Here is a 144179-nt window from a genome sequence, read left to right as displayed (position 1 = left end):
CTTCCTCCTCTGCCTTGCTGGGAAATGCTGCGTGGTCTCCTGCATCCTCCTGGGGCTCGGCGGGCGGCTTCCGGGGAATGCTCTCGGCCGTCGCGGGGCTGGGCTCCTCCGCGGGGCTCGGCTCGGCCGTGGGGCTCGGCTCCTCCGCGGGGCTCGGCTCCTCCGCCGCCTTCTCCCGCTGCTCGGGAGCCGCCTCCTTCCGCTCCTCGATCCCCCCGGCCTCCTCCACCGGCTGCCGTCCCCCCGCGGCCTCCGGCCCCGCTCCCGCCACCGCTTGGTCCCCGGGGCCGCTCTCCCGGGCCGCTTCGGCTGCCGCCGGCTCCCGGGGCCGCTCCCCCTCGGCTCCCCGCAGCCTCACGAAGATGGAGAGTAGGGTGAGGGCCAGGACGGTGAAGAGCAGCCGGACGGCCAGGTACAAGTCCACGGCCACATCCGTCCCGCCCTTACCCTGGAGCCCACCCGTATTACAAGCCATTGCCATAAAGCACAGTGAGACAAGAACCTTAGCCCAGGCCCCACACTTGATAAACACTAACACAGCGAATACCGGCTCTAAGTAAGTTACAACGGTCTGAAGCTGTGAGATCAACAAGAACAACTCTGAGAGCCAATAAATCAGCATTGTGACGAGTGACTATTAATCCAGTCAAATCTGTCGTTATCTCAACCCTTCGTGCCCCACGTTGGGCGCCAAAAAGAACTGTCGTGGTTTAAACCCAGTCAGGTAATTCGTTCGCTCACTTCCCCCCCTTTCTTGCCCTCCCCCTGCTCCCGGAGGGACAGAGAGGGGAATCGAAAAGAATGCAACTCCCATGGGTTGAGATAAGAACAGTTTAGTAACTAAGGTATAACACAGATCACTACTGCTACCACCAATGATAATAATGATAAAGGAAATAACAAGGGAACAGAATACAACACCTCAGCACCAGCTGACCGATAACTCGCCCCCCTCAGCCCGACCAAGCTCCGACCGATACCTCCTCCAACCCTGTAGTCTCCCAGCCCTTCCGGCTAACTCCCAGTTACATCCTGGGCATGACGTGCTGTGGTATGGAATGCCTCTTTGGTCAGTTTGGGTCAGGTGTCCTGTCTCTGCTTCCTCCCGGCTTCCCCTCCTCCCTGGAAGAGCATGAGGCTCACAAAGTCCTTGGCCAAACCAAAACATCCTTGTTATCAGCTCTGTTCCCGAGCTGAAAGTCAAAACACTGCACTGCACCAGCTACCAAGAAGGAGAAAAAATGACTGCTACTGCTGAACCCAGGACAACCATACATGCTTACAGCGGTGCAAAGGAAAACAACAATACTGATGTTACAGACAGCTGAATTGTGGAAGTAATATCCAGTGCAGAACAAAAAACTCTTCAATGTCACTGAGCTGCCTCACATACAGTCAAAGACTCAGAAGCCCGGTACCAAAAGTGGTGCAGCAGCAGGATCAGGTACATAGAAGTTTCCACTAGCACATGTCAGCCCAACCCTGCTTTTGAAAGCTCTCTAGAAAGGAAATTTAACAGCAACCCCCACTGAGGACAAGCCGATGGACAACTAATGAATACCAGACTCAGGCTTCACTTGTCAAGACAGTGATCTTCACACTATAGGCTGCACACATTTGTGATCCTGCCTGGACTCCTGATTCCTGCCACATCCCGTGACAGCAATGTTTTTTTGCCACCATTCCTAATGCAAATCAGTGCCGACAGGCAGCCAAGACATTGAATTAAAGCTGGAAAGAACTTATCATTGGCTATCAGGTTAAGCAGAGCATGATACCCTGTATAAGTCATTCTAGTGAACAGGTGCTATGAAGAAGAGAAAAAAAAATCAGCCCCAGGACTAAGTTCCAAGCCGTATCTTATTTTGGTCCTCTTTCCCCTCGTTGCACATCCATCTCTGTCTCTGATGTGTGTTTTAGAGAGTCAAAATAACAGGGTCACAGAGCCCATCATCCAAGGTGAATAACTATTAATGAGATGACCAAATTCTTAGAATCATTCATGCATACAAAGTTTTTGAAAAATGTCACTGACAACAATGTGAACACTGGCTTTACAGGGTAGGTATAATCAAACCAGAAATGCCCATTGCCTCAGTCACTGTTACTGTGAGGATATCATTCCTTACCCTACCACACCAGCTATAGCATCTGCTATATATTGTTTATTACAGCTCAGCCAGTGGTGTGACACATGGTGGAGGTCACCTAGCACTTCTGTTTAGAAAATTGCTTGGAGAGGCATCCTGGGCACAAAGAAATGGCTCAGAACAAAGTCCTTCAGAGGTTCAGGAGGTGACTCTGCAGCCGCATCTTCACGGTTCTCACTCCCTTTGTTTCTTCTCCATCAAAACCAGTACAAACAGACAAGCATCGTCCCACTACGCTGTCTATACTGTACAGCATAGAAAGATTCAGCATCCAATCAATGGGTGTTAAAAGACTAATAAATAGCCCAGAGAGTCAAACAAGGTCAAAAAGGTGACAGAAGGGCTGCTGGCACTTCATGATACCTACCATTCAAAAGCATCTACCCACCTAAAATATACATATACTCCAGGCTATATAGCTGCTACGTACTTAAAACATCTGTTAATTATTTATATAATCTTTATACATATGTTAATATCAAGTTTCATTATTAGGTTAATAGCAACAATCTGTTCTTGCTTTGAAACTGTGTCAATGTTCTCAGCAAAATTAACTTGAAGGGCAGGAAAAATGTGCCCAAACATTTCTTACTGAAAAACTGCTTATTTAGTAGGAAGGTCAATTCTCTGGGGCAATGCTAGAGCAGATAGCTATCTTTTCCATGCCCTTTAAAATAATTCCACAAGTAGGTAGGCCATAAAATCTTGAAACTTAACTAAAGGCTATTCCTGCATGACATTGCATTAAATTGGTGAACTTCAAGATACTTAATGAATCTCAATATACATCCTGAGGACTACAAATGTATTTATGTACTTTATTATCTACCCAGAAATAAAGCAGCAAAATCTTGCCTTGTTTCACTGGGGGGTTGTGGTTAGTAAATAAATATGTATCTCAGAGCACTTCCTAGCTCTTATCTCAAAACATTTGCACTGAAGATCACGTATCTTGAGTTCCTAAAGCATTGCATCTATATCATACAGGATTTCTTCGCATTTAATACTGATTTACCACAAGCTTGCACTTGGTTTATGTGGAGGACTGCATCCAGTAGTAAGAAACCCCAGCTTTTAAAGCACTTTTTGCAGTGGGCTCATTTGTTTAGGTGTTGCCCTTTCCCCTGCAGAGGGGAAATACGGAGGAAATGGGCAGCAGACCCTGGGGTCTTCTTTCTTACCTTCACCACTGAGCAATGCTTCCTCGGCTGCAGCCTTTTTGTCCAAAAATGGATATATGGCTTCAAAGTGATTGGAAGATTATTTCTGGGAGAAATTCACATAATTATTGTGGATTTGAGCTGCAGTCTAAAGACGAGACTTGGATAATATGCAGCATGGACTCTCCTCTCTTCCCCACACACCTTACAGTGCCAAGGATAGTGACCATTTCAGGAAAAACTAGGAAAATGGCCATTCTTCACAGTACTTCTAGCTGCACACAGACTGGCTGATGTGGAAGGCATGCACATGGAAATACAGGATTTACATTTACTGTATTCTACATGGGAGGAGAGAGATTAAATAGGTGCTGGAAGACCACCTGGACAGGGATGGCCAGAGGGAAAGGAGCACTCTCATATCTCAGAACATGGTTAGGATATTATTGGTTGATACCTAAAAGCAGTATAAAGAATAAATACAGAAGAAAAAAAAAACAAACTTGCCCATGGCACCAGGTGGCTGCACAACAGAACTGCAAGACTTTACCCCTCTGTCCTCTACTCACTGGATTAATTTGTCTGATGATTTGGCAAAGGTGCCATGATCGCTACCACTAACTGTGAATGTGGGCACCTGGCAGCATTGCGCAATACACTCTGTGCTCAAGGAGACCCATTTCTCAGAGGCATTGAGGAGCCACAGCACCTAATGAGGTTTCCAAAATCTGTAAACCCTTTTCTGTGCTCAGCTGTAAGCAATTTATATCCCTAATTACCCAGCCTAAAAATGCTGGCGGGTAGGCATGCCAAAGTCACCAATCTGCCAGAAGGATCTGTGGCAAAGGGCACTGAGGAGCCCACCATAACCTCTCTCTCCCCTCTTGTTTGTGCAAGAGGTGCATGTATGCTAACTGATCAGTGCAAAACCACGCTACTGAAAGTTAGTGTTTGCAGCAGCAGGAGGCCAGATGCTAGTACACAGCCAAGGGCAGGGAAAAGACAGACTCTCTGCACCCCCTCCAAACCCTCTGCCAAATTGCTGTCTGAGAATGAAGGAAAGGAAAAAAATAGCCATTCACTCTTTGAGGCATAAATATAAGCTAAATTTAAGCCATTATTATCTGCTGATTCACCACAGAGTCCTGTGTGTGTGAGCCTTGATCCCTGGCCTGTCGCCGATGTGCTGTAAGAACAGGCAACTGACAGACCATTTTCCCTGGCTAAAAAACAATTGCACAAGGTCACACCAGGGCTTCTTCTGAGAGCTTTCCAGCAGCGGTTCAGGAAGTCACTGAACTAGGAAATCTTCTAGTGTTTAGATCATTGCTGGAAGCAGAATACTGATGAGCAGCTTCCAGAGCCTGATGGCAGGCTCTTCTTGAGGCAACATCCCATTGTGTTGCATAAAGCCCCAGAACTGGGTCTTTCTGGTCTTCTTCTGATGCGTCTCTATCAGTTTTGTAGAAGCTACTTTGCAGTTACATCGATTCATTTGAAATCAGAATCAGGTCTCGTTTTGCAGTTCGGCATTTCTCCCCCAACAGGTAGCAAGCACTATTGAGCCATACAGAGACTGAGATCTACATTCCACAGACACTGCAAAAGACACAAGGCAGCAGAAAACCTCACCCCCATAGTTTATCATCTGTAAATGTTTAGAATTAAATTGTTGAATATAGATTTTAATTTTTTTTATTCCTTAAGCAAAAAGCTGTCATAAAGTGCATGACCTTGCAATGCCTGGAATACTCGCAAGCTGCCAAACAGAGAGCCTGACTTTACTTTTTATGTATTATGTCCTGCAGGTAGGAAGCTTTGCTCTTGTAGGACCACCTGCTAGTCTCATTATAAAATGTCTTGTACTGAGTGAAAAAATGTGATAAACTAGAGAGTGTCTATATAGACAGCAGCATTCCTGCACCACAGACTCCTGCAGCTGAGCAAGCCTCCCAGGCTTTGTGGTAAGCCCATTGCTCCTTTCCTCCCCAGGGAGAGCAGGCCTATTGAGAGCAGTGGATTGAGGTAGGAGGAAAAGAGGACCCCCCTATATGGCCCGCTAAAATCGTGCCAACACTTGCCCCCCAAACATCCGTGAAGACTGCATTTCTTAGTAATATTGCAATGCCTTCTGCTATCAGAAGGGATTGCACAATGCTATTGCTCTTTCCTGTGAGTTGGTTGTTCCTGCATCTCCTGCTGCTAGCCTCAGACAGACCTTACACACCTGGAGCAGAGGAGTCAGCAGGGCAGAACCCTGCCGCAGCCCCATGTCTTGCCCAGGTAAGAAATTTGTCCAAAGCAGCATGAATAAAAGGGGCTTTCAGCAGCATTGGTTAAGCAGACTGTGTCTTTAAGTCATTTGTATGAAACTATCATCATTAGTACATCTTCCTCCCCGCCTCAACTTCTGGCTTTTGCAGGTGTAGCATATATACATGATCTGCTATTAAAGAACTTATTTTTTCTTCCAGTGGAGTTAGCCAAAACTAAAATGAGCATTTACAGCACTCCTCCTCTTCTTGAAATTGCCCAGTGAGAAATTCATTGGGTTTATTAGCTCTCTGATCAAGCAGAAATTTAAGAGGAGCTCTGAAAACAAAGTCACCTTTATGGCAGTTGTCAACAGAAATTTATTACTGTTTCAATCCTGATGGCTGTCATGATAAAAGGAGGAGTTCCTTCAAATCATACAATGGATGTAACTTAATAAATGGTCAACAAAATTGCCATGAGCAAAAAACTCTTATTGTTCCCTTCTTCCCTCTCCTCTGCAGCCAAATGATTAGTCTCACATCCCTCTCAACTCCCTGTATTAATTCCCGTCTGTGGCAATGGTGGCTACAGAGCAAACATAAGGGTTCTGGGGAGATGCCATGTCTCCTTCATCCCCTGCTGTGATCACAGCTGCTGTGAGTTGATTGTCTTCGATACACAAGACTCCATCAGAGCTTCCTCTCCTTAACACTTCATGGGGAGAAAAGCTTCCAATTGGCACATTTTCTCTTGGGAGTTGCTGGGTCTTTAACCTGAACAGTTTGTGATCATACATTCTCATAGTGCCCTTTTTTTCTATGCAGCCAGCCATTTATCTCCATTTTCCAAAGCAAGGCACTTAGGATTTTTAGGACATGCTTAGCTTAAAGCAAGAGAATATCTGACAATGGAACATTCCTGACCTTAAACTTGGGGCAGACGGTTAAACATGTACCTCAATCCTGACCTATTATGAAAAATAAAGATTATTTTCTGTAAAAGCATTGGAATTTGCTCATTTATTTTCCTTGTAATTAATTCTCTCTCTTCCTTTATATATCTTTGTGAAACAAAATTACAATGTCTGGCATTCTCCCCTGAGAAAAATGTCATGACCTGTTTTTTTAGCATCATCTGAAATCTTCCACTCTCAGAAATGAAAAATAAAATGCATTTTAGACTTCTTATTAACAGGAAGAAATATGCTGACAGTTTAGCAATACATATGAATTATAAGAGTGATAGCATGAAGACAAGCACTGAGAGATTTATAGCTGAAACAGAACTGTCCACACAGCCCTGGGGCTTCCTTTTTCCATCCTGATTCAAACACCATCTGCCTTTGCCACTGCTTCGGCGAGTGGTTTAGCATGGTCTACATTCATCAATATTCTGCCACCTCATAAAACACTTCCTCAAAAAGGTGGTTTCTGAATTTCCAACTATGTTTCCTTATTTTGGGGGATTTCATAACCCTGATTTAAATTATTCGGAGTTCCCTTTTCCCCAGAAGTCTCCACCAACAGATCCAACCACAAGAAAGTGGTTCAAAGGGCTTGTAAGGGGCTCAGGGGAGCACCCCACAACCCTCCCCCCTCACCCCAAGCCAGAGAGGCGCTGACAGAAATGACAGGAACTTTCAGCTGGAAGCTGATGCTAAATATTTTCTTTCCCATTCTGCGGGGCTGGGCGTCCCTCCCCACACTTCCAGCGCCTTCACCTGCAGCTCTGCTGACTCGGGTGTATGCTGATTGCATCCTGCTGGGCCCACAGATGATCATCATTCAATGCAATTTGCAGCTAGGCCAATTTTTAAATTATTTTGGGAACTATAATACTTTGTTCTGTAAATGTTTACCTGATAAATATCAGATGCATTCATTTCCCAGCATACTGAAAGAGAAATCTGCGTATGAATGAATGGGAAATAGAAATGGTCTCTGGTGTACAGATGCACACAAAACTGCAAAAGCTTTTGATCCAGACAATTGGAAGACATTATGTCATTTCTCTGATTTATCTTGCGTTGTTCCAGCTGCAGAAAATAAAACCTTAAATAATGTCATAATTTTTGATGACCAGCTTTTATGAATTCCAAGGGATATTTGTGGAAACATTTCCTACTCATCTTCTAATTTGATGGAGGTTATTCAAAACACGCTGAATAATTTTCTCTTTACAGATAAAACAGCCCCTCCAGGAGGATGTGGTAATAAATAGTAAGTGAGGGACTGTCCTGGTTTAAGCTCAGCTGGTAACTCAGAACGACGCAGCGCTCGCTTACTCCCCTCTTCTTCCTCTCCCCGCTCCCAAGGAATGGGGAGGAGAATCGAAAGAATGTAACTCCCATGGGTTGAGATAAGAACAGCCCGGTAACTAAAATATAACACAAATCACTGCTGCTACCACCAATAATAATGATAAGGGAAATAACAAGGGAAGAGAATACAACTGCTCACCACCCGCCAACCGATACCCAGCCCGACCCCAAGCAGCGATCTAGCCCTTCCGGGTAACTCCCCCCAGTTTATATAATGGGCATGACGTGCTGTGGTATGAAATACCCCTTTGGCTAGTTTGGGTCAGGTGTCCTGTCTCTGCCTCCTCCCGACTTCCCCTCCTCCCTGTCAGAGCATGAGACTGAGAAAGTCCTTTGTCAGAGTAAACATTACTGAGCAACAACTGAAAACATAGGTGTTATCAGTGCTGTTCCCAGGCTGAAAGTCAAAACCGCAGCACTGCATCAACTACTATGAAGGAGAAAAATGACTGCTACTGCTGAACCCAGGACAGGGAGACAAACTTGAAAACTTTAAAAAAGATTTTGAAAAAAGTTCACAGGTGAAGACAAGATGATTTTTGCACGCTACAATTTTTTCATAGGATGAGGACTTCTGCAACAGATATAAGTGCATGAGAAATATGAGTTACTGGATGTAAGGGGCTTTAGTGACTGCACTGATAAAATTACTCTCCCAACAGAAAGCGGTCTGCCACTAGTATTAGTGCATGCTAGGTGATCAGATGAGACGCTCAACTCTTGTTTGAGCTCCTCCATTAATTTAAGATATATCTTCAATTTCTTTTATGAGAAGCACGCTGTCCTTTGCCTTCTTTGCTCCCATAGCTTGTTTTTTTTTTCTATCTTCATTATGATGACTCATAGCAAAGGATGAACTGGAACTAAACTGAAACTATTGGCAGGATAACTGAAGGCTTTACAAGGCCATGAAATGCCAAGGGGAGCAGAATTACAGGCCGGCAGATTTAACATGCTTTGTTCCTTCACTATGCTTCTAGAGAACATCCCTGCAGGTACAAAACCCATGTCCTTGCCAGATCCCAGGCATCCTGAGGGTTGTATGAGCTTCAGCTGGAACAAAGCAGGAGAATCCCCAAGCTGCCAAAGCATTGCTCTGCTTCAGTCATTAGTAAAGAGGTAATTTCAATCCTATTACCCCCCAAAATGAAAAAAAGACGGGACTTCTCCAGCATCCATGGGAAAAGAAGTCCTGTTCTAGAGGAGACAAACTTGGGACTGTGATGGGAGGGGAACTCAAGTCCATGTTCTGAAGAGATCTACCAGCTGTGCTATTTTGAAACAAGGGAAATAACAGCTGGATGGCAAGCGCCGCTCTGTGCCAAAGCTGGGTCATTTAGGCTTTTGGTAAATAACTTCTTTTATTTATGGTTATAGGGTTTTTCTTTTGAAAGAGGGTTTCATTCCCTAATTTCCACAAATTACTTGATGATAAGAGGATTGGTTTCCCTAGGCACATCTGTTAAGGGAAAGATTTCTGCAGACACCCACATGTACTGCTGGCCATCTCAGCTTGCCCTGCACGTTCTCTCCTGAGTCGCTCGGTTTTTTTAAAGATTAACAAAACAAATTAATGTAACTTTGTATTTACAGGGAGAATTTAAATACTGCATAGCTACCGGTGTGATTTATGACAGAGGCCTCTGTCATGAGAATGTGCTTCAGACAGCAAGTAAACAAGTTATTCCTTGTTTCCACCAGCAAAGTTAGACAATTTGGTCAAATGCACAGTTTCCAGTATATTTTCTATGCAAACCTATTGGCATTATTATGCTTCTTTAGGATGGCATTCAAATGTAAAAATTGATTCTGATTGAATCTTTGTTGCACACAGCAAAGCAAATGGGAAAAAAGAGTAATCTATGTTGAGATCTTATTACCACTAGATTTCAATATGTTCTTTATGTATCTAGTGAGCAGTGAAGGAACGTTTTAACAGAAGGTTTTGCATCTGCTACACTGGGAACCAACAGCAATTAATTTTGCAAATATTTATACATTTCATTCTGCAATTACTTTATGTTTTGTACTTCTTTGTAAACTAACAATTTCTTTAAGTATTTATTGGTGAAAACAGCTAGCAATTTGGCTATCCATTAGGAAACAACAGCAACAAAAAAAGAAGTTACATTTCTCTATTTGTGCAGCCACTCATTAAAAGGATGATGGTATATCTCTGTTCAGAGCTGGAACAATGGAGGCAGCTGCTTCCCTTTTTTTTGTCAGAAGTCTCAGCACTGGGGCTGGTCAGGACAGGTCCCTATATGCTCAGTTCAAATGAGCAACCTGCAGTTGATGAATTCATAGTTTCACCATGCAATTCCCACTTCTCTCAGAAACATGGAAGTTAAAAGCCTAACATTTGCTTTTGGAGTCATTTGTTCTCTTCAGGTAGTTTCAAGAAAGATGTCAAGAATTTAGACCATGAGCTAGTTGTGAGTGTCCTTACCTAGTCCAGATAGAAGGCCCCTGGTTAATGAGCGTAACACATTTGTAAGTAAAGGAATCTCTGTTTACTCTAAGCTCTCATCAAGGATTTGCTCAGGAGACATGGTAGCCTTGTGAATGTCTGGCATTCACCAAGCTGTTCCGAACACCTCCGCAAGTATAACAGAGGCTTTTGCCATGTGAAGTAATTTTTTCAATTAGGGCAGTCTTGCTTCCACATCCCCAGTTTACTGCAGAAGAATAATTTGACAGGGTTTCATTATACCACCTGTAGGGCTCTTGACAAGTAAGCATACTATAAAGTGAAAACAGCAGGATGCATCCTGCAGCCTGTATCTTCTGTTCACTTTGCATTTTTCATTTCCCTGCCGTGCTGCGTAGTGGTAGCCCTTTGCAATAACAAAGACTGTCCTCTTTCTATCACTATTCTGTCAGCTGACTGGGGAATCAAGAATCAGACAAAAAGCACAGCTTTTCACAAGCCAGGATTGGAACTGCCCTCCTTCTGCCTGACAGCAAATCCCCAGATCTTCCATATGGGTTTATTATCCATATCAGGAGCGTCTCCACTTAGCAGGGAATGATTCAGGGGAGCGGGACACATGCAGTGACACTCCAGAAGGCGGTGGCAGGCTGGGGAACGAACCGTTAAGTCTGGGTCAAGGCACTTAGCATACATGTCCTCGGTTGTACATAAATTTTGACTCATGTTTTTGTACATTTATTTTCTCCGTGAATAAAGCCACTGACTGAACTCACTCTCCAGATGTTGATCCCTACTGCAGTCAGCTACTCCACAGTATAAACCCCAGCAGCGACCAATGCTACAGGCTTCTGAGAAAGACAAATTAAAAACTTACAGAACTTTCAGTCAAGAGGAAGCTTTCCCCTACCACACCCTACTGAAGTTTATTCTTCACCACAGCATTCAAATCCCTACCCATTTCCATCCTATCTTCCCTCACCATTTGATCACTGGTACCTAACAGGATCGCTGGCACGCATATCCTCTGTGCTATCCTCATGTCTTCCTCCAAAACATGACTGAAGATGGGATTATTAAGGAAGTACCTCTGGAAGAGTGAAGGAAAAAATAAATAAATAAAAAATGGTATGAAGTAAATGCCATCCAACTGATCCCTTTCCAGAGTATTAGCAAGAACTGGGTTAACGCAAACATAACTCTGGTGACCCTCACAAAGGAAAACATCCTGGGTGCTTTCTCACTGCTGAACAGTTAAAATACACTAAGCTAGCTGCAGTGACAGCTTCCTTGAATCAGGGCTTGATCCTAGAAGAATATGCACCTCCCCATGTTTTTATTTATCCTTACTAAAAACATCAGGCAAACTGCCCCAGACAGACCCTGGAGCACACTTGTATTGCACAGATACTCACACAGAAGCTGTGGGACTTGCTAAAGCACTGAGAATATAGAGGCAATGTGTGAAACCCTGGTCATCCTGGGAGACCTGCCAAATGGCTCAGGCTTGGAGCTCCAGATTCATTCATCATGAAGACCTGTCTACAAGGTAGTTTCTGTGTCAGATAAAAATCTATCTGACATCATTTTATTTTAGAAAACACCATCCATCCAGAGTAAATGAACCTTTTTCTTCATAATCTATTTGATCTGTCTTCAAAATGTGGCAGAACACTTTGTAAATGGGGATGTTACTGAAAACATCTTCCATATCGAAACTGTTGTATTCTCTCGTGTGCCTCAGCCGCAAATGCCTCAGGCTCCCATTTCATGAGCACCATGAAACCTCTGTTTTACAGTTGGACTTAGTTATATGTCAACTGTCTTTCTAAGTACTGCTTTTGTAAGAGAAGAGTGATTGAAATTACTTCTGTAATTGAGGACAGCAATCTATTTTACTTCTTTGTTATAATCAGGAATTTGACAAAATATTTTTCTCAAAGCCTTTGGCCAGTAAAATTATTTAAGCTGTCAAGACTTCACTCAAGCAGTGCAAGAAAGGCTATTTTCCTAGTTTAGAATAATGACCAGAAAAGCCTCTATGCATCACTGTTTATTATACACCTCATTAACTTCGATATAATGCTAATAACTAAACCGAAGTTCAAAGTCTGTGAAAGTCACATTTTCCTACATGGGGAAAGCAAATTTTGGTCATTTGAGAAGGTACAATTTAACTCTGGCAGGAATAGACAGTGTCGGAGACAGCTTCTGTCCTTGCACATCTACTGAAGTGCTCCTATATGTCATTTCAGTAACACCTGGATTTCTTGAGGGCCATACCAGACTCCTGCACTCTTTAACCTCCTTTGTACAGCTTGTCTGATTGTTTGTTTGCTTTTGGATTTATCACAGGGGATTTCTTATCTCTTTGGGTGTCTTCAAAAATTGAGAGTGTTCACAGCAATGGAATTCCAGGAAATGAAAGACAAAACAACAAGGTTTCAAAACCATGTGCTTAATTTCACAGTCCAGGTCCCAAATATGGAAGACAGAAATGTCTCTCATGCATCCTCCAGCCTCATAGGCCTACACTCTTCAGCCAATTATGCTCAATCAACTATTTAACACACATTCTTATAGATTAAACTTTCAGACGAGAGACTATTAAAATGCCACCTGACAATACAAAATTTATTAAAAGTTTAAAAAATGCCTATATCACCAAATACCTGGCCCCAAGCTATTTCACTGCAGGTGACAAACACTTGGCAGCTGTGGTTTAACACACACTGAGAGTACCCATACCCCAAAACTTCTGAGGTTTGAATTCACTTCAGAAGGGTGAGGATTTCACTCGTGTCATGCAGGAATACTTCCACCAAGGTCAGCAGAACAACACTGTGGCAGCAGAATTAGGCCCTGTATTTTTCCAGACCTTACTATCCTCTCCCAGCTGTAGCAATGTACTTGCACATTTGCAGCTTTTGTCTTTGCACTGCAGTTTTTCTAACAGACTAAAGCAGAGGGGGAAAAGGTTTGAGTAGAAGCCAGCCTCTGGAGCTTCAGGCTATACCTAGGATGCAGCAGCACTCTGGCTCTAGCCTTTAGAGAAAGAGCAAACTCTGCCTGTATATTACCAGGTTTAATTTCACACTAGATTAACTAAACTATTGCAGCTCTTTTGTCTTACTGTAAAGTAACTTCTGTGAGAAACAAAATATTCCCAGGTACTTTGTAATGAGCAAGGTCCAGTGAAGTAGATTTCCTCTTGAGCCTTCAAAATACTGATTCACTTTTTTTAAACTACTGCAGAACTTGTTTGGGTTGAAGATGAATGTCAAAGAAAAGCCATTGAGCAATGCCACCCATGCTTTAAACAACTTTCAACCTCACCTTGAGAATGTCAGTGTGTTATCAGGGACAAAGTATTATTTACAATAGGCAGCAACTTCAACTCATTTGCAGCTTTCCTAAGTAAGGGCAGAGGAAAGGAATAAAGTATTGAAATGGCAACCATCCTGCAGTACTTAGTACATGATTATACAGTCTGCTCAATACAATCTATGCTATTTTTGCACCCAACAAGGGAAAATACACTGAGAAAACATGCTCATTTCTCACCAAGAAAGTTGAGGATTTCCTCAACTAAGAAAAAGAGGGTGGCAATACAGTTTAGAAACATGCACACCTTCCTTGAGAGTGAAGGTGCAGCATAACTAAGGGGTAAGACACAATCATGCATACCTTAAAATCAACCCTGACAAAGGACACAGCATCACTCCTTGCCCTGATTTCTTAATGCTGATTTCCCTGGTAGATCAGAGAAACTGGTAGCTAGCGTTTGTGCTTGCATGCATGGACCTGATTCCCCCATCCAAGATAAATCTCTGCTGCACATTCTGGCTATATTTTTGTATCACATTTCTTTGCTATCAGTAATTCCTTTCACAGCTGCATTTACAACCAGATTTTCTTTTCTTCAGAGCTAAAACTGAAAATGCTGCAAAGCTGCAGATTAGCAAAACAAGGCCCCATCCTCGGCACAATCACGGCTGCAATTTCATCCCCAAGATTCGGCTTCTCCACTTGAATTCTGCTTTTGTGTTTTATGACATCAACAGAAACATCTCTGAATTGTGCCTTGCATTCAGTTACAGACAATACTCACTATAATCTGGCTTTTTGCAAAACAGCATCTCTGAACATATCCCCAGTGCACTGGGAAGAAACGCCTGGACATGGCTGGAGGAGCGAGCAATGCTTTCTTTTTATTCTACAGAGCCAGAGTGAGTGTACTTAGTCCCCAGACATCCACTTCAGCAGAGGTAGCACTCATTCAAAACCACTATCAGGTACAGTGCAAGTCAAAGCTGGCTGTCACAAGGTGCTGTGAGATGATGCAGGCTGATTATTTCACATGAAGCATATTAGAAACTGGAGTTGTCCTGCTAGTTTACACTTCAGAAAGATGGTTGTTATTCATCCTTCTGTCCTGGAAGTTCAACCTGAGCATTGATTACTCAGGAACAAGGGTCTGCCACGATTTCACACAAAGGAAAAGGCTCATTCACTCCTTGCAGACATGGCATCATCCCAGAAAACAGCAAGATTTCTTGTATGAGAGGGTTATATTTCGTGTATATATTTCTGCTAAGGCAAAATAAATTATCCTTACCTTTCACCAGCCCTCAACTCCAAAGTCAGGAACATTAACAGCTGCGTTTTTTGCTTCTGACAACAAAGGCCTAACTCTGCCTCAGAGACTTGCACAATCTAGCTGATGTAAATATGCTTTTCCATCATGTCCTGCTTTAATTGAGGATGGTTAAGAACACATTTTGGCCAAAGATCACGTTAGCATTTACAACTCCTTTTAAGTCCATCCCACAGCTGGAGGGATAAGATCATGCGCTTTGGGTTTAGGAACGTTAGTGAGGGGTTGGGGGGTCGGGGAGGAGGGGATGTGTTTGTAGGTAACATCGCCCCGAGAGGCAGAAGCGAAGCACTTTTCCCAGGGAGCCGCTTCCCAGCTCCCTCCCGCTACCGCGACGCCAGGTGGCAGCGCAGCCCCGGGCATGAGAAAGTGGGAAAAAGAGGAAGTAGGAAATAGAGAAAGGAGGAGGGAGGGAAATGGAAGAGAGAGGCGAAAGGGCAGCGGATTTCTAGCAGGCTGCCTGCGGTGAAATCAGCCCTGCTGCGGGAAGAACCCCCGTGCGATGCTGGTGTTCCCAGCTCTTGGCAAAGAGCAGCTCCAGCCGCCGCGTGGAGGGTCTGGCATGGAGGACAAGGAAGCACAGACATCGGCACAGATGCAGACACATGGACGCAAATGCATAGATTATTTGTTCTTTCTCACCCCCCAAAAAAGCTTATTGCTAATAAAACAAGCAATGCACATTTCAGAGAAAAGCTATCTATGCTTGGGAAATACAGGAATGGACCATTTCACACTTACAACTTTTTGCCAACTTATTTCCAAACCCAGAAAAGCCTAGAAGTCAAGTGGAAGGGGTCGCTTTGTGTGTGGGAGGAGGTGCAGACTGCAAGATCATCAAACTCCAGGGTGAAACCAAGAAGCATTTGCTCCGGGTAACTCCATTTCAAAGATTGTTCTGGTCCCACACAATAAAATCAGAAAATTACTAACGTATATATTCTCCTTGCCAACTTACACCCATCTGGTTTTGCCTCAATATTGGTCTCTATAACACATTCCCAAGTGTTTTTTTTTCTGTTAAGCTGCTGTATAATCTTAGTTCTTCCTAGCCTGTGTCTTTTGGCTAGACTGAGCAAGCTGGGAACTGGCCTTTCCTCTCCTGAAACTGATACCTCCAATGTCAACAAATTCACCTTTTCCCTTTCACATAAGTGTTAGTTGCAAGTTCCCAGCAGCTCCTGCCTCAGGTGCTCCCAGGGCTGGGGATAGCCCAACTTCTCCTGCAGCTTGTCCTGGCCCTGCTCGAGCTGCTTAGAAGGACAGAATGGACCTGTGGTCATCACCACCCTTCAGCTCAAGGGTTTTGGCAATGCCTAGAGCAGCATTCAAATGCCATGCAGGCGACATGCAGCAATTGTGCAACACAAGGCAACTTTGCCCCAAGTGGCCCATCAGGTTTAAAACGAACGATCTGACCTCTGCAGAAGAGTGTTCTTGAGACCTCAGCAACATCAGCTCCCACAATTACCTCAAATACCCCCCAGCCATCACCCTTGGACCACACGGCACCCTCCACCTCTGTTTGCTGAAGATGTCAGGGCTTGTTTCCTGATGGCTCCTTCCTCCTGCAGTTCCAGCAAATCTGAAGATTTTATCTTGTGCATCTCTGTTAACAGCCCTTCTTGGTAGCTGGATATTCACCAAGCCTTCCTTGGCTACTGACCTGGCCTTATGTTTGCCAAGCATACACTGTAGCAATCTAACCACAAAACCCAAGAAGCACATCAGTATCCCACACCTCATTTCACAACCTAACAAAGGCCCTTTTCCCCCTTTCCCACATGTGTAACTTCTCTGTGTGCTTTCTTCCCACATTGGCATTTCATGGCATTGGTGCTGGGGAGGTGGAGATGAACTCCTGTTCAGCAGGGACTTTTGTGGGAGGTTGTTGTGGCTCCAGGTTTCTTACAGGTGAGCCCAAGCATGAGGAAGACAACACAAATAAAGGCAATGAGGAGAGGGCAGCAGTGCTTCAGTATTTGTAGGAATGTTGATATTCAGCTCAACTGAACTGAATAGAGCTGACACACCAAAAAAAAACTGTGAGTAAGAACTATACTGTTTCGTTCTGCATGACTAGTATCCTGAAGTGGATAATAATCTCTCTCACAGAATACACCTGTTTGTGACCCTGTATTTGGCAGGGACTGGACACAGTGTTCTTGCAGATCTCCCAGCCTGAGAATTAATTGTTCTGTACATAGAAATTTCTGAACCACACAGATAAGGGAGACCTATCTCTTGAAATCCAGATTGCCAATGGATGCTAAAGGTGGACCTACAGTTTTGCCTTCACTTCACAAAGATCATGGTGATTCAGGCAAGTTGGCCTAAAATATAGTTAAAACTAATAGTTCACAGTCAGAGAGCTAAAGGCTTAGGAAATTTATCTTAAAAAGAGTGTCAGAAATTATATGTTGCTTAAGTAGGTACTCTCCTGAAGCCCTTCAGACTGAACAAGACTATATTCCCTTTACCTTGACTTAATAGCTGGGCAGTCTTCAGTCATACTCACACTCACAGCTCCTTTGTTCCTTTATTCCCTATCCCTATACTGGGATTTTGCCAATATTCCTGGCTATTGGTTTGAGAAAAGGAGTGTTTTCTCCCAGCAGGAATCTGCAGCACAGCCATCCCAGCACTCCATCCTTGAGGGCTCCCACATGGCAGAGGGAACAGCAGAGAAGGCAGATGCCTTCCCCTGCATCACCCTCAACCAGACACCTGGCTGTTAATGACATTGGGGGAAAGATGGAACAACACAATCGTATAGTTAGCATATTTCTTTGTTACATAAAGAAATAAGTAAACTGGCAATCCCAAAAATTTCCCACTGCACAGAAATAAAGATCACATTTTAACAGAGGTGGGACAGCAACCTGCTAAGTTGTAGGTACATATAAAAAAAATATAAAAATGTTGCACAGAATGGTACAGGTCTAAAACTCACTAAATTATTCAAAATATGGCAGCCAGAAACATCTGTGGCAATATTTTATTACAGCCAAGAGCACAAGGGAGTGATATGGATGGGCATAGGGAAGACATGAGGGGATCCATGAGGGCCCGCTACACAGAACATAATATTACCCAAGATCAACCAGTATGTGGTGGAAATAGTCCCTTCTGTCCTGGAGCAAATGAGAAAATCCGCGCATTGCTGAAGATTGTGTCCTGAAATAGCCTGTCCACAAGAGGGCCACAGCGTGCATTTTTGGGGGAAGACAAAGACCTGAAAAAAGGGTTCAAGGACATAGGGAAGTAGGAAGCAGAGTAGAAAGAATGCAATGGTGAGACAGCCCTAGACTTGATGAAAGAGCACTATTTCCAAGGAGAGGCTGCTGGCCAAACCCAGCATGGTAGGACTAGACCATCTTCATGGAGCTACCCTCTAGCAGCTGTCACTGATGTTACCAGCACAGAACAGACCTGGGTTGTCCTTTCCCTCACAACACAATGATGGAAGAAACCAGGAAGAACACTGATCAACAGTGAAAACAAACAGAGAAAAACAAGTGCTCATTTGATGTACTCACTGGTAAAATGTTGATGTATGGCCATTCTGGCCTGGCTGGACACAATGATGAAAGGCAAGCAGGAAAGCAGCACAGCTATGGCTAAACAGCTGCTTCTTGCCCTGGAGTCAGTTCACCAGCAGGTTGTCAGCTCTGCCAACATACACCCACAAAAGCATTGCCCTACCTCTGGTGTGATCTGAGAGATGCTGGCTGGAGGGCAGGGCATCCTAAGGGCTGCTGGCAGGAGCTGCCTGTGCCCCTTCCCCATCCAAAGGACCCCAGCATGTGGTGGAGGAGGAAGAGTACTGATCTTGCATCTGCACAGACTCAGCATTTTTTCTCAGGATGATGTAGTCAAGAATGGGCTATTTCCTGAGGATTCGGTAATGATGAAAGAAGCTAGTGGCAAGGAACTTGGTCACAGGTCTAGGAATTACCTGTCCTAAAGGAAGTTGCTTTTATACAATCTGATCAAGGATGACAATTTGTTTATGACTTAAAGAAAGTTGTCTTATCCATGTTGTTACTTTAATCTTCTTAACTGAAAGCTTTATTTCTTCATGCAGTTAATAACCTTCTAGGGCAATCCTATCAGTGGTCCCACGGATAGGCTGGAATGCTTCGCGTTATTTACTTAAGATGCTCTTCCTCACAAATGAGGAGGCAGTGAGCTGCAGTTGATGCCAGAATGAGTGGCCAGCAGCAAGGAGTCCTTAAAAGAGAACACAAACAGCTCTTGCACCTAACTAGGATCCAATAAAAGAAATTGTTGCCTTTGTTGTATCCTGCAACCAGTCACACTACAAAGTCGATATGATTTCATCTAAAAAAAAATAATCTCCTAACATTTGGTGTTTTTTTTTTTTTCCAGGAAAGTAATGCAGATTTTTAATTCATGCATACTTTTTCAGAGTCACCAAAAAACCCAATATTGCACCTGATTTTGGTTCATTAGACAGAAGTTGTACAGCTAAAACCAACAGTAAAGAAAAAGAAAATAAACATTTCTTTCACCAGGAGGCTTGCATGGTTGAAAGGCATCATCTGCAATGAAATCAAATGACCCAACTTAACAGTCTTAGATCTGAGCTTGGAAGCATTGGAATGACAACCCCTCTCCACTAGAAAGCCAGCAGAGCCCAGCCAGGACAGAAGGGATACACAGAAGATACTTAAGCTTTGCATACAAACAGAATTGGGAGCAGTTATTGGTATAGCTTCTGGCATAGTGATGGTACCATCCAGGAAAGCAATACCAGGAGGACTGGTAGATACCAAGGACCTTCAGCAAAGTAGCAAATCAACACTTGATATGCACAAAAACTATACACACTAAAGCTCTAGTGACAAAGGTTGCTGCAGACAGAGACACATAAAGTTAAGACTGGAAAAGTGGGCACAACAGAGAAGATCCTCTTATGAATGTACACAAATGCTTTAATTCCTTATAGAGTTTTATTTCTAATATGTATGTATTTGCTGTCCTTATGAAGAATTTTTCAGCTCTGGTAGCCATTGTCTCCTGGAGCTGAAAAATATTTTCCTTCCTCTAAATCTCACAGGAGTTAGAAGGAAATTTATTCAAAGCCTGTACCTGAGATTATCATGTATATCCTGCTTGTTTACTTCATGAAACTAAGGTGTCTACATTTAGAATGAGAACATTTTCTTCCTATGAAGCTGCCAAAGGAATTCAATGCATCTTTCCACAATGAACTTTGAAACTTACTTTGAACTTTGAAACTTACCATGTAAGTTTAGCCAGCCTATGAGAAGTACAAATGCCAAGAAAAAAAATACTACAGAAGCATCCAAAGTGGAGATCTAGCACCTCTTTCCTCCCTTTATGAGGATTTAATATTTAGTCCAAACTTGCCATGAAAATTCTGATTAATGATCCTTAAAGCTCAATACCACTGCAGATTCAGCCTGTAACTGAAACTTAAAAACCAATCTGTCTCCAAGCAAGCAATACCAAGGAAAGAGGTAGAGGATACCAAGGAAAAGGACAAAGCTTTGATGTAACAAAAGGGGAACTTGCTTCACAGTTCTGGTTAGCTATTTCTTTTCTCATGTGTTGAGGAGATAAGAAGGTCTGCAACCTTTTAACCTGAGACAGAATATAATCTTGCAGATTCATCATGTACTTGCAACATTCAGGCATCTAAACCAAAGGGTTCCCCCTTCCAACCCAAACCATTCTATGATTTTTGATTCTTGCTGAAGCCTTGTATTAAATCATAGAATGGTTAGGGTTGGAAGGAACCTTTAAAGGTCACCTAGTCCAACCTCACTGCCATGGGCAGGGACACCTTCCACTGGACCGCGTTGCTCAGAGCCCCGATCAACCTGACCATGAATGTTCCCAGGGACGGGGCATCTACCACCTCTCTGCACAACCTGTGCCAGTGCCTCACCACCCTCAGCATAAAAAAAATACAATTAAATTTGTCCTGTCACTGCAGGCCTTTGTCAAAAGCCCTTCTCCAGGTTTCTTGTAGCTTCTTTAGGCACTGGGAACTGCTCTAAGATCTCTACAGAGAGCCTTCTCTTCTCCAGGCTGAACAAGCCCAGCTCTCTCAGCCTATCTCCGGAGCAGAGGTGCTCCAGCCCTTGCAGCATCTCCGTGGCCTCCCCTGAACTCATTCCAGCAGCTCCATGTCGTCTGTGTACTGAGGGCTCCAGAGCTGGACTCATGGTACCAACTTAGATTAATCATATATTATGCAATACAGTCTTTTATTTTCATGAATCAGCTTAAAATGTGCTGGTCTCTGATTTTCTTCTGAGTTCCTTTTTCATTGGGAAAGGCACATGGATGAGTTCTGTTTTGATTTCATGTACTATTATTTTAGATTCTTTCATTACGTCAGGTTTATGAGGTTCCAGTAACCACTCCAGTTGAGGGAGTGGTTACTCCAGCCTCATACTGGTACAACGTATCTTTTTTTCCTTTTGTTTTTCCTCAGGCCAAACAGTTTCCTTTCCTCTCTTTGTCCATTTGTGGAACTATCTTTTGCCCATTTTATCTGTTGAGAGTACCGAAGCCTAAGGAATCAGAGAAACTTCTCATCGATTTACTTGTGTTGGTTTATCCCTAAGCACTGGGCTGATATATGCATCAAGACATCCCAGAGGATGCTGAGCATGTATATATACTGACTATATGTATATATATACACACAGCATATATACTGACTGCTGACAGTGCATCTCAAACAGCCACTTACTCAAAGCATCCTCTCTCCTACTTCACCTTTGCCCCTTCTGGTTTTGAATAACTGGCGCAATTCTCTATGTTCTCAGAACGCCAACACAGATAAACATATAAAACTCTGCTTATATCTCTCCCAAGTTAATTATTACACTGCACAGCCAAGTCAGTGCAATGCTGTATCAGGCAAAGTGGGACAAACACCCATTCCTCCATGGTTTCCTAATCTCAGCTTTACCAGTTTGCTTTCCATGGTGAAAGATTTCTCTATAAAGGAGGAAACTGTCTATACACATGTATTTACCCACATTATTCTACAGTCCTTGTAAGCAACCTCCCAGTTTTATATGATGTGGCAAGATTATTTTTTCATAACAGAGACTAGAAACATAGATAACAAATTAAACCTCTCACCATTAATTTGTCCTAGGTGATTCTTAAATATGCAGGAATGTAGGAAAATGTTTATTTCCATGGAACTCAGATAATGAATTATATAAAATTTTATAAAATCTGGTTTTGTCCTGCAGTAATCAATTACAAGCAAATCAAGACAAATGGGTGCACACAAAAGCAACTCCCTCCCCATCTGCTTTGTTGTCACTATTGGTACAGAGATGTACTAATTCTGAGATATATTACGGTCTCTTAGTCTGGAATAAAAATGTCTATATGCAGATTTGATTTATTTTGATTTGTAATTAATTGCAAAAGTTTTCTTTTCCCATGCAGAAAAGAAACAAGAAGAAAGACAAGAGTAATCCCATGCCTGCAGCTTCAACTTCAGTGTAGTTGCAGGGATATTCACTCCCAGGGGTTTGCCTGTATAAATATCTTGGCATTCAAAACTGTTTCGGTAACTTTCACAGAGAACTGCAAGAGAATCTAGGCTTGCCAAACTAGATGATCAATCATCTGCATATGTTGACTGCTGTGAGTACCCTTATGTAAAAGCCTTCTTACAGACCAGCATCCAAATTATTTCTTCTCTATCAAGTATTGTTATAAAAGGTATCACAATTTCTCCAGAGAAGTGCCCTGAAGAAGGCAGAACTTTGGTAAGAGGGGGATTTTAGGTTATTTTTCCAATATGGTTAGATGGCATAGTACTGGAACAAGGACTAACCAGTTATTCAGCACTTCGGCTTGCTGAATGTTGAACATATCCTATATAAATGAGATATACCCAGTGCAAAGTTTGAGGCTAATCGTAAAAAATCAAAGTGGGGATTCTGCAGCAGGCTCAAGATACAACAGGACATAGTGAAAAATCTGAAGGGGTCTTACAAGGATGCCAGAAAGAGGTTCTTCTTCAGGGACTATAGTGATAGGACAAGGGGTAATGGTTTTAAACTGAAACGAGAAGTTCAGGTTAGATAGAAGGAAGAAGTTCTTTACTGTGATGGTGGTGAGGCACTGAAACAGATTGCCCAGAGAAGTGGTGAATGTTCCATCCCTGGCAGTGTTCAAGGCCAGGTTGGACAGAGCCTTGGGAGACACAGTCTAATGTGAGGCATCCCTGCCTATGGCAGGGGGTTGGAACTGGATGATCTTAGGGTCCTTTCCAAACCAAACCATCCTATGATTCTATGAATCAGACAACTGTTAGTGACATGAAGACACTACTTGAACACTCATTTTATGATGAGTTGACTACATCATTATAAATAGAGTATTACAAAGAAGGCAGCCCTGAGCACCTGGGTGGACTTGTGACAAACATCACCTTTGAAAATACCACCAGATGTTCATTACACTGTTTGACTGACAACAATCTTCACGCTCAACTGCAAAAAGTTAGTCTGTGTTGCTTGCTTTAGCACTCCTCACAAGCCTCAGTTCTAAACACTAGACATGCAATTATTTCATTAACATATAATCATACTAGCATTAAAAAGCCAAGTAATGCCCCATGCAGCACAATTATGCTGTGTTTGTAAACTGATGCTTTTGTCTGTATTTTCATAGACTGGTACTTCCACGACAGCACTTCTCACTGAAGACTGCTGTTTGTGGTTCAAACACCAATTTAGCACCCTTTAATCAAGAGATCCTTCAATTCATATCTCCCCAATTCATGCTGAAGTGTACAACACTTTTCCTGTAACAGAGCAATTCCTGAACTGTCTCACAATGACTTCCCAAGGAAGTTTTGGTACTCCCCATCTCTTCATTTTCCTAACTCCTACTAGTACCTAATGTATCCTCTTGGCCACAAGGAACACGTGAAGACGAGAGTAATTTCCAGCAAATACTTTGAGATATCCCTATTTTTCAAGCCTCCATCATCTCCTCAACATATGTAAAATACAGTCTTTTGTAACCAATTTTGTTTCACTAGAGTAACTGAGAAGACTGACAAGCTCAGATTTTTGTTATTTTCTAATGAAATACAATTTAGCATTCCTTGTGTTTTGTTTAAAAAAGCAAACACACCCACACCCTTGGAAAAATTACTGAAAGGTATACATTTTATTAGGATAAATAAGCCTCAACTGGTCTGCAATATTTACCAAACAATGGCAGAAGGCTGTCTTGGCAGATTAATTCCGTTTAAGACCATCTTCTCTGTTCAATGCATAATAAACAGTATTGAATAAACAGGTGAGTTAAACCTCAGACTTGGTAGCATGATTCAATATGCAGTCTGAAGTGACACATATAGTTTTAAGTATGCCTTTTTAACATTCCTTCAGCAATCTGGCTGATTTCAATGCTGGTTGAGCACCAACACCAATCACTGCCAGATTCTTTGTCTTGAATTGCATGCTATGGGAAAGAGGGAAGCTTCCCTATTGTTATCCACAGTGCAGATTTGGAGTATGCACTGAAACATACCCAGGCGGAGGGCATTAGGGGGGGTGAGTTTCATTGGTTTGTGATATTTTCTGCATTTACTAAGTAAAATGCTATAACTATTCAAATGAATGGAAGGAGTTATCATCTTCCTGAATATGGCTTACTCTCACCCACCAGTGCTACTGGACTGAAATAAAACCAACCAAACAAAAAGTCATTATTTGGTTTTCTTCAGAGCTCTGCAATAAAACAATTCACAGAAGGCTTCTACAGATTTCTCTGAGGAAAATTCTTCCTCCCCTTCCTTTCCCTTCAAGATTATCCTAATCCTTATCCTACTTGTGAACTGTTAAAAAAAAAAACAACCCTACACTGTTGTTCAAAACCAAACTGCATAGGGTAGCTTTCACCTTTGTTCTATATACACCCTAAACATTTAGTAATATCTACACTTTTAATATAAAGAGTAGCAACATGACTTCAGAGACTCTTCTCTCATATTTACATAACTGAACCTGAAAGAATGGCTGAGCTTCAGAAGGAATCAAATGCCTTCTGCTGTTTGTTATCAGTACAGATGTGCCCATGTATGAGATTTCACAGACAAGTGAACCCACTTACAGGTACCCACACAAATCAGAGCTAAAATTTTGGTAAATGTATGCATGCATACACTATTTTGTGTCTCTTTGCTACAGGTGTACAGAACTGCAGGAAATACCACATATTTGCCATGCCATAGAATAAAATCAAAACATAATCAGCTTGATGAAAAGTGGTATCTTTCAAGAACATCAAAAAGATTAACAGAGAATAGTAGTAAAAATCTGATTTTGCAAGTGACCTGAGGAATAAAAAAAAACCTGCCAGCACACTTGCTGATTTCCTTAAACTCTGAACTCTTGATAACCATTTCCAGAACTTATTTCTGTAGGTGATAATTAAACTGCTTTCTTCTTGAATCATTGAGCTACTCAAAGGAAATCAGAACACCAAAACCTATGGCAAGTGTCCAACTGTCTCAACTCCCTGAAAATCTTTATGCAAGTGGCAGTTGTTTTCTCCTGTGGGTATTTCCTGTCTGCTAATTTTGCCTAGAGAGCATTTGATCAAAGTTGCTCCCATTACCTTCCCTTTTATAGTTGGGAGAGTGGTGAAGCCCATTCAGAAAGCTGTGTGAGGGCTGCAGGTTCCACAGCTGGGCTGGGCTGCCCAGGGAGTTGTGCACACCTGCCCAGGAACATCTAAGAAGTGACTAATTTTGTACCAGTTTTGCTCTCTTCCTGTCAGACATGTTTTGTGGAAATGTTCCCCCCACACACACCATTATCCCCCACTTCGTCTAATACAGGATTCTTTATTACTGCAGGGGGCTAAAATGAAAAGTAACTACATTATCAGATCATATCTGAACTTAACAAGAAAGAAACTTTGAACACAACAGGCATTTCTATAGATTTAGTGGATCAGACCCATCTGGAAGTTTGGTAATACAATTAAATAACAGCAACTTCCGCTTTTTGCAACTGAATTGCAGCATGTTTATATCTACAGAGACTATTGAGAAATCAGTCATCCCATCTGATATCAATGTGAAAAGTCTTTTAAGTTTTTCTTTCAGAGAAACAGGTATAAATTAACGCATACAAGATAAAACACACTTTACCAGGAACGTTCATGTAAACTTCCCAATATTTAAAGTGATGTTAAGAAAGAACTCAGGTTAAGCATTCCATCTTTCAATTGATTCAACTGATACAGGAAACAGATCTCCAGTCACAAAATATATTCATTTTAATTTCAAGTACGTATTGTGCACCATGGTATATACCAAGAAGAAAGAATCTGTATATCCTAGTAAGTATCCACATACATACAGTGTTTACATACACTCACACACACTGGGCACCTGAAAATAAACAGCATTCATTTGAACAAAAATATACTTCCAACAACAGAATTTCTCTATTAAATCCATGTTTATTGCTTAGATTTTATCACAGTGGAGATTAAATTATGCTTAATCATCCGGTCAGTGCTTTTTTACCTTCTTCAATGCCAAAAAAAAAACATTTAAACCAAGTCATTCATACACTCTAAGTCTTATTACCATCCCACCATTCATTGCCTCTGTGTGCTCCTTTAGTTGCCACAGACTTCAAGATTGTAAAAAGGTATAGCTAATAGGCTTACTTATAATACCATTTTCTTCAAGTATTCAGAAACCAGTACAAGTAGCTGTACTGTATATAAGAAACATATCTGCACTGTTATTTATTGCTATAGGATAGAGGCTCCTGATGGAATGATAGTGAAATACTGCATCACTGTGTATGAAGATGATCTCAGCATCCTGTAATCATCACAACTCCTCCCATGTTAGTGAACAACACTAGATAGATGGGTTTCTTTCCTTTCTCCTTCAGGCATGGGATTTCAAACTACAAATAAATAAAGCATACACTCACAACACGTGTAGTGCAAATTCCAAGTAAACAGAATGACATGGAAATAAACTCATAGTTGCCACCTTTAGTACAGCAGGGCAGTGATGATTTTACACCCAGCGCCCTGCATCCCTGCCCTTGGTGCACATCACCACCAGCATCCTGTGTCGGCAACAGTGGTTGAAAGAGATTGTTGCAGGGGAAGGGCGAGATGACCACTTCTGCAAACCTTGTTCTGGGGTGGCCAGGCTTCACCCCATGTGTTCCACCAGCCCTTGGAAGGAAGGTGAGGAGGCAGGCTAGTCAACCACCCAGCAAGCAGCCCCACATCAAAGAATGTGGATTGGCAACTATGTGAAACATGGACTGAGTGGCCCAGACTAATAGAAGGTAGTATTTTTCCAAATATAACCATTGAAAGAGAACATCTACAACACTGTGATTTAGAAAGAACTTCATGAGAATTAACAAGAAGAGACATTCAGTGTTGGGGGCGGGGGGGGATGTTTGGTGTTTTTTTAAATAAACCCCAAGTATGGGTTTGATTCTTTACAGCTCTGGGCCATTACAAAACCATCTGCATTAAGCACAGGTCTAGTTTTCTTTTTGTTGTTGTTCTTGTTTCATTTATTTGCCTTAATTATGCAAATCTACTTCCCACACAGCCATATTTTAAACTGAAATAAAACTCCCTAATATTTTCATGGCATAAATTATATATGCAGAGAAAGGCAACAAATAATTTTTTTTATAAATTTAAAATTAGGACATATTGTAGACTCACTCAAGATCCTTTTCTCCAAAGTACTAGTAGTGAGCAGAAGAGTCATGCAGTTTATCAGTAAAAAGAGTACCTATTTTTGCCATTTTTCTTCAGTGCTCATTTTAAGTTTGTTGGCTTTTTGGTTGTTTGTTGGGTTTTTTTTAATGTCTGTGTTTTCAGTCCAGAACTTCCTATTTCTTGTACAAAGGCTGGGAAAAAATGGGCTTTTTAAACAGCATTGTTACACAACACGTTGAGCCTTCAACAAAGGAAACACAGAACTAGCACTAAAGTTCTCTCAACTAAAAGATGGATATCTTAGATGAATAAAAAAACTAAACAGAAAACACCTCTGCAAATAAAAAGAAACCTCTCCTCATTTTGGACGCACATTTAGCTTTTAAAACCTGAAAATTCATAAATACTATATAACTGTAGAGAATTAAGGCTTCTAAAAACTTCAGTGCCAAAATAACTTCTCTGCATCAGTATTAAGAATAAACTATTTTCCATTTTAAGTTGTGCTTGCCTTTGTTGTTCTTTTTAAAGCCTTTTCTTAGTTCCATTGAATTTTGTCACATAGTATTACATACTCAAGGGGAGTGTTAGAACTGCTTACTGAGGTTTTAAGTAGTTGTTAGACTAAGTTACAGCAATAAAATTTGATTACTGATCTGATTCATTACTACTTGACATGGGCAGTTGGCTCATTTCACCTTTTTTTCATGCCTAATGTGGCCATTTCTTCTATACTTGCCATTTGGTATCCCATTTTGGTAATGTCCATTAAGAGTGCTATGTTCACCATTTGACCAAAGCAGTTTGCTTTGTTTGCAGATAAATTTTGTTACCCTGGCCAAAATGTAATAAAGTAAGGCAGCACTCACTAGTACAACAAAGGCAATATCCAGTAAGAAGTACTGATAGAAAGAGATGCTGTAAACAGCGGCACGTAGATGCTGGGCTCCGTTGTGACGAAGGATGTAATTAATCCAGTATACAGTCCGGTTAACAGGATGACCAGGTTGGTCTTTGTGAATCTCAGACAGCCTCTGGGCCCGCTGTCGGTAGCTGCGGGGAAGAAAGGAAAAATCATTGTCAGCGCTTCGAGCAATGCAAGCTTGGGAACACCTGAAGATACTTAAAGCCTCTTCAGATAAAACAGCACATTACCACGAGACTCTCGCAACCACCAGCATACAGAAGGCTAGACACAGCAGATAAACTGTCTTTAATCAGTCCTCACAGCTTCGTGATGAAGAAAGACTAGAAAAGCAGACCCACGTGTGATGAAAGGCAGAAATCCACCCTCCAGCAAAGCAATGAAGAGCCAAGCTGACCTGCTGCCAGAGGGAGCTCTTATCGAATCCAAAATGAATCCTATCAAGTGAGACACATTTGTCCTTCCCACTGTAAACTGGCAATGTACCCTGCCTAATACACCACTCATTTATGTTATTGTGCAACTGAATTACTACAGAAATGCAGAACAAAGCAAGAAATTTGGTTTTGACTGCAACAGACTACTTCCACTTGGGGCTAGAGCTCAGCCTAAAACTGCTTGCTCTTCTAAACAGGCTCACCCAGCAGCTGATCACGACAAATTCCTTCTCTTTTCCCTCACTGCAGCTGCAGGGTCGACAGGTTATTTATGCAGGTCTTGCCTTTAAACCAAGGGTAATTGCACAAGGGAAAGGTGATGCAACTGCTGTTACCAAGATCTCTTTAATGACATTCCCTCTTGCTGCGGTTTTGCTGCTTGCTACTTTACAGGTTTCTCTTTTCCCAAGGCAAACACCACTTCCAAGACTTTGCTCCCATGAAAGCAAGAGACATTGTCAGCACCATACTCCAAATCTACAGCTAGCTAGACACAATAAACCACCAGCTAAGAGGTCATTATTTTTAATCTGGAGGTGGTCTGAACATCACAGATGCTTAAAACAGAGCAGTTTGAAACAAACTTGAAATTACTCTCCTTACACTTTAATATCCCTGAGCAAATTTGTTGGCTGGAATTAGAAGGAGTTATGAAAGCCAGCTCATGGGCTTTTACTTATTCCAACTTGAGTAACAAAAATAATTTTACAGAAAACAGACTAAACTTCTCATAGTCATAATAATTTATTAGAATATGGTCATTGCAAAAAATGACCTTCTTGACCTTAAGAGAGGTTTTACTGCCCAGAACAGGAAATACTTTTTTAAATGGGACTTTGGAAGAGTCAGTCTTTTTGAATACCTCTGTATTTTTAGTTACATTGCAAACATGCCACCCTACCATCATGTAAGTCTATTTTGCTCCAGCCCCCACAGGCAGCAAACAGACTGCTAGATATGGAGAAACTTTAGTCTGCAACAAGGAATAAAGCAGGATAAGTTTGTTTCTGTAACCTTTCTGCCCTTAACAAGGCAATTGCACAAAGAGCAAATGAGACAACTGAGTTTTGGTACACTGAACAATGAGCTTAGTACCTACACAGAAACCTGATCAAGTGAGTGAAATTGTAAAGTGGCACAATCATACAAAGACTTGCCCCCACTACATAGACAAGTAGATCTCAACATGCATTTCTTTCCCCTTGCACGAAGGCTCTGTACATGCATATTTAGCCCATAGCAATAGCAAAAGCATAAAACAAGCACTCATTCCATACCTGGGATCATTAATAACTTTTACTAGAGCTTCATACAATTCGTTCTCAGTGACAGTCTTCCAGTTCAACAATATTCCCATGCCCTTGGCCTGCACACGAGTCATAGTATCATAATGGTCTCCAAAAAGTGGAATCCCCACCACCGGAACCCCATGGTACATGGTTTCAAAAATGCTGTTCAAACCTCCATGACTAAGAAAAGCTTTAATGTTAGAGTGACCTGAAAACAGAAGAGGCGTGAAGATTAAAGAAAAGATTTACATCTTCTCCTTAAAGTTACTGAAGGTTGCTTCAACTGTGTACAACACATTTATCACCACATTTCTACAGCTGCAATTGAGGAAGAAAAAAATGAACGCAACTTGTTCTGAAGTTCTCCTCCTAAAACCCACTACACTGACCTATCACGTGCATTAGGTGATTTCATCAATGGGGTAATTAATTTACATTGTTTACCCCTGAGTAGCTGCAGGTGGAGACTACAACCAGTGTAACAGTACAAATGAGGCAAGGTGAGAGCATTTTTCCTCATTATTCATATGAAATACATGCCATTTAATAACAGGAGAACCAATGTTACATTCTCTAAAGCTTCACGTGCTTTACTTCAGGCTAGCAAGATCTGACAATAATGATAAAACCTTATGCAACGGAAAAATGAGACTGCCTCAGGGCAATTCAGGAACCAAAACAAATCTACCTGCACTAAAAGTCATTTGCCTAACAGCTACACGATGACAAATACTCCAGCTGACATGCACCCACAACAATGCATATGCATGCTTAACATATCCAACAGCACCCATCGTAGTGCTGGAACTGGTTTGTGAACACACAAACATCCAGATATCCCAGAGACAACCATATATATTCTCTGGCTCCTCAGATCTGCAGTGTGTTCAACTAGCCTTTAACACAGAAGGAAGGAAAATAAAATTCATAGACTCTTAATATTGCCTTCACCAAAATATGGAAAAATATAAAATTTTGTCTCTGCACCTGAGAACCTGGAGTACCTCAGGTTAGTTAAACAAAAAGGTTATTATCAGCTTGCAATACATGCCAAAGTTCTGTTAGAGCTTTCTTTGGAGAAAAATAAATAAATGTGTATATATACGGCCAGTATTCAGTAGAATATAGTTGGAAAAGCAACCTGAACGGGAGCAAGAATAAGCAACATATGATCAAAATAGATACCCACCAAGGAGATCATTTTGTGGTAACCATTCTATAAGCTTCGTATTGTTGCCTAAATTCCTTGGTTTGTTTCCTGAAAACCTAAAATAATAAATCAAATGGAAGCTGAGTTAAAAACCTCCAAAAGCAATAAACCAGAGAATTAAACCAAACAATCCATGAGCCCTAATCCCCCTTACATGGGGATACTCTTTACTCACTAATACAAGAAAACAAAATAGGCTCAAATAAAATGCTGTAAATAGCTAGTAACTTCCAACTTTGTTTTCATCCTTCAGTTTCCTTGTGCTCTGGCTTGAAATGCAATGTTTTCTATTAACATAATGACACTGTAGCTCCTTCTCAAAGCATATAAAACTTTCACTACATCAACCACGAGGAGGTTTTATAACCTCTCTATGGTTTTAAGTTCATTGCTTTACTAAAAACTGTAGCTGGTAGTAGCTGAGAACATCCCATTAGCGAACAAATAATAATCCCGTACCATCAACACAACTGGCCAGTTTCCTGTAGCTTCTGATGATTGACACAGTCTTATTTTAAAAGGAGTTACTAATACCAGGAAGGGAAAGGCTGATATCTTATCTTACAAGTTTGGAATGAAAAGTTTGGGATCAAGCTATGAGAAAAGTGTGGTCTTCTTACTTTCTCAACTGCCTGAAACCCAATGGCAACATCCTGCTCACTTGAAGTTGCTGGAAAAGTTTAGCCCATAAAATATGGGCTCAAAGTACAAAATGACTTACATATTAATCTTATGGACAATTAACATAGAAAGTTAATTATATTCTAAACAGAAAAGAGAGAAAAAACTACCACTTAGTACTAGAAGATAAAGCTGTTTTGTGACAGCTCCATTAAACAACTTAAAAATACTCTCATTATTAAGAGAGCTTTAGAACTGTAGCTTCATAAAAATACACCTGCATATTCCCAATTAAGCAAGCCTAGATCTTTACAACTGCCTTATATAATCTGCATGTTGAAAAAAGCCTGTTATTTAGGCTCAGTTGCATAAAATAAACTATGTTGCTGGGTTTGGCTCTAACTAGTATTCCATCATCATAAGTTTAGAAAGAACTACAAAGATTTCCTTGATTTGACATTCTAACATAAGACTGCCAAGCAGTACTACCACCTTTCACATTTTCAGAAAAGTCTAGCATAGGACACAGGTCTGAAGAACATCAACAACAAAAACAAAAAACAAAGTTGGACTTATAATTTCTATTTAGGATTTAATTATGGATCTCAGATTCCCACTTGACTTCAAGCCACTTGCTCAGCCCTCCCAAAGACGATGTCATACAGCTCATCACACCGACATCTTCCCATTCCACAGATAATGAGGGAAAAAATCAGGTGAGTTCCCTTATCCAAAAAGCTATTCAGCATTGCAGATAAAATCAGAACAAACCAAAAAAAAAAACCAAAAAACAAAAGCATTGGTAAGGAAATACTAGTGAGGAAGGGTTTCAACTGAAATTGTTGCTTTTGCATTAATTAGCTATCCCAAGTAAAATTGATTTATTGATTACAGAAAAATTGATACTTCCTACAGAAAAAAACATTTCAGGGAGAACATTTAGAAGGGTAAAACAAAAACCAAACAGTAAGATCAACAGGGATTAATAACTAATTAGAAGCCAAGCAACACTGCAGGTTTCATTAAAAGCAAACATAAAGCCTTGCCTCTACCCCAGAGAAAAACTGATGAGATCTTTACTGCACCTACCAAAGGTTCTGTGCCATGAAGAATTTCCATTTTCCTGTTCATTAGTGGGATTCACTTTTTCAATTACACACAGCAGTGAAAATGGTCCCTAAGAGATGGCAGGGGATAGGCTGCTAAACGAACTGCTAATCCAACTCTGAGTGCAGCAAGGACAGCAGTCATAAATTGTAAGACACTAATTATTATTTGGAAACCAATGGTTCATATGAATTCCTCTGAATTATATTCCAGAGCAACACACCATGTGAAGCAGAGCTGACTAAACAGTTCTTGAATTTTTACAGTAAGTTGACTACGCTACTCAAGATGTTTTTAGAGTGGAGAAAGTTTATTACTAATTTTTATACTCCTGCAGATTCTTCTAATTTCTCACAAAAAAAAAAAGACAAGTGAGAAGAGCAATTATGAAAGTCTATGTTTACAGATAAAGAGAAGGGTCCCCAAAAAGTGAGAAATGAGAATCATAGAATCGTTAGGGTTGGAAAGGGCCTTAAGATCATCCAGTTCCAACCCCCCTGCCATGGGCAGGGACACCTTAAGCTAAATCATATCACCCAAGGCCTCATCCAACCTGGTCTTGAACACTGCCAGGGATGGAGCATTCACAACCTCCCTGGGCAAACAGAGAAGAGAACAGAAGAAAGAAAATTAAGGATCAAATCAGCACGATGTCATTCTTCCTTCCTAGGGTGGCTTCTTTATCAGAAATTATGATAGTATGCCACAAATGCTATAACCTCAGACTCTCTTTTCACTGTCCCCAATCCTTCTAGGATATGAATTCATCACAGAAACATAACCTAAGCCTTATTCTGCCACAAAATCATTGCTCTTCCTTATTACCAGGGGACTGCAACATTTCCACAAAGAGTATCTTTCAAAAGCATCAGGTTCCCTGTGCCACCCAGACGATCTCCATTTCAGCTTCTACAACTCAAGGTCAAGATGGCACAACAGGCAATAAGCGTGCAAGTACATCTACCATCGCACTTACCTCCAAATAACTCTCTGAGGCAGTCTTGCCAGAGCATGTGCCAACTTATTCGCTATATCTTCAGACAGATATTTCACTCCAGCTCCAAAGGAGACAAGGACAAAGCCATTTTCACTAGCACCATTCACCCATGTCTGGAGATCCTGTTAAAGTAAAAATTTAGACTGAGCAACACAGAAGCACAGGTAAGTCACAACAGGTTAAATAAACATTGCTTAGGAAGAACAGTTGTTGGTCCCTACGTTACATCACAAGCCACATTTCCAAAGTCATACGTTTTAGAAATCACTGAGCACAATGACTCAATGATTCAGAGTCCACGGTACAGGCTATGAACAGCCAAATTATTCCAGGTTTGTTTTAGCTTCTGTATTAACAAGCAGCTTCACAAGACAAGTTTTCCTTTCCTAACTTATCAGCTGACACACAGTCACAAGTTAACACATTGTATTTTAACTCAGCAAAATGTAACTAGATCTCGTAGTATCAGCCTGGAAGTAGAACACAAGAAATACATGTATGAAGCCTGGGACTATGGTTTAAAGAAAGTGGAAGTACTTCCAAAGGGTTGGTTCTGGGGCTTTGCTGGGGTTTTGGTTTATTTTTTCATTTCTATAAAAATAATAAATGCAACCTGAAAAAAGTCAGAGCTGCTGTACCCACTGTACATCAGTACCCACTGCTCTAATATTTTAAGGAGTAAGGAACAGTATCACATAGAATCATACAATCATAGAATAGTTAGGGTTGGAAAGGACCTTAAGATCAGTACAGGGTGGATGTCCCTCTTTCTTGGACCTATATCCTTTATCTTACTTGGACCTGCATGCCTCTTCCACAGCAAGTTACCGGTATTATATTAAATACACACAAGCATAATGCAGGCAAAGCCCTTTATACCCTTAAGCTCATCCATCTCCTGTAATTATTCTGAAATTGAGTTTCTTGCAACCCATTTTTTGATGACTCTCTTGATTAATGGGCTGCCTCAACTTACACAAGGAAGGCAACAGTGCAGAAAGCAGAGGTCCACAATACCGCACTGCTCAGAAGCACTCCAAAAGCAGAACCAACATCAATCAACATGTGGGCCACACCATGAGATTCAAGTTCAGAGGTAGCAGCTTTTACAGCAGGACACCCTGTGATGCAGGTGTTTCCTTCCCAGTTGATGCTTCAAGCAAGGCACAGTGAAGTTGTGAAGACGACTACATCATCCAAAGGCTGGGGCTGACTTGGTATAAGTGGGGTCTGTATCACTGATGACAAGGCAAGCCAGCAGATACCACTACCCACCGCCACATGATGTTCATTGACTTGGAGGGAGAAGAAGGTTGGGAAAGCAATGGAAAAAGGAAAAGTTGCAATGTACCCTCTTGCTTTTGGAAATACAGATGTAAATTCTATTTTTTCCAAAGTAACTGTTGGCAGTGGGGACTAAAAAACTGTACCACTGAAATACAGGTATATCAGCCCCCAAAGAATATGTTGTTTCCCAGGATATGGTTTCATTCTGGTCTCACCAAATTTAAGTATAAGCCTGCTCAACACCAGTACATCAATATGAAATGAGTAAAAGGAAAATCCAGAGCCCTGTTCACCGTGTGCATCTTGTCCTAGTAATAAATATCAGGTCAGAAAGTAATAGAACAATGTTGTGCTACCCTGTCTGAGCACAAAACCACACAAGTTACCACAAAACCCAGCAGGTGTAACACAGACCTGCACATTAGACTTGAGGTTGTATGCTAGTCTCTGTTACACAGTGAAAAAGGGATTTCCATTTTCTCTAGAATCCACACTTTCTCATTTTTCTTCATCCTTTTCCAGCACACTTGCTCATCCTTTCTTTTCCCCACAACATCCATGGAGAGGGAAGAAAGATAAAGAGGGGAAGTGCCTGCAGTATGCCTCAAAGCTGAATCATTTATTATGGGCTGAGCTTCTGACATAAAAGTTTCCAAGTGGTTTTGTGATTTATTTAAAGCTTGTCCTTGAATTTTACTTAAGGACCGAAGGCATGCTGCAAGTGGAATCATATTATAGTCACTTTTACTTAGTGGTTCAGCTAGTCACATCTTGAACTATTTTCTATGTGTTATTTAAAGCTAACCAGAAAATAACCTTTTGTGGTTTCTAGGACAAACCATTCTGGAAAGCAATCAAGTGCTATGCTGTAAAACACAGCTCTCTGCCCATTTGTGACATCTGATCAAGTCAGATTCTGAAAGCTGCAATTGCCCATTACAAGGTGGTTTTCTTCTCACAACTAGAAGCAGCCCAGAATTCACAGGCTCTGGTCTTCATAGGGCACTCGTCCATCGCTGCAGTAACCTGGATGCTTCTGGAGTGTCTTCCTGATGACAACTCCATGACAGAGGTGCTCAAGAAGTCAACAAGAGGTGAGATTCTGCTGGACCTCAAATGTACAAACAAGGAAGACCTTGTCTGGAATGCCAATGTCAAGGGCACCCTTGGCTACAGTGACCATGAGGAGTTCAAGATACTAAGAGTATAAAGAAGACAACAGCAGCATCTCTTGGACTTAAAGAGAACCAAGTCTGGCCTCTTCAGATACCTACTTAGAAGACTCCAGGATACAGCCCTGGAGAGAAGAGGGGTTCAGGAGAGCCAGCTGATACTCAGCAAATCACCTGCTCTAAGCTCAGGCACAGTACATGCTGATGAGCAGGAAGTTAAGCAAAGGTGGCAGGATGATGAATAAAGGACTCCTGTCAAGGCTTACATGTAAAAAGGAAGCATACATGAAGTAGAAACAGGGACAGGTTGCCTGGGAGGAATATACAGAAACATTGATGAGGTACTAGCTACACAAATGGGCAGTGAGATAGAACTGATAACTACTAAAACTGTGGGGCCCCAACAGTTGTTATCAGTGGCACAAAGTCCAGTGGAGGTACGTTTGCTTTTCAATAAGAAAGAAAACAGGACAGCTGGCACTACTGCTCAAATTATCTCATTCAGCACCAGGAAGTTGTACCTGTGACTACTTATATTTGGTCAGACACGTGGCTTCTGCTGCTAGAGATCATTCTGTTCTGGCTGTGGAACAGCTCCCAAGGCTACTGCTCTTCCTCTGTGCTTCATTAGAGATTCGGTAAAACTCCACAAATCTGATGTATTCATTATGGGTCCTGCACTTGGGCCACAACAACCCCATGCAATGCTTCTATCATAGGGAAGCATGCCTGGTAAGATTCTCAGGGGAAAAGCACCTGGGGGTGCTGACTAATGGCTGAACATGAGCAGCTTGTGCCCAGGCATCCAAGAAGGCCAACAGCATCCTGGCCTGTATCAGCACCAGTGTGACAGCCACTGTGTGGGCACTGGTGAGGCCACACCTCAAATCCTGTGTTCAGTTCTGGGCCCCTCACTACAAGAAAGACACTGAGGGTCCAGAGAAGGGCAATGGAGCTGGTGGAAGGGCCTGGAGCACAAGTCTGGTGGGGAATGGCTGAGGGAACAGGGGGCGTTTAGACTGGAGAAGGCTCAAGGGGGACCTTATTGCTCTCTACAACTACCTGAAAGGAGGTTGTCATGAGGTTAGGTCAGTTTCTTCTCCCCAAAAAGTGATAGGACAAGAGGAAATGGCCTCAAGCTGCACCAGGAGAGGTTTAGATTGGATATTAGGAATAATTTCTTAACTAAGAGGGTGACGAGGCATTGGAACAGGCTGCCCAGGGCAGTGGTGGAATCACCATCCCTGGAAGTGTTCACAAACCATGTAGATGAGGCCCTCTCAGTGACATGGTTTAGTGGTGGCCTTGGCAGTGCTGGGATAATGGTTGGGCTTGATGATCTTAAAGCTCTTTTCCAACCTAGTTGATTCTATGATTCAATGTAGTAAGAATTATACATCATTAGGTAAACACAGAGGGGGCATAAAATTTCCTACCAGTAGCACTGCCATGAATAATAACAAATAGTTATTGAGCACTTAGAAATTTATTTTTTTCTTTTGGGAGGGTGAGGGTGAGAGGAAAGGAAGGAACTTTACTACATACCATAGAATTAAGAATCACCCTAGAAACAGGCTTTTGAATTTTATTGTTGTGCAACAGCAAAGCAACCTGCTTTGTGTTTTTATAGCTCATTTCACACCCAAAGCTTCGTAACCCTAATCCCAGTGCTTCACTGTTACATAGCACATACAAAGGGGAGGATAAAATCCTGCCAGACCCGACAAAAATTCTGCCCACAGGTTCAAAACATGGATTTTTTTTTCTTTTTCCATATTAAGTGATGTCAGATTACAAAACAAAAAAAAACAAAAAAAAACAAAAAAATCAACAGAATGAAAACTATTTTATTTTGTATCAATCTAAGTTTATTATCTGAGTGTTCCCTCCCCTGGCCCACTTCCCAAGTGTGGCAACACATAAATGCACACTTGCAAACTTTAAACTGGAATCTAACTGACAGATGTTTGCATGGAAAGATCTGAATGAATTTCAGAAATCAGGCATTCTTCCCCTACAGACAGGTCCACATGAGGAAGAGACAAGTGAAATGAGGTTCACTATGCTCTGAGCTGGTTAGGTGCAAATCAACTCTGATCCAACAGGTCCATTGCCATTAACACAAACTGCAACAGGCAGAGACTTGGCTCAGATGGAACAACAGCCTACACGGCTACTAGACCAGAGCAGGGTGATGCTTGGCCAATCCAAGTCAGATGTAAACATACTTGAAGCTGTCCTCACAGTTTCTTTTAGGTTGTTAAATTAGAAAGGATATGATTTTAATTCCTCTCACAATTGTGGTGAAAACTGTGCTCTGCCAACCTCAGGAAGATCCAGAAGCTTCAACTCGGCTTGCATTCTGACGTCACCTGAAAGGTCCTCCTCCTTCCCCTCCCCCTTAAATTTGTCCTAATTTACTCGAGCTTTACATCATGTTGCTATTAAGAGGAACTGCTTGCCTGCATTCTGATCTGCAGCCCCTTTCCAATCTGCTTTCCCAGAAGGGAGGTAAGAGACCAGTTCCATTCATACGCTGCAGAAAATGAACTATAGACTTGTCAGAACAAGGGTTCACCTTGCATACAACTCTGTAATTCCTGGCATAACATAGCCTTAATTAAATGGGATCACTAAGCATGGCTAACAACTCAGGAGTTGGGCAAAAATCAGGAAGCAAAGAATGGGGTGCCTCCCTGTAGAGATCCCCGAGTTCCTGACCTGGAGGAGTCCATATTAAGATGTTAAAGGAACCTGAGAATAATCATTTCTCCGACAGCTTTTTAGTACAGACATTTTAAACTTAAGATCTAGTGAAACCAAATCCAAGTTAGGTCTTTGTTTGCAAGACAGATTGCAAGGTCCTGGTACAGTTAGCTGGGCCATGGCAAAGCTCAGTATGTTCTTGTACTTTTTCTGTCCTTTATATGGCATGCAAGGTATAGAAGTGATACATAAATAAAAAAAAGCAGGCCATGATCTTGCACATGAAAGAAACTAAATACTCCATCTGTATTATTACTATGGCTATGTACATCACCCCATTCACACATATACATTCCTAATATTTACTTTAGGAAGTGCACCACAGAAACTGTGACACAGGACAAGCTATGAAAAAATACAAGCTCTGAGTGATTCTGAACACCTGAATTGTGTCAGAGAACACACTGATGCTACAGGACAATTTTGTTTGCCTACAATTTTAGCATATCTAGCCACTGTAGCCTTTACTGACCTTCCTACATTCATTAAGGCTGTATTAGCCCCAACACCCTGAGTATCTCTAAATGAAACCTCCAACACCATATACTAAAAAGTTTCAGACACCTTGGCCTCACCCCCTGTAAATTCACCCCTTGATTTTCCTTAATTCCACTTACGCTTTTGACCTCAGGCATTCTGTCTTCCCCTTCTAATGACACACCATATGAAAACACTCTGAATCACTATGAGTCATTAGAGCTGCCTTCATTAGAAGCGGAGTTCCCTGTTCAGGCAGCATTTTACAGCTCCTTGCTCGAAACAGTAAAGTGACCTCCTTTTGTCCACTTTAAATGATGTTCAGGTTCACTGTAAATTCAGTGCCATTTTTTTAACGCAAGACAATGATGTTTATTATTTGAAATTACATCTTCTAAACTCTAAACCTACAATAAAGGTCTGTTACATGACAAGTTGCATTACTGAGCCTTTCTCAAATTTCAAATGAACACAGAAGTGAGATGGAAACAGCACTGACTTTTGCAGTTAATTCAACTTTAATATATATAACCATTTAAAAAAGTGCTTGACTTTGCAATAGCTCTTTCAGTGACTGTAACAATCACCTGATCACTTCCCCCCACCCCAATATAAGTATTTTCAGGTTTTGGTGTGTAGAAAGAAAAACTCTTGCCTCATTTACTTGAAGTCCTAGCATAGCCAGATGAAAACTAGCAGAATTGTGAACTACATTTGCTAACTGAATATCATCTAATACATATACTAATTAATTACCATTTTCACTGAAATGATTTTAAAGTTATGCATGCTAAGGTATAACATGCTTAAAAGGGGTCCCAATTACAGCATTGTGCCAAAACCATTTTCATGTTAACTTCTGTGCAAATGCATGTTCTTGGGCAAAGCAAGACTGAAATGATAAACTTTTTTTTGAAGCTCCCTACCTGCCCATTCAGATATCCAGTTTCACTCATGCTGACTGATCTCAGCACACAGTTCCAAAGAAAGTACCGATTCTTCTTTGACAATATTCCACAATAGATGTGTTTTCCAAAGCCCTTTTAATAAGTTTTAGTAATTTTAATATTCCCTTTTAATAATTAAACATACATACAGGTCTCACAGAGAGGTATGGGACTTGCACAGACCAGACAAAGGCACTCAGCAGCTCCTATTCCCTTCCTTCCCTAAGCAGGGAGCTTTCATATCGTAGCAGACTGGCTTTGTGACCATTTCGCCCATCTCAGAAGTTACATGCTTGCCTTTAAAACACTGCCTCAGGTCTGTCACATACACTGTCTACAGACTGCCTAAGCAAGCTTCTCCTTTTTCGATCTGGGTAATATTTATTGCAGTCAGAGCTTTGCCCTTGCACAAGAACAGACACTACAACCTTGCCTTCTCTTCTCTGAGTTTGACTGGTAGAAGTAATGATTTCTGTGCAACACTGTTACTGAAAAGTGAAGGTTTTTCAGTATGTACTGTCCTCTTACAGAGGCTTGTATAGGAAGAATAAGAACTTACTGACCTATGCTGTACTATAGGCGCGAGGGAGGAGCAGAAGAAATAAAAAAAATAAAGTAAAATAATTCTTTTGACCATTCTCAGACAGGAATGTTATTGTGTTAACCTACTATGCGAGCTTTGTTCTGTTTGATTTTCTAATTAGCTGTTCTTAGCAGGCTTAGATGCTAAATGCACAGCTGTGACTATAGAGTGAGGACCCAGCTGGCAGTAACCAGTGGTGCCTAATACTGAGCTTTGTTTCAGATAAACAAAGTATACAAATACAAACATAACTTGGTTTAATATCTGAAGCTTTCCCTGTTCAGCTGCTGGATTCAAATGCGCACAAGCCTCTGTTCTTTGAATAAGGTTGCAAACCACCATTCCCTGATGGACAGCACAGGCATACTATGCAACTTTTACAAAATGCTACTTAGAGTAGACAAAACCAGGCCTATTTCAAAATAAATAAATTAGAAGCCACATGAAGTGATCTACAGAAAGAAGATACCCACTGATAAATAAACTGAAAGGTACACAGACCATTCGTATTAGGGTCCTAACTTTTCTGGCATCTTCTAAACAGTACTTCTCTCATGTGAAATATTTAAATGCTATATTAACACATTTTTAACTTCATTTCAAGTTCTACTAAAAAACAATCTTTCAGCACAGGCAGTTGAAGATCATATAGATGCCATTATACCTTTACTATCACTGAACAGAGACCTATCTTACAATCTGAAAGTTATAAAATATCAGCTTATAAACCCAGAGAAACTCCATTACTCAAGGCAAAGTATGCTGTCTATATTTACTTGCTATGAATTTGTAAATCAGTGTACAACCAAAGACGGGGTATTTTTAACTTGCTCTAAGGAGCACAGGACATACAACACCGCAACAAACACCCGACTGCACCGAGCAGAAGATGACTCACCTCCCCTGATTCAATACATCCAGCTGCCTTCTGCTAGCTCGGCTCAACATCTCCGCATCAGCCAGTGCATATGTCACACTCTGAAGGTTATTTTTCCACTAAGTAAAGTCCTGCCTTTTAAAAGCAATGGCCATAAGGCTAAGGTGTTCGGCCCATTTTCTCAGGGTTTGTTCTTTTTCATAACATCAGGCTCAGTCAGTTTAATTAAGAGCAGTCATACTGCCTCCAACCAGGACAAGAAACTTCCCCACCCCATTTCCCTCTGGAGTAATTGCAAGTTAATTTTCCTCTTTTGCCAAGTACAAGTTGCTGTCACACACCAGCCTCCTCTCTTTTGCAAGCTTGTAACTAAAGATACTTTCTTCCAGTTTCTCCCCTTCTCTCCATTTATTCTGCTGTCTTAAGTCAAACTGAAATTTCTAAAAATAAAGCAGAAAAGGTGGGATATTTGTAAAGTCTCAGTAAGTTTATACCTTGTCTTCCCTGGATACACTGATGTTGGCTGAGCTGCACCATATACTATTAAGATGCTGATAAATCTCACTGTTTTAGTAAGATCTACCATATACAAAGTCCACACAGTTAATATAGAATCACAGGAGCAACTAGGTTGGAAAAGACCTTTAAGATCAAGTCCAACCATAAAATTGATATTATTACTTCGTATTTTGTTGTTCATATTAGCAGAGTGAGATAATTCCAAAACCAATACTTTATAGACATTAAAAAAGCATACTCAAATTATAGCATTAGACTAAATTTCTCTATTTTCTTGCTGGATAAAGTCATGCTAACAGTCTCAGTTGGGAAACAAACTAAAATCTGAGCTGTTTTCTGCCTGGATCCCAAGCCCTGCACTGTCAACACATATTCATCTCCCAGTGCTGTTGTTAAAGTCCTTCTTCAATAATATTACACACAGATTCAGCCCTGCTGAAATACAGACTTTTTCCTTTTATGTTACTCACTGGTTATTTAGTGTATTAATACTGCATATTAGGCTTTACCAAAATGCACTGGTGGGGAAGGTGTCTTTAAAGCTTTTCTCAATTTTTAAAATGCATTTTCTCATGCCTGAACTCTGCTGCCTTTTCCTATTTAAGATCCAACACCAAGAGAATTTAACTGCATTTAACTTTAAAGAAAAATGAAATTCAGACTCAAAAACACAGGTACCACATGCCTTTATCTTTTCTCCTGTATCTCAGGCCTCTCTAGAGTTACAGGTGTAATCAATGACGCCTCTGAGAACACGGACTACCAAAAACTAGAGGTCAACCAGAAAGCTGCTATGCAAGTATTTCCCTGATGCAACGCATTCCATCAAAAAATTCATTACTCACTGGACCTTTGGCAAGCACCCTGGGAAAGCAACCTTGCCTTCCAAATGAATGGAAGGTACTCAAAATAAAGAAGCTTGCCCTTCAAGAGAGGTTATTAGAATCACTGCATTGAGGAGCAAGTGCAGCAGAGGTATCCTCAAAACCAGGATTTAATAAAAACATTGTGATGATACCCCAGAGACAATATTCTGTTAAAAATATCTAAAACCCATTCATTTTCCTAAACATAAAGCCCTGTCATGTAATTTGCAAGCATACACAGAACAAGTTTCCAATTATTACATGTAAATGTAAATCAAGGTTTTGCCAATCCTCCCACAGTATCAATAGCTGCGTATGTAATAGAAGAGCTGTGCAGATAACAGTAAGGAAAAGACAGTTTTAAGTATGGAGGCTGCTTTTACTTACTCCTTCTATAGAACACTGGGTCAAATTAAATTCCGGCAAATACAGCAGAAAGGAAACTGCAAAGTTGAATTTTACATTCAAACCTCAACATTACAGATACCAACATACAGCCCCACCCATAAATCCACATTATAAGCTAATCTAGGTGGGAAATTGTGTCTTTGATTGTTACAGTACAATGCCTGTGCTCTGGATTGTAGGAGAAATGGTAGGTAGCTCTTACCTGAAGCTTGGATTCAATAACAGCAAGTTTTCTTCATCTCCTCTTCAGATTAATGGCTTTTCTTTCTCCCTGGAGTTTACCTTCCCCCTTCTCTCTTAAGTGTTTACTTATATATATATATATATGCACACACACATATATATGCCAGTGCAAATGTACACACACAAGTAGCTATAGACACAATATACATATATTTTATTCTAATATTTATATATGTTAAACAGTCTGCCAGTCACCACCCATTCTTTAACAAACTTAGTTGACTTCTAAGCCTGTGTTTAAGCAAGATGATCTCACATAATTCAATCAGACTGCCCTGATCTCTTCTGCTCCACCACGTAGTCAGGGTGGCCAAAACTGCATTCAGACTCTAAGGGGGGGGGGGGGGGGGGGGGGGGGGCATACATATGTCTCCCCTCATCTTTGTGCAAAAAGCATGAAGAAGTATCAAGCACCACACCAGCACCTGCTGAGCAATTCCCTGTTTCCACCTCTTACAGAGCCCCTATTCCTGCTAGGTCTGGATGAAGGAAGGTAACTGAGGGAAGAGATGTCATCCAGAAGGACTCTGACATGCTTGAGAGGTGGCCAATGCCAACCTCATGAAGTTCAACAATGTGAAGTGCAAGGTCCTGCCTCTGAGTCAGGACAATCCCAGGCACAGCAAAAGGCTGGGCAGAGAAGAGATTCAGGGTAGCCCTGTGGAGAAGGACCTGGGGGCATTGGCTGATGAGAAACTTAACATGAGCTGCTTCGGTGTACACTCACAGCCCAGAAACCACCCATGTCCTGGGCTGCATCAAAAGGAGCGTGACCAGCAAGTTGGAGGTGATCCTGCCCTGCTACTCTGCTCTTGTGAGACCCCACTTGGAGTACTGTGTACAGTTCTGGGTGTCCTCAGTGTAAGGACATGAAGCTGTTGGAGCAAGTCCAGAGCAGGCCACAAGGATGATCAGGGGCTGGAGCACCTCCCATATGAAGGCAAACTGAGAAACCTGTTCAGCCTGGAGAAGGGAAGCTGTGTTGAGACCTCATAGCAGCCTTCCAATATCTGAAGTGGGCCTACAAGGATGCTGGAGAGGCACTCTTCATCACAGACTGTAGCGATAGGACAAGGGGTGATGGGTTCAAGCTGAAAGAGGGGAAGTTTAGGTTACATATAAGAAGAAGTTCTTTACTGTGAGAGTGGTGAAGCACTGGCACAGGCTGCCCAAAGAAGTGGAGAATGCTTCATCCCTGGCAGTATTCAACACTAGGCTGGACAGAGCCTAGCACGACATGGTCTAGTGTAGGGTGTCCCTGCCCACAGCAGGGGTGTTGGAACTAGATGATGTTAAGGTCCTTTCCAACCTGAACCATTCTATGATTCTATGAACAAAAGATCAATTTTTGAGGGGGAAGAAGCTTTATGTGGAAATAATTTGCACCAAAATACATGATCATACGGTTCAGCACAGAATTTACACAGTATTCAATCTCTTTTCATCCTTAAAGGACTTTTTGCCTCCCCAGCTTATGATCACATGCATTTTAAAACAGCTCTAGAATTGCTTCACATCACCAGAAATTTCCTGTAAGAAGTAGCTCTATAATACCTATTTCCCAGGCTTTCAAAAAAAAAAATTAGTAAAATTATGGTGTTATGACACACACAAAAACCATACTGCTACAGCCTGCAACAGCTTAGAGACAGCATCCTTGAATTGGACTGAAAGAGAAAAATCTGATCTAACGAGTAAAACATCACTACATTCTTCCACTTAATTTTAAAGAATAAATACTGTTATCAGCTAACACACTCCGAGTAAACACAACTGTCTGCAAGACTCAGGAAAAAAAAAAAAACACAACTTCTTAGTGAAGATATTTCAAAGCCACGGATTTCTTACATAGATCCAGACATATGCAGTAACAAGGTCAGACAAGAGATCTGCAGGGAGGAGAGACTATGTTACTGTAATTACTATTTCTTTACAGCTACGGCTGAAAGGACAGCTTCTAATTCTGCAACATGAACACCCTTCTTGGAGGCATACAGTTAGTTTACTCAAGTATAGAAGAATTTAAAAAAATAAAGCTGTCATTGGCTTCTCTCTTCCTATGAATGACAAAGGGTATTCAGTCCTAAATACCACCTCAAAATCAGCAAGGAAAAGTGCAGCGTTACACAGAGGTAGTTATAAAAAAACTTTACAAACTGTGCATATGTGTGAAAGGAGCAGCCCAACTTAAACTACAGGGTATGGGACATTTTAGTTTGTGATTAATTGTTTGTTTTTTTTTTTAAACTGGCACAGATTATTTCAAGTACAACCATATCCAAAATGCAAGATCCAACTTATGTCCAAATATGTCTACATCATCAACTAGTTGATGAAAAGAAGTCCTTATGAAACACTTTACTGTTGCATTTTGCAGCAAAGATGCAGCAAAGGTAATTTCCAGTGCCCTCTGTCCCCTTCTCACCAGGGGCCAGGTATTTCCCAAGGCAGCTGCTCATAGTACCCCTTGGGTTTCTAACCCAATTCAAGGACATATCAGACTGATTATCGCCCAACTACTTATCAACTAAGACGCAAGATATAAATGCCATAGCAGAGGGTTTCCCCATTGTTTAAGATGTATGTTACTTGAAAAAGCCAGCTTTGTTCAGCTTTGCAAGATCCCTCTGAACAAATTTAGTAAGGAAGGCAGAGGAGCCCTTTGTTTCCTAATGGTCACTGCCAGTTATCTGGGAAATATGCCAGGTAGCATCACATACGTAAGTCAGTGATGACCTTAATGACTCGGCCTGCCTCTATCTTTTGATCTTTTAAGGCTAATTCTGCTCACGCTGTCCTCTATGCAATTCAAAACCTACTCTTTTTGGAGTTAACTGTACAAACCCTGGGGCCTTTCTCACAGCCATGTAAGATTTTATTCACTTAGGGTGATGGGTGCAGCCACATTAACCATCTCCTTGTCTTTCACATAACACACTATGCAAGAAGCACCTTCCAAATACACATTCTTTAACCAGTGAAAATAGCACGCTAGCTATCAGAGAAGACTACTAACTGTGCAGTGTCCATTGCCTACGCTACTAACTGCACTGAGCTTTGTGAGGCTATCATCAGCCCTCCTACCACGATGAAATAAAGTTCCTCAGGTAATGCTTCAGCTTCATCCACCTGCAGCAGGGATTAGAAGAGCACAGAAGGAAACGTGACACCATTGTGAATTTCAGACACTGCTTCTCTGTAAAAGGCAAGACTAACCCTGCTAAACCGAGAAGAAACCTCCCGGCTGCCCACACCATGCTGTGCTGCATGGTGCCGCTGGGAGCCAGTCAGAGCCGTGATCCCCAAAGGAGCCGCTGCTTTCCTCACTGGCTCTTGGCTCCCCCTCCTCAGCATGCTGATCACTGCAACCGCACTGAGGGACACTACGCCAAGCATAGCCAACATCAGGCCAGTGCTACAGAGGGATAGGAGAAAGGACTGCAGCCTGACAAAGGCTTCCCAAGGCAACTGTTCCTAAACACACATTTGCAGTTTGTGTACTGCAGCTCGGAGCTGCAGCCAAAACTGCCACAGAGCTGAGCAGCTGCTAAAAATCATGCATGCTACACGAGCTACTGCTGCTTCCTAGCCTATGCAGGGCAGTAAGGATACATCGCAGTAAAACCAGTTCACAGGTGATATGCAAGTGGCACAGTCAACATATAGGCCCCCGGGGCCTGTAGTCTGTTCCTACCAGAGCATCATGCTAGCACAGCAGAGGCTTTGCACCTACACTGTGCACACTCCAGCAGCTTAACTTTGACTACATCAATTGTGGACCCTGATCAGAGCATTCCTTCCCTCACCACCCCCCCCCCCCCCCCCCCCCCGCAAACACATCACTTAAGCCATCCAAAAAGCCAAATGCTGCTACAGACCGTTACATCCCCTTTCAGACCAGCAAGGTTTCGGTTTGCAGGTGAAATAAAGCTTTGAGCATCCTCCAAAATAAATCTAGTTTACCTGAACCAAAAAGACTCTACAACAGGAAGCCACATGCAGTAAACGGGGATGACTAAAGAATTTACAAAACCCTTCCACTGCCCTGAACCAAATACTCATGTAGATGGGAACAGGAACAAAGCAAATCAAGAGTCAGGCTTTTTTCCCCCTCACACTCACACTATTACATGACATGGATATTCAGCATCCTCTGCCACATGCTACTTTTAAAAACCATGATTTTCTAACTTTTCTTCAAAGAAAGTTTAAGGAAAACAGCTGCAGACCCTGAGCAATCACATAACAGTTACCACATCCCCTAGAATTAAGGAACAGCCATTCTGTAACGATGAAACGGCCTCGACCTTGGTCTCCTTTGTTTAATTTGTCTCCACCTTTTCTTTCTAAAATGTAGCTTATTAGCTTTACAGTTATGTGTCAGAACTCTTGATTTGGTTAAACAAGCTACCTCCTTTTTCACTCCTCAACTTGAAAATAACAAACTTCCTCTGCTGATGAGGCATCGGTGGCACTCCTGAAGTGCCTGGGTATTTTGTGTTCAGCAAGTATTCTGACTTGAAAATAAAAAAAAAAAAAAACACATTGATTTTTCTCCTAATACTTCTCTACCAAAAAAAGTAGACTAGGCTACTCAGAAGCAGTTTTAGAGAATGGAAGAGACCTGAAGGGCTTGTACTAGTAGCTTAAATTCACCTGCTAAAGCTGTTATTTCCAGCCACACACCCCTCTTCTCTGATCATCATCTCTGGACAGGAACACCACTTTTTGTTTACAAGACCAAGCTCCTGAAGAGTCGCCATTTCCAGGCTAAAAGCTGTAAAAATAAATTAGCAAAGGACCCTGCCTTAGAAATGCAGCACTAGCTGTCTAATTTTAACCTGCCAGAATAAAGTGACAGGAATTTTATCTAACTGTTCAGTAAAAGCAAACTGATTGCCTAACAATTTACCTACAATATATATTGTAGTGGATGATGCATAACAGTTTCAGCATAGACTAATTCCATGATAAAAGATGAACACAGACACTTTGTTTCTCCTGAATTCAATCAAACTCCACACTTGGAACAATGTAAGAATGAATTGCCCAATAAAACTGAAGAGAAGGTAAATAATGTCTTAATTCACAAACAATTACAGGTTGGGCTCCCCCCCCCCCACTGTAAAAAGTGCTTGCCAGCATGTATTCTACCTACAGGTCTACTTCAAGGTCACTGTCAGTCTGGTTATATTAAATATTTACTAACTCTTCAACCTTCTTAAATAGTAAGATATTTTAACGGGTTAACATCTGTGGTTCCAGAGTAAATTTAGAAAGTACACAGAAGTATATTCTTAAAAGGCTGCAAATATACATATGTGTGTACAAATATTTATCTATACAGGCACATCCCTATATCACAAAAGAAAACTCCTCCTTTTGTTTTGTCCACTCTATTTTATAAGAAGAAAGTACCTACTTTGAGGACAGATAATTTTTTACCCTGGCTACAGAGAGAATCATACCCAATATTAACAGAGTGACCAAATTTATCAGGTAACAAAGACATTTTTCTTCTCACTCAACAAAACATTGTTTTGGAAAACAAAGAGCTGAAATTCAATCCAACCTACAAAGTTTTGCTGAAGAGAACAATGTTGTATTTTGTTTAGACAGCACAAGGCTATCTTTAGTCTGTTTTCTTAGGATATCTGTGCAACCTGACACTTTCTAAACGTAGTCACATTAACACACACATAGGAATAACATGTTTACAAGCAATACTGTTATGGTCACCTCTGATGGCACCTTGTGTGTATTGGGATATAAGCCACTTGCATGTTCAGAGTGCGACGCAAGTGCCTGGTCTCACTCAGCTCAGCATTTCAAGTTGAGGAGAAGAGATGAGGGAATTGGCTCAGTGCTCCACATGATGCAGCCTGAATCAGAGAATTGTATGATGTGTGCTGAACTGGTGACAAAAGGTACTGCTAATTCAAGGCTACCAACAGTGCAAAGAAAAAAACAAAAAAAAACAAAAAAAAACACCCCCACACAAGAATACAAAGAAAAAAAAACCACAAAAAACAACAAACAAAAAAACATTCACCCCCCAAAAAAAAAATCCCAAACAAAATAAAATCAAACCACCAAAAACCCCAACCTTCTGTGACCAATTTTCAAGCCAAAACAGATAAAAAGTAGGCCTGGCAGTTCCCATACAAAAAGCAAAGGGTGAACAAGGCATTTTTAGAGGCAAATTGTTGAGCACTGCAGGTCTATGTATCTATTTATCACCCAGCCCCTTTAATAATCCTCAAGATTTGTGTATGTGTACATAAACAGAAGTGTGACATGGTTTCTGTGAAATTTTGTTCTGCCTGTCACCCACCACTGTGCTGCTGTACAGAGACATTCTTGCGTATCAGGTATCAAAGATCACATGGTATATTGAAGTAATCAAACTTAATTATTAATCTGCATCCAGAATTTCTGGAATCAATCCAGTCACTATCACTATTTCAATCTGAAGTTTGGTACCTGATGCCAGTAAGTGCGCAGTAAAACTCAAGTACAGAAGTGGTGCCATTTGTGCCAACTCACATAATCTCCATATCCTGGCCTATACAGTTTCTTCCTGCTTATGTACACCTAGTTTAAAAGACATTTTTACATATCAAACCAAGGGAAGCAAACTCTGTATAAAAACACTAATAGCAACAAATTAGATAGTATTACATATCTGCAGGCTACTTTAAGCCTAAGCAGTATTCATCTGTTCTCCCTTCTTCCCATTTGAATCCACACTTGGTTAGAAGCTACAGATGTAATTTTTAAGACAGCATGCACTTGTTTTCCTCTACTGTATCATTAAGCACCTTACTTATAAGCAAAATACTTCCTGCAACCACAAAAAGATCACATGGTGATCTTTTTGATGACATTCGTTATGATGAGTTTGTGTCTGATAGCTCCCTTCACCACCACCCCAAGATCCCTCCAGTGACTTCAAGGGGCTATTTCACCAAGCAACAGTAAGAAAAACTAGATCCCATTTGAAATTCACTGTTTAAAAACTGCCACTCATCATATGAAGTTAATCAGATACCACAGAAATTACTGTAAAGCTCAGCAAACCTTACTTCTGGCAGAGGGCTGGCTGGTTTGGTTAGGATTCCTCCCACATAAACAACATTGGGTAGCGTAGGCCTTGGAAACTCCAGTGCTACATCAGTGCAAAGCATCCACAGGCTTGATCCATGAACCAAGTCATACATGGAGCGCTCTGGCAGAACCTTGTATTTCTGCATTATCCTTTCATATTTTGGCAGAACCAGAAAACTGACTCCAAATCTTGAAATAAGATAAACAACAGTATTTTTAATCCTCTCAAACAGGTTCATGTGATCTGTAAGCAGCGAGTTAAATTCTGGGACGTAAGACAGGGGAGCTGGAGCACCCACTTCTGCTGGATACCAGAGGCCAGTGGAAAAAACAGCATATTTAACTCCTAAAAGATGAGCTATAACAAATCCACACATCTCATTGGGATCTACCAGGAGCAGGTCAAATTTTTCCTGTTTCAGAGCATGCATGAGGTTTTGGTTGCCAACAATCATGTCGCAGTTCTTGGAATAGTGGTCCAGGATGTCAAAGAGTTCAAGGGCTGTCAGTCTGCCAGAGAAGATACTCCTCATCTTGGACTGGAGAAAATCATCTGAGGTGCTGCTGTTAAAGATCCCTGGATAGCGCTGAAGTCTATAGTGATTAGATGGAGGAATCTCTCTGCCCTCAGAGAGGAGAAACACTGTCTGGTGACCTTGGTCATGCAAGGCTGAGGCCAGAGTCTTGAAAATATAAAGATGGCTTTCAAACATAATTGGCGGCACAACAACAATTTTGGCAGCCCTTGCTATCCCAACAGCGCTCCACAGGAGAACGAAAGCTGGAGCATACGGCTTCATAGCTGAAATGAGAAATCAAAGCATTACATCAACAGAAAACAGGTCTGTTTGCTACCTGGGAATTTCAAACAAGTTATTATGTGGCTGTCCCATAAAAGCTAATCACATTTCCACATTTCAAAGTGGTCACGGGGAGCAACAGAGCCATTGTGCTTCAGAACGCAATTGGTAGTTCTCAGTTTCCAGCAAGATCTGTGTTTTCCCCTCCTCTCCCTTTCCGTCTGGCATTAATGGTAAAGAAGAGACTTCTTCCAGCACAGATGGTACCTGTATTACAAGGCAGGAAAAGCAACTGAGACAATGAAGTTGGTACTCTCCATGGTGACACTGTATGCAACGCTTCAGGATAATATATGCCATCCAACAGCTATAAGGTTTTTAAGGCAGTTCTCAAAGTTAGATCCTGCTACATTCGGGATATATTTAAAAGCACAAGTGCATTACTGTTTCAATTTATTAAGCAATTAAGAAAGTTGCTAAGTTCACCAATCCAAAGGCTGAAATCCTGTATTCACATACAGAGCCAAAGGATGTACTGGCGATTTTCAGTGCATAGGATATAAGATGACTCTCTTAGACAAACAATTCAGTCTTGCTCCCTTAACTGGAACTTCTAATACATCCATTCTGATTTTTTAGTATTTTGGAGTACCACACTTCACACTAGTGTTAACATGGTTATGACCGTTTCTATCACAAGATCTTGTCTGGTAGTCACCCTCAGCTTTTGAGCTGTGGGTAACTCCTTCAAGCTGCAACTCTCAACTCTAAGAGTAACATTTTCCCCTGTTTTGTTTTCACAGAAGCCAATGGCAATAGAAAAACACAAATTCATGGAATATTTTTCTTTAGTATCAACACTTATCAAACACATGAGGTAAAAAGTCAGTCTGGCAGGAAGATGGTACTTTCAGCTTTCAATAACTACACTTCGTGTATGAGAACAAGTGAAATACCAGGAGTTAGAACTACATACATGAACATCACAACTTCTACTGAAGCACTTTTAGAAGTATTTACTTACATCAGTACTCTAGCACAAACTCTAATCTACGCTGTAAACCTCACTGCCATCCTAAATATACACGGTTCCTGACAGTAGCAGGCTGCCGCAGAAAGGGAACATACTTCCCCCCCCACTCCTGTGTTTTAGTGAGTAAAGCCTGTAAAATGCTGTATGCACCAGATGAAAGTGCATTAGAAGCATGAGGAAGGGGTGGCAAAGAGCTCCTCAGTCACTTTAACACTCCTAGGACAGATAAACAAGCAGAAGACAAATGAAACAATCTGCTCTTTCCTCATACCGAAACAATCCATGTGGAAACCCTAGTATGTTGCACTGTCCTTTTTAAGTAAGCACAACAAAAACGGGTAACACTGCTACTCAGTGCTTGTTAACCCTCCTTCAACAGATTGCTCAGGAGTTTATTTTTTTTAATGTTATGTGGGTTACCAGCTCACAGACAGAGCATCTCATATTTTTACTGTTAATACATAATACTGAGCTTTCTGAAAGATGCTCCAGCTTCTGGAAGTGGTTTGACTTGGAAACACTTATACTTGCGTTTGGTGCATGCTTAAAGCTGAAACATCACCACAAGATATGTTGACTATTTAAAACAAGTTTCCCACGCGGAAAGTTTCTTTACTGAATTTGAAGCCTGCTTCACACTTGCCTCCAGAAGCATTAGCCACTGCCTAGGAGATTACCAACCATCATATAGAGAACACTATCAATTTTAAATTGATTATCACCGTCAGCAGTGTGTACAGACACATATGTACACAGAAAAAAGTTCATTTAGGCAGATGCACCTGTTTTGGTGGGTTTTGGTTTTTTACTTTCCCAAGACAAAGCCCACAGCATGAAGATGCACAAGAAAACCTCCCGGTACCCATGGGTAAGTAGTGAGGAACTGAAACACAGAATGTATACCACCGCCACATTCACAGGCTGACATAGGATTCTGGGAAGTACTCGGAGGTTTCACTGTTTCTAGGCACAAAGCTCTATTTTACAGAGATAACACTTCAAGAAAAGAGGGAGGTAATTACTTGCTTCAAATATCACCAGATATTTGAGATATTCTCTATACTGCACCATTGCCATTGACATCAGGAGAGATATATTTTGGGTTTTTTAAGTTGCTTCAATTATGGTGTTGGAGCTTACCCTAAAACATCTCATCCTTGGCAAACAGTAGTAAATTCAAACTAAACAGCAATCTTATTCACTCTCCAGTGAAGTTGAAAAAAGCAGTCTTACTACATGAGAAACAGCCTACCTCCCAGCATGAAGGCCTGACCTGCCATAGAGCTTAAGGTATTAAAAATTGACTTTTTAGTTTCAGCCTTGGATTTCACTGGAGGCTTTCTTTAAAACCACAGCATCCCACAGAGCTCAGCTGCCCTTCCAAGAGCTCCTGTTTGAAGGATGTGCCAGCACTGAACCCCGCTCACCATCCCACTTCATTCCCTCCCATACAACTCGCAGGCTTCAAGCCACAGCAAAGGGCTGTGCAAGTGCAGAAGTACACGGGCTTGGCAGGACGTTCAATGTAAATCCCAACAAGCCATGCTCAGCTGTCTTCAACAGGGCCCCAGTGGAGGGTATCACTCAAAAGAGAAGTGTGGTCTTAAAATAATTAAGTAATGGTTCACCAGTGAAATATCCAAGAAAAATGATTCATCAAACCTGGAAAAAAAACCTTACTGATTACATTCCCCATGCTATAAGCATTCTCACGGTATTAAGTTACTGCTCTTGTCAACAATAGCAGTATTACAAAACCATGACTGGAGGTGTAGGATTGGGAAACTCAGAAACATTAACTGTTTCTACTAGCAGCATAAATCAAAGGTACCAGGAGCTTAAGGGCTAGTCATGATCCAGCAGGTTGCCAGATGCAGGCATGCTGTACTTGATTCTCCTGACCCCAACACAGGCCTGGAGCACAGCACAGGAAGATACAGTCCTCAGCCCTAAGGCATTATTTTGCACAGCCAGAGTTATTCACATACCACCAAGAGCCATGGGAACTACAGCTGTACTGCCATGTAATTATGACACTACTGCTCTACTGTTTTCTATCCCCTCCCTCCCAAAGCAGCAACATTTTAAGTGGGAATAGCATCGGACATTTTACTTTTTATGAAGGTGGTATCAAGCATTACCCAACATGAAAATCTGTCACTAAAGCTACAAGCAATTTACCAAACATCAGTTTTTCTCCTACTCCTAGCTATCAGCATCAAGAGATGACCCATTATGCTGTCCCAAGAGTGTGTAGCTTGCATTATCTTCCGAACTGATTAAAAAAAACAAAAAGTCTCAAAAACATATTATTCAACTTCCCTTTTCAATGCAAGCATCTTAAACAGAGACAGGAAAATGTATGTACAGGACCTGACAAGCCATAGAGATATTAAACACATAGTGCGTTTAGAGAAATGCCAATTAAGTGACATTTTTACTCGAAAAATAGCATTGGCCTTATACTGAACTTTTGGCAGAAACCTCCAGCCTCATCACTTCATCCCCTGACCCAACAGAAGCAGGGAGCTTGGAAGGTTTGTGTTTAGCAGGAATGAGGGCAATATGCAACAGCACTTTGCAAGCCAAATAATCTCAAGTGTAATTCCCATTGGGAGTGGGGAAGAGGTAGGTGCTTAGTGCCATCAGCAGGGTGACAACATTCAACAATGCAAACTCAGCCTCAGGCTCCATCCCAGACACTCCTTCACTCCAAGGGTCCTCAGCAGTGAGGTCTTCCAGCACATCAGATATTTCCACCAAGACAGGGATTGCTGCAGAGGCCTGTCTGTTTCAGTGGGAATTTGTGATTCAGCTTATCTCCAAAAGCAATAAGCAGTGCCTAGGCAGAGGGAGCTATACAGGGGTCAGGAGAACTGAGGTGGTGCTCAGCTGTAAGTCAGATAATCACAACCAGAGCACAGGGACTCTTCCCATTAACTTCCAGTCATATTACAGCAGTGAACTCCCAGAATCACTCGCCAAAATAAATAAAAGGTATTAACATGCAATGCAACTGCTTCCTGTTTCTGAATACCAGGAGCATGAAAAATTGTCAAGCATCCTGACAGAAAAGAGGAAAGAAAACCCAAAGCCAGAGAATGGTGCATTTCTCCAAGATAGCTGACAGCATAAAACAGTTTCTTACCTCTATTTTAAGTCCTTCTATTTAGGATTTAATGGAGATTAAGACAGATTATTTTAGTGTCTGACCTGGTATACAACATTTTTTTATAAGACAGGGTGAAAAAAGAAATCCAGATTTTCCAAAGTTTATTAAAAATCCAAAACCAAAGACAACCCACCAGCACCCGACAATAATATCACCAATTTGAAGCCATTACTACTTTCAGCCAAAGCCCTAAGGAATGGTATGGAGGGACAAAAAGTGATGCAGACTGACTTTATATGAGTGAAACCAACTGCCAAGTGTAAAGAGCTCACGTACTGGAGTACAGCAAGAAAGAGTTAAATATTAAAGAAATACCAAGAGGTTAAACATTAAACCTATTCCAACAGCTTCTCCTAAAGTTAATGACCTACATGTGGGTTTTACTCAAATGAAAGAAATTCCAAGTTTGAAAGTGCGTTACAGAAAACCAAGCACACCCACAGCACACGGCTGGAGGGATTTTTTTTTAGCTGACCAGGACAGTTCTAAAATCCTGATTTTATTTTTTAATTTTAAAGAATTATTTTTCCATTCACCCAGAAAGACTAAGCAGGATCTAGAACCAGAAGTTTGACTATACAGAAATTGGTGACTTCCAGAGGAAAATATAATGCAAAGGATCCTCCCCTCATTCACAAAGCCTGATATTTGAAAATTGGGCAATGTGGGAAGAAACTGAATGAGATTAATAGAAATTATATATAAACTTCTTAATATTTAATTATTACAATACTAATAGTACAGTAATATTTCAATCTTAAAAATAGTTTTAAAATCATTCTAATTTATACTTTACGTAATGGTCAACTACAGTACTAGAATACATACTGAAGACTGTATTTACTGCCAATCCTTACTAATCGGCTAATCACCCTGTAATTAAAATTTACAGGCATATTTCGGGGTTTCTTTTGTACTTTATGCCACTGGCTGCCTACCTACTATTTTTGGTTCTCACAGAAACAATAACTTTCAAGCACAGCCATACCATGGTCAGTGTTTTCCTCTACTGTAGCAAGATCTAGAAGCAAAAGCTCTTATGCACCTCCATACACAGCACATCTTGAATTCAAACTGCACAAATGTTTATCACTACTCAAAAAAAAGTAAACAGCTCTTATGCACTTACACATAACAATACAAAGAGCCCTTTTTATTCAGTAGCAACACAACACTCCTGACTTCTAAAACAGCAAATGAAGTTTCACAGAGAACAAGTCCAGTGATGCTATTAGCTTTTTCAGATTCTTTCCTTCCTTCCAGCCTTTCTTAAGATTTGCTACTGCTGGTTGAGTTTACCTGGGCAGCTTGGTCAGAAGACCACGACCTCTGCCTAGAAAGGTGCCCTTCATACTGAACAGCAACCTGTACTGACAGCAAAAGAGCAATCTTTCTAGCTGCTGCTCACTCGCACCTTACACAAGGAGCTCGAATTACTTATTACAGTTTAACAGATACCAGTACACATTAAAAAGAGCAGACTTGCCAACTAGACTTCTACCTCTGCAAACCCAAGAGTGGATGCTAGCTAACACCGAATGTTCAAACAGAAAGATGTATCACATGAGTACAATTATTCAAAAAGGGGGAAAATTTGAGAATTGTGCACATTTCAGCAAATCCAGCCTACCCGACTTCGGGTAACATGCAGATTTATTACTTAACCTTGCTCACAGTATTAGCCTCTCTTTATTGTCCGTTCATTACACTGACTCGGAGAAAACTCCAGGAACAAACTCGCCAACAGAGTTTCAAGTTGACAAGCAGGTATTCTTTATTGCGGCTCCGGGAGACACGGGGGATAGCTCCTAACGTGTGTCCCCGAATTGCTATACAGGTCATCCTTATATGGTCACTGAGTATATTACATAATTTTCCAAAAAGTTTCCGGCATGCGTACAAAAATGTGGTGGTCTTTAAGGGTCGTTTACTTTTCCCAGCAAGCTTAATTAACATTACAGACATTGCAATCATCCTGGCCTTCCACTTATCAGTTAGTTTAACTGCTCTCATCCTGGACATCTGCTAGTCCGGGATACTCCCTAGTAGATGCTTACACCAGCTTAATGAGTTTATTAACACCCCAAGCATAGCAATCATCCTATCCTTTTACTTATCAGTTAGTTTATCTGTGCCCACCCTGGACATCTGCTAGTCCCAGATACGGGACCTGGGGATGGGGAGCCCTTCTATTCTGCTTTTCTCACACCTTTTGTACTGAGGTCCTGAGGTCCTGAAACTATGTCAGCTACCTTCAAGCACCGCAGTTATTTTCCATTACAAGCCATCAAACTTAACATTACTTAGAACTGATTACATTTTGCACTTTTGTGCCTCCTTGTTTCAACACAAAACTCAGTATTTTAGAAGGGAGAAGGCAAACCCTGCTTTTAAGAGCTTCAAACTCTCCAGCATTTCATGTGATCTGAGTCAACTGCAATAAAGGGCAAAAAAAAAAACAAACAGAAAACTGAGGGGGTGTGGAGGGGAGAAAGGAGAAGGAAGGAGAGAGAGAAGGTGTATTTTACCATCAATGAAACTGTAAATACAAGTTGCAAATCTGATGCAGTTTCCGCACAGGGAGAGTGAATCTCCACCAGTTACATACCACACTGCCCACGGCAGGCTCCAGGCCAGGCTGCTGCAGTCATCTCCTTCTCCAAGTCCAACTCCAAAACAGTAATCCCAGCTACTCCTATCTTTGTGCGAGGTCAAAATCCAGAACCATAAGTAGTGCAGAGTCACCTCAACAGCCAATCCTACTTTACCATGCCCAAAAGCAGCATTTACCACTGGTAAACATATATAGCACATTTATTTAATTTAAGATAGTATGTACTGTAGCCCTAAGAGACATAGAATCATAGAATAGGTCGGGTTGGAAAGGACCTTAAGACCACTTAGACCACCGCCAGGGATTGGAGCATTCACAGCTCCCCTGGGCAACCATTCCAGTGCCTCACCACCCTTACAGTAAAGAATTTCTTCCTTATATCCAATCTAAACTTCCCCTGTTTAAGTTTTAACCCGTTACCCCTTGTCCTATCACTACAGTCCCTAACGAAAAGTCCATCCCCAGCATCCCTACAACCCCCCTTCAGACACTGGTTAAAAGCTTGATCAGAAAATGCTAAGTTGTGACTGAAAGACAACTGGTTACTGAGAGCACTAACAACTCCCTCTGAAGAGCACATAAGCAGCTGCTGGCTGTGGTTTACTACTGCTTTTAATAAAAAAAGGAAGCATTGATGAGGAGAAAGAAAAGAGCACAGATTTATGATTGTTACCTGATGGGTTACCTGATTTACTGAAGCTCCACTTCCACCCTGCATATTCAAAATCTATTAAATTGTTTTACATGCAAATCTGTTTGCTTTAGCTGTTATTAAACAGTTTTACAGATAAATCATGGTACCCAGCCTTCACTGGCCTGTAAACATTTCAGTTAAACAAATACAGAACCAAGCCCTACAATGCTAGTTGCATGATAGTTTGCCCTGTAAGCAAAGTATTTTATCAAGCCTAAGATAGCAAGGAATGACTAACAAAGAGCACTTCCAGCTAAGTATAAAGCTAAAAGAGGAAGAAAATATTCCAAGACAAATAAAAGGTCCTCTAACACTAGTTACAGGGAGACTGAGTTCTTAAAAAAAAAAAAGAACAGCTAAGATTTGGTTTGGGTGCATGCATCAGCCACATGCAAGCAGCTGATATTAAAGACAAAAATATATATGTACACACAAGCATGAATGCATTGCATTGATTCAAAACTGGGGAAAGGTGAACAGAGAAAAGAAGAGGTCTTTCCTTCTATCTGTGACATCCTCCGAGATATCTCCTGAAACAGTATCCAGCCACATCAGTTTGGGTTTTTTTTGCCAAGCACGAGAGTAAGGAATGCTACCCATGTGAGGAAATGCACTGACCAAATTATGTGTAACAGCAAGTCTCAGAAGATGATCAAATTACGATAGACACGGGAAGATTTTAATTAGTGACTTAACAGTAAAACCATGTTCGTCAAGCTGGAAGTACAACTTGACTCCTAAACCCTTTAATCTGGCAACTGTAAAATATGTTCTTAACTTACAGTACCACTTACTGTACTGTGCATATTCTGTAGGTAACGGGAAATATTACTCCATAATCCTTAAGGAGTATTAAAGTAAATCAGGACATAAACTGACTTCAGGCAGCAAACTGCAGTTTAAGATTAGGAAGCAATTGCTACTAAGAAACCCTTGTGCTGTAAAGCAGAGGAGAGCATCAGAAATGTGTGAACGCACAGAGCCTTGTAGCGGCAAACCATTATATTATCTAGGAAGAGTCTCTGATAGCAGGTATTGCACAACCTTTGGATTTATCTAAGTTTTTTCTATCACACATCTTGTTACTAATTCTGAGGTAGTGCATGCTGTAATTGTTGTGCTGCAATGTTTTAGGTAAGTGGTAAGATTTGGCTTCTAATCACAGGCTCTCATTTCATTCGAATGAATAAATTAACAAATTAGTAGAAATGATTAGTCACATGTGTGTAAGCAAGGGCTGATTTTGCATTTATTTTGTACAGTTTCTTGAACTACATCATTCTATTCAATGACTAAAAAATTTCAGTGAGTACAAGAACATCCCATCTACAGAAAAAAGAGAGAGCAAGATTTACCCGTATCGCCATGTCATCTGTGAGAGTTATTCTGTGTCAGTTATTCAAACATCAAAAGAGTTAAGAGAGAATCAAAAGGATATGCAATTTATTAAACCCCTTCTAGTAAAAACCTCTTATGTGTATAACAGGTTTTATCACACACTGATGGATTTTACCTAAGTCTTTGTACTTGAGAGTTGCAGAAAACTGATTTTCAAAGTCCTCATTCAAAAGGTAGCAAGGTAGACAGAGAAGGTACTTATCTTTCAAAGTACAGGTTTTACAGTTAGTACACAACATATATTCAATAGACAAGCTAGCAATTAGATCTTTAAGAGGTTACATGGGAACAGAACTCTTGTGCAAGGGATAATGTCCTATTAAGATGAATTTATAGCAAATGACCAAGTTGTAACATCCTCTGTGACACTTTGCCCCTGGCTTACTGAAAGAACAGCTTTAAATGAGTCCTCAGAAGTTTCAGATTGTTTCCCATAAGTATGAAAAGATTGATCATATCTAGAAAGATTAAAGATCTACAAAAGTTATCTGTATTAGTCTATGAATAGATTCTGAAGTTATAACATTAATACATTCAACCTTTTAAACAAAGGTCACTTATAAGCCATAGCAAGGTCCATATACTTTGAGATTATAGTAATGCAGTACTAACAGCATCAGTCAAGAAGAGATTTACCTGAGAATAAAGGATTAAAGTCTAATTAAATGTTTTCATAATGTGAAGTATGCTACAACAGGGCCAAGGTACATCCCCCTTCACAGGACTTGCATGTCTAGATACTTTATGCACTAGCACTAAGCAAACATTATTCAGTTGAAAATTCAATAAATACTTCACTGAACGACACTATTATACCAGTATCCATTTTCAAAACTCAGTCCAACTAACTGCATGAAACTGAATTTCAGAAAGATTTTACAACCTATGAAACACTGAGGTTCACAGGCCTACCAGATAGGCACGTGAAAACAATTCAAAATGCCTCAAGAATATGTTTTCGTAACGCAAACCAAGAGAGCAGGAAGAGCAAGTTCTCTTCTATCCTGCTGTGCATTAGGCAATTTAAACGGCATTTTAAAATCCTTATAATCTATAAATCTTTTACTTTACGTAGCTAAGCATTTGCAAATACTGTATCCACCTGTCAATGTTTTGTTAAAACTGAGAGCTACTGCAAAATCTTCTGTGAGGCTTAGCAAAAAGCGCTGCATGAAGAAAAAAAACTATCCTTTCTGCTACTGGCCTAGGTCCAAAGCAGTACAGCGAGACCAGAGCAGGCTCCTAGCCCTAGCACCTCTGCAGATGCACTGCATCCCCAGAACCAGGAGGGATGAAGAGAGAGATACTTCAGCAGGGCAGCTCGAATTGGGCTGTGCTTACTGCTTCAGGCCTTGCACCATAGCAAAGTTCACCGTGTACACACGTGGTGCTGCGACTGAGCTGATGTGCTGTCCTGGACCTCAGGAGGCACAGTGCAGCAGCCTAAGAAACAAAAAGCCTTCTCCAAAACCTGTGTGGCCTTCAACCAAATGCAACTTGACTCAGTGTGCAAGCAACACATGTTCCTCTGCATTGGCGCTATTATGCAATTTCTTCCTTGCTGCCCATGGTTATTCCACCCCCAACACCTTGGAAAAATGAATGCTGAGTACATATAGTGAAAAAGCCATCTATTTGAAAGCAAGACACATATATTCCTTGTGGGGAGACTTGTCTACTTCATCCAAAACACTGCAAATTTTTTTTCTCACTAATTATGCATCCTCTTCACAGCTACTGTGGTTTCAGAGAAGATGCAGTATTTTGCACCAACATACAAGCCCCTTGAGAGTCTCCTCAACTTCTGGAGACCTTTCCTCCAAGTACCAAGAGCTAAAAGCAGTGTTTCTCAACCTGCTGCAGCCATGCTGCACCAGAAAGAAAGCAACCAGAAATAATGTTGTGGCATCAAGGGGTCAGGGTATTAACACAGAGAAGTCCATAAGCCTACACCACGTTCCCTAGAGACACCAACATTATTTAACATGTCATTCACTGGCTCACAAACTGCAGCACTACTCTTGCCGTGTGACACTGCACTGCGCAGAAGAGCCCAGTAACAACGTGTTTCATGCTGCAGGGTCAGGAACAACAGAAGTTAAGTGCAGAAAGAAGAACTTTACCTGCAGAGAGCTGGGGGCATGAGTACCACAGCAACTGATGGAGACAAAGATGTCTCCACTGAGGGATCAAAGCTGTCCAGGAATCCTCCTCTTTCAAAGTGGCATCAAAAAACAGGTTGAAATACTGGCTGAAGAATCAAAGAGGAAAAAAGGAAAAAAAAAAAAACACCAACCTGACTCTGCCTATTTTAAACCAATTTTTAAACATCACTGACAGATTCTTCTTTGATAAAATGACTCCAAAGAAGGGGCTGGAAGAGCTTTGTTGTAGTCTTAATTTGCTGGTGTAACAAATACGGCATAATAGTTCTATGCTACCATCACACAAGCATGAATTTTGCCTTATGAACAAGCCTCAGGATCTTAAATGACATGAGTTTTAAGCTTAAACACATTTTACTGGGATTTTATTTGAACTTTAGTAATTGTTTGGAGGGATGCTTCATTTTCCACTACTAGCTTCAGCTTGGTACAAGCTCTCCCTGGTCACACCATCACATGACACCTACAAGCACTGAATGAATTTCTTTGTTTGGTTTCTGACTTCATCTTATAGCAAATAACTACAAGCCACACAAACAGAATCACAAGGGAAACTATAAGAGGTTTGCTTCTGTAATGGGGAACACAACTTTATTTAAAGTTAAAATACTTGATTTAATAGTGTTTTGCTCTTATTCAGCTCAATTACAATAACTGAATTGCTCAAGACCGTATGCAGCAACAACACTCACCAACAACATTCAGCTTCTTCAGCCTGGTTTTGAAATTTACAGGTACGTTATTTTTAAAGCTAATTATTGTCTTTGGCTTTCAGATGTGTTTCATAGCATCTGCTTCAAACTCTACCTCCTAGAAGAATTCAATTGTTAGATTAAGGGTAAGACTAATGTATGTAGCAACTTTACCATATAGTTTATTCTTCAGGCACTGATTTTAAGAGCAAAACCACATAAGAGTCAGAGGGGACAGAAATCAACTCACAAACCTTCTAGAAGTTGCAGACTGCTCTCCAGTAAGGCGTAAGAAAGATGGGGCTTGCAGTACCTGTATAAAGATTTTTAAACACACAGAAACTTCCTGCCAGTTTCCACAATCAGTAGTTGACTACGACTGGATTACAACTTCAGAAAGGGTCTAAAGATAGGTCTGGAGATTTTCAAAGACAATCTGAGACTCAGGTACTATCTGTTAATTTACAAATATTAAAAGAGATACAAATCAGGAGTTGCAGAGGGTCAAGATAAAGAGGATTTACAGCTCAAGACTACGATTCATGGAGGATGATCTGGGTGTAGTATCAAAACAAATCCACAATAAACCACCCAGATGCACATCAAGCACTGGTTCTACATGTGCACACTGTGTCTGTTCCTACCCACCGAAACTGCACATCCTAAGAAATGAGAAGATCTTCCCCCACTTCTGGAAAGCAACTAAAACTTTTTAACACTATCACTACATAATAACAAATATCTGATGGGGTTTTATAACAGAAACGTGGTCTCTCAACTACAGCCCTGCTATAGGCTAACAAGTTATTTCACTAGTGAACAGTTTAATGCAAGATTGCCTGTTTAATAACAACTGTAGTCTGACATTAATTTGAAGTACTCTAATCTTCTTGAGTATACTTTCACGAAAATAAGCTGATAATAAACAAAAAAAATTACCAAAGTATCACAAAGCAGATTACTTAAAAGATTCATCACTATGAATAGTTAAAGAAATATTGCAGCTTTAAGTTACACTCTTAAAACAGACATGCTGTACACAAGATTCTCAGCTCCTGAAAGAAAAATTTGCAGCCATCAACTGCTATTCTTGGGTGGGTTTCCATGAAAGTCTTCACAAGATTTACCCCAAGAGCTCACATTTACAAGCTTCCAAGCCCCACAAGCAATGGATGGCCCAATCATTAGAATGACCTATCTAGTCATGTTACAAAAACACACCTAAAATTTTCCAGTTTAGCATTCTGGGAATAAAAACATGCAAACAAAGCTTCCCACAAGCATTTCATGCTCCATTTCTTGTGAGAGACTTCTGTGCCCAGAGACCAAACACCATACATACCAAAACACACCTCTCGAAGTTCAGCTTCTTTGAACCCAGGAACAGAACATAACATTCTTCCACAGACCAGCAAGACTTAATCAAGGGTCTAAGTCGCAAACATATCTTTCTCTGTATTTACAGTACACTGGCATACAAGTTTTATTTAGACTACCACGACAATCTTCTCCAAGCTCAATGAGGTGTAAAAGGCTTAGTGGAAGAGAACCCTAGAAGAAAGCAGAAGAGATTGAGATCTTTTTTGCCTGCAAGGTATGAAGCAGCAACAAGATTCCCATGGCCTGTAGCTCACTTCAAGGAGTATCAGCACAGCAGGCTTCCTGTATGAAAAACTGACCCACCTCATACACCACAAAAGCATTTGCAGCCAACACACCCTACGGCTTACAAACAATAAACACCTTTTCAGCTAGTGGCCTGAGGACCATCAGGAACAGATGCAAGCCAGACTTGGCAACCAGGCAGCAACCTGATCAAAACAAGTTTTTAAAAAAAGTATTTGTTTCCAGTTTAGCCAATCCACCTTGTCAGATCTTCACATAAAAGCCAAATTCCCTGGTTATCAGTGTGCCATTACTGGAAGCAATGGTAATAGCAGCTTAAAAAGTTTTGACTGGCACTATAAAAATCTTTTCCCTTGGAAGAGCTGTGTGGCTCTAGAAGAGGTTACCGGAGAGGATGGGGAACCTCTGTTCAGGACTTTGATGGAAAGGAGCCACAGATAACCTGCTCTTATGTTGTCAAGAATTCTGTATTGAGCAGAAATTTGTACAAGACCTTCCAGAGACCCTTCAAGCCAACATTTCTGAGTCAGTTAACCCGTTCATTCTGACAAGGGCAACCTCTGCAGAGGCAGCGCTGCCTGCAGCACATGCTGTTTCCTGAGTACTGCCAATGCCAGACCTCATCTGCAAAGCTCATCACTGGCAGCAACCTTCTAGTCAAGAATGCTGCAGTCAACATACTGCTACCGAAGTCCAAGCTTAACATCTAGCACATCCATGCTATAAAAAAAAAAAAAAAAGTACTTTTCAGCACTTGTTTGCATTATGATAAATTGGCAGAACTGGCTGCCCAAGCAAACTTACAAAATAAACATCTAACTATTCACGTACAGTGTCTACATTCTCTAACTACTCCATTTTAAAAGCACAAAAGCACTGCATCTTATCTGAAACAAATACGCAGGAAACTACTATGGCAGCTTCCTAACAGCTATTAAAGTGAGAAGGGAGAAACCAAGTTAAGTGCTCACTTGAAAAAAAATAATTTATTACTGAATAACCAAGAGGATGAGGGATGAGAAGCTTTATGTATTTGGCACAATAACTCTGATTCCTACATATATTTCACATTTCATCTTAAATAAAAATATTTAATCATAGAAACATATCATAGAATATTAGAATGCTCTGGATTGGAAAGGACCTTAAGACCACCTAGTTCCAACCCCCTGCTATGGGCAAGGACACCTCACACTACACCATGTCACCCAAGGCTATGTCCAACCTGGCCTTAATCACTGCCAGGGATGAAGCATTTACTGTTTTTTTGGGCAACCTATGCCAGTGCCTCACCATCCTCACAGTAAAGAACTTCCTTCTTATATCTAACCTGAACTTCCCCTGTTTCAGTTTAAACCCATCACCCTTTGTCCTATCACTACAGTCCTTGATGAAGAACCTCTCTCTGGCATCCCTGTAGGCCCCCTTCAGATACTGGAAGGTTGTAGAGGACTCAGTAGAGGCTGAGGTCTCCATACAGCTTCTCTTCTCTAGGCTAAACAGCCCAAATTTTCTCAGTCTATCTTCATATGAGAGGTGCTCCAGCCCCTGATCATCCTCATGGCTTCCTCTGGACTTGCTCCAACAGCTCCATGTCCTTCTTACGTTGAGGACACCAGAACTGCAGTGAGTACTCAAAGTGGGGTCTCACGAGAGCAGAGTAGTGGGGCAGGATCACCTCCTTCAACCTGCTGGGACAAGAGAGAACATTTTCCACGAAACAAAACAAATTAATGTTAACTAAATCTGCATTCTCAAACTGTTCATGGTCAGGTGTAGCCAAGAGGAGATGTACAACTGCATTCAGATGAGTAGATTTCCCCCTCCAAGCACTGCATGTTGCAGAAAGCACATCCCAGTATGCCGCCGAGTTTGTCAGCTGCAGTGGGCCCCTCAGCTGTACTTCCCACTTCATCTCAAAGCTGCACGTGTACATGCCATTTAAATTATTCTAATGTTTAGAGCAATATTCTGGCCAGGAGTCTGTTCCTAAGATAGGTTTCATTCAGAGAGATGTGCTTCTTTGTTCCCATTAATAGCGTATTCTAGAAAATACACAACTTTGCTCTGAATCAGGAAGCTTCTCATTTTAAATGTGAAACTGGGAGAACAACAATGATGTCCTGAGAAGAAAACTAAGCATATATACGTAACAATATGCGAGTACCTGCCATGGGTTTTTTAATGGTAGTACTTCACTTCTGTTGAAAGTTATTACAATTCCTTTTTTAATCCTTTATTTTATGAATTGATGCGCTTGCCATTATATTATAAAGCTTTATTCATTTGACTTATATCAAGTAACTTACAAAGGAGGTGGAGGGGGGCTCAGAGACAAATCAAGTTTACTGTATGTAACTGCATATGAATAAAAAATCTTCAACTGAAACCCTGTATGTCATATTTTAATGTTTGAAGTTTGTAGGACAGCTACACACTCAATTCTTATGTGTAAGAAATACATAACTTATTAGAGACTGGTGTTGATGCATGCATGGAAAAATTTCTACAATGGAATAGAGTCTTAATTTAATTAACTCAGTCCTCCGCCTTTTATGTTCACACTACTGTGTTCAGGGAACCTCACTGCAAGAAAGACATTTTGGTGCCAGAGAAGGTCCAGAGAAGGGCAATGAAGCTGAGAATGAGTCTGAAGCACAAGTCTGATGAGGAATGGCTGAGGGAACTGGGAGGGTTTAGTCTGGAGAAGAAAAGGCTCAGGGGGGACCTTACTGCACTCTATAACTACCTGAAAGGAGGTTGTCATGAGGTGGGGGTCAGTCTCTTCTTCCAAGTAACAAGCAACAGGACAAGAGAAAACAGCCACAAGCTGCACCAGGGGAGGTTTAGGCTGGATATTAGGAACAATTTTTTCCCCAAGAGCGTAATCAGGCATTGGAACAGGCTGCCCACAACAGTGGTGGAGTCACCATCCCTGGAAGTGTTCACAGACTGTGTAGATGAGGCTCCTAGTGATGTGGTTTAGTGATGGCCCTAGCAGTGCTGGGGCAAAAGCTGGACTTGATAACCTTTTCCAATCTAGTTGATTCTATGATTCTATTACTGTACCAGCTCCTCTTAAATACACAGAGGGAACCTTCATAATTTTCTGTTTTTAAAAAGGAAATTGTTTCACCGGAGCGTAACGGCTCATTTTCAACTCAGTTCAGAATCTGACCCAAGACTGTCCATTAACTCTCCCTTCAGCAATTAAAATGATGACTACTCATGTCACTTATTTTCCATGAAGCTAAACCATCAATTCAAAGGAGTAAACAACAGCACAGAGCAAGGAAGAATGCTATACCTGCTGTCTTATACAAAATTATGGTCATGACAATTGTGCTACTTCAGAGAAGGAAATCACATTATAACTTCTAAATTATAAAGTTCAGAGTTGCAAAAAGTAGTTATCTATATTGTCTTCCAACATCCTTAAATCATATGTGTTACCTACAGTTTATAAAAATGAAAAATTTGGTGGTATTTTTTCCATTTACCATCACTACTTCTCAAAAGCCCAAATTGTAGCTGCAATGACTGCCAACAAACTATAACAGCTAGTAGCCATCTGCCAAGCTGAAGTTGTCACACCAGAGTATAAAACCAGCCCACTGCCCCATTACCACTTCCTTCACAAGTCAGCTGCCCTCCACTCGCAGGTAAGGAGAGGACTCTCACAAAGCCCAGGTGACACTACCCTGCACAGAACAAGGATATACAGATTCTCTGACACCCTCTCCTCAAGCCCTGATGAGTTACAGAGGTTTCTCCACCCAGATCCTGCTTCCAAAAAAATCCACTGCTTAGAGCACTCTAAGAATATAAAATAAGAATATAAAAAAATACAAGAATATAAAAAAAGTTTACAAAGTACTCTACCATGACTCTCACCAATATACTTAAGACATACATGACTAAAGAAGTACATCATTTTCTTTTCTTGCTTCTGGCAAAGAGCTGCTGTTGATGGCAAATCTAGTGCAAAAGTCAAAAACAAAAGCATTTCAGGCCAAGTACACATTTCCTCGTATTTCAACATTTTCACAACGGCACAAAAGCCACCTGAAAGAGTCTAAGACTTCAGCGTGAACTGATTAGTAGTTTTGGAAGAGCAGCCACTGCAGTGGTGTTCAGCCTAGACTGATGACTGAAACAAAAGAACAAAAACAAGAAAGTGTGAAGTAAAGGTTAATTGTACACTATGTTGTGTTGGTGCTATAAAACTAGCTCAGTTAAACTATGTAAGTGACCTTGTGTTAGAACTGCTTGGAGAAGTAGGCAAGCTTCGGATGGGGACTCAACCAAGACGATTTTAGAATAAATATCTACAAACTGGTTAAAGTATGGGAATTATTCCCCCCAGAAAAATACTACTTTCGAAGTGTTTGCTTTGGGGAGGGGCGAGACCTTCAAGGATGCCTGCTATTAAAGCTACCCACTGCTGCTCACCCTGGCAACTCTGATAAGCATGCTAAACAGGCTATTTTTCACTGTTTTCTTATCATTCCAGAGCTTACATACTCGATTTAGTACCGACAAGTCATAAAAGAGATAGATATTAAATGCTATCTTCTAAATACCACAACTTTATTGACGTATTGCTAGAAAAGTTTGTGCTTAACCATTTTACATCTTTTAAAACCCACAAGAGAGGCACGGCACCAGTTACGCCATGCCCTTCCTTCAAAGGCAAGGAAGTTTTGACCAAAACTAAGGTAACATGCACAGAAAGAGCACACGCCAGAGGCGTCCAGACAAAATACTCACAGGGAGGTCCCTCAAACCAACGCCTTCAAGTTCGCACCCGGATGATAAAACGTTTACTAAGGACCCACAACAGTGTGGCTGCTCAACACCACTTCGGGGCGACTGTCGGCGACAGCGCCTCATGGCGATACCAAGGGCCAAGTCACCCCGCAGACGGGCAGCGGCGCATCTCCCGGCTGAGGTAGAGCCGCAGCCGGTGTCCCCACACACCGCCCCCCGCCGGCTCCTTCAGACCGCCAGGTAACGCGCGCGCGCGCCAACGGCTCCTCTCACGGCCATCAACTTCCTCAAGGAGGAGAGCGGGCACCCTGCACCCCCCCGGCGTCTCTCCCCGCTGCGGCACCGGAGGGCGGCCGGCCAAAGAGACCGCCTGACTGCCGCTCACCTCGCACAGGTGCCGTGATGGTACGATGAAAACCTCTTACAACGGGCGGTTGCGCCCCCACCAGCCCCGACCTCCCTCAGCAGCAGCCCAAGTTCTCCTCAAGGGAAGGCGCTTTTTTCTGGCGCCCCTCAGCACCCCCGCAAGGACACGGACCTCCCCCTCCCGCACTCTCAGTTCACGCCGTCCCCTTGCTCAGGGACATCGCACTGCCACAGCCTCCCGCTCCCCTGCGGCTTCTTTCTGATCAGTTTACAGCTCTTCCCGCTCCCCTCCTCCTCCCTGCTATTGCTGCTATTGCTCTCCCTCCTCCCCCCCCCCCCCCCTTTCCTCCAGACCCTCCGCCAAGGGGTGATGCAAGGCGCCCCGTCTTTCTCTTGCGTTACGGGAGGGAGGAAAAGAGGAAGAAAAGAAAGCAGAAGGGGAAACTCAATAAACCATCAAGGTGAAACGACAGCCGACCTCCATCCCGCCCGGGCAGCGACCCTCCGTCCCCCACCAGCGTCGCCACTTCAGAGCGTGTCGCCGGAGCCGGGACCCTCTGGCCCTCCTTCCTGACCGTCCTCCCACTGCCCCCGAGGGATACTCCCCGCCTCCCTCACCGCTCTCCCTTCAGCGCCGTTTCTCCGCGCCTCTCCCTTTGGTAACGAGCCGAAGACTGGAGGCAGCCGCTCGCGGGGACTCGGAGTTCCGCTTGCCGCACTCTTCCTTCAGTCGAGTGGGCGCGGGGACTGCGTGGCTCCGTCTGGCCCGGCCCGAGGCCCTGCTTCTGCCGAAGCCCCTCCGCTGCGGCGCCGGGCACGCCTGTCGCCTCCGCCCAGGCTCTGCTTCACCTGCTGCGGGGCTGGGCCGAGGAGAGGGCACCCTCGCTCCGTCCTCCCTCAACTTCTCATCACTTTGCCCCCGCCCCTCTCCGCTGCGCTGTCGCCCCGGCACCCCGCCGCCCGCATACACCGGCACTGCTGTCCTTCCCCCTCAGCAGCGATGCTGCCCTAGGGTCCCTCGGCTAGACGACGAAAGGCTCCCCTGGCCCTTCCCAGCGCGGACTGCTGCCGTCCCGGTCCCCAGGCGCCCTCCAGCCCCATGCACTGCCTCGGCTCCTAGGACGATGAGGAGCTCCCGGCGGGGCAGGTTCCCTGTGCCCGCCTCTGTACGCGCTCCACCAATTAGCCCGGCCGCGGGAGGCTCCGCCAGAGGGGCCGGCCCTGCCTCCGAGGGAGCGGCCGTGGCCGTGTTAGCTACGGCCGCTCCCTATCGCCGTGTTTCTGGCTGGCTTCGCGGACCGCTTCCGTGCGCTACCGCAGCGGAGCACGCTGTCATTCGTGCCTTGAAGTGAGCTTTGAAAAGGAGGATTGACGAGGGGCAAGCCAACACCCTGAGTAAATCGTAATCATAGCTTGTCCTAACCACGAGTAGTATCTCGACAGAACCGTGCCCTAATGTTGGTCGTCTTTTTTCATTTTCAGTTGGTTTTGGTTAAAACCAAAACATACGATAAAAGCTTCCTAAGCCTTTTTTCCCCCACATCCCCACGTCTTTCGTTAGACCTAAGTGCAGTTGTCTAATTAGTGCTGGGTACTTGAGTGATACACCATCCTTTATTTCCTCCTTCTGCAGGAAACAGTGCTTGGGGAAGGTTGACCTAAAAGGGATGTAATGCTCCTGTATTTCCAGACCTCTGTGATCTTGGGAAAGATCTACAGTAGCCTTCTAAGCCATTCGCTGAGGAAACTCAGGTACTAAGGGTAATTCTCCAATTAGTTTTGTGTGTGTGGTTTGGATGTGGGGTGGGTTTCTTTTTTTGTTTTGGTGTCGTCCCGTGTCCGTGTGTGTCCGTCCGTCCCGTCCTGTCCCCCCCGTTGTTATATAGTAAAAGTGTAATTTCATAGCTGTCAGGTTATTAATAAAGTTATTTGAAAGAACAAGATTTGTCTCACTGTCTGCCACACACTTTTTAGAATTGCAACAATTGTGCTGCTTAAGTTACAAATTCAAAAGTGTTTTATGGACCTACAAAGGTAAATGCTTTTTTCATTGAACTTTAAGGAAAAAGAAGTTTTGGATAGCCTTACTGATTTAACAGATCATGTTACTCCTTCAATAAAAGGGAAGGTTTAGGTTTCATCAGGCAAAACAAGAAAGGGAATGAAATGCATGATAAGAAAACTGAATGTAAGCTCTAAATTAATCTCCATTCTAGTAAAGATGGCTTGAAAAAATATGAAACTTTCATTCAAGCTAATCAAATTTATTTGGAATATAGAACTTCTCATGACATTCATTATAGAGCCTTTTAAAAGTTCTTCTGTTTCTTGCATATAAAACAAATCATTAAAGTTCCTCAAATCATGTGACCTGTATGGGATCTAGTTAACATTAAATGAGGTGTTAGGGTTTAGTGAGTGATACTCAAATCCCACAAAGTAATAGTAGCCTCTGGCTTTGAGGTAAGTATTGAGCTTCTAAAAATGAGGTTCTGAACTTAAATGTCCCAGAATCAAGCATACAGAACCACTGTTGAGTTGAAAGTTTTAGTTACTTCCAGGCAAAAGAAATTTTAAACTGTAAAGCCAATTGAAAACAGTAAGTTGGATAAATTTGGCTCCTTTGCATATCTAAAGTACCTGCTGATAACTGTTTTAGTAAATTCCAAATAAACCAGAGCCGTTCTTAGGTTCACAGTAGGCTTAAGTCTGATTTGAACCAAATTTAGATTTTGTTTACATTTCTCTGAGATATGTTGGAATCCCCTCCCTATTTATGAGGATTGTTCTTGTTTCTTGAGTAGCAGCTTTAGTAAAGCTGTTCTTACTGTGGAAGTAGCAATGCTGAAAAGTAGCAACTGGTGCAATGACCTGGGGAATTTTATGAAAATTACTTAGAAGACCTAGGTAAAAAATTGATTTGAGAGTTTTCATGGAATGTTGTACTGAAAAATGTCTCATGGTGAGACATTTTCATATGGTGGTAGTATTTTAAATTTAATTACTGTATGCTATTTAATAGCAATGCAGGAGAGATTTTTACTTCCAGGCGCTTTTTTATTCATCCCCACACCTTCTACCTCTCTAGTCAGCAAGTGAAAGTTGCCGGATTTTATTAACGTTCTGCTTTCCCAGTTTCCTCTCTTCAGCAGACTGGCACGGGTCAAATCATTTTATTGAAAATTAGTGTATTCAAAGTTAGTGATTGCATTGCAGCTTGATGCAGTGATCTTACTTTAGTGAAAATGTTTCAACTCAAAGTACATGGTATTGTACTGTCTTCGCCTGTTATGATTACATGCTATTGCAAAATTGTTTGTATTTCAAACTCCAGATATGCATATAAATTTGTATTTAAAAAAATCTGTTTTTCTTTCAAAGATGCTCTTTTTTTCATTTGAGGGTAATACTGATATACATGGTATCTAATGTTACCATAGCACCTGTTCTCTGAGTGAGTGACTTTTGGATTGGAAGAGAATCTTCAAACAGGAACACTTAGTATAATCTCAGTTTACTATTTCCTGAGCTAATCCTGTAATGATTTTCTTTTCTTTGACTAGTCCAGGAAAAGCAACTTCAAATAGTGACTGTACTTGGATATCTCTTCAGTGGTTTCCTGGTATAGAAGATTCCAAATATACTAAATGTTGATTGTCTTTCCTTCAGTGTAGGTTTTAATCATAGAATCATAGAATAGTTAGGGTTGGAAAGGACCGTAAGATCATCTAGTTCCAACCCCCTGCCATGGACAGGGACACCTCCCACTAAACCATGACACCCAAGGCTCTTTCCAGCTTGGCCTTAAACACTGCCAGGGATGGAGCATTCACAACTCCCCTGGGCAACCCATTCCAGTGCCTCACCACCCTAACAGGAAAGAATTTCTTCCTTATATCCAATCATTTGGATATGGATTTCATCAGGTCCCATGGACTTGTGTACATTCAGGTTCGAATGGTCTGGAATCAGATCCTCTGCTACAGTGGGCCTAGGGTCTTCATTCTCACGGTCCCTGCGTCTGCCTTACAGGGCTCAGGTGGTGTGGTCAGAGCATTTGCCAGTGAAGACTGAGGCAAAGAAGTCATTCAGAACCTCAGCCTTCTCCAAATCCAGCATAGCCAGTTCTCCTCATAGCTTCCAGAGGGGGCCTACGTTTTCCCTAGTCTGTCTTTTATTTGCGATATACCTATAGAATCCCTTCCTATTATTCGTAACATCCCTAGCCAAGTTTAATTCTAACTGGGCCTTAGCTTTCCTAACCTGGTCCCTAGCTTCCCAGACAACATCCCTGTACTCTTCCCAGGCCGCCTGTCCTTGCTTCCACCTTTTGTAAGCCTCTTTTTTTATTTGAATTATCCTCAGGAGCTCCTTATCCATCCAAGGAGGTCTCCTGGGCCTCCTGCTGCACTTCCTTCTGAGCTTGTAGTAGGTGATCCTTGAATAACAACCAACAGTCTTGGGCCCCCTTGCCCTCTAGGGCTATATCCCATGGAACCTTACTAAGCAGGTTGCTGAAGAGGCCAAAGGCTGCTCTCTTGAAGTCCAGGGCAGTGAGCTTGCTGCACGCTCTTCTCACTGTCCTGAGGATCTCAAATTCGAGCATCTCATGATCGCTGCAACCAAGGATGCCCTGGAGCGTCACATTTCCAACAAGCCCTTCCCTGTTGGTGAGCACGAGGTCAAGCATGGCACCTCTCCTTGTCAGCTCCTCTATTACTTGCAGAAGGAAGTTGTCTTCCACACAATTGAGGAACCTCCTGGATTGCTTGTACTGGGCCATACCATCTCTCCAACATCAGGGTGGTTGAAGTCCCCCATGAGAACAAGGGCCTGCGAGCATGAGGCTGTTCCTATCTGTCTGTAGAGTGCTTCATCTGCAGGTTCTCCTTGATCAGGTGGTCTGTAACAGATCCCCACAGTAATGTCTCCCATAGCTGTTCTCCCTTTAACCCTGACCCACAAACTCTCTGTGGACTGCTCACCTGTCCCCAGACAAGAGTTCCATACTCTCCAGCCTATCCCTAACATAAAGGGCAACTCCCCCTCCCCACCTGCCAGGCCTGTCTTTTCTAAAGAGCCTGTAACCTTCCATTCCAACACTCCAGTCATAGGAGCAATCCCACCATGTTTCTGTGATGCCTATTATATCATATCCCTGTAGATGTGCACACGTCTCTAATTCCTTGTTTCCCATCCTATGGGCGTTTGTATAGAGGCATCTGAGCCGAGCTCCAACTGAAGCCAGCTCATTGCTGGAGCGGTTGGAATATCCCTACATTGCTCCGAGCATTTGTTATAGGTGTTGGCAACTGACTGGGTGTGTTGGGATGGAATGATGCCCCTCTCCCCCAACACATCTAGTTTAAAGCATCCTTGACCAGTCTGGCAAGCCTCCTACCAATATGGACATAAAGCGCAGCTGGGGGGTGAAACCTTCAAACATTCCCTATCACAATAATTTTCCAAAGTAATTCAAACCAGAATTATTAACTTGTGTGATGTGGTTATTAGTTTGTAATACCAAGTTTCAACTTGTTGCAATTTAACATCTCTCAGAAATACTAGGCACTCCTGGAGACTCAAATTGGTGTCTTGGCAGATAAAGTAGTATTTACTCCGGAATATCAGTGTCTTGTATATGACAGCCCCAATCTTTTATTGCCTGTTTATTTCAATAAACAATATAGTGTTGTTCATATAGTTCATCATTGAAGAGAAGCAAGTAACCTGTAGATTGTTTTCAGAACAAAAAGTGTGCTTAATGCACACTTGATTTGTTTTTTTTTCTGTGTTTAACTCTTTGTTCTATTTGTTACTTACATACTTACAGATATCAGCATAAATATAAGGTATCAATTATTAATTAAGCTATTATTATAAGTCTAAGATATAAGGTATATAACACAATACTGAAACATGGAATTTTTGTACTCTTGTAAATTCCGAAACAACACAGAAATACTGCATTGCAAAAATTCCAGAATCTTGGAATTCAAAATTGTGATATGGAAATTAGATTAAAATAAAATAAGTCACAAAATGCTATAAATATGACGTATTTTTTAATTTTATTAGCATTTTACAGGGCTAATGAACACTTCAGAAGTGTTTTTTAATAAACTGTTACTATTGTCCAAAGGGGCACCTTCATATTATTTTCCTAGAGAGGAATTTCTTTCATTTGCTTTTAAGTTGGATGCCAGTGTCATTGAAGTTATTTTTACTAAGGAACAAGAAATGCATCTTGACATGAATTGTTTCTCTGAGGGATTTAGAACTTGATTCTGTTGGATAAAGGCAAAATTGCAGCAGCTGCAGAGCACTGTTTCCTTTTGTGCTTTCTTCCCACTAGAGTTTTTGTCATGCTCATAAGAATCTAGAAATATTACATTGTTAATTACAGATTTATGTTCCTTCAAGTTTGGTTAATTGGACTGAACAATGTATGTAAGTTAAATTGACATTTCTGTCCCTTGTGCTTTACTCCTGGTTTGTTTGGGTCTGTTGGCAAAAGAGAGCGGAATTTCTCCAGTAAATTTCTAGATCATGATGATTCACATACAGTTCCTTAAGTGTTTTTTTTTCCTACTGCCTTGACTGTTTTGACTACATATACATATACTTCAAGACTAGAAGCATCACCTTCCTTGTAACTTATCTAAGATGGTGTTGGCTCATTTTGCTTGTTAAATGGTATGAGATCATAAGCAGCCTAAATAAGGTTTTTAGTTCTGTTGCCTTACCAACATGCCAGATGGAACTAATAATCTGCAATGTATTCTCTAATTTACTGCAGTGTTACCAGACAGCCGTCTCTTCTGGATCTGCTTGCCATGTCTTGTATCCTTTTTCACAGATCCCCATAAACACAAGAAAGATGTACCTCCATATATTAACAATAAGAAAACAAAAAAAGAGTCTTTAGGTTTTGCAACTACAGTCTCATTTACAGGACTCTGTTTAAATTGGTACAAAACTGACAAGAAATCCCTCAATTTATGAGTTCGTATGCTCTGTAGTAGTGAGCCCTCAGCACAAGAAATACCATATGGACAAACAAAGTTCCCCTAGGCCACTATTCAGCTTCTGACAATGGGAAAAGAAAATACTCTTCAGAGACAATTCAGCCACTTCCTATAATCAGTTCCCCTATACTCACCCAAGATGTATAGTTACTGTATTTGGGTAGTTACAGGATAAAGCCATACCTTTAGTGATGACTTGTTGCCCACAAAGCTGCTCACTCCCTTTTGACTCTGCTGCTGAAAAAGCCTGCCTCTGTAATTTCTGTGGTAATAAAAGCAATAAAGGTCAGCTGCTTTTCCAGAAGAGCTTGGAAGATTCAGCTCTTGAAAATTAATCTATGTTTGAGCATTTTAAAGTCTTAAGAGAGTATGGATGTTAGGTTGACTGAAATAAGCATGCAAGAAGTGCTAGGTGTGATGTAGATATTTATTGATTGAGTAAGGGTTAATGTTACCTTTTCTGGTGGCTTTTTGTTAATTTGTTTGTTCTATCTTAGCTATGATTCCCTGAAGTCAGTTCCAAACCTGTGCAAGTCTCTGTATTGTTCTCAAGTTCTAATACCATTCTTCTGGCATTGCACATTTGGTCACTTCTTGAATTGTGTAATAACCACTTCCTTGTCATGCTGTTGACAATAAATGTAGAAATAGCAAGGTGTATATTTCCGTTCACATTTTGACAAAAATGCTTTCAATTTCAGTGGAAAGGTCATTAAGTATATAAAAAAATCTGTACATGAAAACCCATACACAAGGTTGTATTTATTATTATTGTTTCCACCCATAAACCTCTTTTCAGTTACGTTTTCTTTAATACTTTGGGGTTGAAATTAGAACTGAAAAGACATTGCTATAATTCAGATGGAGGTTCAACTGCCACATGATTGTTACATCTCTGACCAACCTGAGTTGTATAAACTCATAAACCACCTGTATGGATTTGACTTGATTAAAAGATTATGGGTTTAGTTACTTTTTTTTTTAATCTACAAGTGTAATCTAATTTTTGCTGGTTTCTAAATAGTGTACAAATAATACCATTCATTACTATCCTTATCCCTCATAAAAGAGATAAGGGCTACAGTTCTATTTCCTCAAGATTGAAGAAGACAACATGTAACAGATATTGGTGACAGTCTTTTGTCATTTTAAAGTATCAAAAGTCAATTACCTGATATGGCTTGCTTAATTTGGTTAGTTTGTTAGACATGAAGAAGCAATTACAAAATTCTACTACAGTAAAGTCTTATTTAAGAAGGGAAAAAGAAGTATCTTTTAAATACTTAGCAAAGCTTGGGGCTAGTACTAGTTTTATACCTAACCAGTGCAAGATTATTTATGAGAACCAACCAACACTCTTTTGGTCCATTTTATCTACATGTTGTAACAAATACTGAGTTCAAAATTTGACTTCAGAGAGTAAATCCAACAAGATGCCTGAATGTACTTTTTTTATATTTCCTTGATAAGTGACATTAGGAATTACTGATTAGCCTTGCAGATACAGTTATAACTTAAATCATACATGATGGTAAACTGTGGTTTATGCAATTTTCCTGTATAAGCAGAAAGGTTAGTAGTGTGTGACTGTAAATAAAGTCATTAATGGTGGATACGCTACTAAAACACATTGCTGTTTGACTGAAACGGGAAGGGGGGGAGGAACAAACCAAGTAAATGTATTACTCCAACGCTATCTTACTATATTTGGTTCTTGCAACATTTCTCATTAATAAGTGAGGTCTTAACCACACCTAAAAGAAAAAACAAAACACCAAACAGAGAAAACTCTGTGCATCGTGTTTGTTCTTCTTACCTCATCTGAAAGGCAAGAGTAATGAATAGAACTAGCACATTGAACCTCAACAGGGACTCAAGGAAGTAGTTAATTGAACTGAGATCTAGCTGGCCATTAGATACTGGGATCATTGACAGGGGTGTGGTGAGTGTATATGTCTGTGTGTTCAGTTCTCTGTTTTACAAATGGTTATTAAAAGAGTATTCATAACCTTAATTATAGAGTGGCAAAAGCTTGACAAAACAGTTACTAATCTCTTTTAAAGGGAGTTCCTCGTTTCCTGTTTCATGTAGGTGGGTAGTTTTCTTTTTTCCTTCTTTCTTTTTGGTGGGGTTTTGGCTTTTTTTTTTTTTTTCCTCTCTTCCTCTTGTCAGAGGTAAGGTAAGATGAATAAGCCATTTAGGCTCAGTGTTGTTGTGTCTTTGTAGTCAAGAGGACACTAAGCAGTAATCTGAAAACATTTGCTAAGCAGCATTAAGAGTCTGCAGAAAATAATTTATGTTCATCCTTCCTTCCATGTCTGAAGATGTGTTTTCTGTCTCCTTGGGTGGTGCTCTAGATGCATGTTTATAGGCTTTATTGGTAAACTAATAATGTGTATAATCTTTTGTGAGTTTTCCATTTGTCATTAAAGTACTCCTGTTTTAAGATGAGCTTGGTAAGTCTATGAAAAACATTGTAAGACAGACTTCCTGTAATAGTAGGATAGCAGATTCAACCCCAAAGGAGGTCCCTTTGAATTGTAAATTGCTGATTAGAGGCTTGTAGGACCTGAGAGAGGAGGAGAGGGGAAGAAAAAAAAACAACAAAAACAACGAACCCACACCCCAAAAACCCCCAAACCCCAAAACAACCCCCACAGGGCTCTTTAGCCTTCTTTTTAGGACATTTGCAAAGATCCTGAGTTCAAGCTCCAGTGCTAGGTGACTGTTTAGTGTAAACACACTGCTTTGCTTGTATACAGAGCTAAGAAAGGCAGGGGAGGTAATCTCCAGCAACTGATGAAACAGCAGCCCAACAGCATGATTAATCAAAACTGGTAAAGTAATAAAAGTATGGCCACTGATGCAAGTCCATAGAGCATGGAGAGAATATGGTGTTTCAAAGGTGTTGAGCCTATCTCAACAACTCTGCAGTACTTCGGTACATCAGTAAATTCTAGTATAAAATTCCTTTTGATAGCTGTGGCCTTCGCTAGCAATGCCTGTTAATCTTGTGCTGGGTATTATGGGAAGCACGCCAAAATTGCTGTATGTACCTACCACATACCAAGGAGTTGTTTCCCTCTGTTCGGGTAGCCACCGCCACATCCTCATGCCAGATACTCCAAACAAGTTCCTCATTTGTGTATCTTTGTGTTTCATTCTGCAAACATGATGATACACTTTTAAAATGTAGTACTGAAATCACCACCATCCACCATTTTAAAAATGGGAGGACATGTTTCTGTTTCATTTGGGGAAGTAATCTTTCCAGGAAGTTATTTCCTTTTGTTCTTCAGCTTCTACAGTGATGGGTATCTTCACAGAATTTCCTTGTCCTTATTTCAACTGTGTGCATGCCTTGAGAACTATTTGCTGTCTTTCTTGCTTTTAAATAGCCCAGGTAATAGCAATATGCTGTTAAACTCCCTTCTGAATGCTGCAGAAACCTTTTTTTTAATCTTTCACCAAACATCAGTTTCTCTTTCTTTGTGCTCAAGGCATCATAGTGTGTGACTCTTCTTCCACTCACATCTAAGAACTGCATCCATACTTTGCAATCCCACCATCAAAAACTGTTCTAGAGACCACTGTAGGTACTAGAAATCCGTTGGTGTTTTCCTTTTCTGTACTGATGGCAGACTTACTATTTTTATTTCAGGCCAAAGGTCTCAAATGAGTAATCGCACATGGATTTTTAATGAATATCACATGCACTAACCTTTGAACTTTTCATGCATTTAATCTTGTTGATGTAATTCTGAACAGCATGTCTAAAGGCAGTAAAATAGTCTTATTTTAATTAAGACTATTAAGTAGAACAAGGTAGTAATTTTTAAACAAGTATAATATAACACTGATGCTGATATTTTATACAAACTAACTGTAGAAAATTAATTTTAAACAATTGCAGAAAATAACTAATATTTTGCATTTTTGGCATGTGTTATTTCTCCTTTTAAAATAAGTGTTTTGTCTGCTTTTATTTTACATGTATCTTATCTTCCTTTGTCCTTCTGGAAGGAAAATCTGTCTTGTATTAATCCTCTCAGTTCATTTTCTTTCAACTGTCTTTCCCAAATGTTGTTGTCTAGGTATGGAGCAGTATACTTTGTACCTATGACCTATGGAGAATTTCATAAATCACTTAATAAGCATGACTCTACATTTCCTGCACTGATTAATAACTAAGGTTTTCTTCAAATGGCAGTTATTTTCCTATAACTTTACGCTTAAACACTGTTGTAATCACATAATCAACAATCCTAGCCAGATGCTGTGGCTGAATTACCTTAATTTTTTCTTTTGGTAAACTGCTAGAACAATGTAGTTTATATCTTTCTTTCTTTTTTTTTTTTGTCATCTCAAGAAGTTACAAGCATACATTTTCTGTTCCTTCCTTAGAGAATAAGATGATCTAAATGTATTAATTTGAATGCACTGAAGGCTTACATTTTCAATATGAAGTCTTTCAAGGTCTAGAACCCAGATCTGAGCACTGTTTTGTTTTGCTTGGAATGAAAAGAGTAACAAGAGAAGAATTCATTTTCCACTCCATACAGGCATCTCTGCTTAGAAACACTCTATTATTATGTAACCCTTTCTGTGCTTATGAACTAGCAGGGAAATCAAAATTGGACAGGAATAGTAGCATGGATAGGTACTTGCCAACATAGATGTGTTGGCCCTAACTCGTGATGCAGGGGAGAGCAGCCACACCATTTCTCAGTACAGAAATCTTCTAGCTCCTCTGCCCTGTGTTGATGCTATGTAATGCTATGTTTCCTGTGGTTTCCCCCTCATAGGAATGCTCTTACTTTGCAGGACCTTGTCCTTTGGTGAACCTTTAGTGATTTAATTGAAGCTATTAAGTGTCTCTCACAATGTGCATTTATATTAAAGCCCTCTTGGGAACCTTGATTGATATATTGAACATTTTGCTAAGGGAAATTGAGTTTACTTAGTTTCATTCCAAGACTTTGTTAAATATATGCAAGAGGATCATGATATTTGGAGCAGTGACCTGTCACACTTTCATTTGTCCCATTACCTTATTAATCTAGTATGAATGACTGAGCAGTAGCCAATCAAAAGTGTATGTTTAGGGAAGAACAATCTGTCATTCAACGAGTAATCTCTCCTTTTACTCTGTAGTTCTACCAGCAATTTTGAAAGGTTGGTTCTTTCATTGGTAAGGTATAGCAAAGCTGGATCACTTTGCAGATAATGTAATTTTTCCTTTCTCTGTGGTGAGAGTTGTTGTTATGGGTTTGCTTTTTTTTTTTTTTTTTTTTTTTTTTTTTTTTTAGCCCCATACATGATTATGAGCTGAGATTTCTGGGTTTGTGTGCTGTGAATGGAGGAATGTACCAAAATCCATTACAGAACTGTCAGATCTGGATTTGAGTATTTGGAAGTCTTATTGCAGAGGATGTGGTTTGAGGGATGGAATTAAAAAAAAAGACAAAAGACAGAACTGGTGGTTGCAATGCATTGACTGATTAGGATTAGGCATTGCTAGTAGCAGGGCATGACCAGAAGTGGAGGTGAGGCAAATGGAAAGAGTGAACTGGAATTATTGTGCGGTGGGCAAATGGTCACAGAAATCACTGTATACATGTTAACAGGCTTGGGCTTTCATGGATCTAAGTCACAGAGAAGCAGGTAACTATTTTGGGGTTGTTTTTTTTTTTTAACTCCACAGTAATTTATTTGTGGACAAGATACAAGTAAAAAAAAAAATAAATTACAAATATTGCAAGGGTGGAGTCATGTAAACCATTGAGTTGCATTTCTCTAGAGTACAGGGGAAAGACTGTTGGCAGAAGGGGGATGTGTCGTTTGCTTTTCAGCCAGTGCTTTGAATAATGAAATATTTATCCCATCGGAGAAGAAAAGCTGAAACAATAGAGCTGTGTTTATAGAAAAATGGTCATTTGTCCAGACTCTGATTTCTGGTTCATCAGTACCTCTTTGTGAGAGGTACTTCCCTCAAATATGCCATTGTTTCAAATGGAATGCATCCGGGGTGTATAGTGCAAGGAATCTCAGTTGAATAGGCTTAAACAAACAGTACGACTGTGCAAAGGCTGAAATTAAAATTATATTTTTTTTCTGTGCTGTGTTCTATTCATTACCTGATTAAAGCACTACATGAAGCAATACGACTTGAAGCTTCCAACCAGCTGAGTTCTATATCTGCACAGCAATATTAGATGTTTTTTAAAAATATTATTGCCGCATCATTCCAAAAGCAGTTGCCAAGCTTTTCATACTGTTGGTTTGATGAGGCTCTGAATGATGAAAATAACCAGCAAATCTCTCTTAACTGTTCACAAGGACAAATGTCAGCTTTTTCCTCTGTTTTCCAAGACTGCTCAGCATGATGATCCAGTATTAGACAGAATATGACAGGTGGTAACTGAGATGGCTTGAGGTCACTTTCAGTGGGATACATCCACTTGCTGAGAGACTGCACTAGTTTATTTTCTTCTCTCCATGTCCCAGTATTGTTTGTTCAAAACAGTTAAGAACTAGGAATATTTATTAATACTTTGTGGTTGGTCAGGTCCCTGTTGTGATGACAGTGTGTGTTAAGGCTTCCTTTCTGTGTCATAGAACCCCATTGTGGCCGCATTGTGGCCTCGTCATAGCAGAAACTTACGTTTAGTAGTTTAATGGTGTGTGAGATGCGCATCTAGTTTGATTTGTCGTACTTTTTTCTCTCCATAGTCGCATGTTGACCTTGACTGGTATTTAGACTTTTGCAATTTGATTCTTCTTGAAAGCACCATCTAGTGGTCAGAACTCGCAAGGAGATAAAGGAGTTAGGGTATTGTGTCTGCTTCAGTACTTGCTTTTTGTGGTAAACTTTTTGTGGTAAATGTGTCTGTTCTCGTTTTCCTTTGCTGAAAATAATGCTCAGGAGCATTTCCTCAGATTGCTCTCCAGCCTAGTTCATACTTGGAAACTAACTGGCTGCATCCCTGTGTTGCATTTTTGATTTGGATTTTTTTGTCAAATATAATGAACACTAAGAAGTGATCTATGATTCTATATAAAATGATTGCTGTATTATAGTCAGATAAGCAGGTGGATCTGTACCAGTGGAACCGTGTGTCTGCTCTAGAAGCAGGGTAGTGTGCATTAAGGCTAGACAGAGGAGAGCTTCTGTTTTGTCAACTGTTTGGATTTTTTGAGTGATTTAGGTTTATTTTTGGTACAATGAAATAGTAAATAGGACACAAGGATATTGTGATCTCCACTGTAAAAAGACACACCTCAGAGGGATGGCTTTCAAGGAACAATGTGTGCACAGCTGAGAAGCAGTATGTGAAACAAGGACAAGCATGAAAGTTCAGGAGAGATGGCTTCTGCCACCTATTGTGAAAGCAACAAGTTCTATAGGATAGAAGGATAGAAATGACCAAGAACCAGGAAGTAAGGAACTATGTGAATAATAAATTATGGAATATATGAATGTGAAGTCAGGGCATTAAAAACAGCTAAATAGAAGGGTGTTTATGTGTGGAGAGTTCATAGAGATGCCAGGACAAGCCATCAAATAATTTGTCATATTGTATCCATAGGACAGCCTGGTTTCAACAGTATTAACATCATTATGTCTGCACAAATAATTTATTTATTCTGATTACTGAACAAAACTCAAATACATGCAGCCCAATGAAATGAGCAATATTATTTTTTGGCTGCTTAAATAAAAAAAAAAAAAAAAAATAGGGGGTTCCTAGCAAAACAAAACAAAAAAAAAGCAATGCTTATGTACAGCTAAGTTTCATTGTCATTAATAACAACAATGATGCAATGATGAACAGATGGGGTTACCCCTTGCTGTCTTGCCTGGATCAAGTACTTCCTTGAAAATGGTGGTTGAAAATCTCTCCCTCCCAGGATAACACTACCTTCTCATTGTCACCATATTATAGAGTACCAGAGGTTCCTTAAAAATATCAAGGAAAAAGTGTTTTCTGATGATCAGCAAGTATGCCAATATGTAAGTGCAACATCTTAACAGAAAAATCATGACAGACTTGTCCTACAGTATGGTATGAGCTGCTTATTTTAGCATTTGGAGAGGAAAATATGAGCTTGAGCTTCTTTAAATAGAAAGGGGTTTGAAATCCTGTCTATTTTGGTTTTGTACTCTGCACGTAAACTGTGCGTTTAAAATGTAGGGAGCCAACACTCCTGAGTTTAATGCTTAACAATCACTGCTCTTTGTTACAACATGGTATGACATGAAGATACATATATATATATGTTAACTTACACATAGGATTCATTATTAACATAAAGACTTCACTGAGTTCTGCCATAATACTTTAAAGTTATGTTGATATATATATATGTGTATATATATATATATATCCAGGCACAGATGTGAGGCACAGCTGTAGGTACCTCCTTTGGTTTGAGTAAAGCACAGTGGTGCAGTTTCTCTTGCTACCTATTTTCAAGGCATGTAACATTACTAACAGCCCATTTTCTATCTGCTGTGGGACAAAAATCTCATAAATGTTTCCTTAAGTCATAAAACAGGGTGTATCCTCACAGCATGAAACTTTGAGCTATCACCAGATCTTAATTCTTGGCTTAGCCATCAGAAAAGATCACTCCTTTCTTGCTGGAACAGATGGGACAGAGGCAAAAGGTCAAGTCAGCAAAGCAGATAATGAAACAGTGTCTTTACAGCGTGTGAGGAGTAAGGACATGATAGCAATAGTGACTCAAAGTCTTTTGTAACCCATGATGCATTAGTGTTGATTAGAAATAACCCTCAAAAACTTGGTTCCAAATTATAATCAGGTGCGAATTAGCACACAAACTTTAAGGCATCCATGTGACAGTGTGTGAGTGTAATGATTAATGTGGTGATTGCGTAGTGAACTACAGCTGTGAATTGTAGGCAGTTGCTGAAATGCTGTTAAGTTGCATACTAAGCACACATGAAACTGAATTTCTGCCACCTGTGACTTCTGATGTATAATATGTGGTTATAGCTTGTGGTGATCAAACCATCTGTGTGGAGTTGAGTAAGTAGTGCAAACAATAAGAAAGTATTGCTGTCTCTCTCAAGTGTCAGTGATGAGACTGTTGCACAGCAGGTGCCTGCTGCTTCTTAGCTGGAAACATTTGCAGACAGTAGTACTCCTTTCTCTCCTGTGCCTAGCGAGTTGTATATGGTGCCCAGCACAATTAAATACAATCAGAGTTAGGGGCACCCAAACAAGTCTCTGCATAATAGTAGTTTACTGCCCTTTAAAAGGATGTTGCAAGTTTTGCTAGGACACTAAACTTTCTAAGTGCAGGAAATGGAAATTTAACTCTTGCATTATTTATCATTAACGTGGTTTGTCTAATGTTTTGGTTTTTTTTTTTTTAAAAGACTGTTATCAAAACAAAGACTCTTGGACTAATACCTTTAAAGCTCCTAACCACAGAGGAAAAACCTGTAAATCGTCTGGGCCTAGGCTGTATTTGTGTGAGTGAATGTATGTGCTGAGTTTGCCCGCTGACAGTCCGATAAATTTTAATTCATAGAATCATACATTCTATGGTTCTATGTGGTATTCTGATATTGACTTCAAAGTTCTACTATGTAGTTTCACTACAGTTCTAAGCAACCTTTAAAGCAGTGGTAACGGACAAGAATATCTATCAGGTCTTTGCTGGATAGCAATGGAATGTAAAGAAGGCGGCTTCATTATGAACCTGAAATGTGTGTCCTCTGTCTAGTACAAAAGGTTTGTCACTTCCAATTATGGACTGACAGTAGCATCACCCTTCTTGTGAAACAACACAAGAAGGGTATTAAAAAGCCTTTCACTCCTGGTGTAGCTCTGTAGAAAATATAGTGACCATAAAGTCTACTGAAACTTGGCCAATGAATACTGTATGTTTATTGTGTGTATTGTAGACATTTCCTTGCAGTAATTTTAGAAAGAGAACTCTGAAATGGATTTATGGATGTAAGACTATACATTACAGTGTTTTCAGCATGTCATTCTCCAATTAAGTTGTAGGTCTGTGCTCATTATGCCTTTGGCATGTGATGTTTGCATGTGTTTATATATGTATATACACATTTACAAGTTTTTTTATGATTTTTCACATAGTTTTTCAGACTCACTTTAGTTAGAGTTGTTGGTCATATCATGGTATAAATAAGGAAAATATCTTCATCTATTCTCCTCCTTAAGAAAGATAAGATGGGAGGGCAACACTGTGAAATGCATTTACAGAAACATATTAAGTAGAACTCTCAAATGCTAAGCATGGTCCCGGGGGGGGGGGTGGTGTCAGTTTCTGTGCTATTTTCTCTTTCTGTTATACCCAAGATATCTGTGCCACTTGCTCTTTATTTGTTCTGCTTTTTTTTCTTTACTATTCTTGCAGTTCTACCCATCTTGCTTTACTTGATTCTATTCTAACTTTTCTACTTATGATTCCTCTGTCAGATGCAAATTATAGCTAATTCATATATGTAAGTATTATGATACATGTATATATATTCAAAAAGGAATTCTTAACTGAGAGGTGATCCAAATATATAGTCTTTCTCCCCCCTTCATTCTGAAACATTCTGGTGAAACTAGGGTGACAATTTGAGCATAGAACCATGAAACTGAGGGGGAGTTTGTGAGATATCCAAATGACCTCAGTATGCCTTAAATACAGGCTTAACTCTGGCTCTCTCCACAAGGACAAACCTACTTATCATCCATAGTTTTAAACATTAGCTCTTAGACTTGACAGAGGAAGGAAAGGGTTGTTATGTGATACTGTGTAAGGAATCTCATAGTAACAAGCTCATGTGATGTGAGCCATGCTGAGCATTCAGATTTCCTGTACAGTATTCAAGGATATCAGGCTCTGGGTACCATATAACTTTCTCCGGGTTTTAAATAACCCTCCAAGTCATTTAGTCTGTCAGTCATCTGTATAGAAAAACTCACTTCAAATCCCAAGAAGGGATTTGAACAAATATTGCAATTCTCTTTATTAATGGTATAACAACAAATGCTTGGTAAAGGCAATTCTCTTCTTGATCTTCATGCTTGACATGCTTACTTTTAGGCAAAAATCACTTCATCGTGTCTTAGCATGGTATTTGCTTTGGCAATCAATGCCATCTTAATCTCTTTACAGTGGCTGGGGTAGATTCTCCCCCAGACAGCTCTGTAAATGTCAGTGCGCTGATAAGCATTTATGCTAGATGCATATCTAGCTAAAGCATCATCAGTTTAAGAGGCATTAGGTTTTGCCTACATGTGGATCACTGATTCCCAAGTATACTTTGGAAGCCATTTGTGTATGTGACAAAACATTGTGAGAACTTGAAGAGCAGAAGTCAAAGATTCATTATTTATTCTTTGTGAGTACTTCAGCAGGGATGGGGGAAGTAAGTTTTGTAACATGTGCATAATTTCTTTCCAGGAGAGAATGGTTTTCTGGGGAGTGTGAGGGGTGTATAGGTATAGATTATGCATCAAAATGGGATGCATAGACAAACGCCACAGACCATCTCAGCTCCATCACAGTCATTTAAGTCATCTATAAGAAGTTACAGGAAGCTTTCAAAAAATATTGTTTCCTAGTATGTTTTCCCTGGGAAAAAAATAACACCTTTCTTACCTTCCTTGGCACAGGAGGCTGACTGCTGTCTGTCTTTTGAGATATGCCCTGAAAAGATAGTAGTAGTGAGCTGAGGACCTCTGATAAAGCAGAGTATTCCAAAAGTAACATCTTAGAAGAGGGTACTTTCTGAATTTTGGCTCAGAATGTGAGTGCACTGTCCTTTTATATTACTACTTCACAAACACTGAGTATAATAGAATAACTCTTGGACTTTATTTTAATGTGTGTGCTACATCCAACATTTTAAATCTCTGCTGTTCCACTGATAATCTAAGGGGCCTTCCTGCTTACTGAATGCCTTCAAAGACTGAGTGAACCTTAGATGCATGCTAAGTCTTACCATGGGATGAGTATGAGTCATCATATCTTGGCTGTTAATAAATTACTGTATCTCAAATAATGCTCTATGTTGAACATACACATATAATAAAAGTGTTATAGAACAAAATATTGCATGAGGGGACACTTTAAATCACATTGGGAAATGTAATATTCTTAACAGCATTTTACATCAAATGGAGCTTTAGAGGTATACCTGATGTGACAAGATCAAGACAAATCAACCCATTCTCTCTACCTGTCTTTCATTTTTGTGAAGCAAAGTTTTTACTTCATCTGGTAGAGAAGGCAGGTAAAAGGCTGCTTTGCCTTGCCAGAAGAGCATAAAACAGCTGGGAGAATGTGGTTCTGTCAGTAGAAGTAAAACAGTAGGTGGGCACAACCTTCAAATTACTGGGCTACGAGGAAGTTAAGGAACAAAGGTTTTAGTTACTGGGATTATTGTAGAATTCAGTATGTACAAATTTTTACTTTCACTGACTTAAGTAAAATCTGAAAATGGTGGTTTGTGAGAATGCCAAAGAACTTCTGTAAGGCAAAGTGCTTTGATTCATAAGAAATTAACCTGATGATGTGTGAGAATCACTCGCATTACATATTCCCAGTGTATATCCATAGTGCTTTGCTACAGATGTTTTTAAAAAACACTGGACTTGGAAGTTTAATTATGTATTGAGTTAGTACTCTCTTACTCATTAAAGTCTGCCAAACTTGAGGCTGCCTGAAGTTTCCACAACAGAAAAGAGATCCTAACAGTAAGTCAAGGTAATTGGAGTAACGTGATAAATCAGGCTAGCTGTGGCAGAGACTGTCTTCCCAGTGTGCCACCACTAGCTTAGTCATCCAATCTTTTGTAAGAGAAGTATATGGTCCGTATCAGGGCTTTTCAGGTGAGACTGAAATTCTGTGTCGTAAGTGCCTTGTTCACAGTGCTTAATTAGCCTCACTGGTTTTATATTGAGTTTTTGGTTCACCTCTCTGCAGAACTGTAGTCTATAAAATAATTTTAGAAACTGCTGCAGCAATTTATTTTTTGAGAGTATTTCACATAAGAATGGTACTTACTCTCCTCCTCCTGCCTCCCCCCAAAAAAGTGATAGTGCATCAAATTGTTGTAGATGATGCAAGTACTTCATATTCTAACTACTAAATGGGATTTGTTTGTTTAAAGCATAAAGTGACCAAATGAAAAAATCAAGAGGTTTAAAAGTTTTTTTATTAGGAAGATACTTTATGTGACAGTGTTACTTCAGACTTTCTCTGTTGAACTGTACAGATAAGGAACAATTTGGTTTTAACTGTATTTAAAATCTGTGTCAGGAGTATGTCCAAGAATCATCTATTAACTTAAGTCAGACAATGGTAACCTTCTGTGGTATTAGAAAAGCCTCTCTGTCCTGGAATGCCTTAAGAAAAGTTGACTTTGTTTTACACATTTCCTGTGCAGGGCTGTTACTGCCTTTGTAGCAGCTTTTTCCAATGTGTTAAGGACTGGTGAGGCCACACTTGCAGTACTGTGTCTAGAGTGGCATGGGCATACTGGAGAGAGTGACGCAAAGTACCCTCAGAAGGTGTCAAGAGTATAACAGAGAGGTCCTTTCCAACTTCAGCTGTTCTGTGATTCTGTTAATGATTCATGACCTGTGACATGGAAGGACCAAATTAGTTAGGCTTTAATGCTTTAAGGTCTGGCTGTCTGACATAGCTATAATAAATAGATGCATTAGCACAGGTAAATGTGACTTAACCATTATTCATAGTTAAAATAGTACTAGAGCTAGGAACTTCCAGTTAAATTATTTCACCTTTCTGAATCTGTAAATCAATAGTTTGACCTCTTAATCTTTAAAGGGCAGAATCCTGAGTTTCTGAGAAGATGTTGTGACAGTGGGGAAACCTGGAACAGTATTCAGGCAGTCTGACTGTGGGGGCATCCTTTGGCCATATCTGTGTGTACCTCAGGACAGGCCCAGAGGGCATACCAAGCGTGTGTAACACCCCACTCTCTGCTGAAAGAAGAACAAGGAACATGGGCACAGTTCTAGAGCAGACAGCTGAACAGCAAGGAGAGCAGAACTGCAGAGTTTAAGAGCAGTCATCAACTTGCTCCACAGGTCAGATGCATCCCAAGACAGACGAGATGTGTGGAAAACTTGGCCATTGATTTTGTTGACTACATGAGACCTTTAAAGTGCTGTTTGGAAGATATCATTCTAATCTAATTCAAAATCAAGATACAGCTTTCTTTCACTTTTTGGTATGTTTTGTATTTTAATCGTTCCAAAGTCTCTTTCAAAGTTACTTTGTATATTTACAGAGAAACACTTTTTTGTGATGCTTATCACATGAACAAATGAAATTGCGCCTTTCAGGAAGAGGGCTGATGTCAGGGCAGTGCCAATAACTCCTTACTTGCTTTTGTCCGTGGAGCTCTATAAGCTTTCTCTTTCCTTAATTCTACCTGTGCTTCCTGTTAATATAAATTGTATACATTGTCTAGGAGTCTAAAGAATAATCATGAGAATCTAATAATCCAACATGCACTTGAAATTTAAAACCCTGCCCATTTTGTACAATTTTTTAATATTTTTCTATTTGAATGGGATATTTTTATTTTTTTATATTAGTTTTAAACACTTCTGTTGTATCCCTTCCTTGTCTCTGAGTTCACTATGCCATTAAATGCTGTTCACTCCATACTGGATACCAGGAAGTTACACTTTTCAAGGTTTTACAAACAGCTTACATTGTGTAATGTCACTCATTAACCAGTCATGTGAGCTGTTAAAAGCCTGCTTTCCATTCACACAGTACTGGTCCTTCCAGACAGGACTTTGAGAATCCTTGATTTCACACTATCTATGGCTGTATAGAATAATTATGTAGTGTTTATACCTGTTCAATGAAAGGTTATTAAGCAAAGAACACAACTCTATGAACATAAATAATACCTACTGACATTTCACAGAATCATAGAATAGTTTGTGTTGGAAGGGACCTTTAAATGTTAGGTTTTTTCTATCATTGAGGTCTTAGAGATGTGGCTACAAAGTTGGTAAGTAATAATGCTTTGAAATAACAAAAAAAAAATTATATGAACCCATAATCCCTTGGTATGTTATTAGGCATATACTTGCTACTCTGATTTGTGACAGCATCCAAAGAGCATACGTAATAGGGAACATACTGAGTTTTAATGCAAGTTACGGACATACACTCCTAGAATGTCCTCACCCTTTCCTTTAAAGTCAGAGTCTGTACCAATTTCTTACCTTTCAAGACAATGCTCTCAGCCTTTTAGAATTTAGTCAGATTTCTGGCGTTTCAAATTTATCTTTTGCAGCATTGGCTTGCATAGATCTTAACCATTTTATTAAAAGAGTCATGCTGAGAAATGCAGGTGGGATTCTGGGTTGCTTTTGCCCATTTTTTTTAATAAAATAGTTTTTATATTGATTGTTCCAAATCTGTTTTATGGTTATTGCATAGTATTAAATATGAAAACTCTGTTATATAAATTGTCAAGGAAAGGTGACCATTCATGCCCATAGGAAATAATAGGTGTTATTGTTAGGACAAGGAAAACCCCAGAAAGTGCTATTTAGCCAAGCTGGTGGTAGATAATGAAGACTGTTGTTTAATTTTCATTAGTGAAGCTCTTTGTATAAAGAGTATTGTGGTACTGCTGCCTCAGGGGCCTGGTTTCATGATTTCATGCTCACATTGCTTCTTATGTAGTAGACATCTCTGCCACATACAACAAATTTGCAAAGTTCAAAGAACCGATTTTGCACATTCAGTAAAGGAAGTACTTCACACTTGCACAGACCCTAAACTGATGGTGCTTGTCTTTTGTTGGAAAGAATAGAGGGTTATAGAAGTTAACAGTGTGTTAACACAGTATTGTATCTTGTATATCTGTCTATACAAATATTTCAAGAGACGAACAAAAGTCTGTCTCTTGAAATATTTGGACTAGGAGATTCATGGGCAAGTCCATATGGTCCTCTGTGCTCCAAAGTAATAAAAAGAACTCAAGGGTCTCACACTGCCCCACTCCTTCCCTTCTTAAGGGCACAGAGTGCAGATAGTTCTTCATATTCTGCTGTGAGAAACTTTCCACAAGTCCAGGGTAATGCAGCACCAGAGAACAACGTATCCCATCTGCAGCCACCTATTGAACCTCCCTCCCAACATTTACTTTAGCATGACTGTTATACATGTCACACAGTTTTCTAAGAACAGATTCTAGTTCTATAGTCTCAATACTCTGGATGCGTTAAAGGAATGTATGCACAATAAAAATTATTTGTGAAACAAAGTGACTGTTAAAATTGTAAGATAACTTTCATGTTAGATGAGTTTAAAAAAAAAAGAAACAAAAAAAACCCTAACATCTCCTAGTTCTCCCCCCAAAAAATAGATTCTTATCTGCGTTCTTTATGACCAGGTACCTTTGTAATTAAGGTATTACGTATCTTTAGGGTCAAGTTTGGTAACTTGCCTGTATATCTCTTAAAAGAGTAACAGACTTGGAAAGTAAGTTTGAAGTATTATTACCAGTCTGGGAATAGATGTTGATTCGGTGCGAATTCCTGGCAGTTGTTAAAAAATCTTATTTAAAAGCCACCAAAATGTCATTTAGAAAAAAAACATAATTACCCTGCTACTGCTGTGCAATATCCTTGGCAAGACTGAGCACATTCTCTGCATGGTCAGAATTCCCCCTGGAATAATTCTACCTCCTTCCAGAGCCTCTGCATGTCCAGTGTCAGAGCCTGTTACTCTGCTGCTGTGTTCGCCAGCAGAGAGGGGACATCTATGACTTCTGGCCACCGTGTTCCTTAACTACTGCTGCTGAGAAGTCTGAGAGCCAGTTTGGTGTCTGTGGTTTAAGCTAAGACTTAGATGAATCCTTAACACTAAAGATAGGTAGGTAAGCAGAGGAAGATAAGAGGTGGTAAAGAAAATCGATCTCCGTTTACCTCAGCAAGGCTTCTGAAGCTCTATTTGTAAAGGCTACAGTGGTTTTTGGAGACTTGTTTTTAATACAAACCTCTGAATAGCTCAGTTACCTTGCCCTATTCAGGATTTTCAGCTGTTGAAACTAAGCAAGTAAAACTACAGTTTCAAAGGTGTAGACTAAGTTTGGCTATTCATAAACTGTACTTTGGTAGGTGTTGCCACTGTAGAGCCAAATAAGTCCCTAGGGGATGTTCTCTCACATCTCATATGTAACAAACAGCATTTCAGTTCTCTGTTGTGTGGCTTTCCCTTTTCAGATCTACTTCTGGGAGTTTTTGAGACAGCACTATTTGTAAATCTGGTTTAAAGATGAAAAAATAGATATTGGTAATAAAACATTGATGTTACTTGTATTCAGTGTTTAAAATTTTGGCATTCCTCTAAAAGTAGTGACTGAGAGGTTTGCCATGCTCCTGCTTCTTTTGAATGTTAGTGGTCGTTTGGATGAGTAGCCTGATGAAAATCACAGATGTCATTGGTTGTATCAGCAGGTGCCATGACTTAGCACAACTACAGCTTTTCTGCCTGTGTTTACTCTAAGGATTCTAGCATGAAATTAATTCATGTAATACTGCACTATCTTGTCATCATTGTGACAAATCACATGGTAGATTTCAGGTTTGAATGCCAAAACTTCTGTTTTGGCAGAGAAGGTTTGATGTAAGGATGTAAACCAAATTTATAGATCATGCTTTATTGATATATGTAGCTTGTAGGTCTGGAGTGGTTAAGGATAACTTTTGGATTTTTGACTGCTTCCAAAAAGGATCAGCAATTGAAGGACATTTGTGAGAAATTCTGGGAGGTTTGTCTGAAGGGGAAGGCTACTGCAGAGGTGAAAGAAGCACAAGCCATCCTCACAAATCAATCATGCTGCTACACAGACTAAATATTACTGTTACAGGGAGGGAGCAGTAAAGAGACAGACAGCACTAGGTTCACAAATTAATTAAGAATATTGAGAGAGTTATCAATGATGTGGCTCAGTGCTTAAAAACAGGTATTTTTAAGATTGATTTGAGATTTGCAATTTGAGGTTGCCTCAAATTTTTGAAATCATTCAGGTAGGGCTGGCAGATGACACAAGACCTAGAAAAGGTGTGTACTCTTCTACAGTGAAATCTGGAAGTTGGGCAGGAACTCCCAAAATAGCTTTAGGCAGTAGCTAATTTGAATCGTAGCTGTACTATCTACTGGTTTCAGAGTGCTGGATTCAAACATTTGGGAGAATTGGCTTTGATTCCTGTTGTTTCCTATTCTGGTCAGAATTGTGTTCTTTCACAGTTTTGTTTCAGCTGTGGGGTGCATCTGCGATATGTTACATTATGGTCCTACAAACCTGTATAAATGTCACTGTTTCACAATTTGCTTCCATTGGGGTAAGTTTGGGCCCTATCTGAGGTGGTGTATTTTATTACTGATTAGTTGGAGGAAAGAGAGCCTGGGCTTGGGTGTAGTATGTTAAATAATCATGGGTGAGAAATTGCTATACAGTCCCAGGCAGGACAGGACTGTTAAAAGATGCTTTTTTCCTCCAGCAGGAGCTGGTCAGCTTCTGAGCTCTTCACCTTAATTTAAGGTCCATAAAGATTCCTTAATATTGCATAGGTATTGTAAAAACATCATTAGTCAAGTTAATAGAAAATTGTAGCTACAGCTGCACTCTTTTTCCAAGCACTGTCTTGTGTAGGACAGTGGGGAAAAAAAAAAAAAAAATGCATCCTGAATACCTAAGTCCTAGTTGTTCCCAAATGGTCCACATTAAAAACTACAAAAACATTCATTCTGAAAGCTCAGTCATGCATGCACCCTGGAACTGCTGTCACAGCAGGAAGAGCCTAATTCGAGCAGCTTGAGTAGCACGATTGCTCACAGTATTGCAGCAGAGTGGAGGTCAGTCCTCTCAAGGTCTCACAGCAGCATTTTGTTTAGTTCCTTTTTCTTCCAGGGAATTACGTAAAGGCAAGATTTTCTAGATTGTCTATATCAATAGTATTTGGAAAACTTAAAAAAAAAAAAATTCTGATGTCTTAAAATCCTTTTAAAAATAATGCAGCTGAATCTTCCAAGGGTCGGTAACAGTATTGTGCGAATACTTTGAAAATAATGAAAGAAACCAAGAATTTATTAAAGTATTCACCTTTTTTCCAGCTAAATCACTTCTGACTATACAGAGCTTCTCTGCAAAAGCTGTTTCTGCCTAGATCAAAACTATAGTCTCCTTTCTGCACGCAGTGGTGCTCACTAGGCAGTGTAGCATGTAATATTTGTACATCAGAAATGCTAAAAATATTGTTAGGCTCAGTAGAGAATGATGGGTGAATGTCAGACAAAATGAGTTTGCATTAGCTTTTGATGGCTATAGTTACATTAGCTAATTTGCAGTGAAGTGTTACAATGCAGAGTCATGTTTGCATACAGATAGAGTCCTTCCTTCTTTCCTTGCTGGGGAGTGTACACCAGCCCTTCCAGTGCATATAGGGTCTGGCTGTGCCTGCAGGAATCTTAATACTGTGAATAATAATAGATGGGGTCTAAGGCAGAATATCAGACTTAAGTAGGGACCTTATCACTGCTTTTAAATATACAAAAGAGACTTGCAAAAAAACCCTAAGACTTTTCACCAGAGCATGTTGTGACTGGACAAGGGGCAACAGTTTTTAACTGAAAGACTTAGACTAGTTATAAGGAAGAAACCTCTTCACAGTGAAGGTGGCAAGATGGGTTGCCTGAGAAGTTGTGGATGCCCTGTCATTGGAAGTGGTTAAAGCTGGTTTGGATGGCACTTTGAGCAACCTGGCCTAGTGGAAGGTGTCTCTGCCTGTGACTGGGAGTTGGAACTTTAAGGTCCCTCCCAAACCTTTCAGTGATTGCAAACATCATTAAGGTTATTCCATCCAGCCTATGGGCTGCCTTTCTGAAATAGGGTTTTCTCGGTTTTAATTACAAATCATTCTGTGGCCTGATACCAGGTACCTGGGATAGAAATAATTAAATGCAGCTACGTCAGTGATTACTGCTAATAGAAGTAACTTAGGCATTAATCACAATTATGTAGTATTAAGGATGTGTGAAGTCACAAGGCAACAATTAAAGGGAAATGTGTTTTCCTGTAATTAAATGGTCAGTATTACTTCTTAAGAACTAAAATTTGAACTCCTATATGATCAGAAGCATTTCTTCACTACTGTGATTATGTATCTTAACTAAGCATTATTACTTTGGGTTTGGGTGTCTGAAACAACAAATTATGCATACCCGCATAGTCTTAGAAAAGCAAAGGTCCAATTCATGTCTTCATTTCAGTTTTTAGCCATGTTATTTGAGGAATTAGCTGGCTTTGTTTATAAACAGGATTGGGGCAGTCTGAACAAGCTTTAAGTATATATAGAATACTTTCATGTAAATTTTTCTAGAATTTCTTTTTTTTTAATAGCTTTTTGGGTGGTTTATGTTTTTCCTGTAGTATGTTTCATATGTTTGCATCTTGTTAATGCTCTCATTGAAGTAACAGCAAATGCAGTTCTTTCTGTCTCTCAAAAAAAAACCAGCTTTAATTGCAGAGCTAACACTGCTATACCCTCCTCTGGAAATACTATATTTCCATAACTCTTAATCCTTCTAAAGAGTATCAAGCTGAAAGTTATGTAGCCAGGGAAAGTGGAAAAATGTGTCATCCTCTCCGGTTTTCTTGCTACTAAACAAGTAAAGCCCTAACATGCAGATAACCATGGATGTCCTTGTATTATGTGTACATTATCTTTTCAAGCAGTGGAAGAAGCAAATAATGAACACCTGAAGAACTAGCTGTGCTGCCAGCAATCCATGGAAAACATGCATTAGTGTTATTAGACAGCAGCTACATTTCTAAAGTCCAATCTGTTCCAGCCTAACTCAACTCTAATTGAGGTTAAAGATAACATCTTGTCATTTTTTACTACTTCTGCTCCTTGCATAGGTTAAATTACTGTCATTCAGAAAGGCTATATAAGTGACATTCTGTACACAAGCATTTACGTATAATGAAAATGTCATGCAGGTTCTAAAAAAGACAACTAAGAAGGTAATTAAGATGGTTTATATTTCTGTCAGTAAAAGTATAATCCTCTTGGCATCATACATTTAAAAAACAAGCAACCATAGATAGAAGAATGCAACATTATTATTTTTAAAGCATAGTTTATTAAACAAAAATAAAGCCTTACAGTATTTAATATGCCACCCTAAATAGATTTATAGATTTTGGTTGGGGTTTGTTTTTTTATTTTTTGTGTGTGTTGTTTGGGTTTTTTTATATATAATTTGCCCTAATATTTGGTCAGGAATTTACGTGATACAGTGATACCAACTTACGCAGAGGCATGGGTTGGGTCTGAGATTGTGTTGAATCTTCTTGTTGCATCAGTTTAAGATAGGGTTGGCTTTTATCATCTTGAGTCCTTGAATTACTAGAGCTGTAATGCGAGCTCCCTTGCATTCTTCTGATTCATATTCCAAGCTAATTCATACTGTTTTACTGATTACATAGAGACTGTTCTCAACAATAAACAAATATGGAAATGTTTTCTAGCAACAATGCTATTATACCCTAAGTGTGAACTGAATCCAGCTCAGGTGTGCTCACATCACATGGGCCCAGAATTCCTAGCCATAATCTCTACGAATACTCAGCCTATTGCTGATATAGCTGCTGCTGTGTAGGGAGAGTTGAATAGTGTTCAGCTGCGTCCATAGTTAGAGATGATTTGCCAATGCTGTTTTTAAGTGTCGACTCAGTAAAAACAACCAGTGGCCAAACCTCAAGATTTGTTCTTCATGGACCATTGTCATTAGAACCAGCAGTGAGAATAGCTACGCTAAATACGAAAGCTGACTGTGCACAGAAAAATGCACAGAAAGGATTAGTAATCAGTTCACTCTGTGTTTAGTTGATGGTTGTCTTCTTTCAGTAGAAGTGAGCAGCTTTAACTTTTAAGATGCCTGAAAGGCACGTGTGCTAAATGTGTTTCTTGGTTGTATTGTTACATCTTAAAGAAAAGAAGTGCATTTGGAAATGATATGTGTTACTGGCACAAGTGTCACCTGAAGAACTTTAATAACTTCCTTACAAGGTGCTTTAAAGCTGTGACAGTTGCACAATCAATAAGACAACCACATTCATAATTAATGTATTTCTCTAGTTCTTAGTAAAGGGCTTGATTCCATGTTAAAGAAAAAGTGCTTGCCTTCATTATGGAGGTACGCTCAGTAACACAAGTAATGGACCTGAGAAGTTGATACTCACAAACGGAGAAAAGGAAAGGGGATCCCAAGAAGGAGTGTGGATAGCAAATGGCTCTGAAAAGAGGAGGCCTGCAGATAAAAGTGGTAAAACAAAGCTACATGTTTTTACCCGTAAGAGTTGTTATTCTTTGGGAGTAACAGAGAGATAGGTTTTCTGTATGTGTGGCTTTTCTGGTAAATACATGCTGTTTGTAATTCTAATCTGATTTGATTTGATTGATTGATTTCTATTCATTTTTATTTCAGTAGATTGTCTCTGGTTTCCCCCTCATCTATGCTGTAATTTTGAACTGTATAGTCAAAAAATAGCTCGTTAGGTGAAGAACTGTTACATACATAATATTGTATTTTGTCCCCATGACTTGGAGAATCACTTCTTATCACAGCATTTGTTATAAATACATTTCAAATTACTTTACCAACACTAAATCAGCTGGTTTTTTTCCCTGTTGTCTGTCATGACCATGTGTCAGTAGTGCTAACTTATTAGTAATAAAAAGCACTGAAAAATATGAATGGAATAGGAGATCAATTCTGTGAGAAGCTGGTCCATCATGATACTCACCAGTGCAGGTGGATTACCGTCTACATGATGTTCTGGTAGAACAGGATGGCATATTTCTTCATTCTTTCTCTCTGTCACCCTCCAACTATTCCTCCCCTCAAAAGCAAATATATCTCTTCAAAATAAATGTCAAGTGTGGAGTTAGAGGGTGAGGCTATAGAGATAGCTACTAGTAGGAGGCTGTCTTGGAAGATGTTCTTATATATTCTGTTAGCCATATATAATAGGGTGGGCCTTGTTTCCTTTAAGAATGAATGCTCACTGGAAGTATGTATTTTTCCATGAACAACTGCTGGCCTATTGCCATGTAACCTGATATGTCAAGAGCAGAGCACTCCTTTCTTTTTCATTGCTTTGTGAAAAACATCTTCCTCTGTTTATTGGTTTAGAGAAGGGGCTATCTCTGTTACAGTTCTACTTTGAAACTGAGAAGTATTTGCAGTGAAAGTTTTGCTTGCAATAGTATGAAAAGTTTGTTCAACAAATAAATCTTTCCAAAGACTCGGGGGGGGGGGGGGGGGGGGGGAAGGGAGAGAATTAATTAAGTTCACTTATATTAGGAAATATCATAAAACTCATTAGAGATAGAAGCAGCCTCAACACTATTGTGTTTGCGTTTGCTTTCTGCTTTATTTTGCTTTTTCCTTTTCCAGTGTCCTAAACCACAAATGCTTTCTGAAGACTTTGGGAAATAACATATATCACCTGTGATGTTTGTTGTATTACGTTTGACAATTCTGTAGATATTCAAGGAGACAGTGAAGTGAAAATCTCATATTGCCTAAAAAAGATATTAGATGTCTAGGAAGAAAAAAAAAAAAAAAAAAAGGTATGATTTCTCATTTATAAGCCATTTGGGTGACTGGATTTACTGCAGTTTTCATGCCTTCCCATTTATATTCAGTTAGAGGAAAAAAGAAGGCAGGAAGTACCTAAGTTTTCTTTTAAAGCTCTGAAGCTAGGAGAGGAAAAACAATATTTCCCTTTTAATTAAATCCACCCCAGTGTCTAGAGCATCAGCAAGGCAAATGAACTATGTGTAGTCTTTACATTTCACTGCAATTTTTGAGATTTTTATGTGATGAGTGTTACAAGTCCTTTGCTGGGAGAGTTAATTCCTTCCTCCAGAAGTTCAAGATTTTAAAACTGTACTAAGTGAAAGTAGCATAGACAAAGTGCTTTGATTCTGCACTGGATCTTTTTTCTTTAGTCTGTCAACAAAGAAATGCATTCATTGTATATAATGAATTTCTCTCACAGTTCTGGAAAAGCTCATTGTTTATTCATGAAGGAAGGTCAGGAAAGCCTGGCTAATCCAAGCATTTCTTCTTTTTAGTTTTTTTCCTAAAAGGGATGATTCTTGCCTCATGAAATAGAAAAATTCATAGGAAAATGTGTGTGGCTTGCAGAAGGGAAAATCAATGGGGGATGCAAAGTGGGTATGTGTTTAGAGGAATTTTAAATCAGGCAAGGTTGTACTTTTCAGTTGCATTTTTGTTCTTCATGATCACAGGCACCAATATCACTTGCATTTTAAATGTATTGATTTATTTTTCTTTATTTCTTTTATTTTCTATATTGTAACTGGCTGCTTGTTCTACCAGTTAGTTCAGATTTAAGGGGTTTTTTTTGTAGTTGGTAGGGCTGGGTCCATGTAATGGCAAAAGCATGTAATTTGAGTCTTCTGGGGCATAGAATCTGGTAAAATCCCCAAAAGATGTAAAAAACAGTGAGACTTATCTGACTTGTCAAGAGGAAAAAAATTATACACCATGGCACAATTCACATATTTTACCATTGATAATAGGGAGAGCTGGTTCTTAAAGTTGGCTAGAAACATGACCCTGAGGTTACACAGGCATTATCTGCATCATTTTAATGACCAGGGAACACCAATTCCATCAAGGAGGAAGAGGTATATGTAGTAGCTGCCATGAGCTACGAGCTGCTTGCCACACAGTGCAGTCTGCCATTTCCTGGACTGTGACTCTGACAGATGCACATATTGCCTTTTGATTTGTGCCTGTCAGCCTGTCCTTTTTTTTTTTTTTCTATTTTTTTTTACCAAGTTAGTTTTTACCTTCTGTATTTCCCTTGAAAAATTAAAAAGCCTCTTAGATAGTTTGAATCATTGAATTAGAAGAAACCGAAGTGGCAGAACTCCCTCTACTCCTGCTGAAATGAGAATAAAATACCAAAGTAAAGGAAATTACAGCTCCCCAACATTTCATCCTGACAAGGTTCTAGTGCACAGTGATAAAATTTTCCATTCTCAATTACTGAAGTCCACTTAAGCAGCAATTCACAAGCATTGTGGAACACAATTATTTATTTGTAATAATCTGTTTCTAAAACACATATTAGAAAACTTCAATGTTAAAAAAAAATGTAGCCAATAAATGTTGATTTATTTCTTTCATTTGAATTTAAGGCAGTACTGAAGCCTTTTTCTTACTGACATTATTAGTGCAGCTGCCTCTGTTTTGATTTAGAGTTATCGTTCAGTGTAGCTGAGTGAACCAAGACACTGACAGTGCAGGAGTGCCTCAGAGACAGAGATATCAAGTGAGCTATTTGATCTCCTAATCAATTGTTAATTGTCTACTGATCCTTAAACTAGATACCTAAACTGAAAAGACCACTATCAGCAACAGATGCAAATTATATGGATCTTGTAGGTGTGCAGGCCCTACAATATAAGTGGGATACTAAATTTTTTATTGCCTATTTGAGCTTTCATATCAAGGCAGTCCCCCTCATGAGGGCCTCCAAACCCAATGCTGTTCTAAGTTTACCCATAACTAAAGATAGCACTTGAATTGAAACTGCATTAACAGCAGCATATGGAATAGTTGTCCATAAATATATTTGGTTTTGCATTTCATTTGTCAAATATATTTTCCCTAGGCTAGCCCTGTACAAAACCTTGACTTATGTGTAATTACCATGGGAAGGGCCTCTATGCTACCCAGACTTCTCCATGTCTCACTTGAACCACCTGCCTATTCTTTAAAAGTCTCAGATTCTCAGATGGCAGTGTTGAAGGCTGTGGTGAGCTTAGAGATTGTTGCTGGTACATGTCCTTTCAGATACTGCATTCCATTTTTTCTAATGTAGTATTTTGCTTTCCAGGAGAAGGCCTAACATCTTCAAGTAGCAGAAGGAAATAAAAGATAGAGATTCCATCTGAATATTGCTTTTTCAAAGTAGCAGTGATTGCAAGCACAAAAGCTGAAAACATTTTGTCTGGAGGTTCTGTGATTCTAGTTGTTCAGTGTCAAATGCTAAAGCATGAGTATTCCTCTGGCTGAGCAGTGATTTGGAATGTCCACCAGCCCCCCAAACTAGCCCTACTTTTCTTGTCTCTAAAGGGTTCTTATAGAAGTAGTCTTCAGTTGCTGCTGAGTGCTGCCCAGTGGGGCAGCACTCCAGAATTGATGAAGACTGGGAGGCCTCCTATAATCCTAGGGTGAAATCGAGTGTGCTCAGCTCGCTCCCTGGAATGTCTGTACACCAATACACGCAGCAGGGGAAATAAGCAGGAGGAGTTAGAAACCTGTGTTAAGTCAGGAGACTATGATCTGGTGGCAATTACAGAGATGTGGTGGGACAGCTCACATGGCTGGAATATAGTCATGGAGGGCTATGTCCTTTTCAGGAAAGACAGGCCAGCCAGGCGGGGTGGTGGGGTTGCTCTTTATGTGTGAGAGCAACTACAATGCACCGAGTTCTGTCCAGGGACAGATGATGAGCGAGTTGAGAGTCTGTGGGTGAGAATTAAGGGGCAGGCTGGCACGGGGGATACTGTTGTGGGTGTCTGTTACAGATCACCAGATCAGGGTGAGGAAGTTGACGAGGCCTTCTACAGGCAGCTGAGAGCGGCCTCACAGTCACAGGCCATGGTCATCGTGGGGGATTTTAACTTCCCTGATGTTTGCTGGAAGGACCACTCAGCAACCCAGCCACAGTCCAGGAGGTTTCTCCAGTGTATGGATGATAACTTCCTCACGCAAATGGTGGATGAGCCAACCAGGAGAGGAGCGCTGCTGGATCTCATCCTCACTAACAAGGAGGATCTGGTTGAAGCAGTAAAGGTTGAGGGCTGCCTTGGTTGCGGCGACCACGAGATGGTGGAATTCAGGATCTTGTGTGGTAGGACTAGTAGAATAGCAAGTAGAATTGCAACCCTGGACTTTAGCAGGGCAAACTTTGGCCTTTTCAAGCAATTGCTAGGGGAAATCCCATGGGCAAGGCTGCTTGAAGGTGAAGGGGCCCAAGGGGCCCAAGATAGTTGGTTGACATTGAAGGATTGCTTGGAAGGAGGGGCTGGCCACTTGGGAGGAATATAAGGCTGCTGCTAGAGGATGTAGGAAGGCAGCTAGGATGACTAAGCCCTCCTTAGAATTAAATCTGGCAAGAGGGATCAAGGACAGCAAAAAGAGCTTTTTCAAATACATGGCATATAAAACTAACACCAGAGGCAATGTAGGCCCACTGATGAATGGGATGGGTGCCCTGGTGACAGAAGATACAGAGATGGCAGAGTTACTGAATGCCTTCTTTGTCTCTGTCTACTCTGCTGCAGGCAGTCCTGAAGAGCCCTGTACCCCTGAGACCTCAGATGAAGTCAGGTCAACGGAGCGGTTTGCCTTAGTCGATGAGGAATGGGTTAGAGACCAGTTGAGCAATCTGGACACCCATAAATCCATGGGTCCAGATGGGATGCACCCGCGGGTGCTGAGGGAACTGGCGGAAGTCATTGCTAGACCACTCTCCACCATCTTTACCAAGTCCTGGGAAACGGGAGAGGTGCCTGAGGACTGGAGGAAAGCAAATGTCACTCCAGTCTTCAAAAAGGGCAAGAAGGAGGACCCGGCTAACTATAGACCGGTCAGCCTCACCTCCATCCCTGGGAAAGTGATGGAGCACCTTATCCTTGGTGCCATCTTAAGGCATATCAAGGATAAGAGGGTTATGAGGGGCAGTCAACATGGCTTCACCAAGGGGAAATCATGCTTGACCAATCTCTTAGCCTTTTATGAGGAAATAACATGGTGGATGAATGATGGCAGAGCGGTGGATGTGGTCTACCTTGACTTCAGCAAAGCATTTGACACAGTCTCCTACAGCATCCTCACAGCTAAATTGAGGAAGTGTGGTCTGGATGATCAGGTAGTGAGGTGGACTGTGAACTGGCTGAAGGAGAGAAGCCAGAGAGTTGTAGTCTATGGGGCGGAGTCTAGTTGGAGGCCTGTAACTAGTGGAGTGCCTCAAGGGTCAGTACTTGGACCGGTATTATTTAATATATTCATCAACGATTTAGATGAGGGAATTGAGTGTACTATCAGCAAGTCTGCTGATGACACTAAGCTGGGAGGAGTGGCTGACACGCCAGAAGGCTGTGCTGCCATCCAGCGAGACCTGGACAGGCTGGAGAGTTGGGCAGGGAATAACTTGATGAAATATAACAAGGGAAAGTGTAGAGTCCTGCATCTGGGCAGGAGCAACCCCAGGGTCCAGTATAGGTTGGGGAACGACCTGTTAGAGAGCAGTGTAGGGGAGAGGGACCTGGGGGTCCTAGTGGACGACAGGATGACCATGAGCCAACACTGTGCCCTTGTGGCTAAGAAGGCCAATGGCATCCTGGGGTGTATTACAAGGGGGGTGGTTAGTAGGTCGAGGGATGTTCTCCTTCCCTTCTACTCTGCCCTGGTGAGACCGCATCTGGAATATTGTGTCCAGTTCTGGGCCCCTCAGTTCAAGAAGGACAGGGACCTGCTGGAGAGAGTCCAGTCCAGGGCAACTAAGATGATTAAGGGAGTGGAGCATCTCCCTTATGAGGAAAGACTGAGGGAGCTGGGTCTCTATAGTTTAGAGAAGAGGAGACTGAGGGGTGACCTTATTAGTGTCTATAAATATATAAAGGGGGAGTGTCACGAGGATGGAGCCAGGCTCTACTCAGTGGCAAACAATGATAGGACAAGGGGTAATGGGTACAAACTGGAACACAAGAGGTTCCGCTTAAACCTGAGAAGAAACTTCTTCTCAGTGAGGGTGACAGAACACTGGAACAGGCTGCCCAGGGAGGTTGTGGAGTCTCCTTCCCTGGAGACATTCAAAACTCGCCCGGACACATTCTTGTGTAACCTTATCTAGGTGTTCCTGCTCCGGCAAGGGGATTGGACTAGATGATCTTTTGAGGTCCCTTCCAATCTCTAGCATGCTGTTGTGGGTGTCTGTTACAGATCACCAGATCAGGGTGAGGAAGTTGACGAGGCCTTCTACAGGCAGCTGAGAGCTGATAATCTTCAAGGAAACTTGCAAATCAGACATAATGTCATCCCTAGAGCTGTTTGTAGTGATGTGTGTTGGAGTAGGAAAGCAGAGTAGGCAGCTGGAGACATCTGTTAAGGGCTTTGAGGCACAACAAAGTAGATCTGAAGGGGGATACTTGACAATAATTCCAGCTGTCCCTGCAGTGTGTGTGGAGCAGGAGAAAACACTTTGTTCCTGTCCCTTTTGAAAACAGCCAAAATGAGCTTCAAATCAGTCACGAGTAGCATCCATTGCAAAACTGCCCAAGTAATGGTGATAATCACTGGGAAACACCCTTAACTGAAGAGTTGGAGATGTTGTAGAACTTTTCCCTAAACTGGAAATTCTAAGTGCCATTTCAGCTATGCTATTAATAATTCAAGATAATACAATGCTACTATTGTTCATGAAGGTTATCAGTACTGTTGTGGTTGAGGTTGTTATTGTTTGGTGCAGAAGTTATTTATATTCGACATGATGCAGATACTGTATTTATTGATCAAACTCCTCAATGTCACCTGTTTGCTTTCGGTGGTATGGGATAGTGACCTTGTGTTGGGAGCTTGTCGTGCCAAGCTGGAGCAGTCCTTGATTTGTCTGTGTGTGATTTCCTTGATTGTGTATGCCAGAAGAAGGAAGCACTGCTTGGAAGCATGTTATATGATGTTGTTTGGTGTCCTGGGTTCAGCTGTAGCAGTTATTTTTCTCCTTCCTAGTAGCTGGTGAAGTGCTGTGTTTTCAGCTTCAGTCTGAGAACAATGCTGGTCACACACTGATGTTTTTAGTTGTTGCTAAGTAATGTTTACCCTGATCAAGAACTTTTCAGTTTCATGCTCTGCCAATGAGGAGGGGCACAAGAAGGTGGGAGGAAGCAGAGACAGGACACCTGACCCAAGCTAGCCAAAGAGGTATTCCATACCACAGCACGTCATGCCCAGTATATAAACTGGGGGGGAGTCATCCAGAAGACCCAGATCACTGCTCAGGTCAGGCTGGGTATCAGTCAGTGAGTGGTGAGCAATTATAATGTGCATCACTTGTGTTGTTGTTTTTTTTCCCTTTCTCCTTTTAGTTTTGTATTTTCTCCCCTTGTTATTTCCCTTACCATTATTATTATTGGTGGTAGCAGTAGTGGGTTTTTGTTATACCTTAGTTACTGCACTGTTCTTATCTCAACACATGGGATTTACATTCTTTCGATTCTTTTCTCCATCCCTGCAGGAATGAGGAGGAGAAAAGAAGGGGGGAGTGAGTGAGAGGATGTGTGTTTCTGAGTTATCAGCTAGACTTAAACCATGACATTTGGTGACAAGAAAACATTATTCCCCTAAATAAGCCTGTTTGGATTTTATATTAAATTTAAAAAATAAGTATTTGTCCACCTGTATGTCAGTTTGGGTTGGTTTTTTTTTGGAACTGTGATACTTTAGGAGCAGAATAGGAGCAAAGAGAAATCCCATTCAAAGGAATGGACCACCTTACGACCTTTAAAGCCACTGTGTTAGGGTGGAGTAAACTTCAGTAGTCTGAGTCAGTCTTGAACACTGAGTAGGCCACTTCCCACCCTTGGACATAATTCTCGTGCTACAAAGGGTGAAGGCCATTCCTGAGGTGAATACATCAAATTACATGTCCTCTCTTTTTTTTTTTTCTTTTTTTTTTTTTTTTTTTCCATTCTCACAAATGATCCCTTAATCATTGGTCAAAAATTTTGCACTGACAGATCACCTGCCCCACGTAGTCTGCCATGTATGAGACAAAGTAGTCTGTTATGACACTGCTTTTCACATTACACAGATATCTGAGGATAGAATGTTAAATCTGTGATCCTTCTGATACAAATAAAGAAGGACATACCATTCCCTGAATAGCAACTGGATGAATAAAATAACAATTTGACTGAAACCATGTGCATTTTGTTTTTGTTGTTGCAATGCATCTCCCACCTACCTTGTGTTCTGCTTTTTCTGAGCTTTAGGTATAGATGTATTAAGTGGTCTCAAAGTTAGCAGCTGAAATCCATAGCTTCATGTTAATAACACTTTCAGTATTCAGTACGATAACATATGAAATAATGACTGTTTTCTCTATTCCACCTAGTATCATAAACTCTATTGCCTATTTTTCTATTTCAAAGTGCAGTTCTGTGTTCAGGAGAAAACTGAAACAACCTTCTGTAATACATGATGTTTTTCATTGTCTGAGATTGAAAATGTCATCCTCATCTGTCTTCCATGTTGTCTTTTTCAGTCTTGCATAATGGAACTGCAGCAGTCTCGCCTATTTCCTTATTATTCTTTGATCCAGTATATCCAGTCCCCTTTCACAGACAAACCTCAGCAGAATAACTACTGACTTAATTTCTTTGCATATCCTTTGAGATGAGACCTCATTTAGCTAGTAAGGGGTAGTTGCATTTCTGCTTCAGTTTGCATGTTTTGTCTTAGTGAATCAATCAGCTTTATTTTAGCTTGTCTGAAGACATTCTTGAATCCTTTGAGGGTAAATCAAAACTCACCCAAGACTACCTCCTGGCTGTGGTATCCTTATTCATGTAACAGTATTCGGAAGAAAGCTCAACAAGAACACAAACAATAACATCCTGCTCCTGATTACATGCATCCACATTCCTTTGCAGGGCACACAGTAGTGTCTTGGTTTGCTCTACAACTCAGTAAGTGTTGTCCACGATTTGGTGCTTGATGTCCCAAATAAGATTTTTTTCACTGAATGTTCCTGCTTATATATCTGTACCTGGTTTATCATTCTGTAATACCTGTGTTTACTTAGTGCATGTCTTTGCAACCTTCTCTCTTTAAATGATGACTGGAGGGCTTTTGATTCATGGCAGAATTTGTATAATCAGGTAAGTTCTTGTCTGACTCAGAACCATCTGTATCTTCAGTTAGAAGTGGGACCTTCAGTATCAAATTAATCTGTACTGCAAAGGGGATTCTACTGGGTGTAGGGTTCCCTGTTTCCTTGGGCTTCATTGAAAACTGGCAGTTAATATCTAGGGTGACAGCCTTCCAGACTTACTTTGTACAGTCTGTGCTGTCCTATATTTTAGTTTTTTCTTTACCTCTAGCTGCTCTTTAGATTATTGAGTTTCCTACCTCACTGCAGTGGGCAAATATTGCTCATCAATTCAGATTTTCAAATAAGCAGACATCTTTCACAAGCCCTAAAGTGATGCCCCTGTGACTGGCATAGTTTGCTAAAAGCCCCTTAAAATATGGTAGTAGTTTGTTCTTATCAACAAAAGCTGCAAAACTGTTTCTTTTGAAGAGGGATAAGTGCCAATCTGCTAATTGCCTTTCCTTCTACTTTGATATCTCTGACCAGTTTTTCTGAACATTGAAGGACTCTTCTGAATTCAGAAATGAAAGGAGGCATCTTCTAATCACTCTTAATGCTCTGCATAATTCTTTTTCCCCAAAGAAGCCAGTTCATATCTTAGCTGAGCAAACATGTTTAAAGACACAATCTGGGTCATCTAAACAATAAAGCAGCTCAATGTGAGCTTTCAGTTTTCTTTCTAAAGGCAATATTTCGGAAGTTAGAGCAGACTTCATGTATATTTGGGTGGGTATGAGAGATTCTGTAGCTCATTAAATGCTGTTCTGGTGGTATCCTTGGTGGTGAGGATATGGGCCATCGGTGGGTTCCACTAAGATACGGGTGACCTCCCTGCTTTGACATAGGAGCATGAAATAAAGATGAAGTTGTGAAGTTGCTGACAGATGCACTTCCAATCATTCGTCTGATCTGAAGAGACACTGAATCAACAGAATCATGGTCTCTGGTCTACCTTGCTGCAAACAGCTATGCCCTTCGGAATGATACCTTTGTCCTTCAGTGTTCATTCATGTGCTTTTGGAAGATGATAGCCTGAGCATTAAAATAGCAGAAAGCATCCAAGTCCTTCAGAGAAGGGGAAAAATACAGATTTAACATAAAATGATATAGCATTGTTTTCATTTCCAACTTTTTTTTTTCTAATTGATAAGGCTATTCCTTCTTTGGATGCATCATTGTGTTTAACTCCTTATGCTCTGCTTTGTGTGTTGTATGTAAAATAAAAATCTATGTATGCACAAGTCCCTTCCCTACTGCAATGGCAGAAATGCACAATCCAGTTCAGATGTCAGCAGTGATTGCAAATAAAAGCATGGCAGCTTACACCTCAGAAGCTGATCCTGTTACATCCCTGTCTGGTCCAAGCCTCTGTTGAATTTCATCTACAGCTGATTTCCAGCTAAGTTTGAAATAACTTACTGCAAATCCTGAATTATAAATGCCAACTCTAAATAGGGGAGGCAGAAAGGCAGAACCTAAGAAAATCTTTCATGAATGCACCTTCTTATAGGTGAAAGGTAATTCTGGGATGAATGTTTTGCAGTGTTTTGCAATGAGAGGTAATGCTGCTACATGATATCTTCTCTAGAAACAGGGAATGCAGGTTTGACAGGTAAACATTTGTTTTGCACAATTGCTGGGTGATGGGCAATGAATGTTCCACATGCAGCAGAGCAAAATTGAGTGCAACTTCCTTTGTAAATAATTATCTGCCTTTTAATATGCTATAGTTTGCAAGTACAGTAACAAGTTTCCATCAAGTGGGTATTGCTGAGTGATAAGTAGCAATGAGATTCTTGTATGAAATCCATATATGTCGTAAGGAACACTTCAGCAGTGCCAATTAATAGTTTATTGTTTAAAATCAGGTTTCTCAGTTTGACATTTCTTATAAAGACCAACTTCCAAGGATGATGACTCCACTGCTCTGGGCAGCCCGTTCCAATGCTTGGGCACACCTCTCAGTGAAGAAATTGTTCCTAATATCCAGTCCAAACCTCCCCTCACAGCTTGAGGCCTTTACCTCTTGTCCTATTGCTTGTTACGTGGGAGAGGAGACCAACCCCCATGACAGCTCCTTGCATGTAGTTGTAGAGAGTGATAAGGTCCCCCTGACCCTTCTCTTTTCCAGACTAACCCCACCAGTTCCCTCAGCTATTCCCCATCAGACTTGTGCTCCAGGCCCATTTCCAGCTCCATTGCCCTTTCTCTGGACCTTCAGTGTCTTTCTTGTAGTGAGGGGCCCACAACTGAACACAGAATTCAATGTGCAGCCTCACCAGTGCCCAGTACAGGGGGATAATCACAGCCCTAGCTCTGCTGGCTACACTATTTCTGATACAGGCCAGGATGTCGTTGGCCTTCTTGTTTGCCTGGGCACAAGCTGGATCATGTTCAGCAGCTGTCAGTCAGCACCCCAAGGTCCTTCCCATGAGCAGCTTTCCAGCCACTCTTCCTGAAAACTGGAGCATTGCATGGGGTTGTGGTGGCCCAGGTGCAGGACCTGGACTCTTCTTATAGCTTCTTTCTTGTCTATCCTTTAATGCACTAAAAAATATGGAATACATAGGATACTGTCATTAAAAAAAAGATGTATATATTGATACTATTTACCTAAACAATCTGAAGTAATTTGACATTTCCCATTCTGTGGGGCAGCCAGCATATCTCTAGTGGGGCTTATACATCCCCTCCAGCATGGGCTGGTTAAAGCACTTAGGTAACTTTCTTTTTCCTACAACAGTCTGCATTTGTATTTGCTACTCTTTCCCTAATAGGATTCAGTCTATGAATAAGACTTAAGTCAGTGAAACTGAGGTGAGAATGAGAATAGTGTTGCTTGCTCTAGGCATCAGTCACTCAAATTATGAGTTACCTCAGTACATATTGCTTTCATACATACTTTAGCAAGTATGTGTAAGTGAGGGGCAGAGACAATTGTGAGCTAAAATTAAAATATTACTTTACACTGTATGTGTGTACACTGTATGATGTTCCTGATGTGTTCTAAGTTGTAAATGCAGTGTGTATGGTTGGCTTGACTGAAGTTGTCTTGTCTGAAGCTTCTGTTATACAGTGATCCAGTGGAACAAATGAAATGCTGGTATGCATTATTGCTGTTCTGCTCTGTCTGATGATAGAATATCTTTTAAATTTCCAAGCCAATAACTGCATTTTGCTTTCTTAAACAGTGGGCAGTGTTTCATCTTAGGTTGTATCTGAGTTCAAATTATAGGTAATTTAGATTTTTCTTCTGGCAGAACTATGAGGTTACATTGAAGTTTATCCCTTCAATTTTGTTATGCTGCCTTGAGACATTTATGTTGTTACATACCCATACCTTTCTGTGCATCCCATAAATAACTTTTCAGAATTCTAAGCCACTGTCACAGTGACCATTGTTTTCCCATGTGACTCTGTTATTTGTTTGGTTTTCATTTTTCTTTTTTCCTTTGCAGTGGGACACAGTAAAAGTTTGGATCCAGTAATAAGCTTCCAGACTCCCATAGTTCTTTGTCTTGCATTTTATCTATCTGAGTTATTTTCAAACAAAGATTTGGCATAGGTGAAAATTCGTAACAGATGCTTTTTTCCAGCTGTGAATGCAGAGAAAAAGCCTGCATGTTTGAAGTTGCAACAAGTAGGCATGGTGCTGCCATTTCTTAGAGCTTTTGATACCTACTAATATGAAAAAAGAAGAATCAAGGTGACGGTAACTTGCTAGTTCTGTTTGCAGAATAATTTCCATGAAAGGCTGGCTGTGCCTTTTGCCGTTACTTTGCTGTAAGTGGATGAGAAATGGAGTAACCCTGCCTAATGATGTAATTTTGGAGTGTAGATTCATTTATCTGTCCTGGCTGGTTCTTTTGTTCTTACGGGGTTAATTTTCATTAATCTTGTTGACATTTAGTTGAAGATGAAACTATAAATCGAAGTAGGATTCCTAATGCTCTTCTGCACTAGATAATGCTATAGGCATGTGCATCATATAGCATTGTTGATTTCTGACATATTCATAATGCTAGTGTTGGGGAAGGGCTTGAAGAGGCACAGAGCAGAAGAATGAACAAAATTCAGCTTAGAGAATGAAAGCGGCTAGAGATGTTAAAGGTCACTGCTGGTTGGTGATTTGATAGAGCAAGCAAATAAATTTTTAAGCTGTGAGTTTCTAGAACCCATTTTAGGTGCAGTGATGAGAAGAAAGAAAGTTAAGTGGTAAGGAGACAGTTGGAGTCTCCTTGATCTATACAGTCTGGTAGCACACAGACTATTGAAACAGAAGAGGGGTACAATACTTTGATCTCCTTTCTCTGTGTAATTGCACACAGAGCACACACTGCTAACTGGCACACCTCCTTGTAGCAGGATTGCCAAGCTGCCCACAGAGCTTACTTCATAACAATTTGTACAACTATCAAAACACAGTGCTTGAAGCCCCCTTTAAAATCTTCTGTTTAGACACAATGGCACTAAAGGGTTTCTTAATAATGTAGATTTCTGCTGTTACTTTGACAGCTATGTGAATAACTGACCCTTGCATCTTTCTTGTGCTCCACTGATCACAACACTACAATGATGCTAGGGATTCTCTTAATATCTTGACCCCTGCTACTGCTGTTAGAGCTCCTTTCATTGACTTATTAGCAGCAGCTTAGGGGTGCCTTCTTTTGATCTGCTGAGTACTACATCGAAGCTGCCTGCATACGGAGAGCCCTCTCTGCCTGGAGTTCAACTGGCAGGACTCCAGCAAGAGCAGCCAAGTCCAGGAGCAGCTTTCATTACAGAATGGGAAGAACAGGAGAATAGGAGTGACTTGGGTAGGCAGACAAAATGATCATTGCCTCCCATCACAGGAGAGATAATACCTAGCTTTAACGATCCCAAAGCATCAGAGAGCATAAATATAAAAAGGCTGATCATTTTACTTATCAAGCTCTGATTGAATAAGTAGTTACAGGCACTTTCCTATCAGTTGTAAAGCAAAGTATTTCTATGAATCCAAGACTCTTCTTGTAATGATCATTACTTTCTTCCCTGTGTGCTGTCTTGTCATTGGTTTCAAAGAATGTTTATGTTGTGGTAGGGTCTACTTGCAGACTTGCCAACTAGTTCATAAAATGCAAAATGCCTGTCAAGGTAAAATATATAGTAATGGAGAAATATATGGTACATTTTAAAATAATGTAGAAAAAAGTGCTTGGAAGTGTGTATCCCGATGACATCTTTTTTCCCAAATTCCAATTAATACACAGTCCTCATTTTTGGAGAAAAAACAAACAAAGCAAAACAAAAATCCACCCAGTGACAGGACACATCAGGTATGTTTAAAAAACATGAGCAGGAGGAACGCAAGCCATTTTCCTGTGAAAGAGTATCAGGCAAATATGAGAGTATCAAGGTGGGGGCCTTTTAGGGGATGAGGAGTGTGCAGTTACCTTTTTTTGTGAAGGACCAATGGAAAATGAAATGTCATTCAAGGTATTTTGGAGATCTTGATTATTTTTATGAAATTGTTGTGAAATCAAACCTTTTGTGACTACTAGCACTGGTATTAATGATACCCATTGCAAGGCGATTACAAATACTGGATCTACTCAGTACCATGTCATTCTGTATAACCACTATGAAGTGCTCTCCAGTGCTTAGTAGCTTATTTCCCAAAAGCTTGTGTAACTTGCAATTCTTCCTTACTTCTTTAATGGGCCTGTTGGATTTATGTTTTACGGTATGTTCACCAAAGCATTGCCAACTTTTATCTATAACTTCAGCACCCAGGAATGCACTTCTGGGTGCTGCTTTCAGTAGAACAGGAAACGTGAGTCTTGAATGAGGAGAGGGACAACCTTCCAACTTCATGTCAGGTGGTTCTTCCTTCAGTTTGGGCTTGTGCCACGAGGTTGCTTAATAACTGAGGTAAATGCTGTAACTCAAGAAGAGATCCTTCTCAGTTCAACATCAGTCAAATGTTAAATGTTTTCACTATTTTTTTTACTTGGATGGTTTGCTGTTGAAAATGGTCTGTTGTGTTTTCTGCCCGCTTCTGGTTTTTACTGTTCAGTACAGATTTGGTTTCAAAAACAAAAACAAAATGTATTTTATTTCAGAAAATTTATTTTCCTCATTTTATGTTTAAGTAAACATGGTGTAATGCTTTAGCAAAGATAGTGCAGTCATTCTGTGTAGCAAGAAATAATGCTGAGTGTATGAAAAATCTAGATCTTTGTCTTGTGTAGTGTAATCGTAAATGTACCTACATCACAAGTATTAATTACAGAAATAAGTGATAGCGCCATCTATTGTTATAACTACTTGGTGCTTTGTATCCTAAAATCCTGTCTTGCAGCTCATGACAGTGTTTCCTCTTTTCAACAGCTTGGTCTGCAATTTTCCATGTATTTTTGCCTGCCTGCGGCTAATGATGGTATAATTTTGGCTATGATATGTAGGCCATTTGAAAAGAGAGATCAGGAAGGATAGACTACTTTGCCAGTGTTAAAGAACAAAATTCTAAGGATCAATAAAGCTTTACTTCCTCTGTTCTGAAAAGCAGGAATTTGGCATGTGATAGAGGAATAGCTTTATGGAATTGTAGGGAAAGAAATGTATTTAGAAACATGAATGCTTTGTAGAGACTCATTAGACTTTGGAAGCTAAATCCTGCTAATATTGTGTGCTGTATATACCACAGCCTAGGGTTGAAATCAAGAAACTCTTTCCTGCAATTTAATCCCCTAATAGTTAGAGGTGATTGTGGCTCTGATTGTTTCTGGAACTGAGAACCCCAGAAATCAATTTCTGCCTTATAAGTGAATGAAGATTACTGTAGTGTGTGCATATGAGCAAGCAAAATTAACTTCAGTGCTCAATAATCCATCTTTGACTTCATAACACTTCTTTAACTACTTTCTGGCAGTAATGTGTGTCTATTCTCAGGTATGTACCTGTTCTACTCTATCATTAGAATGCTAAGTAAAGTGATTGCAAGGAAATGAAGGAGTTCATGGAAAACCAGCTGGAAGTCAAAAAGTAGAAGAAAAAACTTGAAGGGGGCTGAGATCTTTCCCTGTTATTATCATTGTCATTTACAGTGAACTACGTTGTTATTGTATGAAATTCTGTAGCTTGTGCTATTTGGGAGGTTACACTGTTTCTTTCTCTCCTGCTGGCTTGCATGCCGGCCAGATACAAGCGAGCTTCAGCCTGGAAGCTGAATCTGTTGCTCTGGTAAGCTTATCCTGCTGTTAGAATAACATGGAAGCTGGACTCAACAAACTCTATCCTGTGCTGCTTTGAACTGGGTGATTGCACAGGGAAAGGAGTGTCTTCACTAGCTCAGGCTACTTCCTTGTGGTGTCACAAAGAAAGAGTGAATGGAGAAAACTTTAGATACCTCAATCAGCCAAATGACACAGGTAAGACCTGTGTTAGGGTAGAATCACGTTGGCAGAGCCAAACAGAGCTTTTTTGTGCATGCTAATTACTGGAAATTGTTGTGCTTCCTTCCTCTCTTTTTTAAATATTTAATACACTTATCATGCTGAAAGATTGCTCTCATCCCTAAGTGTGTCCTGTTTTGTAATTCTGAGACAACAAATACCACTTGCATCAACCTGAGCTTTGTAAGTATTTGTGAGGCACAGGTTTTATTCAGATTATACATGGCTACCTAGTGTTTATTACATAGTTAAATTGTGACTCATGTTGTTAGCGTTACACAATCATCACCTGAAACCAGACATAGATAATTCTTCTTCCTTTTTTTTTTTTTTTTAAGCTACCAAAATAATTGGAATTGTTCCTGTGACTGCTGCATGGCTACCTTTTGTACCCCCATATTACTACTCTACATTGTAGTCTGTTACACTATTGTATCCAGTTGAACTTGGTGGGATACATTATGCAAATCTGTGATAATTTCTTTTGTATCAGCAAGAGAGATCTCTGAAACCTAAGTGCTACTGCAGAGCTCCTGATGAAAGTCAGATGAAGTCAAGCACTAGCACAGTCCACTCTTTGTGAGAGGAAGGGGTGTTGTCGGTAGTATGGAGCTTTAACTGCTAACTTACCCTTAATAATGCAAAGCAATTAAAATTTGCTAGTTCTAATGATCAAATCAGCAGTTTTCAGTGATTAAAATAGGTAATGTTCTCTGAGAGTGGGAATGCTTGAGGGAATACTGTAATACATACATCATAGTACTGAGGTGGGTGGGACAGTCCAAGACTTCTGGGAAAATGGTATGTTAGGGAAGCAGGGAAAACCATACCACACCTTGATTCTACGTTCTGCTTTCTATCACTGGACAAGGATAAAAAGTAAGGATGGATGTTATTAGGCAGAGAATTGTAAAACTGCAAGTCCAGAGAAGGGGAGTCAGAGGGGAGATGGCAGCAAGTCCTCTGACTTGCTCTTTCCTCTGACTGCAGCAGGGGAAAAGAGTTATCATGGGAAAATGAGACAGACAAAGATAAGGTTGTGTAATGCCTTAGAGCTGAAATAATCGTACTGGGAAGGATAGGCCTACTTGATTTCAGCTGAACAGTGCCTCAAGGGAGAAGACAGGACAGAACACATGCACAGCTGAGCTTGCCTAAAACTCAGTTTGAGCTGTCTGTGGGGGCCATCACTGGGAGTATGTGATGAAGGGGAAATGAGTCAGTGCTTTTCACTTACAGATGGGCAAATCACAATTCTTGTGTTTCTAATTCTTCACCCAAGCTGACATGCTTATCATGTGGTGCCACAGTCAGATACTGTCTTTGCCAGCTATTCAAGTTATGTCTGAATTCTCTGATCTGGCTAGAGAAAGTAAAACACTGTGGTTGCTGTAGCTATAACACATCAGTATTTACACTTGATTGTAATCAAACACTCTGTCACAGTCTTGCAGTTGCTACCCTTGCTGATGTCATGGTGAGATAGTTTGCAAAGGGGTTAGTTCTTCGTCACGCACCTACATGCCTGTTATGTGGGGTGTAAAATCACATCCCAATACTGAGGTCTGTATATATTCCCTGACCTGGAATGGGGATGAGACTTGAATACATCCTTTCCTGCTCCCCTGCAGTAATCTAAGCTCCATGTACTCTGTTGTACCTCGAGGATAACTCAGAGATCAGCACTATAGCGTGTGTCACCGATACCACATCAGCCATGGCTGCTGAGACTGCTACAGATATTTAGTGCTCTGAAGGCATCACTTTTGTCTTACAACTGAACCATCCTATGCACTACTGCTGTTCTTACAGTCTGAATTCTGTCTGTCCCATAAGCACCTATCCCGTATGCATCCTGTCTTTATACATACTCCATACATCTGCAGATAGGAGAGAAATGGCAGAATCACTTCTGCATGACAAAAACGCAGCACAGCTCATTTCAGGCTGAGCAATAAGTGTGAGAGAAACCAGCATTCTCAAGGCCACTACAAATGGCATCCTCTGTGGGCTTGATGTGGCTGGAAGAGCCACATCTCAAAAAAGGTTATTTCTGTCTCATGGTGATAAAGTTTGAGGTGCCTCAAAGAATTAATTTAGGATTCTAAAAAAAACTAAATGACAATTTGAGATCCTTGCTGAGGTTTTCAGTGTGATTTCTTAGCTACCACATGCACTGAAAAGATGATGAAAAGCCCGCACATGCAGGAGCAAGTTGTGTTGAAAATGAGTTGTATGTGTGCTCCTTAGACCTTGTGCATCATGTGCTCGTTTCTTTTTCTTTACTGTGGGACACTAGTTAGGCCTTAACCAGCACTGATTAAAAAAGGCTGATCTTGGGTTTGTTAACTAACTAAGCTATTTACCAGAAATACAAGCCACAGGTTGTATGGCTGGGGTAGGGCGTATTCCTAAGACATTTTTAGGGAGGGTGTACTTCCTGATGACCTTATTCATCACTCAACTTGAAGTCCCTCTTACCTTTCCAGGACAGAATGTCTTGTTTTTCTGAGGTTTTACAAAATAGGAAAGTACAGTGCCAGAATTTATGATTATGAAACTCTAAATTGTATATCAAAGCAAATGTGAAGGTGACGTTGAAAAGGCATAAACACTTAGAAATCTGTTGGCAAGGACATAGCTAAATCATATTCATATGCTTGCACCAAACAACATAGGACCATTTTCAGTATCCTATAATTGTGTTCTCAGTCTGAACCTTTCGGAGCTATCTTAGGTCATGAACAAGAGGTTGTGTGCAGCAAAAAATTCAGTGCAAGTTCTTGTCCTCCCAGCTCATTAGTTATTGCCAACAAATGTGAAAGTTTGGTGATTTACACCCACTTCAGTGGTTAGCCAAAAACAGTGAGATTAGGTGAATTGTTCACAAACACATATCATGAACATGATGCTCTGTGTGGATCAGATACTGTCCTTTGCAACAGTCATCCACTCTGCTGTGCCAAGAGGTTTCCTAGGCTTGTGGCAAAGGTTGCTAATTTCAGCAACCTCCCTTGCTCTTACCTAAGGGGCATTTGTCTGCTTGGTTCACTGAGCAGCTGCAATGCCTAAGAGAACCTTCACTGAACTCAGATAGCACTTTCTTGGTTTGTTTTTACTGAGTGTTTATAAGTAATGTAGCCTGTGCATTGGCACTAACTTCTCAAAAGTAAGCAAATCCTATTGGGATGTAAATTAAAAGCTTGTGAGGAAGAATTGATTTTCTTTCTGGGTGTTATGTATTTCCATGAATATTAGAGACAGTTTATTGTGGCTTCAGAATCTCATTTCACAATGTTCTTATGTTCCTAAGAAAAGGATAAAACTCTTTGGCATTCACATTGCACCACTGCCCTTGTTATGTAGAAGCTACTTCCTAGAGCACAAACCAGTGCTTGCACTTAATGTGAAATGACATGAATTGCCTGTGCTGGGTACATGTTATGAACGGCTTCAAGGTCCCATGGCACATTCAGTTACATGGAGAGTGCTGGATTGCCACAGAATCAAAGCAGTCAAGTGTGGTTCTAATTATAATAGTCAGTTAGTGATCTCCATAATATCATTGTTAAACTAAATACTTCTGGGAAAGGTGTTGAAATAATTCTTGTCCTGAGGAGTGGGTTTATATTCCCTCAGAAAATGATAGTTTAGGCTCCCATAAACTGAGGCTTTAACCAGCCCACTGTTTGTGGCCATCTTTCTGCATCTGCACAGTATATGATTCTATCTCCAGGAAAAATAAATCAGACCCGAACACTTGGGGATCTCCAGGGTGACTGCATTTGCATTTCGACACTCATGTGTGCGCATATGCATCCACATACAGAGGCTTTTCCTAAGATGCTTGTCATTCTTGTGCAGTTTATTGCAGTAGGCTGTGAATGCTACTGACTCTCAGAAGCCAAAAGAATGTCATAGCAGCATGCATTCCCTCTCAGACAGAGTAGGTTTGTACAGGAATGTATACAGACCTCCCCTACCGCTTTATCTTCCAAAGAATACATGATGTCTGTGTTGAAGATAACTCAAGTAATTAGGCACAGTTTGTCTTTTATCAAGGGAGTGATTCTATCTTCAAGACTCGGTAGTGTCTTTCAAGACCATGAACATATATGCAGTTTGATATTTTGACAGGCTTAGGAGATCTGTAATAAGTACTTGCAACAGTATTCTTTAATGAAGTTTAAAATGGCTTTTAGTAGCTTTAGTTGCCAGAAACTGCTGCCTACTGCAGCACATGGGCTGGAGGCATTTTTTTGAACTCTAAAATAAAAATGGGGGAAAGAGAGAAAAAGTATTGACTGTAGTTGTAGGAGTAAAGCTTTGTGCTATTCAGTACCAACTGTTATGAAAGGTTTCTTCTGTTTACTAAAACAAATGTTACATATTATGGAGTTTGAGCTAATTGTTTTGTTCCACTATACAGTGAATGAGTAGGTGTCCTGGAAAACAACTCTATGCCAATGGCCAGACCAGAGCAAGTGAACTCAAAAAAATGTGTGTAGGCCACATGGTCATCTGAGGGTTTTGTTTTTATTTTTTCTTAGTCCTTCTATGTTTGTCTGTTGTCTAGATCGTGATAAATTGTTCTTCTGTCAGCAAGATGGAATATTTTGAATAGCTGATTTAATCATGCATTCATTAGATTCCATTTTCTTCTTGAAGACTGGAGAATTAGGACATCATGGTGATAAACACAGCAAGAGAGCTGAAATGGATAAATAGTGGGGGGAAGAGATGGAAAGGAAGAACCTTACACAGAACCTTATCAGCAGTATGTACGTACCTGATCCTGTAACAAGTTGAAAGGTCTGTTTGGACATCTGCCGATCCGCATGCTTTCCTGTGGTGAGGTAGAGCAGCTTGTTTCTGCAGCTGCATAGTTACTATATTGGTGGAAGTAACCTTTGCTGTCACCCTAGTAGTTCTTGTCTCATGGGGCTGCCAGTGCCTGTCCTCTTCTTTCTTTTATTAACCCACTTACCAAATGTATTACTATGAGACCCCTGAATAGTGACATGAGGACCCAGCAGTGCCATATACTAAATTCTGGCTTCTGTTATATTACTCATATTCTGATACTCTACTGCATTTTAAAACACTGGGCAAGGCATAACTAGCAGTGATTTGTTCTGGGTTCAAACACAGTTCTGTTGTTAAACTGATTTTGATGGGGGCAAACGCAGTATGGAAATCAGGTATTTGCTATCATCTTTAGTGTTTTGTATTGCCTTGCTCATCAGTCAGTAATATCATCAGCTGGTTTTGCTGCTTCATGACAGAAACAATGCAACTTGTAATAGCAAACTCAATATTAAAATGCCAACTAAGGAAATATAAGTGTGCTGACACCACATCAAACAGTGAGTTGCAGTGAAACACCACAGTGGTTCTGCTGAACAGTTTATAATTCAGCATGCTATCTCTTCACGTTAGGAAGGCAAATACTTTTGAAATGGCCAAACAATAACTTTAGATGTAGGTAGGGAGTGGCTGAAGCACAACCCAACTATCACCCATCCAAGTAAGAATTAAAATTACTATGTGTCAGTATTCATTCTCTCAATCTTTTATATTTTCACTGCAACCTGCAGTACTCGCGTGGAAGAGATTAAGGTGTATCAGCCTTTACCTGCTGGGCACTGTCTGGCAAATCCCTGTGCTCTGGTTCCTACATCATCCAGATCCAATGCTTGCCTGAGATTACTGTTTCATCCGTCATCTTACAGAGAGGTGTGCCTTTGTTTTGCACACAGCACAGAATATGTATAAGGTCAGATGACAACACAAAGTTGGGATGCTCTCAGGGTGTTCATCCAGCATCTGGAATCTTCAAGCACTCCCAAATTCCCTAATTTTGATGATATGGAAAATGAATGACATGCCTCAAACATGTCACAACTCACCTAAACAAATTACCGTATGTTTAATGCAGTATATGTTATTGGCTAGAAGATCTTCCAATGAAAATTTAACCTTGATGTTTTTTCCTTGTGGAAGAAAAATGCTGGAAGTGCCAGGAACTTGTACGTGCTCTGTGGGTGTGCTGAGATGGACAGCAGGCTGGGATGTAGAGCAACAAGTAATGGGTGGGGTATCAGAAACACTGTTGACATCTGCAGATGTCAGAGCAGAAGGCAATGTGTCATAAAACAGCCTCAGAGAATAAGGACAAATCTCTGTCCACCAAAAATGAAGATTGTTTTATGTATATGTGGGGGAATGGTAGAAGGAGCTCATACAGTGACAGGATCAACATCAGTGCTACATAATGGGTAACAAGCTATCCAAAAGCACTACTGTTTTGTAGGAACGAAAATTTTGACTTGCAGCAATACCCCAGGGAACAGGCATTCATTATTCCTGAAGCTACTGCTGGTGAAGGCAGATTAGATCCTAAACTGTTCATGAAAAATCATGAAAACACGGGGAAGCTATTTTTGTGCACTGTTTTCCTTTCCATCTGCTTCTTTGCTTATTTTATAGCTATTTTCCTATATTTCCAGATGGAAGAAGAATGTATGACTGCCATTAGTCTCTAGTAACATTGCTGAGTATATGCCAGTTTGTACAGTATTTAAGATCAGGTTTGAACAGAAATGTCAAACATTTAGAAATTAGCTTTTTAAAATATGGGCTACCACTCCTAGCTTATACATAAGAGAGCATATGCATGTTTGTCTCCAGTGCAGAGGCTTCCTTGCATTGAATTGAGACATGAGCTGTTTTCTTTGCTCCCCTCCACTACCCTTGTGTTAGGCAGGGTTGAGGCACACAAAACTGTGGCTGTATTACTTTCTTCAGCATGGCAAGGAGTAATGTAAGCTAGCATTTCAGAACACTTCATTGTTTTCTTCAAAAACAATCCATCCATATTAAAATTATTAAAATCCATGCATAAAATATCAGCAGAATTGAAAGCCATGTTGGACCTCTTTGTAGTTTCATCAGTTCCTTGTCTGCTCCTTGACCAGATTATAAAAATAAGTCTAATTAAAACTTTTATTATAAGTTCAGCCTGGTCTTCATATGTAATTAATGGAAAAACACTTCAAATTATCCTACGTCAACTATTATTTCTACAGAGCTCTTGTACAATCACAATACTCAGGCTACTCATCTAGAAGATACAAATTTAGCTGCCCTGCCCTGCTTTAAATGTTCAGTTTTGATATCCATCTACTTCTTTTATACCTCCTTGTGAATAGCCAAGTACGTGCAGAGAATTCTCACTGAGTAAGCCAGCGTGGTACAAAGTATACGGTTTGGATTTCACAAAATCACAACTGTCAACATCACAAATATTCCATTCCCCCACACTACATAAAAGAAAGCTTCTTTGTGAGAATAACTGATTCTATCTTACAGTCTTTTTCTTGGAATGTTTTAGATATTCTGTAATTCAGAAATAATGGAGAAAGTCAAAATACCTGAGAGTAGCCAAAGTCTTCCAGTAGAGTAAACTTTTGCTCTGCTAAGTAGTAAGGGTGATTAACTTGAAAGGAGTATAGAATGAGGGTTAGGTAAGGTAGGTGTGTCTTTAAAATTCAAGTGACATGTGAAGCTCTCAAAAGCACATGAGAAAAATTATTACAAATGTTTGCCATGGTTGCTTTTATGTATCTTGCTACATATTTTGAGTAGTTGTTAGAACAAGTTTCATAGTATTTATTTAGGATAAGTAACTCTCAATGACCTCTTGTCACAGAATATTGTAACATAACAGCATGGGCCAGCCTCTGAAGAGAGACTTATCAAAATACTCTACATTTCAAAATGAACTTTAATGTCATTCCAGTCATGTGAGTTAGCAAGAGATAGAGAGCTTTTTTGCTTTTGGATCAGCTTAGAGATCTTGTCAGTATGTAATTTCTGTAAGAGGAAGAAAAATAAGCCAAGAATCATTACTGGTGTAGTATACAAGTTTGTATATCCTAATGGTTTGCTTTGTGCTCTCTTCTGAGGCTGGCATTTCAAACTTGCAGTGTCTTGGTTTGATAACCCAGAAAGTACATAGGAACTAACTAACAATGAAGATGTCCTTTCAGTATCAGTACATTTCTGAGACAGCCAGTCTGGCACTCTGAGGATATTTTCACATGGTGCTTTCTGCACTTCGTCTTCCTTTGCACCTTTCCTCACGACAGCCACAGTGCAAGTGATGGCTTGGAGCAGTTTGACAAACCTGTTGAAGTCTGAACACGGCCTTCCCAGACTGCAGGAGATCACAGGGGGTAACGTTTCAACCTGTCAAGGCTAACATTAACACTGAAGAGTCCGAACAAGTTTCTGCAGGCCTCAGGCAACCTTTTGTATATTTGTACTCTACGTATATTTTTTGTATTTGTAGATCCATAATTTCATATGAATATACATTGGTGCTGTTATGAATACAACCGCTTCAGAAAAAGCCAGATCAGCTCATTTTCCTGATTGATCTGAAAGCTAACTTGATGGAAAAAAGGGAAAGAAATCCTGAATGAATGATATGAAAATGATCCTGAACTTTGTTTGTGGAATCGTTTTGATATTTTTTTGTTCATTTTTTTGTTTGTTTGATTTAGTTGGTTTAACTGAATAGCGAGGGAAAAACTGCCAATAAAGCTCTACTGATATAATCCTCTTTCAAAAGGGTCATAGTGAGGATGCAATGCTGAATCGAGTCCTTACACTGAAATTCTCATTAAGATATTTGGTACAAAACTGGTAATTTATACTGTACTGAGCTTTCTTGTAGCAATCCTTCTTATAGCTAGAATCTCCCACTGTAACAGCTGAAAAAAGGGATCAAGATTTAGATATAGTTTCCATTGTCTGAATAATCTTTTAGCACTTTTTAAGTCCTGCATTAAATATTTTATGTACCACTTGAGAATGAAAAGTCATGAGAATCTGATAGTTATCTGCTTAAAAAATACAATAACGCTCCTTGCACAAACATCATGTGAAACCCAGTAAACATTTCATTAACATATCTTTTAAATGGAGGTTGTGTTTGGTAGTATAATTAGAAGCCTAGGTTACATTTGTATTGCAGTGACACCCAGAAATCAGAACTGAGACCCTAGCATGCAGGCTACTGTGCATGGGGAGACATGGTCCCTGCCTTAAAGTACCTCCCATCTAATTAGAAGTGATATATGAGCATGACGCATTCTAGGTGGGAAAGATGTGATTGAGGACAAGAGTAATTGGCAGTCCAATCAAGTTAGGCTACCTTTGCGCATAGAGCACAAGGCCGTAATCATCATAGCTATTAGCAAACACAGGTCCAAGGAACGTCCGCTCCACTACCCAAGAAGCAGGGCTGTATGGAAAGTCTGCAGGCTGACCAAGTCAAAAGTTACTGCTCTTCCAAGATTCCTGTTTCTCCAGACGATGGAAAGGAAGAGATCCCATATTATTACTCTAGGGTAGAAATGTGAACGCTGCTGAACAGTAACTCTAGTGCCTTGTCAGACCTGGTCCTCGTAGATTTGAACTGGGACTCCTGCTATGCAGCTATGAATGAAGCAGGTCTATCCATGAGGAAGGAAAAGTACTTCAGAGAATATGAGATTAGAAATTCAAACTCCAGAGAATTAGAGTGGGAAATGTTATTTTAAATTATCCTTGCACTTTCATAGTTCATGAATGTCCATATGCATTAAGCCTTGCTTTCCCACATTTCTTTTTAAACCCCTTCTTGTTGTAAGGACTTTAAATTAGCAGATTTAAGTTAATGGAGCTATGCATCTCTTTTAAAATAATTATTCAGTTCCACTTAATTAGTAATGGTGAAGAAAAGAATGTTTGCAACAGGCCCGAGAAAGTGAAACCAGTTGCTTAACAAGAAGGATGCTGCAGCATGCCTATGAGATTTTTCTGCTTTTCTAGATACTTGTTCTTCAATGGGAAATGTCCTATCAAAGTGGGTGGTTTACTGCCAATTACCATGGTATCAGAATTGGTGATTACAGACTTTCAGTGTCTGTTCTTCAGACTTTCAGGCTTTCAGCATCGATTTTCAGTGATCTTGAAATGGGGTTAGGTCAGTGCATCCCAAACATTCACAAGAAATGTACATGGCTGACAGCGAAAAGTAAGAAAGGAAAGGAAATTGTAACTAAGCTTACAAGTATACTCTGTTTAGATAACACTGCAGTGAATATGAAAGGAAAACTTTCTATGAAATACAAAAGGCAAAGAGGGGATTTTATTTGTCATCTGCTGATGACCAAATGACTGCAGTCATCCATGGAGGATGTTGTCTTTGTAGCATTTCCCATATCCTGCTTTACAGTCTTTATTGGGAGAAATATTTCTGTACTGTACTCTTTCCTTCTCATTCCTGTATGTACCCTTGAGTGCTTCTGTTGAAATTCATTCAAAGAAACTTCCATTATTAAGTGGTATCTCCCCCTTCCCCCTAACAGATGTATCATGGCATCACAATCTTTATTTGGCGTTTCCATAGGCCCCCTCACTTCTCAGATAGAGAGTCATGCTTTCAGGCTGATAATTGAAGTTGTGAGGCAGGACCAGAAAGCACCCTCCCCTACTGAAATGGAGTTGAATGCACTATCTTCTGTATTAGGGATAACTGCTAGGACATACCTCTGATGACCTGTGCCAGTCATTGCCACCATATTCTTACTGTTGGTCACTGATTAAAATGCAAGTGTGAGGAGTAATTGTCTGGGCAAATGCAGAAAGAAAGATGCTATGTTAGGGGTTGTCCTGGGTTCTTCTATGTTAGAGGTTGTCCTGCTACTGCATGAACTATCTCGCGTTTAATTTGCTCAAAGGCTTGTTGCTGCTCAGGGCCCCATTTAAAATCATTCTTCTTCCGGGTCACATGATAGAGAGGGCTTACAATCAAACTGTAATTCGGGATGTGCATTCTCCAGAACCCCACTGCACCCAAGAAAGCTTGCGTTTCTTTCTTATTAGTTGGTGGAGACATTGCTGTTATCTTGTTGATCACATCTGTGGGGCTCTGGTGACGTACATCTTGCCATTTTATTCCCAAAAATTGAATCTCCTGTGCAGGTCCCTTACCTTACTCCGTTTTTATGGCAAAAATCAGCTTTCAGCAGGATTTGGATTATTTTCCTCCCTTTCTCAAAGACTTCTTCTCCTGTATCACCCCACACAATAATGTCATCAATGTATTGCAGGTGTTCTGGAGCTTGCCCCTGTTCCAGTGCAGTCTGGATCAGTCCATGGCAAATGGTAGGGCTGTGTTTCCACCCCTGGGGCAGTCGGTTCCAAGTGAACTGGACACCCCTCCAAGTAAAAGCAAACTGTGGCCTGCACTCTGCTGCCAAAGGAATGGAGAAAAATGCATTGGCAATATCAATCGTGGCATACCACTTGGCTGCCTTTGACTCTTGTTCATACTGAAGTTCTAGCATGTCCGGTACGGCAGCACTCAATGGTGGTGTGACTTCATTCAGGCCACGATAGTCTACTGTTAGTCTCCATTCTCCATTGGACTTTTGCATTGGCCATATGGGGCTATTAAAGGGTGAGTGGGTCCTGCTGATCACCCCCTGACTCTCCAGTCTACGGATCAGCTGATGGATGGGAATCAGGGAGTCTCGGTTGGTGCGATATTGCCGCCGGTGCACTGTTGTGGTCGCAATTGGCACTTGTTGTTCTTCAACTTTCAGCAACCCCACAACAGAAGGATCCTCTGAGAGACCAGGCAAGGTGGACAGCTGCTCAATTTCCTCAGTCTCCAAAGCAGCAATACCAAAAGCCCACCGGTACCCTTTTGGGTCTTTGAAGTACCCTCTCTTGAGGTAGTCTATGCCGAGGATGCATGGAGCCTCTGGACCAGTCACAATAGGGTGCTTTTGCCATTCCCTCCCAGTCAGGCTGAATTCAGCCTCCAGCACAGTCAACTCTTGGGATCCTCCTGTCACTCCAGAAATATAGATGGGTTCCACCCCTTGACAGCTTGATGGCATCAGGGTACACTGTGCACCGGTATCTACTAGAGCCTTATACTTCTGTGGGACTGATGTGCCAGGCCATCTGATCCACACAGTCCAGTAAATCCGATTGTCCCCTACCTCCACCTGGCTGGAGGCAGGGCCCCTCTAATGGTCGTCACAGCACTGGACACTTAAGTCGTGTTGAAATGGATTATTCTTCATTATCACAGGAGCTGGAGTAAAATCAGCTCTTCCACTCCATCTGGGAAACTGCTCACCAGATACTGAAGCCGTAGCTCTCATGGGACCATCAGTCTTGGCCCTTGCTCTCCTCTTCAGTTCACTCACCCGTTCCTCCAAAGCTGAAGTAGGTTTTCCATCCCACTTTGTCATGTCTTCTCCGTGATCCAGCAGGTAAAACCATAGGGTACCCCGTGGCGTATACCTTCTGTATCTCCTCTCTCGAACAATAGGACGCCTTTTGTTAATAGCTGAGACGTGTGTTGGTACACGTGAGGAGCTGGATAAATCAGATACATCGTCCCTCAATTTGTCGAGGTCCTGGGACAGTTTTTTCACAGCTGAGATGATGGAAGGGGTGAGATTGTCTTCGAACTCTCGGAGTTTATGAACCATTTCATCCACTGTTAGTGGTACTATGTCATTCCAGGTCACTGTTGCCAATGAATGGGCATATGATGACGGTGCATTCCATGTAAGTTTTCGCCATGTGGGTCGTGTACATTCAACTTCATCTGGATCTATAGGTGTATCCCTGTTATTCGGCTTGATGTGATAGATCATCTCTACGATGGCCGATTCCCTCAGAGACTGGATGCCTTTGTCTATAGTAGTCCACTTGGCCGAACGACTCGTAACATCGTCCTTGTACGGAAACCTTTCTTTCACAGCTGCCAAGAGCCGCCTCCAAAGGCTGAGGGACTTTTTCTCTCTTGCAATTGCTTTGTCAATTCCCCCTTCTCTAGCAAGTGATCCCAGCTGCTTGGCTTCTGTACCTTCTAGTTCATGACCATCGGCCCCATTGTCCCAGCATCAGAGTAACCAGGTGATGATGTGCTCCCCTGGTTGACGGGTAAAATCTTTTCGCATATTCCACAGCTCGGTTGAGGTCCGAGGTCGAGAAGTTACCTCTTCTTCTTCTTCTTCGTCATGTGATGATGACTCCTGATCAGATTCTGGACCGGGTGGTGAATTCATTGGTTCTTCATCTCGCTTCACCCTTTTTGCCTCCTTTTTGCTTGTTCTCTTGCGTACAGGGGCAACCGATATTGGTTGAAACTGTGAGATCAAGAGGAAAAACCTTGAGAGCCAATAAATCAGCATTGTGACGAGTGACTATCAATCCAGTCAGATCTGTTCTTATCTCAACCCCTCGTGCCCCACGTTGGGCGCCAAAAAGAACTGTCGTGGTTTAAACCCAGTCAGGCAACCTGTTCACTCACTCCCAGTGAGTGATGCCGAGCTGACAACAATCGAGGACCGTGTCCGTTTCCCCCCCCCCCCCCGCACAGGGGCTCTCCCCTTCCCCGCTCCCGGAGGAACGGGGAGGAGGATCGAGAGAGTGCAACTCCTATGGGTTGAGACAAGAACAGTCCAGCAACAAAGCACCACCGCTACTATCAGCTAAAACAATGATAAGGGAAAATAACAAGGGAAGAGAATACGATACCACCGGCCAAGAAAGCGAGTTCCACCCGGAAGCCCCTGTCCTTCCGGGTAACTCCCAGTTGCCCCCCACCCTGGGCATGACGTGCTGTGGTATGGAATACCTCCCCGGCTAGCCCGGGTCAGCTGCTTCCTCACAGCTTCCCCTCCTCCCTGGCAGAGCATGAGCCTCACAGAGTCCTTGGTCAGGGTAAACATCACTTAGCAACAACCGAAAACATCGGCTTCACCAACACTGTTCTCAAGCTAGAAGCCAAAACACAGCACCGCACCAGCCAACACAAAGGAAAAACATGACTGCCACTGCTGAACCCAGGACAGGGGTATAGAAACATGAAGTTGCAGGTCTTCTGATGCTGCTCATCAGCATCAGAACCTTAAACTTCAGGCAATCACAACTCGTGGAGGACCTCTAAAGAGCAGAAGTAGTATGTTGTCATTCCACTAGAAAGAGGAAATGAGTCATGTCTTGCTGTCCTGTATTTGTACAGTACATAGAGCTGTGAGTCAGGGTTCACAGTACTATCATGATAAGAAAACCATAAGCATTGAAGGAGTTTTTATTTACATAATAGTTAAACCTCCTTGGTTAAACCCCATTTTTACAGTTCATGTTGGTGCACACTTTTATTTTCAAATTACTTTAAATTATTAAATTATTCAAATTATTAAAATAAACTTTTTCCTTGACTTTGTATTGTGATTGTCCAGGAATTTAGATGCTAGATGACCTGTGCTGGTATTTGAAATTTATCTTCATGTGTGGCTAAAATATACAGTCTCACAAGTAAATGTCCGAGGTTTTCAGTGAAATTACAACTTTCATTAACCATTATCATCTTAGTGTAGTTGGCATTTAATAATCTATCGGTCTTCATTGTTGTTTCAGCCATGGGGTTTAGGAAGGATGCATCTTTGCAGAATGCCCAGGGATGCTACTTCTGTGTTGCATGCATGACCAAGAATGTTCTAAGTTTCGTCTTGGTCTTTAACATACCTATTTCAAATCCATCATTAATTCTTTTTAATATGGTAAATTGAATGATATGCCAAACCTTTTAATTGGTATGTTCTTATAAAGATAATGTTAATGACTAAAAAGCAATCAAAATGCTGTAGAAATGAACTTTGCAAGCAGTTGCAATTTACGCTTGACTTTCTTTGTCTTAACTTCTGCAGTGTCCTGTGTAACAGAAGTAGACTTGCAATAAGTTGGCTGAACAATTAATTAACAAACAGCGTACCTGAGCTCTAAAATGTTTGTGTACAACTAACTCCAAATGTGAAAGTGTGGCTTTTTTCTTTTCCTCCTCTTGCACATTTAAAACTAGAAGTAAAACCTTTGGGAAAAGATGACAGAGAACAAAAGTAGGGGCACTGGTTGTATATGATTAGTAAGATGTAGTTTTCTTTTGAAAAATAAGCAGACTAATCTTCGTATGTGCCAATCAGTCAGCTTTAGCGTGTGAGATGAGAACTTTCCTGGAACACTTTCCTGGACATCTGCAGTCTGTGATTAGAAGCTGTCAGCGCTAAACTGAAGGCAGCTGTCAGCAGCGAGCCTTCACTTGCCCTGCAAGGTCTTGCAGGATGGTCCACGCCTGTGGTTTACTGACCCCACAGCTCACTAAGAGGAATCACATCATCTAAACAAGAAAGCCAAGAGGCTGCTTGATTCCTCAGCAAAGAGAAAAGAATCATAGAATCATAGAATCGTTAGGGTTGGAAAGGACCTTAAGATCATCTAGTTCCTGTTTGAAGAAGCTTATTCATCTGAATGTGTTTGTTCCAGCTAGCCCACTGTGCCACTGCAGCTGCTGCGGCCCACAAATAATGCTGGTGCTCAGGAAAGGTGACCTTCTCCAGCAGGTAGGCCTTGCCAGTCTGCTTGGTGCTGCCAGCTCACACCCTCTGCTGGGAAGAGTGAATATTCTGCATTTCCTTGCTTTTTTATATTATTCTGACCATTTTATTCCTTTCTGTCATTCTTAATAAGGAGTCAGAAGTATACTTTTGATTGAACTGATTCCAGATGCAGAGAATATTTAACACAGTTCCTCAGTAATACTCTTCTATTTTAATAATACTAATAGTATTCTAGTTTAATCAGACATCAACAATATCTGTGTCCATATGCTCCTACATTTGTTTTTTGGTAGTTTTACTCAGATGAGAGCTTGCTTGTTGTGGTTTAATAAAAATTGTGCTAATATTTTCACTTTAGATAGAAGGATTAAATACTAAAATGTATAAACATTAAGGCTTTTACAAAAGGCTTTGACATTGGAGGCTAACATGTCTTGCATTTCTCAAATAGATTATCTTTTTTTAAACCACCTATTACTGAGACATCAGAGAACCATTATGTATTTGCCTTCCAATATAATCATGGCCTTCAAATCCAGAATACAATTCACCAAAAATCCTCATTAGGAAAAAAAAATCTATTATTTTCCCTAATAACACCTTCCTGAAGTATCAAAAAAGCACCTCGGTACTGAGAACAAATGCCAGAAGTCTGTATTAACAGTTCCTTGGATATACTGAAATTAGCACTACGGGACAGATACAAATTTGGAGAAGAAAGGTACATTTTCCCCAAGCAGGCAAAGATTTCAGGCTTTATTCACATTGTGCTGTAGTTCCTCTTATGGCCTAATTAGCCCATGTGGATTTTTTTCTATAGGAGTTTGATATCTTTCAGCACTCCTTCTAAATGATGAGGAGTCTGTGAGTATCTCAGTGAAAAGTAGACAGTTTAGAGGATCTATGAATAAGGGAGTAGCGATTCCTTCTGGCCTTGAACTCCATTGAAGGCTATCAAACTGAGAAGAAGAACAGGACCACAAGCCATATTTTAATTTCTTTGTCATGGTTGTAAATCCAGAATTAGTCCTTTTACTTTACCTCAGTCATATTAACCCAAATATTGAGAGTGTATATGTTGAAAAAATAGACGCAATTTCATTGAAACTGCTAGAAACAAGTTAAATGAAAACTATATTTAATTCAATTCTACCAGAATTATAAGTTGGTTTAAAAAGTTGGTTTCTCCATAGAAAGCAAATCCTTTGAAAAGCATTTTCATAAAGACCTGTTGATTTTATTGACACTTTGTAGGATATTTTGTGCAGAACATTTGTCTTTTTACACCTATTTGAAATGTTACTCAAATCACGTTTTGAAAAGGCTGCAGACGTTTTCATACCTATGTTAACATTTTGAAAACGTATATGTACATAATTCATTCAAAGAGAAAAGAGCTACATTGAAGAACTATTTCTGATTTGAATCATTTATATTCAGCCTACTCTGTTGTTTGTGTACTTCAATAGCTCTTCCACCTGAAGATGTCAGTATTTTACAGCAGTTGAACTAAATCCCAATGAAATAGATTATATGTATATTATTAAAGCTCTGAAAATTATTCTTGTCAAAATAAATGCCTAATACTTTCATTTTATTGTGCTCTTGAGAGAAATTTACCACTGTTTGAGTGATTTCTCTTTGACTGTGCTTCTTACAGTCTTTGTCTAATTTTCTTATTTCATTTGCTGTAGAAAAACATTTTTGTGTTCATCTTCAAAAAGCAGAAATAAGGATTATTTAGCATCTGCTAAATATCTTTGATAATCCAAAATTATTTAAAAGCTAAAGAAACTAGAGGGAGAGAAGTTAATCTGGAAGGATGCTAGCAAATATTCGGTGAAAGCTGGCAGGTTCAGGTACCAAGTACCTTGTCTCTTTGCTAAGTCAACTCATGGTAAGATGGTGCAGACATCTTGAGGTAGAAACCAAAGGGCAAAGACAATCTACATTTCCTTCATTTAAGATCTGTTTAAAATAATTATTTTTTTTTCATCTAATAATCTAGACATTTCTGTGGTGCAGGGTACAAATAATGTAATTTTCATTCTTGGACAGCCAGTCTTTTAAAAGACAAATCTGTATAATTTGGCATTGTACATAGACATCATGGCTGTTCAGATTCTCAGAAAAGGCAAAGGTAGAATAATCATGGTCAAGTCCTCAGTCCTGCTAAACTGAAGGAGAGAGTTTAGTTCTTTGCTTTTGGGTGCAGGCTCTCTCTTTTGCAAACAGTGCTGTTTCTAAACAGATGGTGTCAATTCGTTGTTAGCAAGTATGTCATCTATATTTTTACACCCACTTAGATGCAGCATTCTCATAAGGAGATCAAGTAACGATCATTTTCATTTCATCAATGTGAGATCTGAAAATTAAAGATAAAGTAGCTGGTGTAGGAGTTGGTATGAGAGCTCAGATACATTCCCCCATTCTGCTTCAAAATTCAGCAGATCTCTTTTGTTATCATTAAGATAAAATAAATTAGCCGTGATTTTTTTGTTTTCTCTTACTGACCCTGTTTTTTCAGTTGTGTGGCTGATCCCAGGGTACCAGCAGTGTCCAGTAGGTGACACTCCAGCAACACAGACTAGTTAAATCATAATTGGTTTATGTTTCTGTATTATAGAATTGTAGTGCTTTTTAAATTGGAAATTAGTATTTTAATAAAATATGTTTGTTTTACTTATTATTCACCAAATTATAGTTTTATCATGCAAAATTATTTTCTGTTAAATAAATCAATTCTTGTAATGATAAACATGGAAGTACTCTAATCACTACTCACTGTACTAGCTGGGTGTTTAAAGAAAATGTTAAACTTTGTGGATGACTTTAAGCATACTCATAGTAGAAGATAATATTTGCTTACTAAAATAAGGTCTCATAGCAAGTCTTAAATTACAGAGCTTCATCAGATAGTTGAGTCAATCATGGAAGAAAATGACACATTAAATGTGAGATAGAGAGCCAACAGGGATCTTTGAGTTAATGCCATCTTATCCTTTGCACCATAGCTACGTGATCCTGTCTGTACCATTTGTCAAGATCCATACCTAAACTAGCTGGCTGCTTTGTCCCCAAAACTCCTGTGAATCTTTGTGAAAGCCTAATATAGAATTTTGTGTCTTGAATAATTTCAAATTTTCTAGTTGTAAGAATGATCAGTTTATAGCTCTTTCTCCTTGTGTCTGCATGGTTTCATACACTCTGCACAGTGAGTTGTTCACAGAAAGCAGTGTTGTTTCTTCTCAGCTTCATTTTGAAAATCATCCTCAACTGCAGCCCATTTAGTCTTCCCTCTCTTTTAGTTTCCCATTACAGGAAAAAGGCATGACTAGTTCATGTCTCACTGCTGGAAGTGTTTGCAAAACTATCCTTAATGTACCACTGACACCAGAAAAGCTCTATTAGAAACAAGAAAGAAATTAAGGGTTGCGGCTGTTTAACAGGAATTAAAAGTGAGGACTGAAATGAGAGAAAATAAAACATCCCATTCCTCAGTTACCTTACCTATGCAGAGGTTTTGATCCTCATGATTTAATTGGAGTTTTCCAAGATAATACCATATATGTCGTGCTAGCTTCCAAAGACAGTTGGAGCATGCCAGAGCTGAAAGATCCTCTGAGTCAGGAGTAGACCTATTTGGTTTTCTACTTGATGTTTTCCTATCAGATCTCATAAATGCACGTGATAGTACTATGGGAGTAAGGGGACTTAGCTGCTGTTTTGCTAAGCAGAAGAAATGCACTTCGTAAAGCTTTGCTGCTCTGGTCTCAGAGACCTGACTTTACTGGTACTTTAACATTTGTATAACTCTAGATTTACACCAATAAAATAGTGAACAAGGTTGTACAGAATATGTGTGTCTGCTGTTGTTGGAGTTGATGGAATAAAAACAATACACAAGTTTGTTAATATCTGTGTGCCTTGATTTAAAACCTGATTCAGGCACATTAAAGGACGCATGATTCTATTTTTTTTTCCATTCAGTTCAAAGGGTATTATAATAAGATTTTTATTCAGCATCTTTTCTTCTTCTTCAATATACATTAAGTAATGGCAGTGAGAGGCAGTGAATAAGATTCATCCTTTAAGTGAGGAGAATTTGGGATAAATGCCAATGAAGCTAAATCATGTAAAGCTCATGTTTTATCACATTATTCTCTTCTCTTGGTCAGTGTTCAGATCCCTGATTGCCCTGAGTTCTTCATGCCTTTTATTTTTAGACTATGCTTTGAGAGAAAACCTTTTTAGGAAGGAATGAAAAGACCTGAATAGCAATTAAATACCTGACAGCTGCTTCCTAGGTTTAGATGGTGGGTTTGATTTCTTTACCTGTTTATAATAATGGAACGCATGGCCTTCTGCATATAGAGTTGACTAGAAAACCTGAATGCCTGGTATGGAACTGTTACAGTTTGAAAAAGAAGGAGATCCCAAATCAAGATGGAAAGCCAAAAGGGATAGCTTTTTTGTAGCACTTAAATCTCTCACAGCATTTTTATTCACTTTATTAAATCCTTGGGAATCTCAGCAGTTAATCGGGCTGCATAGATTCAGTGGTTTAGGGCTAGGTAGTGTTGTGATCTAAATTATTTCCTTAAGTGCGCTTGCAAAATGTGAAGGTCAGAGATTAATGTCCTATTATGTAGAAGATAGCAGCAACTTTAATGAAGATCACTAGGGGTTGTTGCTTTTTTTGATTATTTTTCTTTTAAGCTTTATTATCCAGGCAGGAAAGCTTAGCTTTTATGTGCACAATGTTAAAAAAACCTACTCCTCATGACGTACTTGTAAAAGTAGAGATTTACCTTATACTAGTTGGCTGAACTTCCCTCTTTTAGTGTAGCCAAACCCAGTTTGCACAAGCTACCTGGCAGCTTTCAGACAGATTTTCATCCATCCATAATCAATGGCAAAATTGTACTCTCTGCAAGTCATACAGCTTTCTAAAATGTTTCCCTCTGCTGTGGTTGTCACCTAGCAATATGGTTTTGTTCACTGTATTTGTATTCTTATGTGTGAATTGTGTGTAGTTTCACCCCCTCACTTTGTTAGATTACTATAAGTAACAGCCAGAATAACAGTGGGAAATGAGAGTTTTAGAAAGATAGCTCACTTCTGAATTCACATCAGGGAGGAATGTTCCATCTATTCCTAAAAGAAGGAGCCTTTATAAGCCAAGTATGGTTTCTGAGCCTGAAAAACTGACAGCTTTAAAGTCTAGGCAAATATCAGAAGGGCTTACCACAAAAATAAGTGTGCCTCCTATCTAAGCTATGGAAAGCTCAAAATTGAAATCAGAGAAAACTGTGTGGACATTATTTAAGGCTATAAAATAGACCCAAAAACATCAGGTATTTTTCAGAGAAAGGAAGAGATCTGTCGTCATATAGATTAAATATGGTTATTCATATATGTATGCCAGCATATTACATAAGCATGACAGTATCTCTAAAGAAAATTCATTAATTTTTTTTTTTTTTTTTTAATTTATATCTGGATTGAGTTTTGGGATGCAGAGAGGTATGCTGGCAAAACAGAACTTCATAAATGTCATTGGATTGTATGACCCTACTAATATTTCATTGCTGTGGAATAGCCTAAATTTATGAGCCCCTTTGATCCTAACACACAGGATAGAGAAATAATTATTTCTCATACAATGAATTTGTTTTCTCTCTGCTAACCAGCTGGCCTGGATGCAGTTCCACCCCCTTTTGTTTTCCTGGTTTGGGAGTTATTTTTTAAATGCCAGCGGCACATACTAAAGTCTTTGAGCTTCCCCTGACTCCCTTCCCCTGCTACCTAGGAAGCAATACCAAAAAAGTAGTAAGTCTGTAGAGCGTGTCACTTATACATTCAAATGTGTCTGGCATAAGTTACTGTATGACGAGAAGAGCTCATCAAAATCTTCTGTCTTGTCAAAGCCGAGGGATGAGCTTAGTCTCAGCGAGGATTCTGTGAAAATGCCTCTTCCTGGAATATCCCCAAACCTTAATGAGAGAAAGGATTCATCCTCAAACAGTCAAGATGCTGTCAAGTTCAGGTCAAATTCCTCTTTTACTTTTTGCTTCTCAACTCCTACTTTCAGGATCTCCTTCACTGCTGGTCATGAGTTTTATAACACCTCACATGAAGTTTTACATTCTTACTTTAAATCTACAAATGCTAATTTTGCAAAAGAAACAGACCTGTGTAAAATAGATTCTGCTTACTCATAGGCTGAGATGGAAAAGATGAGTAGTTAATCTGGGAAGCTTTCTTTGCACCAAGCCCTACTTTCTCAGTACTTGGAGTATAAATAATTAAGAAAGTTATTTTTTTCCCAATGATAGAAATTGTAAAAAATTAGCCTGAACTGATGATTTTTAATTGTAAAGTAACCCTCTTGTCAGAGCACTCTTCATGGAATAGAAATCTGTATGGGGTAGGTCATATGTAGTAGCATATACAGGGATGTGCAAGGCATCTCCAAGACACATTTGGCTTATGAACAGAAATAAATTGAAAGCACTGATTGGAACATCTGGACATAATGCTTTTAAATGACTCCTTGCAGGAAGGCACAACCAAGAGTTGTGCATGTTATAGTTTTAGGCCTGTTTGCAGGCAGGAATAAGACTGCTAAGAGTTGAAGGTCCATGAAAGTTCCTGTCACTATTTGCAGTGCTGAGGTAAAACAGCATCTAGAAGAACTGAACACCTTCCTGTCAGTCAAAGCTAAGTTAGTCTGCTCCGCAGTCTACTGAAATGTTTTGGTTTTTTTCTTCACAGAGTTTGTGGGCAAACATTTTTACTTTTTTAACAGAAACATTCTTATACAGCAGAGCTATTTAAAATTCTCCTTCAGATGGTATGTGTTATTTCCTCCTTGTGATGTGTGAAATTGAAGTGGTCTTTTGAAGTACTCAGTATGAAGAGAACTAACACAATAGTCCGAGGCTTAAACACAGAAAGATGTGTTTTTTGGACAAAGGAAGTACGTAGTCAGGTTTCCAACAAGAGGTCTTGCCTCTTCTGTCATTAAAGTGTATCGGACTTCTGTAGAAGTAAGCCTGTTGAATTCAAACACTGTTGCTTGCTCAGCAATTTGCTAGATCTACCTGAGGTGGAAAAAGTTCTTCAGTTATAATAAAATAATTTCTTTAATTAGAGAGGCAGATTCAGAATAGCGTAAAATGTGCACAGTATGAAATAATGGCTGAATAAAATCTGATAGTTTTAAAACTAATGTATGGTAGGACTAGAGTTTGATGTATGCACATGGGATATTGGAACGGTTATATTCTTTTCAGCAATGGCTTCAGACTCAGTACAATTGGGCTTTTTTGATGACCATATGCTACTCACTACTGTGAACATGAGCCAAAGCAGTTCATATACCTGAAGAAATGCTGTCTTGTAATAATAAAAGATGTTAAACTCTTGTTTTATCTTCTGCTGCTAAGGGATTTTGATCCTAAATGGACCTCTGTAGAAGGAAGGGTGTGGAAGACAAGAAACAACTGGATTTAGTGAAAGGTCATTTCCCAGGTATGTGGGTTTCTGGTTCTTCTAGTTCTTCAGTGTAGACATGCCACTTGTAAATACATAGCTTCTCTCTCACTTGCTCAAAGAAATCTTTTTGGAACACTTCAGTAAACAGAAAATTTTAAAGGACAGCTTGGAGCACTTGATCTGAGAAGAAATGGCATGAAATTGTGAAAGAAACTCTGCATGTTTAATGTTGACATTGATGCTGATATTAGATCTTTCAAGAACACTTATGGCAAATTTATTTGCTGTATTATTAGTAAGTAGGAGAAGGTACACCCCAAACATTCCTTAAGGATGGAGGAAAAGGAGGAAGAAAGCATAAAAGAAAATACTTCAGGGTGAAGTCTTCTGGCAGATAATTCTAGGTGGGTGCATACTAGTTTTTCTTTTGACTGCCAGCAGAGAAACACTTCTTGTTATGAACATTTTACCTGGCAACTACAGTAAAACATAAGCTCATAATTTAGGTGATGATTTCATATTGCTCAGTTTCTGTGCCAAGTTTATCAGTCCAACACACCTAGAATACCAGTCAATAGAATGTGCACAAGACAGTTAATTTGATGTGGTTTTGAAAGAATTAGTTAAACCTTTCACTTGCTGTTACGCAAATGGTAATTAATTTCAAATTAGTAGGCCAGAAAACTGAAATGTGTGGAGAAAGATGGGAATTTGGTTTCAATTTTTCTCTACCTCTGTGCATATTTGTCAGTATCATCCCACTTCATTAATGTGGAGAGCAGATATAAATTGGCAAATTTTTTATTTCAAGTTGAATTCCCATCCACAATAGTAGGAACTCAGCTCTGGTTTTGACTGTAATAACTTCTGAGAGTTAGAGAAAAACAAACTTGAAAATCACCAGAATTTGAGGATTGTCAGGTGAAGCCCAAAGATGAAATGTGTGATCCATAAAGGCCAATTCCACCAGTATACCTCAGCCAAACGTGCATCTTCTGTGAGTTGCAGAATAGGAGATTTATGATATGTATTTGAAAGTTATTTTCAAAGTTCTTGGGTTTGGCTTTTGAAAATTTTCTGTTTGCTTCCGTATTCTTCAGCTGTTCCTCTTTGTCTCTTTCTGTAAGTGTTCATTTTGCATTTGATCACTGCAGAGAAAGGAAGGCAGCTGATATATTTAACCAGACCAAAAAAAAAAAAAAGAAAAGAAAAGCTCAAAGTAGACTTAAGATTATTAGCTGTCTTAGAATCATAGAATCTTTGAATGGTTTGGGTTGGAAAGGACCTTAGGAACATCTACTTCCAATCCTCACACTAGACCACACCACCCAAGGCTCTGTCCAACCTGGCCTTGAACACTGCCAGGGATGGAGCATTCACCACTTCTTTGTGCAACCTGTGCCAGTGCCTCACCATCCTCACAGTAAAGAACTTCTTCAGTCTTTTGAACCTCTTAAGTATCAGTGGTCCAATTTAAAAAGAAAAAAAAAATAAAATATCCACTGAAGCTAATAGGACTGACTCTACTAATCTCACTGGCTTTTAACTACAGTATTTGCTCTTCTATTTGACAGTAGGAAAAAAGGATGCAGTATTTTTTTTTTAATGTGCTGCCAGCAGATGTCTCACACATTTTCTTGCAGAGCAGGATTACTCAGTTAACTCACTTTGATTATACAGTTCTAAGAAAGTGAAAATTGATGAAATGGTTTTCATTATCTTATGGACAGACAAATCTTCAGTAGCTTCAGCATCAACTATTTGGAGTCCTTTCCTGAGAGACAGGTTTACATAGTAATTAAACCAGAACAAAATTTCAGGGCTTCTTTAGGGTTTTCATACATAATATAAAATTTAATGTACCTAAAAATGTCTAATGCCTCTCATTAAAATTATGTTTCAGGCTTTCTCATCTTGTGTTTATTCTTACGCCCTTCACACTGCTCACACAATGGGACTGCAAAATGGCCTTGAAGTTAAGTTTTATCACAAATTCAAAGAGTTTGGCAGAGTCCTCTTGATACAAATGAGGTTGGCTGTGTTCTTCCCTAATAAATAATTGTGTTAATTATTCCTTCTGCTATCAAAGGACCATTACACTGTATTTTACACTCTTTGGCATTATACAGAAATTGCTACTAAAAGCCTCAGAGATGCTTTTGTGATGTGCTACATCAGCCATTTTCTCAGGCTTAGTGTTTATGCTGTATGCCTGAAGCCTGTGCAGACTGCAAGCTATTTAGTTCACTTTGCCATGGAGCTGGAGAATGAGTAATGTACTCCCCAAAACATTCTTATTAGCCTGATTAGTCTCAGAGATGTAATGCAGCAGTAACAGTAGACCAAAAAAAGAAGTGTTATTTCTGTTCACTTGAGGTACAAGAGTGATTATACAAAATTGAGAGGTACTTCCATTTTCTATAGAGACAAAAGAGATCTGTCTCCAGGAAGAGAAAAGCTGTTAAGGTGCTTTTGTGCTGTAGCAGTTGCTGGAGAGCAGCAGAGTTATTATTCTGCATTCAGAGCCAATGAGCTCCTATATACGTGGAAAAAAAAATAAGCTGTGTAACATAACCTGCCTCTTCTTGTTCATGAGAATGCTGGTGCCACAATCATAATGATTACTCTGAATATATTGGATTTACTTATTATTCTGTATAAAGGTGGGGAAGATAAATGGGAGATGCATCCCCAACAGTCTGAGATACAGCTTTTTGGATAGACAGATAGAGAGAAGCCTTTCAGGACATTTTGCAAGTGGTTAATATTATTTTTCTCTTTTTTTACATCCCAAATTGAGCCCAGTGTTCTAAATAGGGAAGAGCAAAGGCCTGGATTAGGGAAAGGGAAAAAGAAAAAGAAAACAAACAAACAAAAAGAAAAAACCCAAAACCCAAGAAAACCCAGCAAATTAGGAGGAGGGAAATAGAAGCATGTGCAACAAATAAAACATAAGAATGCAATTCCATTTTTTTATGCTCTTCTATCTATTTTTTCAGGTATTTATTTGCACTGTAAATTCTGTCTTGTGAGCTTGATACGTAGTGACAAGTTGACCTGAAGCAGGCATGTAGAAGGTGAATGGAGTATGTAAGCCTTTGTGATTAACAATATAAATAGTTGCTTCAGCAAAAGGTTGCTTTATCTTTGTTTTTGCATTGTATCCTGCTTGAGCAAAATCGCATAGGCAGATGGGAAGATTGCAAATTCCTGAAACTGTGAAACAAACAGGAACAAGAGACTTTTGCGGCTGGACATAGAATATATGGCAGTCATACTTAATTTACCCAGCATCTAATCTGGAAGTAACAGAACAAATTATATGAAAAGGGCTTTAGGCACATGCACTGGGTTAAGTAGGTATAAAATTCGTATCAAAGAGGACTACTAGCCTTTATGAACTAGCTTTTAAAAGACCCTCCTGGAGATGCGCAAAAGAAAGAATGAATATTACATCAGCCATTGGGAGGTGGGATTTGTCTTCTTGAAAATCCTATGAATACGTAAAAGGCTTGACTATAAAAAACTTCAACTTTGTACTCACAAGTGTGCATATGGGATATGAAGGCATGCACCCAGAGCTGTAAATAAACCTTTGTTCCACTGTCTTTGTCCCCAGTTAAATTTTTCTAGATGTTAGCACGTTTCCCAGGCCATCATTCACCATTAAGCACACTTTCCCTTCTAAAGCAAAAGCAATCTGAAAAGATCCCAAAAGCCAACAGGACTAGTAAGGAAAACAGTAATAATTCAGGCACTGGGTCCTGCATTCCTCAAGGGCAACAGAGAGC

General features: G+C 40.3%; 1 protein-coding gene and 1 long non-coding RNA gene across 2 annotated transcripts; one reads left to right on the top strand and one right to left on the bottom strand.

The window, feature by feature from the left end:
- Positions 1-27453: 27453 nt before the first annotated feature.
- Positions 27454-71621, bottom strand: UGT8 (UDP glycosyltransferase 8). The gene is made up of 6 exons (XM_057422994.1): positions 71523-71621; positions 51553-52376; positions 34302-34444; positions 31577-31653; positions 30376-30595; positions 27454-28789 (listed from the first exon to the last, which is right to left on the bottom strand). Exons 2-6 carry the CDS (start codon positions 52372-52374, stop codon positions 28426-28428), a joined length of 1626 nt encoding a protein of 541 aa, XP_057278977.1. The 5' UTR covers positions 52375-52376; positions 71523-71621; the 3' UTR covers positions 27454-28425.
- LOC130606543 (uncharacterized) lies at positions 70780-127417 on the top strand. The gene is made up of 3 exons (XR_008974003.1): positions 70780-70943; positions 72538-72665; positions 127292-127417. It is a non-coding gene; the product is annotated as an uncharacterized LOC130606543 (long non-coding RNA).
- The last annotated feature ends 16762 nt before the right edge of the window (positions 127418-144179 follow it).

Source organism: Pezoporus wallicus, unplaced genomic scaffold, assembly GCF_028554395.1.
Source record: "Pezoporus wallicus isolate ANWC-B61680 ecotype Strahan unplaced genomic scaffold, APGP_CSIRO_Pwel_v1 contig_6425, whole genome shotgun sequence".
In the NCBI taxonomy this organism is placed as follows: domain Eukaryota; kingdom Metazoa; phylum Chordata; class Aves; order Psittaciformes; family Psittacidae; genus Pezoporus; species Pezoporus wallicus.
Note: the sequence above shows the minus strand (reverse complement) of the source record. Positions and strands in the feature narration are given on the sequence as shown.

Bases quoted from the DNA above. Each gene is read 5' to 3' on its own strand.
- UGT8 (XM_057422994.1), bottom strand. From the start codon at position 52,374: ATGAAGCCGTATGCTCCAGCTTTCGTTCTCCTGTGGAGCGCTGTTGGG. The intron at 31,654-34,301 runs GTAAGTGCGATG...TTATTATTTTAG, and splicing joins CCTCAGAGAGTTATTTGGAG to GTTTTCAGGAAACAAACCAA. The intron at 28,790-30,375 runs GTATGGAATGAG...TCTTCCCCGCAG, and splicing joins AAAGTTATTAATGATCCCAG to CTACCGACAGCGGGCCCAGA.